Source organism: Pezoporus wallicus, unplaced genomic scaffold, assembly GCF_028554395.1.
Source record: "Pezoporus wallicus isolate ANWC-B61680 ecotype Strahan unplaced genomic scaffold, APGP_CSIRO_Pwel_v1 scaffold_7107, whole genome shotgun sequence".
In the NCBI taxonomy this organism is placed as follows: domain Eukaryota; kingdom Metazoa; phylum Chordata; class Aves; order Psittaciformes; family Psittacidae; genus Pezoporus; species Pezoporus wallicus.
In genome coordinates this window covers 7923418-8054491 of record NW_026642114.1, presented here as the reverse complement: position 1 = coordinate 8054491, position 131074 = coordinate 7923418, and the positions used below count along the sequence as shown (strand labels likewise).

The 131074-nt window shown below is 48.8% G+C and overlaps 8 protein-coding genes and 1 long non-coding RNA gene across 21 annotated transcripts in view; 5 read left to right on the top strand and 4 right to left on the bottom strand.

Moving 5' to 3' along the window:
- LOC130608893 (cytochrome P450 2J4-like) overlaps positions 1 to 14323 on the top strand; it is a 14997-nt gene extending 674 nt beyond the window's left edge. The window contains exons 2-9 of the mRNA XM_057427301.1: positions 860 to 1022; positions 2133 to 2282; positions 4850 to 5010; positions 7100 to 7276; positions 9971 to 10112; positions 12447 to 12634; positions 13322 to 13463; positions 14145 to 14323. Of these exons, the coding sequence (XP_057283284.1) occupies positions 860 to 1022; positions 2133 to 2282; positions 4850 to 5010; positions 7100 to 7276; positions 9971 to 10112; positions 12447 to 12634; positions 13322 to 13463; positions 14145 to 14323 (1302 nt within the window). The remainder of the gene's footprint in view (positions 1 to 859; positions 1023 to 2132; positions 2283 to 4849; positions 5011 to 7099; positions 7277 to 9970; positions 10113 to 12446; positions 12635 to 13321; positions 13464 to 14144) is intronic.
- A 17414-nt stretch (positions 14324 to 31737) lies between these two features.
- On the top strand, positions 31738 to 43807 carry LOC130608894 (cytochrome P450 2J6-like). 2 transcript variants are annotated; one of them, XM_057427303.1, is made up of 9 exons: positions 31738 to 32223; positions 33512 to 33674; positions 34798 to 34947; positions 36029 to 36189; positions 37757 to 37933; positions 39760 to 39901; positions 40539 to 40726; positions 41879 to 42020; positions 43137 to 43807. In XM_057427303.1, the coding sequence occupies exons 1-9, from the start codon at positions 32053 to 32055 to the stop codon at positions 43313 to 43315; spliced, it is 1473 nt and encodes a 490-aa protein (XP_057283286.1). In that variant the 5' UTR covers positions 31738 to 32052; the 3' UTR covers positions 43316 to 43807. The 2 variants fall into 2 exon arrangements, with proteins under 2 accessions (XP_057283286.1, XP_057283285.1); XM_057427302.1 differs by lacking the exon at positions 31738 to 32223 and adding an exon at positions 33254 to 33356.
- An 8262-nt stretch (positions 43808 to 52069) lies between these two features.
- On the bottom strand, positions 52070 to 63039 carry LOC130608918 (uncharacterized). Of its 2 annotated transcripts, none has more exons than XR_008974670.1 (4): positions 62686 to 63039; positions 60655 to 60747; positions 56326 to 56438; positions 52070 to 53259 (listed from the first exon to the last, which is right to left on the bottom strand). It is a non-coding gene; the product is annotated as an uncharacterized LOC130608918 (long non-coding RNA). The 2 variants fall into 2 exon arrangements; XR_008974669.1 differs by lacking the exon at positions 62686 to 63039 and adding an exon at positions 60913 to 61365.
- A 415-nt stretch (positions 63040 to 63454) lies between these two features.
- EIF4E2 (eukaryotic translation initiation factor 4E family member 2) lies at positions 63455 to 82763 on the top strand. Of its 4 annotated transcripts, none has more exons than XM_057427058.1 (8): positions 63469 to 63671; positions 64477 to 64591; positions 65886 to 66020; positions 67984 to 68088; positions 71012 to 71164; positions 71253 to 71389; positions 79546 to 79624; positions 82275 to 82763. In XM_057427058.1, exons 1-7 carry the CDS (start codon positions 63652 to 63654, stop codon positions 79589 to 79591), a joined length of 711 nt encoding a protein of 236 aa, XP_057283041.1. In that variant the 5' UTR covers positions 63469 to 63651; the 3' UTR covers positions 79592 to 79624; positions 82275 to 82763. The 4 variants fall into 4 exon arrangements, with proteins under 4 accessions (XP_057283044.1, XP_057283042.1, XP_057283041.1 ...); XM_057427060.1 differs by lacking the exon at positions 63469 to 63671 and adding an exon at positions 63903 to 64019; XM_057427061.1 differs by lacking the exon at positions 65886 to 66020 and having other exon boundaries at positions 63455 to 63671.
- Positions 82764 to 87046: 4283 nt separating this feature from the next.
- On the bottom strand, positions 87047 to 91777 carry CHRNG (cholinergic receptor nicotinic gamma subunit). Of its 4 annotated transcripts, XM_057427076.1 has the most exons (12): positions 91647 to 91777; positions 91137 to 91276; positions 90965 to 91009; positions 90646 to 90755; positions 90395 to 90550; positions 90016 to 90113; positions 89041 to 89244; positions 88637 to 88751; positions 88254 to 88368; positions 87700 to 87904; positions 87464 to 87597; positions 87047 to 87383 (listed from the first exon to the last, which is right to left on the bottom strand). In XM_057427076.1, the coding sequence occupies exons 1-12, from the start codon at positions 91687 to 91689 to the stop codon at positions 87216 to 87218; spliced, it is 1533 nt and encodes a 510-aa protein (XP_057283059.1). In that variant the 5' UTR covers positions 91690 to 91777; the 3' UTR covers positions 87047 to 87215. The 4 variants fall into 4 exon arrangements, with proteins under 4 accessions (XP_057283059.1, XP_057283061.1, XP_057283060.1 ...); XM_057427078.1 differs by lacking the exon at positions 90395 to 90550; XM_057427077.1 differs by lacking the exon at positions 90965 to 91009.
- A 920-nt stretch (positions 91778 to 92697) lies between these two features.
- CHRND (cholinergic receptor nicotinic delta subunit) lies at positions 92698 to 96790 on the bottom strand. Of its 2 annotated transcripts, XM_057427082.1 has the most exons (12): positions 96609 to 96790; positions 95802 to 95947; positions 95563 to 95607; positions 95351 to 95460; positions 95080 to 95235; positions 94732 to 94847; positions 94285 to 94485; positions 93858 to 93969; positions 93621 to 93735; positions 93211 to 93412; positions 93005 to 93123; positions 92698 to 92920 (listed from the first exon to the last, which is right to left on the bottom strand). In XM_057427082.1, the coding sequence occupies exons 1-12, from the start codon at positions 96658 to 96660 to the stop codon at positions 92738 to 92740; spliced, it is 1557 nt and encodes a 518-aa protein (XP_057283065.1). In that variant the 5' UTR covers positions 96661 to 96790; the 3' UTR covers positions 92698 to 92737. The 2 variants fall into 2 exon arrangements, with proteins under 2 accessions (XP_057283065.1, XP_057283066.1); XM_057427083.1 differs by lacking the exon at positions 96609 to 96790 and having other exon boundaries at positions 95549 to 95607; positions 95802 to 95859.
- Positions 96791 to 97273: 483 nt separating this feature from the next.
- PRSS56 (serine protease 56) lies at positions 97274 to 104665 on the bottom strand. Its single transcript, XM_057427121.1, has 17 exons — positions 104067 to 104665; positions 103291 to 103300; positions 102421 to 102635; positions 101864 to 101911; positions 101363 to 101552; positions 101151 to 101259; positions 100912 to 101071; positions 100613 to 100755; positions 100316 to 100475; positions 100020 to 100208; positions 99751 to 99912; positions 99540 to 99603; positions 99118 to 99280; positions 98599 to 98746; positions 98390 to 98476; positions 98025 to 98131; positions 97274 to 97900 (listed from the first exon to the last, which is right to left on the bottom strand). Exons 1-17 carry the CDS (start codon positions 104215 to 104217, stop codon positions 97727 to 97729), a joined length of 2280 nt encoding a protein of 759 aa, XP_057283104.1. The 5' UTR covers positions 104218 to 104665; the 3' UTR covers positions 97274 to 97726.
- A 1873-nt stretch (positions 104666 to 106538) lies between these two features.
- SLC12A9 (solute carrier family 12 member 9) lies at positions 106539 to 122982 on the top strand. 3 transcript variants are annotated; one of them, XM_057427125.1, is made up of 14 exons: positions 106539 to 106733; positions 108970 to 109104; positions 109277 to 109414; positions 109632 to 109931; positions 110155 to 110262; positions 110376 to 110487; positions 110580 to 110737; positions 111002 to 111084; positions 111223 to 111347; positions 112679 to 112871; positions 113062 to 113236; positions 114073 to 114219; positions 114661 to 115469; positions 122864 to 122982. In XM_057427125.1, the coding sequence occupies exons 1-14, from the start codon at positions 106550 to 106552 to the stop codon at positions 122963 to 122965; spliced, it is 2769 nt and encodes a 922-aa protein (XP_057283108.1). In that variant the 5' UTR covers positions 106539 to 106549; the 3' UTR covers positions 122966 to 122982. The 3 variants fall into 3 exon arrangements, with proteins under 3 accessions (XP_057283108.1, XP_057283106.1, XP_057283107.1); XM_057427123.1 differs by lacking the exon at positions 122864 to 122982 and having other exon boundaries at positions 114661 to 116882; XM_057427124.1 differs by lacking the exons at positions 109632 to 109931; positions 122864 to 122982 and having other exon boundaries at positions 114661 to 116882.
- ECEL1 (endothelin converting enzyme like 1) lies at positions 122982 to 130872 on the top strand. Of its 2 annotated transcripts, XM_057427126.1 has the most exons (17): positions 122982 to 123753; positions 125417 to 125485; positions 125644 to 125754; positions 126291 to 126383; positions 126598 to 126722; positions 127126 to 127348; positions 127485 to 127583; positions 127683 to 127757; positions 128215 to 128318; positions 128515 to 128573; positions 128739 to 128790; positions 128896 to 128963; positions 129057 to 129181; positions 129444 to 129509; positions 129699 to 129794; positions 130324 to 130400; positions 130649 to 130872. In XM_057427126.1, the coding sequence occupies exons 1-17, from the start codon at positions 123010 to 123012 to the stop codon at positions 130746 to 130748; spliced, it is 2286 nt and encodes a 761-aa protein (XP_057283109.1). In that variant the 5' UTR covers positions 122982 to 123009; the 3' UTR covers positions 130749 to 130872. The 2 variants fall into 2 exon arrangements, with proteins under 2 accessions (XP_057283109.1, XP_057283110.1); XM_057427127.1 differs by lacking the exon at positions 129444 to 129509.
- Positions 130873 to 131074: the final 202 nt, after the last annotated feature.

Here is a 131074-nt window from a genome sequence, read left to right as displayed (position 1 = left end):
TACTATGTCAGATTTGCAGTTGGGGAAGAGAAATACTAGTTAAAAAAAGTTACTTTTACAACGTGGATTTTTAGCTTTCCAAGCACTGGCACTCTCTAGCTTGAACAGTAAATAGATGATACTTAAGATGCACTACGTGTGTGCATGCTTGTTTCTATTAACAGGATCAAAAATAACCCCCATGAACCTTTTGTTAGTTGTTTTGTGAGGAGTACTATTGTGCACAAAGCCACCTCTATTTCATTCTATTGGTTCTAGCAGTGCTTTCAGGATTCTCAATAGACAACTCCAGTGGCTTCTGTCACTGCGATTTGGAAGGGGCACACCAGTTATCCTCACCAAATGGCAGGTTTAGATGGGAAGTAAAGGACACTGTCAGACAGAATAGTCTTACTCAAGTTCCAGCACCTAAATATGCAAATGGACAGGGGAGAAGAAGAAAGTAACTGGTCCAGTCTCCACAAGTGAGTTACTCCTCTGATGTTTCTGTATTCCCTTTGTGTCACTTTACCTGTACAAGAAACCCTCTTGAAATAAATTCTTGCATAGAAAATACCCTTTATCACATGAATCAGCGTGAACTGAGCCTTGGCTTACGTAGAGTAAGAGAAAGTACCTAATGTTTCTTGGCATAGCTCTGAAGCTCTAAAAAGATGGAATACTCATTTGTTTCCAACAGAAAATGCTGACGAGACATTCATGCTTTCTCACAGATAACTGTAATCTTGTGGGAAAGATGGAGAAAATCACTCCACCTTAGGGCTGGTCTTGTAATCACTGTTAAAACAGGTTCATCCTCTGTTTGCTAGCAATGTGTGGGATTTCGTCTGTGCTTTCCTGGCTTCTCTCCCATCTACAGCTGGCAAAAATTCATGGCAACATATTCACCTTATGGTTTGGATGGGCCCCAGTGATTGTATTGAACGGATTTCAAGCAGTTAAGGATGGTATGACCATGCACCCTGAAGATGTTTCTGGGAGGCTAGTGTCTCCTTTTTTCAGAGCTATGGCCAAAGGAAAAGGTGAGAACTTCTTGCTGTAGATATCGCACAGAAACCTCGTCTTGACAAATTGCAGCTCTTTTGTAGCTTGTAACCTCTTCCGGAAGTACCACAGTAGCAGGGTTTGTCTGTGAGGAATGACTGCCAGGTGAACTGCAAAGTAGAGACAGGTGACATAACCTTTGGGTAGTAGTAGGAGATGACCAGCAAACAAAAAGAGATTCATAATGCCTCGTGTGAAATATCCACTGGAACAGATTCAGAGGTGATGAGATAAGGTAGTGGTAGGTTATGCCACAGAGAAGTGGAAGAACAGGAAACGCCACACTTCCTGTCCTGGACTTGCTGCCTCCCACCATTATGTTTTCAACTGAAGAATAAGCTTGATCATGGGATCTTCTTCTCAATTCCTTCCTTTTGTGCATATTTTCTTACTCTTACATTTGCATCTAGAAGTTCAGTATATTTCCGTTTCAACCTTGCTGTAGGTTTCAAACTCCCCCATCATATTGGAAATTCCCAATCTCCTGATTTTCACGTTTCATGCATTATGAAACAACTTTTATTTTATTTGGGACCTCAACATTTTTTAAGGAAACCTAGTTTCTTAAATATTTGTAATTTGAAGTTGTTTCAGTCACTGGTGATTCTTATAATACATTAAAGATCCTGTTGTTAGTATATGATGTTTATTTCTCCTGACAATATTTGTCACAAAGCCTAAGTACTGAACTTTTATGCCCTGTGGACAGGAGTTTTTCACCCTGGCTGTGGGCAATCAGAACTCTTTTCCCCTCATGAGAATTATTACCCTTATCAGGTGTGCTCCAAGCATAGAAGAGAGTGGGAGGTAAGCACTTCAGAGAGCATCTAGAGAAGCAGGTGTCAAACTTTCCACAATAACTGTCTGTCTTGGATCAAGCTTAATCCTGCAAGTCATCTTATTACCCACTTGAGTTTGTCCATTTTAGCCCTGCCCACATGCTTACATGCCACAGCTGTTCCTTTCTGTGTTTGTGTTCATAGGCAATGTAATAGTTTAATTATATTCTGTGGCTTAATAAATCTTTTAATGTAGTCTTTGTCTATAGTAAATAGCATAATAAAGAGCTCTTCTTTGAATGGGTGCAGGGATTATGTTGGCAACTGGTCACACCTGGAAGCAGCAAAGAAGGTTTGCCCTGAGGACTTTACGTGACCTTGGTCTGGGGAAAAGAGGTCTGGAGCATCGAGTTCAAGAAGAGGCCCACTACCTTGTAGCCTTCTTTGCAAGCATGAAAGGTATCTCTGCAATAAATACTGATTAATTTTTGTCATTAGTCTGATGTTTTTAGTGTATGAACTTCTCTGTTCTGCTCTGAAATTAAGGGCAGCTTTTGTTCCAAGTTTTGTTCAACGTTATTTACAAAACTAAAATTGGGAGCAAAACTGGAGCTTATTTATTATTTATATCATAGAATGCTTAAAGTGGAAAGGTATATCTGAAGATGATTTAGTCTAACTTCTCACATCAGAGTAGGTTTCTTATGCCTGAGACCAGTTGGATTTTAAGTATCTGCAAGAATGGAGACTTCACCACCTCTCTGGGTAACCTGTCCCAGTGTTCAATCAGCCCTATAGTAATAAAATGTTTCTTACGTTTAGGCAGAATTGATGTATTTCAATTTTTGCCCATTGCCTCACTTTATAATACTGAGAAAAGTCTAGCTCCATATTCTTTATTTCTCTCCCCCAGGTATTTATACACACTTAAGATACTTCCCTGAGGCTTCTCCAGACTAAACAGTCTCTTACATCAGCTGCTCCAATCTCTTAGTTGTCCTTGTGGATCTTTACTCAACTTGTTCCAGCATGTTGATGTCTCTTTTGTACTGGGGAGCTCAGAAAAGGACCCAGTACTCCAGATGAGTCTCACCAGTGTTGATCAGAGGGGAAGGATCACCTCCCTTGACCTGCCAGCAATGACTTTCCTAGTGCAGCCCAGGATGATACTGGCCTTTGCCTGAAGGGCACATTGCTGGCTCATATATGGTGCTGGTGCACAAAGGTATGGACACATTCTCAATGCAGATGGATTAAGGCTTCTAACACCATTTGCATGTACTCTGTAAAGCAGTGATGAAAATCTTGTCTTCATTACAACATTTTACCCTGATCAGCCCAGCTAGGAGCATGTGAGCTGGATTTCTCAATACTCATCATTATGCAAAGGCACAGTAAATCAGAACATGCTGTGGCTAGCATTGTATCAATTAAAGTAATTAAATCCAGACAAATCTCGTGGTTTAAGATCTAAGAGAGTTTGAGATGTGTCCATGTGTGCAGGAAAACAGCTGTGTGTTTCGGTTGATACTCTGGAGGGAAGGAATGCCATCCAGAGGGACCTTGACATGCTTGTGGGGTAGGCTGATGCCAACTTCATGAAGTTTAATCATGACAAGTGCAAGGTCCTACACCTGGGTTGGAGCAATCCCAGGCACAGCTACAGGTTGGACAAAGAAGAGATTCAGAGCAGGCCTGAGGAGAAGGACTTGGGGGTACTGGTCAATGAGAAAGTGAACATGAGCCAGCAGTGTGCACTTGCAGCCCAGAAAGCCAATGTATCCTGGGCTGCATCAAAAGGAGCGTGACCAGCAGGTTGAAGGAGGTGATCCTGCCCCTCTACTCTGCTCTTGTGAGACCTCACCTGGAGTATTGTGTGCAGCTCAGGTGTCCTCAACATAAAAAGGACATGGAACTGTTGGAGCAAGTCCAGAGGAGGACCACGAGGATGATCAGGGGACTGGAGCACCTCCCGTATGAAGACAGGCAGAGAAAGTTGGGGCTGTTCAGCCTGGAGAAGAGAAGGCTGCATGGAGACCTCATAGCAGCCTTCCAGTATCTGAAGGGGGCCTATAGGGATGCTGGGGAGGGACTCTTCATTAGGGACTGTAGTGATAGGACAAGGGGTAACGGGTTAAAACGTAAACAGGGGAAGTTTAGACTGGATATAAGGAGGAAATTCTTTCCTGTTAGGGTGGTGAGGCAGTGGAATAGGTTGCCCAGGGAGGTTGTGAATGCTCCATCCCTGGCAGTGTTCAAGACCAGGTTGGACGAGGCCTTGGGTGATATGATTTAGCGTGAGGTGTCCCTGCCCGTGGCAGGGGGTTAGAACTTGATGATTTTAAGGTCCTTTCCAACCCTAACTATTCTATGATTCTATGAAAAAAAAAACCCAGACCAATAAGCTGGTGATCAGAATCATGCGGTGGGTGCTGGACATTGCATTAGTACATACATAGAGTTGTTTATAGTAGTTTATTCTGGACTGACAAAATAGTTTTATTGGGATTAAGTTTTCCAGGAATTACTTTAAAATCAGTTATGACAGAATATGGCAAAAGGATTTTATGACATTCTATCTTACAAGAGGTTGTACACCTCTAGCAAAGTCAGACAAAATATAGTAGCCTTACATGTATTTATGTCCTTGCTGAGTAAGGCTGCCCCTTTTCTTATGGTTCTCTCCTCAGATTCCCTTTGGCTACAGTGTTTTCAGACATTCCTATGCTTGAGACATTTTGAATTTGCCAGACAGCAAATTTGCATAGATCTTTTTTTTTTTTTTGCTTAACTCTATATGCGCTTTATCATATCACAAAGTATTTTACACATCTGATGTTACTTTAGGGTGCCACACATCCTGGGTTTATGAGGTTGAACCATAGTTCTGAAGATGTTTGATTTTGGAAGAAGATTGCTGCTTCTCTGTGAAATGTAATGCTATCTTTGGGTAACCTATAAGATATTCTTAATTCACTAAAGCAGACAAGAGGCACTAACAATGACATTTATTATTATGGTTACAGGGAAACCCATGGATCCTTCTTTCTCTCTTGTTCATTCTGTCTCAAATGTAATTTGTGCTGTTGTTTTTGGACATCGCTTCTCCAGAGAGGATGAAACCTTCCATGAACTGATTAGAGCCACAGAGCGTCTATTCAAATTTGGAGGCAGCTTTATTCATCATGTAAGTAAGCTGTTGTCTTTTTCTCAATAAGGCAGAAAGTGAGAAATGCAGGTTCAAGAGGCAGCTGCTAGGCAAAAGTTTTTGAACGGGTGAATGAAGAGAGTGAGAGAATAATCATTCAAATATGTAAGTGTTTTGCCATTTGCTACTTATCTCCATTTCCTCTATAAGAATTGGAGACTTGAAGACTTCCCAGAGAAACTCCATTTCCTCACCCTGAGTGCAGAGCAGGTCTACATGCAGGCAGCAGAATATAGTAAATGCTAAGCCAGCAAACACACCTGTAAGCTTGGCAATCAAAACAGTCAGTGCTCTTCTGAGAGTTGAGGTTTTAGCTGTCACTAGAAGAGACCTGCTTTGCACGGAAGTGTATTCAAAGTTACCCAGGAGTTCTGGTTCTGTTTCCACTTCTAAAGTTGTCCCATACATCTTGTACAGTAGCCTTGTAATGTAAAAAAAGGTAAGCAGTCCCTGTAACACAGAGATTTACTCCCACATTCCATGGAGCATTCTTCTCATTGAGTTATGACCAGCTTCCCTTTTGCTTAGCCTAGTTTAGTCCTATAAGTTGTGTGTAGTGGTGGCAGGCGAGACCGGCTTTTGGGATAGAGAGAAGAAAAGGAGGTATATTCTCTTTCCCAACCAAGCTTTGCTTTATTCTGATGATTTAGATACCGTTCTGGGAAATAAGAACAAGGGTTTAAACCATTCCAAAGGGAAGGCTGCAATCTTCCCACTTCCTAGATGCAAAGGGTACTCAGTATTACATAAAAAGTGGACATTGTTGCATCCACGCTACCAAACAGGAGAATGCTATGGGCTGGGCTCCTCTGGAAATGGAGGAGGAGTTTTGGCAAGACTGGTAGGGGGAAGGTGGATGGGCTCAGTTCTTATCTTGAACATTGAAAGCTAAATTCCACTTACAGTTAGGGTGCCATAGTAGCCAGAAAGTGCATGCATTTTGGAAGTAGGAAACTATGGGATCTGGGAAATCGTATATGATTAGTCAGACATAAGGCTTCTGAACAATACCAGAAGTGGAACTAAACAAAATGGATCTGAAGTTCTGTGTGAATCTCACATAGAACTGTAAGGCTGGACTACTATGTCTCTGTGATAAGGCAATGATTAATTGATAATTGTATGTGTGACAATAAGAACTGATCTTCCAAAAAAGCTGAAGTATTGTCTATCACAGCCAGCCAGCCTTCAGTGAACATCTACTAGAGTGCTTGGGTATAATTGTGAGAGTAGGAGAAGAGCTCAGCAAAATGAAGATTGAGAAAGGGTAGAACTTCTGCTGATAAATAAATTGTGGGATTATACTTCCAGCAGGAAAAGAACTCTTAAGAGAAAATACTTTGCAGTTACAAGGACGTTGCAAATTACCCAATCATAAATATATAAAGTGAAAATCAGAATGAACATTCTAGCTATTGGAATAGGTAGAAAGCAGCTATTCTTAGACCAAATTTTCCCAAAGTGCAAGAGAGGAAGGATAAAACTAATCAGGTTATGTCATCTAATCCTATCTTCTTTTCTAGAGAAGCACTCAGAATTGTCAGGTAGCTGTTTTAGCTTTTCCGGATTTCAGATGTTTCGTGTTTTATTGAGGACCCTTGAGAGTTCTCTGGGGGATTACCGCGTTCTTATACCAGCCGCTGCTAGCCCGCGCTTGCTCTGGGTTGTGTGAACTGCTTTTGCACAACCCGGCGGGGATAGTTTACAGCGACTTTGCTTCTGCCTTCCTGGTATTCTCCACTGGAGGGCAGAATCTTACCTTTAAACGTCTGAATGCAGTTCATTGTAATTGAATACATGAATTGAAAAAATGGATACAATTCATTCTAATTATAATTATTCTAATTTGGCTTGTAGTTGAGCTGAAAGCCAGTGGAACTCTGAATCTTACCATCAACACAGCCAGAAATTATATAATGCGCTGTTTCACAACTTCAAAACATAAGCATAATCTGAATGATTAGTAAAATCATTCCAAAACCACCTGCTAACATGAATATTACAATCTCTTTTTAGTAGGCTAAAATGCATTTTCTAGTGAGAGAGACTTTGTGTGTCACTTCCACAGCTGTATGAAATCTTCCCCTGGCTGATGTGCCACCTCCCTGGTCCTCATAAGAAGGCATTGTCTTGCTATGATGTCCTGAGCTCTTTTACAAGGAGAGAGATCAGAATGCACATGGAACGTGGGATGCCAGATGAACCACAAGATTTCATTGACTTTTACCTGGCTCACATTAAAAAAGTAAGTACTTAGAATCATAGAATAGTTAGGGTTGGAAAGGACCTTAAGATCATCTAGTTTCAAACCCCCTGCCATGGGACACCTCACACTAAGCCATGTCACCCAAGGCTCTGTCCAGCCTGACCTTGAACACTGCCAGGGATGGAGCATTCACAACTTCCTTGGGCAACCCATTCCAGTGCCTCACCACCCTCACAGTAAAGAACTTCTTCCTTATATCTAACCTAAACTTACCCTGTTTAAGTTTGAACCCATTACCCCTTGTCCTGTCACTACAGTCCCTAATGAATAGTCCCTCTCCAACATCTTTGTAGGCTCCCTTCTGATACTGGAATGCTGCTGTAATTCTTTCTGCTTAATCATTCATTCATAAGGAATAAGGAGAAATGGACCATTAAATTGTCCAGTCTCAGGCCTTCTATCACAATTTCTTATCTTTCATAGATGCTGTAATGTGAATCCAGTAATCAGGGACTTGTTGAATCCTTTCTAGTTATTAATGTGCAACAGCACCTTGCAATTCTATAAATGCAGGTTAACACACCAGATTTTTCTCATTGGCACAAGTTACAAAACAATTTAAGGCCTCCAGGAAAGAATACTTAATCTCTAAGTGGGCTACAAGAGAACTGGGAAGGTGCTGGGGAGGCAGTGGGATGTTCTGGTTAGGATATTTGGCTGATAAATGTTTGTCAAGAGAAGTTGCTGCAGGAAGACAGTTGAATAGGTTTTTGAGAGCATTTTGTGGGAAAATAATCTAGGAGTCAGTGGAGTTTCAGACAAGACTGGAGGAGACTTCCAGGGGCAGTAAACGAGTTGCAAGTAGACAAAGGGAACTGGGACAAATAAGAGCATTTTGGGCAGGCACAGTACCATCAGGTTTTGAAAGGCTGTAGGAGACTTGCAAAAGCTGTGAGTGGGAACACATAATCTCTTCCTTTTCTAGATCTTACTAGCATGTAAGGTCTGAATCTTGGGAACTGAATCCCCTCCCTTCCCTGTGACTCCTACTAACTTCACTTGATCACTCTTCCTTTCTCCTCTTCTCCACTGCATTAGGCAGTATTGCTCCTCCTGTTCTGCTTGGTGATAAAAAAAGGATAAAGGGGAGAAGTGACAAGATTAGAAGGGTACTATCAGAGGGTGACAAGGTAAGAATGGTTCAGAGAGCCAAACAAGATATTCCAGGTGGAGGATGTCTACTATTTCAGCCCTTGGAGAAGTGGGAAGTGACTGCTGCTTCTGGGAGGCTGGGCTCCCTGCAGTGACAGCCAGTGCCCCTTCACCCTGGGTATGTATTGGCTGCAGCAACTGATGGCACTGCAGCCTTGTCAGGCTGTAGCACCCATCCTCCACCTCATGACACAGCCCAAAGGAGTCTGCCATCCTGGACTGCTGCCTGTCTTCTGTACTCCCTGAGCTGGTTCTGCTGCTGTGCTCAGTCATGTTACAGAGATATGCATCTGGAGAAGAATGTCTATTAGCAATTTCTGTCAGCCAGTCTTCAGCATGTCTTCTGAATACTTCATAGTGCTTGACTCTTTTATTATGGTGGGAAACAAAAGCATCTGTCTTGTGGAACTCCAAGTATATCGCAACTGTGAAATTGTCATTATTGTCCACACTGGTAATTCTCCCAAAGAATCAAATCAGATCTCCTTGCCAAGATCAGTTTTCTATATCATAATAAATAGCATTAATTTCTATTTCTGTCTGGTAGTTCTTTATTAATCGATTCCCATACCAGCTGCTATATTTTTATGTCCAGGGTAGATGTCAGCCTAACTGGCTTCTGGTTCGTTGGATCCCTTTGGTTTAATTTTTTTGGTACCGGCATTATGTTAACTGATCTGCTCCTCCAAAGTGTTTAACTGCTTCTAAGATGTTTCACTGCTTTTCTAAGATCTATGAGACTTGAGTATCAGTGGACCAGATATTGTTTGAGCAAACTCTTCTGGAACTCTGCTGTGTGGAAATCATCCAAGTTCATTTCTTAAAAATATGTCTGTAATAGATACACAGGGACAATAGGTAAAGATCAGTTGATTTTACAACAGGGAAAAACATTCTTCCCACTTTTCCAGTAGCTCCACTGGCAAAAGAAAAGTCCAAGACCCCTGAGCATAGCCTAAATATAGACAATGAATTCCCCCAAATCATAATAGTATTCTTTTACAGTTTCAGAATATACATACATGTCCTCACAAGTCTAAGTGAAAACTGTAAAACTCCAGAGCAGCTGTACATATGTGTCATTGTGGCCTCTCAGTGCAGAAACAGTCTGAATACCACAGGTTAAGAACTTTTGACAACCCAATGCTCATTACCTGGTGACTGTATTGCTTGGTAGAAAAACTGATTGATGGAATATGACTTGAGGCATGAAGAATGACATGCTGGTAGACATGTTCAGAGCAACATCTCGTTTACCAGTATTTGCAAAATCAAGCCAAAAATCCATCTCTGTGGAGAACATGTGACTTTGAGAGAGGAGAAAACATGGCTTGTTTGTGAAATGTCAGCTTTTCATATCGATAATTGTCTCTGGTGTCTAATATTCTTTATTAGTCTTTCTGTATTGTACTATAGGCAGAGCACACTGCAGCTTGAAACCGGTGATAAAATCCCATCTAACCCTATTCTGGATTTTCTAACTTTCCTGTATAAAGCTCTACTTTTTCTTATCATTTGCAGACCAGAGATGAACCCAGGTCTACATACAATGAAGACAACATGGTTTGTTCTATAAATGACCTTTTCTTGGGTGGATCAGAGACAACAAGCACTACTTTGAACTGGGGTCTTCTCTATATGGTGGCAAATCCAGACATCCAAGGTGAGTAGCTAAGCACATCACAGATACCTCTGATGCAGCAGAACACCAAGTCATAACAATTTCATGGATCAGACAGTATTCCTAGATATTGCTATACAGCTGTGGCACATGGGCCTTTTTGTACTGACACATCTGCTTTGGGCAGCTTTGGTGGATCTGCAGTATCTGTGTACAAGTTCTTACAGAAGTCATGGGCTTAAGGAAGTTCCCAGAAAGAGTTAACGGTTGGGGAAGTGTGCATTTGTATAGGAGGGGGTGAGGTCTTTGGGGAAATTAAGATTGTGGTACGATGGTCAATGGACTAGGAGGACTGGAGCTGCTGTTTGGGAAGTCTGAGGGTTTGCACACATAATGCTTGAAAAACAGTGGCCCCTGCTGCAGCCATTGGTGAGGTGCTGGTGGTACCTCGAGAAACTGAATTGGGTTCTGTCTAAGACATAAACATGACTGAAGGCTGAAAAGAACCAGAAATTGATATGTGATAGTAGGGATGTCACTCTTTGGAATCTTCCCTCAATTCTGCTTTGTATCATCTGGGTAACAGTGATGGGTGCTGTGGTGAATCCTGCACTTCTTTGCGCTCTGTAGGTCACAGAAGTAGTAGAGAATCACCTAAAGGCCAGTTGGCAACTTTGACTTTACTTTTGCCCATCAGTCCATTTATGATCCCTAGGTATCACAGTATCTAACCTGTGATTAAATTAATTCTGTGATGTACTTGAATTGCAACAGAAATTATTCCAGTGAGAAGTGGAATTCAATGACTCATTTGTTATGTCTATGTATATTTAAGAAGTTTATTTTCAAGTCTAGCTTTTGAACAACCACCCATCACTTTCATAGAACACTGAGTGAAAAACAAAGAAAGAATGATCCCTTATGCTGGCTGAGAGAAATTTCATTGTTAGACAGCAGAATATGTGCAAATACCCAGAGGAGAAAAGGGTTTTGGATGGGGGAAAGAGATGAAGATAAGAAAAAATTGTTCAACTTGGAGCTGTCAGACAAGAAGGTCTACTTAAGCTTGTGTTATTGCATAATTATCACCTAATATGATTACGGTTATGAAAGTCCTGGCTCACCTAAATAATTTTATTTGTTTAAATATAATACCTTGCACATACTTGGGAAAGCAGGGTGTGTGCAGAATGAGCCTTCCTGGTTGTCTTGAGTCTTAAATTGCACTTAGACTCTCATAATGAACTGGCATCAGCGCATCTGTCCCTGTTTAATTGGTGGCTTCTTTTTGAACCTGTTCACACTTTTGCCTGTATTGACGCCCACTGACAATGTTATGCAGTTCCACCATGTACCGTATAGAAAAGTTTGTCCTTTTGCCTGATGAGTGAATCAGGCTCTTCTTGTTCTCTGAACTAGTGAAGCAGAGATGTGTATTTAGACTTACGCAGTGACCAGTCACTTGAAACTATGCTGGATCCTGAAGTAGTTGGGCTTGATTTTGCAAGCTAGTTCTTCATAGAAGGAAATTTACTTTAAAATCTTTCTGGATATACATTTGAAATTCTGTAAGATGCTTAAATGTCTGTTGTCAGGATCTATCTAACATAGTTTTGTGAAAGACTGCTGTCAGCCACCGAGCAGGCTTGATCTGAAGGTGCACAAACTGATCAATGCATAATGTGCTTCCCTGCCTCTTAGTGTTGCTTCATAAAGCCTGGAAAAAGACAAGATCCTTTGTCAAAAATCTAAGGCATTTTATTGTGTGTGTCCTGCCTGTCTTGAAGTTTACAAAACAATTTTTATACTTTTGTTAGTGCTCCCAACATTTCTGTACAATAAACAATTTAAATCATGCTATTCTTGATCAAAACACAGGCACCAAGAAGCATATCCAGGTTTGTTTGGGTTTTTTTTTTGTTTTGTTTTTCTTTAAAGGTATTTGGACATTGTTCTAGTTGGCATTACTTCACTTAACAGCTGTCCTGCATGAAAACCATTTCTTTTTAATCAGAATTAGGCTTTTAAGGCCCTGATTCATCCAACCTAAATTCCAAAGAGCTGTGAGCTTAGTGGTTCTAACTGGCTGTAGTGGTTCTGAGGCCCTAGCCAAAGGGAAACACAAAGATATATCACTTCTCTTGCATTTAAGTTTGAGTAGGGCAACTTTTAAAGAGTTTTTATTTTTTGGACAACAAATATCTTTTTCTTAAAAAAGATGTCTGTTACTTTTATTTTCTTTATAAAAGTTACTTACATTTTTACATTTGTTTTGTTGCTGTCCTTATAGTTCTAAATTGGAAATGTCTTTGAAAATGGAATTAGTGAAAATACTTGACATATTTTCCACCTGAAATGGTGTATATTTTTCTACAGAGAAAGTGCAGAAGGAGCTTGATGCCGTTCTGGGTCCTTCCCAGTTAATCTGTTATGAGGATCGGAGAGAACTGCCCTACACCAACGCTGTGGTTCATGAGGTTCAGCGCTTCAGCAACATTATCTCAGTTGGCATGCCTAGAGTGTGTGTGAGGAACACTACGCTGCTTGGCTTTGCCCTCAAAAAGGTACCGACACAATTTCTCAGTTGCTACAGACCTTTCCTGCATCAGTAGAAGAAGGTTCGATTAAAATCTATTTGTACCACCATCTTTTTTTCCACAGTGGTGGGGTTGGATACCTCTGGGTCACAGCCTGAATGGGAACTAGGGCAAGAAACCATCTGCCAGGCTGAGTTGAGTGACACAGCCCTTGCGAGAGGGTTATCAGTAGTGAAAGGTGTCCCTGGATGGAAGAGGAGATTTTAGCAAATGTTTTTACAAACCAATGAAGACAAAACCTTATAGATTGATACTGAAGGAAACTGTGACTAATTTGTGCTAATAAGGCATTGGAAAGATTTCTGACTATTTCCTTGCCTGGAGAAAACCTGTAAGTAGATCCAAGGGAAAAGCATGAGGGTCTGCAATTAGATTTCCTTAAAGAGACTAAATCACAGAGACTTCTAATGTTAGAAATGAAAATAGGTTTAGTAGGAGTAAAGTTGTTAGTTTGCATTGACATGGCCACTTCCACTGTCAGGCTTGGACTGACATCCTGAAACAGATAGACTTCACTGATCCTACTGGGGAAATGAACCTGCCAGCAGGCAGCACTGAACTCTGAAGGAAGCTACCATTGGTCTCACCTAGCCAGTTTCAACTGCAGGGGGAGGATTGACAGCCAGAACTAAGTTGCTGTTTTTCTCCTTTCAGGGCACCATAGTTTTTCCAAATATTGCTTCATCTTTGTATGACCCAGAGTACTGGGAAACACCTCGACAGTTCAACCCTGGTCACTTTCTGAATAAGGACGGAAACTTTGTGAGCCAAGAAGCCTTTTTACCATTTTCAATAGGTAAATGCACTAACAGCACAAACATTCATGGTTGGGATGACTGTAGAATTGGGACAGTAGAATTAAGATGTATGTTAAAAACCTATTGGTTTTTTATTTTAAAACTCTTTGTGGAAAACAATGATAAAACCAACATGATTATTTCCGGTAATGTTTCCCAGTCCAACTGTAAGCATTTGTTCTACTGAACAAATTAATGTGTGGAAAATCAGAGATGTCCTGACAAACTTGCCCTATTTTTGGAAGGAAATTCTCTGCTAATGATTATAGTTATTTATTTGGTGCATACATTTCAAAACCAGACATGCATTTGGAAAGTACTTGCAAGCAGCTGTGCTGATTTTTTATGCATACAAAATGGGAGCACGATATCTCCTAGGAAGAGCAAGTCCTTATTCTTCATTTACATGATTGAACAAATTCCTTTAAAGTTCTCAGTCAAATGAAGATGAGGTTTTAGAGGTAATTGAAGCAAAACTCAGAGCAGAAGGAGGGCACAGTTATCTGTTGCTGCAGACAGGATTCTTTAAAGGAAGAATTGCATCAAATTTTGTGTCATTGATTGCATCAAGTCGTAAAGAAATTCTGAACTCAGCAAATATACCTTTGTGTGAGGATAAATATGGTTGCTTTTGAGGTCAAGGTATTTTACTCTCTGTCCTTCCCACCTTCCTTCTGCAGGGCACCGTGTGTGTTTAGGAGAGCATCTGGCAAGAACTGAGCTTTTTATTTTCTTTGCCAACCTGCTGCGGGCATTCACCTTCCGGCTCCCTGAGGGGGTGACAAAGATCAGCACAGAGCCCATTCTGGGTGGTACGCTGCAGCCCCACCCCTACAGGATTTGTGCCATTCCACGCTAGGGCAGTGTGTCACACGCCATCTTGCTTACATGAATGTGTGTCTTGAATGTCCTTTTGTCTTGAATACAAATTTCTGCTCCAAAAGCCCCCTTTTGTCTAGAGAAGATGATTTTGTTCAGACCCTGTTCCCTGCTTTTGAAGGTGATTCTTTTTAATTATTGCTCTTTTGCTCTTGCACACACCATCACTCTCAGCCTTAAAAGCATCATGCAGTTGCTGTCTGGCCTGGCAGATTTGCTCACCCATATGCTGGTGAGCAAATGACAAAACTGACAGGCAGACTTCATCAGTTAATTCAATATCTCTGAGTTATCCTGTTTTCCAAAGCAACGGAGTTTGGAAGAACATACCTGGAAAATTTGGACTCTACATTATTGTTAACATTGGGTAACATTTCAGTCAACCTTTTGTTGATGGCCACTAATAAAGGATATCAAGAAAAAATTATCAACTGGTTTTATTTATGAATGACTTGCAGTTCACTGGGAATGTCTAGACTTGATGCAGCAGAGGTTAATTAGTTTGAGTCCAGCAGAGAAATGATGCAGGCTGAAATGCAGGGAAGAGTAAACATACAGAGAGAGGATTTCTTTTAGGGCAGATACTTTTAATATTTTCAGACTCTGCCAAGTTAATTTTTGGAAGCTCCTATGAGTTGACTCCTGACAGGACCAGCACTGGGTGGTTGCTACAGCAGGTGCAAGGAGCAGCTTCAAGGGGTAGTTTGGGTGAGGAGCCTGCTCTCATTAAAGCTGATGGTAAATTGAAAAACACACATGGAAAACACCAGTGATGCTGTTTAATCACCTCAGAAGTTCAGCAGTATACCTGAAGCTACAGACTTGACATATACACAAAATACCTGTCAGGTTCAATGAGAGTCTTTAATAGCAGAAAAGCAAAAAAGAAAAAAGTGGTGAATATAAATTTGTTTGTATTGTCTGGAAAAAACGTGTAAGGTTTAAGTTAACTTATCCTTCATTAATACTCCTATTTCTGTAAGAGACGGTAGGACAGCTAAACAGAAGATTGTTTGTTAAATCAGTTATCACTAGATGTCATCTGTTGTGTGATTGAGGTTAGTTTAGGCCGTTTATCATGAATCACAAATTTAGACCTGTCTCATTATTTCTAATTCAATAGCTGATGGAACAGAGCATCAAAATAGTAAGCACTTGATATTTAGCTGTTATTAAATTAAATGGCAGAATAGCACTAGTGAAATATGGAAGATCACATCCTGACATTTTATTTGACAGAAAACTGTTCCCTGTTAAAAACTGATGTCAAAGTCTCCATGGATTTGCGTGTGTGCACAGATAGATAAGGTAAAGCAGAAAACACTGCGATTTGGGGACGTTGGAGCTGTCTTTGCATCTTAAAAGTGAAGCTGAAGCCATCAGTAGCATTACAAGTTTTAATGTCGTTGATGCTGACATTCCTAATGGCCACATGCCTCCTCAGATATCTGTCCAAAAGGGAAACATGCAGGTGGGCCTGGGGTGGAAGCTTGCCCAGGAAGGCTCTGCAGCCAAAGCAGATTGAGTTGCCTGAACCCATGGGAATGGCACAACCCAAAATGAGGGCATAAATACTGCCTGAAATGCTCAAGAGGAGACGCACAGGTGCTGTACATCCTTCATTGGTAGCTTATTCATGTGTGGTTGTGCTAATGCCTGTCTGGGACAGGAACTGCTTGTTGGTGATTTTTAATCCACTGTGCACAGCCACTCAGGAAAGTAATGGTTCTCTTTTCTCAGGAAAGAACCCAACACACAATGTGTGGCAGAAGGACATCAGTGGAGGCTCACAGCAGGGAGATGGGAGAGGTATGCTTTCCAGAGCCTTTGCTCATCTGTTCTTGCCTGACCTGTTTTAAAAGTGATTCACTTTCATTCATGTTCTAATAACGTCTTTCTCAGCTTTTAAAAGCCTTTTAAAGCCTGTCTGTTTTTGCCACAGTAGACCAACAAAGCTGAAGGCAGCTTTGAGAGATCAGCTTCTACTCCCATGTTCTAAGGCTTTCTCAGCCTTGGCTGCGTTGTGCCTCCTTCATCAGGCTATGGAGCTGTGGCAGTCCAGGGCTGCTGGTCTGAAGGGGTGTTTTGGAGACCTCCACCATACCCTTCATTCTTTTCTCTTCTCATACTTATTGCTTCCCCATTATTTCTCATGGCTTGCTTGGGCTCCATTTTCAGAATAGACAATAGAGATTGACACCCTTTCTATTCTCTGTATCATGGATGCCCGCTGGTGTTAGCAACTGGCCAGTTTGTTGCCCCCACATCATCATCTTTCTCTGTGATGGCTGAGGCTGGTTGCTTCTAGACTGTAAAGCTAATTGTACTTTGGCGTATGGCCTCATTTAAAAGACTGCTGTTCCTGGATTATCACACCAGCGGGTAGGTCAGTCTCTGTCTTGCACCTTTTAGATCACACTTCAAAATTGCAATCCTTGTAGACAGAACACCGAAGAATAATCGGGAGCTAGCCTGGGTGGCCAGTAAAGGAGGACAGCCTTGCAGGGAGGGACACTCACTGACTTGGTTAGACCACACTGTATTTTCCAAGAAACGAACTGGAAGTTCAGTTTTGTTGGTCAGGCTTTAGCAGAGTTGTTTTGTAAGATATGGAACACTTTGCTTGTTGTTGAAGATTTTGGGTTCATGTAATTCTCAAGCCTTATGATACTATGATGCTCATCTGTCTTCCTTTCCACTGAATTCTGCAGGGACACTTGGAACCCAGAGGGGTAATCTAGTGAAGGTGGCTTCACAACTCTTTGTATCTGGAGTAGCTCATGTCAGCAGGTGTGACAGGTAATCTTCTCCTAAAAATGAGGCCAAAATCTAAAAGGAAAAGAGAAAAAAAAAACCCTTTTGCTTTAAAGTAATTTGGAGAGAGAAAGCTATTATATGTAACTATAAATGACAATTAAACCAACTCATTTTGTTGGAGTAAACCAAAATCAATTTGTTTTATTCCAAAATCAGGTGGAAATAAAAGGTTTTCTGTGAGAGTTTTAACTTTGTTAAAACCTGATTTTCCTGAAATTAGCATGCAAAATATTTTCATGCTCACAGATTTTTACTCAACAGCGGAGAAAATATTTTCTCAAAGGTAAGAGGTTAAGAGAAGTAGGTAATTGCCTAGTGCGGAGTTCTTTTAAAATATACCTTAGCCTAGCAGTCTTTTTTTTAACCTGGTGATAATAAGAAAGAAGAATCCAAAGCGAAGGAGAAAGGTAAGGAAAATAAAGCAGTTCCAGGAAGAAAGCCTTAAAGTTAGTGAGAATTTAAATTTTTCCAGTATCAGCTAGAAGACAGATAAAGCAGCAAGGAGATGTGAAGATTGAGCAATTCTTCAGTAGGTCAAATTATCTCTCTTCTAGCTGTTTGCTTTCTGAATTTACAAAGACTTCAAGCACTTGCATCAAATACCCTGTTGAGGAGAAGGCAGAGTCGTTCCGCAGCTGAGTATTCAGCACCAAGCCTTCTGAATTGGCTGTAATGACCCTGCACAGCCTGCAGGGAGCGTGCGCTGGTTTTCAGGGGAGCAGTTAGACCAGTCGGGATTTTATCTTTCTGCAGTGAGCTTCTTCCTGCCGAAGATGTTAACTCCTGCAAAGCCAGCGTAGATGTTTCTACTATGCACTGTGCTGTGTCTGCAGGAAAAACGTGGACCTTTCCCCACCTGTGAGAAGTATTCCCCTTTAACAAGGAGAGAAATGCAGCTGCTATGAAAGAGTAAGAGAAGGGCAAGGGCAAGAAATGGTCAGGTGGAAATATTGAATATGAATTCCCACATTAGCAAGGATGCAGTTCTTGCTTTTATTTCTTCAGCCTTAACAAACATATTCCAGTGTATGCACTGTGTCAGAACCACAGCCTAAATTGAATGCTTCTGTGCTCAGTCCTTGAAGAGTTTGCCAGTGACTGTTGAGATGAGATGAAAATTTCAGCATCTAGAACTTCTAGATTTGCTCCATGTATCCTTAAAGTTTATAGATAAAGCAAATATAAGTAATAAATAATAAAATTTCTGTATTTCAGTACTATAGTCAGGACCAAGGAAAGTGCTGGTTTCTTAAAACTGCAGCACATGAGGAAAGCTCTCTGACAGATGGACAACTTAATGCCTTTTTTGGCTTAAGAAAATGGCAATGGTCATCTAAAGGCCAATACTTTTAACACCACTGATGTTCATGGAAGATTTCTATCAAGGTTAGGAAGAAGAGGTTAGAAAATAAGCAGATAAACTTGATTTTTCATATTCATCAGCTGGGCTGATTCATCCCAGGGCACATAGGGAACAGTATCAACCTTAGAGCTATTAACGATTATGAGAATCTGTGGAGGATGGCAAAAGGTCAAACATTTGTTTGTCTTCAGAAGGTAAGAGAAGTTGCAGTGCTGTGAATCAGTCAGCCTGATTTCACTTCTCAGACTATCCTGAGAAGCTAATGAAATTGTAAGCACTGGGATGAAAACAGGAAGTATCAGTACACACCAAATAATGTCAAAGTTACTTACTTTGTTTGATGACATTGCCAGGGGTCTATTTTCAGGAGAGAAGCCATCAAGGTAATTTACTGCTCTTTAATGTGGCTTTGACACAATCTCAGAAACTCTAGGGAAACGTGGGGTATCTGAAGCTTTGTTAAAGATTTTTGAAAACTCAGAAAATATCTATGAATAGTACTGTGTCAAACTGAAAGATACACTGAATGGGATTCTGTCCCACATTTAGTACTATTCAGTATTTAAGCTGATTAATTAAGGACCTTGGTATTTAGCATAAGCATCAAACCTGGTAAGGTCTAGTTTCTTGAAGCTATCAGATCCCAAACTCATGCCTGCTGTAAGGGGAGAAACAGGTGTTGCCAAACCTGTTATGGGTCACAGAAACTTAAAGCTATTTTATTTCAATTTATTATCTTTGTGAAAGAATGAAGGCTGTCATGACATGGATTCTTCTCCTTATCACTTCTAGTGTCAGGTGGCTGGTGAGGTGAGGATAACCCTATTCCAACATCCCATCATGCTTCTCTTTCTTTCTTCCTGGAGTGACAGTTTTCTCTAGGGAATTTTTTCCGGAGTTTTTTTTTTTTCTTTATCATTGTGGTGCACTAAGTTGCAGCAGAAAAAAGCATTTTAGTTTTGCAGTGACTCAAAATGCCTCTAAAAGCCAACGTATTCAAACTCAAGTTTGATGTCCTGAGCTAAACCATTTTCCTTAGGTTTTCTTGAATAAAAGATTTAGTGGGAAATCCAGAAAGTTTTCATTAAGAAATTTCTGAAAGGGATTATTTAAAACTGTTTTTATCCACTGAACATTGGCCTAAAAAAAATCCCAATGAACTGGATTAATTTGAAATGATATCTCAGCTGAGTTTGGCATATCTTCTTTTCTGAGTGGAAAGCTTATGAACTTGTCCTAATATCTGTGTAGAAATCTCAGCCCATGGTATTTTTAGCCAATGCTCCATGAGTTAGTTATTTGCTGTCCTGCAGTGTGAGACTCTAATGCTAAAGGAATAACAATAATAAAATTGCAGCCCTTTCTTTGAATAGTTTATGAGATACAGCAGATGAGATGGGATGGGATGAGCTAATAATACCAGTATATTCTGGGGTCAGCTGGCAATATGATATTATTCTACAAAGAATGCATTTTAAGGAGCATTACAGAGAAAATGAAACACCTTCAGCTGTTTTGTATGATATTATTTTTGAAATAACCTTTTTGAATACTGTAAAAATATTTATTCCAATGATACAGTCACACAAGCATAGGCTCTTTCCTGTAAATTCATCTTGAGTTGACAGCTGCAAGGTATGGAGGAATCTAGTTTGGCATATAAGGCAGGCAGCTTGTGAGTAGTTTTATGCGGGGACAAGTATCATCTCCACCATCCTCCACTAATATTGAGGGTATTGGTAGCTCCAGCGCTCATGGACAGTAATCAACATCCTGGAGAACTGCAGCAGACCATTACTGCAGTTTTAAATAATACTACAAGTTTTTAGGCTCCTATTGAATTATGGGACCTTAAGGCAGGGAGATGCTGGGATTTCAGGTTTGCCACTCTCTGACACTGTTGGTGGTGTCCTGAGTGATGGCAGGAAACAATGCACCTTGGCAGGAGTTCACTATATAGGTATTGAGTCCTAATGTACGTATTTGGTCTGATGCTGTAGTTAAGGGAAAAGCAATCTCTGCACCTTCAACCTTAAGAACATCAGCAGCTGCTAGAAAGAAGGCTGGTTAATTCAGCACAGATCAGTGCAAAATTACCCGCTTTTAATGTTCCAGCAGTGCATTCTCTGGGGAACCAGGCAGAGGGCAGCAGAAGTCTCCTTAAAAGGGCTGTGCCTTTCTTGCCGTCACCGGCTTAGCAAAAGCTTACTTTAAACCAACCGGTTTCACCAGGGTGCACTGGTGGTCGTTACATGTTCGTTTTCCATCAGTATGAGACTAGTTGAGGATGAGATTCAAATGCTACAATACAATGTTCTTAACGGATTTCTCATACATTTTGGTAAAACACAGTGTCTGCAGGGTTTTTTGTTGACTAGGTACATGGACTTTATTCATTGTGTCCGTGCTCTTCTGCCCTCTGATCAAGATAAGAGGTTTGTCATTGTCTCTGTACTTATGGTCTGTCCCACATAAGGGGATGCAGTGTACTGGGGAAGCTCCCAAATAAATTACTGTGTGTCTCACATTAGCCCTCATTTTCTCTAGGCGAGATAGTGGTGACAGGCTAGACCCAGATGTTGGAAAAACAAAGTAATCATGTTTGAAATGTAGGAATCCCATCCATGGGGCTTAGAAGCAGAACATTCATTCCTTTTACCCTGCCTCTCTCCTTGCTGTTAAGTACTGCCAAGAGAAAACTTTGCTATAATTAGAAAACTAACACCAAACACCCAAAAGGCCCCAACCCCAAAAGAAACCAGAAAATATTGAATAGAATAATTCTGGCTGTTGTTCACCAATTTTAGCTTGGTTTTGGTATTTATTCAACTTTGCAGGTGAGCTTCTGCAGTAAAGGAGTCTGCTAGGACTGGAAATTATTTGCCTCTTGTCTTCATGAAGTGTTTGACAGGATGCTTAACACAGAACTGACCAGACTTATTGTCCTTGAGCAGCACACCATTTGATCAAATAAAGCCCTATATTCCATGAAGCTCAACAGTAGAAAATGTCTCAACAGATCAAGCCAAAGTGCATAATGAACAAAAAGAAAGGACTTATATTTTTATCCTTCCCTTTCTGAAAGCTGTGTTGAGCACCACAGACTTCTTCAATGGGTACCACTGTAAGTGCAGGTGTTAGAAAGATGATTTCCACATTAAGGACAGGTCAGAAGGAGTGTGATCTATTGTTATTGTTCAAAATTTTCTCATGTCTATCTATCTGTAGCGACCTGTGTTCCTCCCCATTGACACCTGTTTGGTTGCATGTCATGTTATGAATACTTGCTTTGTTATGTGCATGTAGTGGCATTTCCAGGGTTTAGGAAATTCTGTATTTAAGAATGCTCATGGTTTTAAGTTAATCACTTCATAGGCTTGCGTTATGACACATGATGAAACATTATTGCTCTTTGATCACACTCTTATTTACAGGACCCCCATTGGCAGGTTGCTAATGGCAAAGCCTCCCCTCCAGTTTGCTACACCTTATCACTCAGTGGGTATATTCAGACTTAGTGTGTCACAGAACCAACTACTGCACTACTAAAGTATCCGTAGCATTTCCTGTGGCATCCTTATTGTATTGTCTGAATGCTGTGTTAAAAGATAACAACTAAGTTTTCACAGCCCCAAGTACCATCACCCTGGTTTTGCTAATGGGGAAAGAGTCCTTATAGTTTCTATGCCAACACTGACAAACAGCCTTGTGTACTTTATTGGATAAGCTTAGGGCCTGAGGCTTTCATAGAATCATAGAACAGTTTGATCGGAAAGGACCTTAAAGGTCATTTAGTTCCAAACTCCTGCCCCAGGCAGGGACACCTTCCACTAGACCAGGTTGCTCGAAGCCCCGTCCAACCTGGCCTTAAACATTGCCAGGGATGTGTCTCATCACCCTCACAGTAAAGAATTTCTTCCCAATATCTAATTTACATCTTTTCTCTTTACGTTTAAAGCCAATTTTTTGCTTTGTCCTATCCCTCCCTGCACGCTCTTGTAAAAAGTTCATCTTCAGTCAGCCCCTTTAGGCACTGGAAGCTGCTCTAAGGTCTCCCTGGAGCCTTCTCTTATCCAGGCTGAACAACCCAACTCTCTCAGCCTGTCTCCACAGAAGAGATGCTCCAGCCCTCTCATCATCTCCATGGCCTCCCTGGGACTTGCTCTAACAGCTCCCCATCCTTCTTGTGTTGGGGGCTCCAGAACTGGACACAGTACTCCAGGTGGGGGCTCACAAGAGCAGAGTAGGGGGGTAGAATCACTTCCCTTTCAGCAGCTTTATCAGTTGTTCACATTTATGTATCAAAATAAGAGAAAAAATAAATATTTTTATGCAAAGCACAACTGCAGTGACTGCCAAGTTGTGAGTACATTATGTGTCTTCAGACCTGAGCTTTGCTGTCTCAAGATAGACATCCATTCGGTGAGTGCATAATTGGCAAATAGATACATCGGAAGGGTGGGGACTGTGTCTTGCGCAGCAGTACACAAGCATTCAGGGAGAGGAGCAAGCTCTCCAAAGCAGTTTTCTGTTGGCTTGGCTGGAAGATTTTGGCAGGGGGATTGGAACTAGATGATCTCTAAGGTCCCTTCCAACCAAAACCATTCTGTGGTTCTATGCTTTTCTTGCTATTCTCTGTCTTTTCATGACAGCATCAAAATTCAGCACCAGAGGGATGAAGCCTGAGACAACAGACAAAGCTTTCTACAACCTGAATTTGTTCTCACAGATCAGAGGCTTCCAGGCACAGTGCACATAATTAAAGCCTTTATGCACACTAAGGTCTGAATTGAGCTTTACCTTGGGAAAAACAATCATCGTTCTTGGATACTGTTGTCAACTTTCACTGAACTTGAAAAAGAAATTCTAACTGACATGTGGAATCATTCACTTAGCCTGAAATTAAAATGTGCTGGGATGCTACAGCTCTATCTGTACAACTAGTGCTGCTTGCTTTAATACCGTTACACTGGGATCTACAGAAGGGGAACATAAACCAGCTTACAGTGTTCAGTTGACATGTATTTATTTCTCACTATTTCAGCCTTGTAATCTGCCATTTCTATGCTCTTGTTCAGCTGCCACTTGAAGTACAGAGTTTTTGAAAACTTGAGTTAAAAAACAACCCCCTAAACCTGCTTTTGAAAGCAGGTTTAAAAGCTTTTAAGTTCTTTTAAAACTTCTCAGACCTTTGTGTGGAACAGTTAAAACTTCATACTATTTATAAAAGCAGTTTCATTTATTGTTTCCAATTGTAGATAAGATTTTCCTGAATATAAAAATCTCATCTACAAACTTGCCTAAATATGAGGTAAGTTTTTCAAAATCCAGTGTTTGCACTATCCATCTGTGATTCCAGCTCTCATTTGGTGATACGGTTCTCTTCTGCATCCATAAACTGAACACCACAAAGATCTCTGGGGATAAAACATAAATTCATTAAAAGCAGTTGCAAAAGTGATACACAATTGTGACCACACTTCTTAGAAGATTTTACCCTAAAATAGATCAGGCAGGACATATTCGAGGAGTAACGTCTGCTGTGCTGGAGAAGTTTGCTTCTGATAGAAATAATGACATTCTCTTCAGCCTGGAACATGTTATTAAAATGGGTGAGGCAAAGATAAGCTGTAAAAAAAGGGTATGTGTGGTGCATATATTTAACATGGTTGAATCTCTGTAGAAAGAATACCAGACAAGAAGTTTGGCCTTCACATTGTTGCAGGCATATTTTATTTTATTTTAATACAGATAAGTAGAGAAAACCACTTGTGAAATGTGGACAAACACCATTCTCTGGCCTTGCTTTGTGTCTGCTAGTTGTACACTGGAGTTACAATACGCAAATATGCAAATGCAAACCTCATGCTATTTTACCTCCTGGTTTCTGAAAGACCAAAGCAGTGTGATCTCGTGAAGGTGGGCAGGACATACCAAGTGCAACAGCATAAGAAATCATCCTACTTTTTTTATAAGTATTTAACAGGAAAGAGAAAGCTGTATTCCTTTGTAACAAAGCCTGTGAGGCTCATAGGTCAGTGAAGAGATATCATTTTTTCTAGTTATTCATGACTTTCTTTTCCAACCTGTGTTTTCTGGGTGCTGATCCAGATCAAACTGGTTGTAAATAAATCTGCAGGATATCTTCCCTTTGGAGAGGTCCAAGTGACTAAAATTTGAGCTGAGAGGAGACACCTGGTTACCCACCCAAAAAGGCTGCCACATGAGCTCTGCCTGTTTATGGATAGTCACAGCAAATAGAAAGGATGAAATCACTTTGATGCAGCAACTGTCCTTTCACATGCTTTGTCCTGTTTTTTCCACAATTGCTTTGTGAGTATCAACACTGTTTTAGAGCAGTGGAGAGCTATGTTCTGTGTGTGGCTCTTTGGGCAGGAAGGAGTGATGTAAAAAGCAAGAAAAAATGAAAATAAAGGCAAAGACATAAGGCAAAAGATCTAAAAAACACATCTGAAGGCTTCACAAGGGTTTTGAGGAGGGGTAGCTGGCCTTTCAAGTACATATCCTGAGGGTCTCTTCAAGCTGAATTTTACAGTTGGTGAAATGGTTTATATCAGAAGAAAAATCTTTCCTGAAGCAAATAAGCCCGGAAGAAGTTGCTTTTCCTGTTCCTTGCTTTTCTTCAATTATACCACAGTTCCTCAGCCTCTAAGGGCATTTCTTTTCTCCTCTGTCCCCAGGTCCACAACTGCAGCCTGGTGCTGTCGCGCATGTGTTCAACATCCCCACTTAAATTTTCACTCCAGCACAAAACCAAAGGCTGCAGAGGAGCTGACAGGGATGGGATGTAAAAGTAATGATACATATTGTTTCCTGTGGTAGAAGGTGGCTTTCCTGGTTTACATGAAAAACTCTGAGGACTTGCTCAGCAGTATTAGTGTAAGCAATATTTCTTGCAGCAAAATATCTGTAAGAGCAGCAACAGCGGTATTTAACAGCGGTATTTCTCAATCCCTTGTAACCTAACACACATTGAACATTTTTTTGGAAAAAGGACCTCTCTGGACATTGCTACTGTAATGCACCAGTGATAACATAATGACTGGAACAATCAATAAAAATTAGCTTTTGGTTGTTTGGTTTGGTTTGGTTTTTTTTGCTTAAGTTTGGGGATGCATCTATGTACTGCAGTTACTTGATGTACAATCGATTGAGAAACTTATGTCTAAAGGACTGCATTTTCTTTGCCAGCATCAACTACAAATCTCTTGCATATCAATTTGTTATGTTGTGTCAATGGCTGCCACCCAGCTTACTCTTTGATCCATAAATAATTGCCAAATGCTGAAAGCTGCTGAGTGTACTTGCCATCTTTCTTGAAAGTCATGCTAGCAGCGTTGCTGTAGGTGCTGGAAGTTATTTCCTGAAGGCAGGTGCATTGTCTGAGGGCTTTCTCCCACAGGAGACTTGGATAAATACGGAGTGGAATTGATAGCTGTGTCCCTGCCCCACTCAGGGAATTGGCAGAAAAGCAACAAAGAACCAGCCCAGAGGCAGATGCTGAGAGAGGGCGGATTAACAGGGATTGTTACAGCATAGCCCTAGCTGTAAAATCAGTTGTGAAGGGAATTTCTTGCCACACGCAACGTGTAACCCTTGCTTCCCTGTTCTCTTCATATTGGCACCTCACAATGCAAGTCCCCATCACTCAAGTCTCCGTGGAAGCAAGAAGAAAAAGCTCCCCTGAGCAGGGAAGAAAGGCATGAGTCAGACTTCTGGCCACCGCACTTTATACATGGCTAATTGTCACATTGCCACTTGAGCAAAACAGGTGTCCTCTGTTTAATGCAATTAGTGCAGTGCTTCAAAAGGTTGCTGTCCCTGCCGCGGTGTCAGAAATTCAGGATTGTGTGTGATGGAGGGTTATTAAGCTTCTGCGCTACTCCTTGATTGTTTTTATTCCCCTTAAGATATATAAAATCACATACAGAAATATCACCTTCATCTTCCTCCAAAGTATTTTTGTAGGCTTATTTAGATTACTAAGTCAACCTCTCAAACCTGAAATGTTATAGAAAATAGCCCTGCTTAAGAAATAGCCTCTAAGAAATGATGGTGTAATTGAAGAATCTGAACGTCTTCAGGTTTGGTGAGGGGATGTGTTATCTTCTTGTGGTTATGAGCCACCCTGACCCTCCGTATCACACAAGTGGCTGCTTCTATCTGCTACAGTCTTCCTGTGGTTTTTATCTGCTCTTGCTTGACTTCTGTTTGTCGCACACTAATTAAAGACTTTTCATGAAGTCTAAATAACTGACTGTGAAGGATTTATAATAGGAAGTATGAGGTGCAGATAGATAATGGGATTGGTACAGCTCCACTTATACTGATCTGGAAAAATGTACTGCTACAAGTTGAGTGTAGCAATTAGGATACATTACTGAATTATGCTGATTCTGCCTTTCATGTTTTGCATTTAAATTCCTACCATGTAAATGTAGGGGTATTAATACTTGCCTGATTTGCCAGTCTATTCCGTTACGCATTTTAAATCTACACAATCCTGTAACGTTGTGTGATTTTTTAGTCTCCATAGGTAGGAATGGATATCTTCGCCTTACAGAGATCTAAAATGTAACTAATAATGGTAAAGCACCCTGAGATACCTGACAGAGTGGGAACTAAAGAAGGGAAATAATTGCTTACTTTTAGTACTGTATAAAGTATTAGATCGCTTTCTTACATCTGTGAAATTTTAAGACTGTAGAATTAATACCTTTCGGTGTGCAATGCTTTCTTTAATTATTCTTAGGATACAAAACCTGGGCAGTCAGCTGCTGTTCATGCTTTAACTTTGCCTTATCCAGTTTCTTTATCCCATGTACAATGACACACGTTTTTAACTTGTGAGTTTTGCAAATTGTTGTGAATTCTTAAATATCTTCATTTTGGTATCTAACTATGACTTTTTCCTTGTCCTGTTGGCTTTTCCCCATTCCTACCACAATAAATACTGTTTATACTTGTGGTCAGTACAAGCTTTCAATGTTTTCCCAGCTGTTGATTTGTTAATTGCAACTCTCCTGGATTTTAAGTTTGGTGTATTTTTTGTGACAAGCTATTATGACACACACTTTTGGGTGCTTAATTTCTATCAGACCGTCAGGGAGTCTTTTGTGGAGCTCATTTGTTTAGCTTGGTTTATAAGCTAAACAAATTAGTCTCTTGTCATCTGCCATTAGTCTCTTGTCATCACGCTGCACCTTATACTTGGCAGCCAGTAGTACTGCTGTGAAGAAATCACTGGTAGAGGTTAAGACAATAAACTGCTTCAGCTGATAACATCTGCATCGCATTTTACAGTTTTTGCCATATTTTTTCCTGGTGCTTCTTTTAGACATTTCTGAAAATGGACTTTGAACTTCTATTTTTTCCCCACAGATCTCTACATCCTCAATCATTAAAAGCAATAGTACAGTACCTGCTGTCCTACAGAAAGGATCCTAATGTGAGAACGCTGATTTTAGCCTCTCTTGTAAAAACAGAAATATCTTTTTCTGTCAGGCTTTAGCATTTATCCTCTAACATTTTTTTTATTTGTTTTTTCCACTTGAGTTTCTTCAATCTTTGGGGGATTTTCTTTGCATCCTTAGGCTTGTTATGCAGGAATTATGGACATGATCTCCGGTACTTTGCATTTTCCTGCACCCTGAAAAATTTATCCATCACTCCTTACATAGATGAATCATCCAGTTCCCAGTACTTTTGCCCAGAGAATCACAGAATGGTTTGGGTTGGAAGGGACCTTAAAGATCCTCCAGTTCCAAACCCCTGCCATGGGCAGGAGCACCTTCCATTAGACCAGGTTGCTCCCAGTCCCATCCAGCCTGGCCCTGAGCACTGCCAGGGATGGGACAGCCACAGCTTCTCTGGGCAAGTGTCTTACCATCCTCACAGTGAAGAACTTCTTCCTAATATCTAATCTAAATCTACCTTCTAGTTTAAAGCCATTTCCCTTTGTCATATCCCTACATGCCCTTGTAAAACATCTCTCTCCAGATTCCATTTGTAAAGAATACGAGAATGATTCGTGTCAAGAACTTAGAAATCATTGTTACCAATGCACCTGTGAGCAGTGTACCATGTGTGGAATGTATAAAAACGACCTTGATTATAATAAATGTTGCTGTCTATGTAATGATGGGAAAGAAGAAGAAACAAGGGAATAAGCTAGTCCCCTCTTTAATCATTTACACTATTAAAACAATAAGGAACGCTTTTAGCTTTGTTTAACTGCTTGAATGCTTTAAGGGGGTTAGGTAACCAAGGAGACACATCCTGTTAAATATACGGGTCTAAGATTGTGATTAAGCTTGTGATAGACATCTTTCTGTTAATGTATTACCGAGAAGTTTCAGTATGTTTCTTTACCTGGAGAGAAGACCCCAGCAATGGGACAGAAACAAATGAAAAGGAGTCACATAGAGTTTCGGGCAAAGAAGACAACAGGATTGGCTGGAACTCAAAACCAGGAACTGAAACCCCGGACCGAGACGTATAAGAGACTGTACCCCAAAAACCGTGGTGTGCGTTGTTGGCGGAGCGGAGACTCCCCGCGCACCCAGCGCTGCTTGCTTATTGCCTCTTGATGTTAATCAATTATAATAAAATAATTAAATCAGATCATGCCCAAGACTAAATTTTTGTAACACATTCCAGAGAATGTCAAGTTACTCTTCATTGGCAAGCTCTCTGCAAGAAAAGTTCTTGCAGCGATTTGGATCAGGGATCCCATTTCTTTTGTCTCTCCCCATTCTTATTTCAGTTATTGAGGTCGCATACATTGTTTCCTTCTCAATCTTTGTGCCACCTCAAATCCAGCCTTAATGTTCCTACTTCCTAGGCACATTCCAACTTGTGCATTTTGCATGTTTCTGAAGGTGTATGTGGTTGAGGAAAAGAGCGCAGCAATGTGTTGTGCAGTTTCCACTTTCAAATATCATATATTTAAAGCCTCACTCAAAGCAATTGGCCGCTGCTTTGTTCCCAGTCTATGAAAGTTCTTGTGCTTTGGAGATCCTAGCTCCTGACATTCCCTCTTAACAAATGTGTTACATTTTATTCTCAGTATTTAAGTATCAACGTCCCAGAACTGAATGAAACATTTGCTTGCTCAATGGTATCAGGGCTATGCGTTTGACTGTCACATTACTTGCACAGCTTTTGCAAGCTTTATACTAATTTTTCAGAAACTTACTTTAAAGCATTCTTTTATGTTTGCTAAAAATCTTATTGGAACTTTGGCTTCCTGGCAGCTTTCATTAAAGCTTGCTCTTCTTGCCCTTGGAGTCTGCTTCTTTAAACTGCTCTTTACTTGGGTTACTATCTGTCAGGAAAGCTGAGTTTTCGGCTGAAAATATAAACCCAGCAGCTACTGCAGATTATGTGTCCAGAAGAGGAAGCATCAGACAGGAACAGATCCATGCCAGGAAGAAATTTATTACAACAAGGGTGGTAAAATACTGAAACAGGTTGCCCAAAGGATGGGTAGATGCACCATCCCTGGAGACATTCAAGACCAGGCTGAATGTGGTTCTGAACAACCTGATCCAGTTGAAGATGTCCCTGCTCATTGCAGGAAGGTTGGACGAGATAAGCTTTGAAGGTCCCTTCCAAGCCAAACCGTTGTATGATTTTATAACACAAATTCCCTCAGCCTGGTTTTGTTTCCAGTACAATTTATCCAGTGACTCCAGGCGCTGCTGTAACTAAGTGTTCAAGTATCAGACAGTTTTCAGACAGCTGGAAAATTCTGAAAACACCGGTAAAAGAAAGGTGATAGTAACATCTCTGGTGAGACAAACTGCTGGCTGGCTCTTTTAGCTTCATCCTGCATCTGACGATGGTGACTTGATTCCATTTATGTCTGACCCATGTTCTGTAAGAGGTGAGTTCATTTACTAATACCAAGATGCTATGTCAAGAATTAAGTATCTAAAGTCAAGCAATGCAATCTTGATTGAAGAGAGATGAATATTATTGTATCTAGTCTATTCATGAAATTCAGGTAATTCAGCATTTCTTCCGAGTTCAGCTGTCTGCACAAAACTGATTTTCTTCAATATTTTTCCAACTTTTTAACTTGATATTTTGGGTTGAAGAAACAAATTTTTCTGATTTTCTATTTTGCTGATTTCAGCCTCACAATGGGCAATTGTACCTGACTTGCACCGATTTAACAAAGCCATGGAGCGCACCTCAGCCCACTTGCCACACGTGCTGCCCATAATGTCCTGTTAGTTTTGCACAGATAAGCCCATAAACCCCTGCTTTTTCATGCTGCCTTCACTGTCTGACGCAGGCACATAGGTACCTACAATAGCTGCAAACTTTGACCAAATGAAGGGGATGGATTGATGTCACTGAGTCACATCACTTCCCTAATGTTGCCAGGTTTGCAAAATACCACATTTATGTATGCGTTGGAGGGCAGGGCAATCTCTTGTTCAGACTTGCACTTCACTTTTAGTGAAGACATTCTCTTTGCAATGTGAGATCGGATCCCCTGGTGATTGCCATGCAGCGCTTTCCCTGGCTCTCTTTCAAACTAAGTCCTGTAAACTTACTGAGAACTTGTAATAATAGCCAGGATTCTAAAACCGATCAAAAATGTAGAAAATAAAGCGAGGCACACAAAGCCTTTAATTAGGATACATGCTAACATAAAATACAATTGGAATTTTACATTTAATTAGTTTTTAAATATAACAGATTTTAATATTCTGAATTCTTTAGTATTCAATTGTAAGGTGAGTTTTTAAGCACTAACTCCATGTCATTAATCCTTACATGATGAAACTGTCATTTTTTCCATTTACCAGGGAAAAACGTTTGAACACTCAAGGCCAGTTTTTCAGAAATTGCATGTAGCAATTTTGTCTTCTGATTGCACACTTAGTCTGCAACTGCTGTTGGGTTTTGCCTGCATAAACTGAAGGGACTGGCAGCCAAAACTGAATTTACAACCACATTTAAGGATAAGCTAAATAGTGTTTGTGACTAAAGCACCTAGCAAATCTGTTGTAACTGACATGTAACACTCGTAATCTGAATTAAGCAATTCTGAAATGATCAACTATGGATGTTTTTAAAGTTCCCAAGGGAGATGAATCTGAGTTTCACTCATGTAATTTCCAGTGGTCACCAGCTCTTACCTGGTGTCATCCCAATCCAGGTGTCCCAATACACACCAGCAGTTCCCTGACTTAAACTTCAGGACAAATACCTCGATTACAAGCAGTTGCAAGTTTTCACACTGGGGCTTGCTGTAACCAGCTAGGTGTGCTTTTGGTCAGTGATCAGTGTAACATATCTCAGTATGGGAAATATAGGGGGTGCAGGAAAAGGGCAGGCGGTGATGAAGAGGGAGGGACAGAGGGAGGGAAAGGAACTGGGACTTAACAGAACTCAGTCTGCAGAGACAACTGGTGGAACAAGAAGGAAACCCAGCTTTTCCAAGCTCCAGTACCTTCTTTTTGATAAAGACAAGCTGATAAATCAGCTCTGAAATGCTGACAATAAGTCAAGCTTTTGTGGTCCTGATCATTTTTTTGTTAATTATTGAGTTTTTCAAACTGCGAAAGGCATGCAAGCGATTCCCTCCTGGACCAACTCCTCTCCCATTGCTGGGAAATTTGGTGCACCTGAACTTTCAGTTTCATCGGGATCTTCTGATGGAGGTACTTCTTTTAAGATGCTCTTAATCGGTTAATTTTAGTTAGAGCTTAAGCAAAACTGATATGCTAATAGCAAAGTGAAATTTTGAAGTCCTAGAAAGTTACAGATGAGGTATGGACACATAAAGATCAACTTGATTTTTACATTCAGGTCACCTTTTTATGTGGAATATGTCATCTTTACAAGAAATTTAACGTTCTTATGAATTAAATAAACGTTGGGGACAAGGTTTCTGACTTTAATAACAAGTCAGAGAATACCAGTTATTGAAAAGATGCTTCTCCACTGCTGCTAAGCCCATACATGTTATTTTTTAAAATTCTGACACATTGTCTACCTTAATGACAAATTGGGTAATGTGGTGCCTGTGCTTGTAACATGGAAATGGCACACATTCCCTGTCTTCCAACACCTCCTTTAAAACTATGGTTTTGCCACTTGGTTTTAGAAGCAGTTGCTCCTCCCTAGGCCATGTCAGTCCCTCCCTGTACTCTGCCAGTAAATCTTGTAATGGTTTGCAGATGACCTCTGATTCAGATATATGCTTGAGACAGAACGCATGGATCACTGAGTGCAGTGTAGACTCAGGCAGTGACGCTGTAAGAAGGAGAGGAAAGGCAGTACCTAAAGACTTATAAGGAGAAGCAAGGATCTATTGTGATCAATTCGATGTAATTCTGGTGGCACCTTAGACACTGTCTACCACCTCTTTTGTATCATCGTGTGTGTTGAAGCAGATGCTTGGGCAAAGCTTTTTCCACAGATTACTGAATTTCCTCTATCATACACTTGTCCCTGCTTGGACATCTCTCTGTCTCCAGTGATCATTGCTTTCCTGTGAGGAAAGCACGACTGGACAGAGCCTTGGCCGACATGGTCTGGGGTGAGGCATCCCTGCCCATGGCAGGGGGATTGGAACTAGATGATCTTAAGGTCCTTTCCAACCCGAACTATTCTATGACTCAGCTGCACCCCACTGGCACTTAATGGCTGTTGACTAGTTTCTGGCAGGGCCTCCTCTTCTGGAACACGCAAATGGAGCAGATTTAATCACTTCGTTTCCTTTGCAATGGAAGGGTTAGCTGAAGGCATAGAGTCCTAGAGAGACACAGAGCATGGCTGTTCCACTAATGAGGTACAAATATTGGATTAGATGTGATGCAAAGAAATGACAACTTTTTCTTTAGTTTGCTGCAGTGTTGCTGCAGCCTGTGCTTTCAAAAGAAATTAATTTTACCACTCCCATAAGCAGTTCATCTGTTCTTTTCTGACATCTTTTTCCACTTACAGCTGGCAAAAACTTACGGCAACATATATACTCTGTGGTTTGGGTGGACCCCAGTGATCATACTGAATGGGTATCAAGCAGTGAAGGATGGCATGACTACACACCCTGAGGATGTTGCTGGGCGGATGGTGTCACCTTTCTTCAGAGCAATGGCCAAAGGAAAAGGTGAGGTTTTTCTGCCATAAGTAATGCACAGGAATGATGACTTGGCAAACTATTCTGCCTTATTAAGTCTTCTACCCTCCCATTCCAAATGCTTTTCCATCAGATACATGTCCAAGTCCTCCACCAGCTCTTGAAAATAACTTACTATTTGCCATGACACCTTTTATACCCAGCTTTCCCAAGTCTGGGAAACACTCCAGATCAGGCTGTTTCTAGGTGACCTTTTCGATATGATCAACACGGATACTATCCTAGCTCAGAGCTTTGCAATCTTGCCCTCCTCATAGAACAATCCAATTTGCAGCACATGATTTTGCTGAATGTTCCATGCAAAGTTTGTTTATACATTTGCTTCCTGTATACATTATGGTTGCCAAACACCTACCATCATGAGCAAGAGACTTATAACACCATCCTTCAGAAGTCTCCTTTCTGTGTTTGCAGCCACTCTTAAGCATTTGTGAGAGTGCCTCCAGCACCTGAAAACCCACTTCTCCTCAGTGTATTTCAGCAGTTTGCAGCCTTTCCTTTTCCCTCCCCTGCTTCTCCTATACCAAAGCAAACACGCATTGTTTAAAGCTAAATCACAGCAGCAGTTCAGGGCTCTTCAGGTAACCACTAGTGCAATTTAACAGTCAGTGGAATGGTCTCCTTTCCAGAGGAGATTCAGGAACCAAATGTCACTTATCCTTTGAGTTCAACATCTCACCCTACAAGTATCACATTAATTGATCTACATCTCCATAAACATACCCTGGCCCTGTACACCACTCTGCACAAATTCATCCAGTTATTCCTGTCTTGAGCATGACTGTTTGAGTGTAGCTAAAGCAAATCTAAAAAGACAACTTAAGGTTGTTTTGGGTTTGTTTGGTTTTGGATTTTTTTTTTTTTTTAAGACATCAAGAAATGGGGCAATCAACCTTAAATTGCCCTTTTCAAAGCTTAACTGCAGACAATATTACCGTTTGGGTATGTTTGGCCATAATTTCTGGTTGCTGATAATTTCACCTAAAGACGCTTGTATAACAGTGTATTTCCTGGTTCTCTCCATATATTTAATGTTTTTAAATGAATTGTTCATGTCTATGGCAAATATTAATATGCCAGGAAATACCCTCAGGTATTATATTGGCAAGTGGTCGCTCCTGGAAGCAGCAGAGACGCTTTGGTATAATGACTCTACGCAATCTGGGAATGGGGAAAAAAGGCCTGGAATATCGAGTGCAAGAGGAGGCCTCTCACCTGGTGGAGTTTTTTGTGAACTTAAAAGGTATCTACCTGCTAAGATATGGATCCAGGACTAAAAAGTGTCTAATTTCTTCAATATGCAAATTTACCTCTGCCTTTCTAGGGTTGGGGTAGGTCTAGAGTGGGGCATCCAAAGCCCAAAGAGCTGACAGAATGTAGTGTCTCAAGTGTGATTTTTTTTCCTAAAAAGCTGTTCATAAACCCACTGAAGTTGGGAACTTCTGAAATTCCACCTTCATGGGCCTATCATTTCCTTTATGATATGATTGTACAATGATATGATGTCACTGAATGGCACAGTCAAGTCATTCTCAGACTGCCTACAATACATAACAAGAGTATTGCAGAGCTTAGCCATTCCTCTAAATTTCAGTAACATTAGATGCCATGAGGTAAACTGGATATTTTATTGTCTGTCTGGAAAAGTAGCTATCAGCAAGAAAATCAAAGAAAGTAGGAGGTGGAAGAGAGCTTCAGTAGATTATCGGGTTCATCCTAGAGTCCAATTTAAGATAATTGCTATCCAAATAATTTTTAATGGATGTCTGTCTCATAACTTTAAAAAAAACCCACCAGATAGAGATATGATGATTTACCAGCCATAGTTGAAACTGCAGTAGTTTTATTATGTACACTTTGCAGTTCCCACCCACCTATTCTGCTTCTTAAACCTTCCCAAGTTCCTTCAGTCTTTCCTCCTAAGTATTTTTTTTATGTTTTTGAACATGTCTGTCACTGCCTTCTCTTAGTTCATCTCCAGTGACATTTCTTCCTTCCCACATTCTGACTTGTCTTCTTCCACACAACTGAGGACAGCACATTTGATATTATATCCTCTAACAGCTCTTATCTGTACAGTGCTATTTCACAGGAAGGGTTATGATATTGTTTTAGAGCTATGAGGATACATTTAATCATGTCCTTTGCTCTAAGACTATGTTTTATTTTCAGGAATATATATTAATGCCACATCTCTATCCTCATTCATGCCTTAGCTGGGTAAAGAGAACATTTTTTGTAATCTCTAATAACATCTTCTCCTATCTGCATGAGGAACACCTGAAGAAAGCATTGAGAGTGAATACTCATTTCTGTGTTTGCAGGAAGACCTGTGGATCCTTCTTTCCCTCTTTTCCATTCTATTTCAAATGTAATTTGTGCTCTGGTTTTTGGATATCATTTCTCTGATGAGGATGAAACCTTCCATGAACTGATCAGAGTCACAGAGAATTTATTCAGATTTGGAGGCAGCTTTGTGCATCAGGTGAGTAATTAATATGCCTTCCCCCCCCCCCCCCCAAAAGGTAGAAAATGGAAGTGTGGATATAAAAATAGGACTTTTTGAAATACAGAGCAACTGGGAGCTAAGAGATGTTCTTGGGGCCCTTACTACTGTGTCCTGGGTTCAGCAGTAGCAGTCATATTTTCTCCTTCTTAGTAGCTGGTGCAGTGCTGTGGTTTTGACTTTCAGCCTGGGAACAGCGCTGATAACACCGATGTTTTTAGTTGTTGCTAAGTAATGTTTAGTCTGACCAAGGACTTTCTGAATCTCATGCTCTGCCAGGGAGGAGGGGAAGCCAGGAAGAAGCAGAGACAGGACACCTGACCCAAACTAGCCAAAGAGGTATTCCATAACACAGCACGTCATGCCCAGCATGTAGAACTGGGGGCAGTTACCCAGAAGGGTTAGATCACTGCTCCGCTGGGCTGGGTATTGGTTGGCGGGTGGTGAGAGGCTGCATTCTCTTCCCTTGTTATTTCCCTTATCATTATTATTATTGGTGATAGGCAGCAGTGGTTTGTGTTATACTTCAGTTACTGGACTGCTCTTATCTCAACCCATGGGAGTTACATTCTTTCGATTCTCCTCTCCATCCCTCTGGGAGCTGGGGAGGGGGAGATGAAGGGAAGGGAGTGAGAGAGAGACTGCGTGGCTGGACTTAAACCACGACATACTGCCTCCTTGGTTTTGAGGCCATTTTTAAGAACTCTCTTTGCAAGTTTAAAGGGACATGTCTGTGACTCCTGGCTTTTAAGTCTTTCAGCATTTCTGAGACTGTTAACAGAAACCTTAAAATTTCATTTGAGACTGGAGTTTGTAATAAATTTGATCTCTGTAATGCTGCTTCTCCCACCTCTATTTACTTCTCTTGTTAAGTCTGAAAGAACAAAGAGAGGAGATAAAAACGCCACTTGCTTGGCAGGGTGGAATGTCAGATGCTGCAAAGAGAGAACTGTCCAAGCTATAGGACAATTCTTTGAGTTGACAAATATGTGTATAAATACATAGAAAATAAATGTATGTGTATAAATACACATAGAAGGTACAATATTTCTACACACCAGAACAATTATTGGTCCTATAGTAGTCATGAAGACTCTGAGAGGGAAAATTAAATTAGCTCATAGAGTGATACCCAGCCTACGTTTTCTTTCTGTGAGCGTCACAATTTCCACTGATTACTTGGGGCTGCAGACTTGTTAATCCTAATAGCCACATGCTATCCAGAAAGGATGTCCTTACATTCTGAGTGTGTGGGATCTAGGGTCTCCAGCTGTGCAGGAGTAAGGTCTTCTACTGATCCACATTAGTCAAGTAAAGTTACTGGCATGAGCAGAGTGTGTTCAGTACTCCTTTGCCCCCCAAAAACATGTCAAAATTACTAGTAAGGTTTTCTCACATGACGGCAAAAATTTACTCAAAGCAATGTTAATTTGTTTACTCCATTATCAGTGTTGCCAGAAAGGACAATTCAACCTTTTGGTGCTTCTAAAAGCAGCTTTGTTAGTGACAGATAATTTACACTACCTCTTGTCTCTCACTCCCACAGCTGTATGAAATTGTCCCCTGGCTGATGTGCCGCCTCCCAGGTCCTCATAAGAAGGCGCTGTCTTGCTATGATGTCCTGAGTTCTTTTGCAAGGAAGGAGATCAGAAGACATGTGGAGAGAGGGATTCCGAACGAACCACAGGATTTCATTGACTTTTACCTGGCTGAGATGGAGAAAGTAAGCGTTCATTCTTCCTGATCACACATTTATGAAGTGTAAGGACAAATAAACCATTAAATACAGTCTGACCCTTTCTATCATAGTTTCTTACATTTCATAGGCTCTTTAATGTCAATACAGTAGCTTGGGACTTACCAACTCTGTTTCCCAGAAAGGCATCTTGTTTTATGTTTTAGTTATATGAACAAATTATCATAAAGTATTTTAGGGTGTGAACTCATGAGCTACCATGCGCTTTCCATAAATATCCATGTGATTACTTCAATCCTGTAATATGATTGGGATTTAATATGATAAATATGAGACAGTTTATATCTGTTGGTTACAGAACTTTTGTAGACAACCTCATCTTCTACAGCAGGGTACCTCATGTTTACAGTGGGATTAAATGTGCATGCATAGATAATTACTCTGAAATAGCTGATATGCTGCTTTGGGTTTCAGTGTGCATCTTAATACTGGCTGTCTTTGTGCCACACAACTATATGGTTCTTCCTCTGAGCAGAATCCATTTGTGGAGGATCTTCCCTTTACTGGAAACTCCCTTTAGGTCCTGATCTGAGGAGATTGTCCATTCCTTAAAGGATTTCCAAGCTGTCCTAAAATCCCTTGGTATCATTCAGTATGGCAGTACCAAAGAGAGAGAAGTCCTTCCACCTTCATCCTCATCCCTTTCAGCAGTTGCACGTCAAAAATGCTTGCTTCATTTGACCAACCTTGGAAGAGGTATTTTATGCATCACACCTGTCAGCTTTCTTGACAGATGGATGCTGTCATCAGCAGGTCCTAAATAGAATGAATTTGGGTGTCCCAAGCCTGTTCTCACTGTGTTACCTCTAATTTCCCCACAGTCTGGGGCATGATTGTCTTGGCATCTATATTCGAATTGGAGGGCCTAGGAAACAATTTCACATGCAATGCCATAATAAGCTGTTAATCTTCTTCTCTCACCAGACTATTATTTTCCATAGCAGGAAGTGACTCATGAGCCAGAGAGGCTCTGCTAAGAGCACCGGAGTTTCTGCTTCAAGCTCAGACATTTTTGGATACATTTGGGAGCTAAACAAAGCATCTTTTTCTTAGGGTAGATGAAGTTTATGTAGCTTCTACATCTGGCTTTCGTCTAGTCAGGTTGTTGTGTTCTGTGTTGGCTCATGGGCTCTGCAGGGAGCTGATATACCCTCTTGTACATTATGTCTGAGTGACTATGACAAGATTTACAAAAGTAAGCATTTTGGAGGCAAAGATGCAGTTTATTCTGGTATCAGGGGTGTAAGTCATGGCAATATGTTTATTTTAAAATGGTTTTGCCTAATGTGTTTCCTCTAATTGTTTTTATATTTTATGCCCTTACTATAAGAAGAAAATACTTGGGTACCTCTCTCCTATCAGTTCACATCTGTCCTGGAATGAGAGAAGAAATTGCTCTCAAGATGTTCAGTTGTGATCCTTTTATTCAGATAGGTTTCCTTGGTATTTGCTAGCACCATTTGACTGTTTTGGAAAGACCAAGGCCTGAGTGACACATTGTGGAGCACTTGTATAGAAGTATACTCTAGGCTAACTGCAAAACTTGTAGTGTGCTTTAAAGTTTTTGTGATTAAGTCAAGAGGTATAAAATTGCCTGGTTTTTAATGAAAGAATATTCCATGTCATGAAAATGAGCAATGCAGACTTACTGTGTCCATTTGGGAAACCATTAATTTCATCAAAACCTACAATTTTGAATATTCTTTATGCAAATGGAAATAAAAACTCCACACAGGAGGCATGCACGATGACCTTATTTTTATGCTTTAACTTCAACTTTTTATCATCTACAGTCTAAAGATGGGGTCAAGCCCAAGTATGATGAGGACAATTTGGTATATGTTATAAATGATCTTTTCCTCGGTGGATCGGAGACCTCAAGCACAACACTGTACTGGGGACTTCTCTATATGGTAGTGAATCCAGACATCCAAGGTGAGGATTCTTGCTGTGAAATGCTGTGGGTGCTCCAAATGCTAGTGATGGCTGAATATAATGAGTTGCAGGTGCAAAAGTCACTATTTGAGCCTGGCCTTCACTCTCTGTAAACACAAAGAATGGCAGCAGAGGGAAAAATCAGAGGCCATCCTATGTCCTGACCAAACCAGCTGGCTGAAGGCACTTGCCGTGAGACAAAAATTGGCCATACTTGGACCAACTCTGCTCAATTCATTCCTTGCACTGGCAGTTAATATCTGAGGCATTTATGTCAATTTTGCAAACAAGATTTAGATTTTTGAGATAAAGTGAACTAAACAATCTCTAAATACCTTCAAAACCTGGAGCTGATTGGCTTGCTCTACACCCATTGAGCATTCCGTAAGATAAATGTCAGAGCTGGTATAAGTACAGTGTAGTCATTGCTTATGATTCTGGACCACACTGTTATCCCCTCCCTTCTCCCCTACACCCGTTTTTATCTTCATATATGAAACTCAGGCATTAAATCACAAGTTATAGACTTCATGTGCTATGTTGAAATAATACATTTTAATGTTGCTCTGAGAAAAGACATATGCATAAAATATTTTATATATTTTTCCCATCTGAAATACTGTGTATTTTGTAACAGGGAAAGTGCAGAAGGAGATGGATACTGTTTTGGGTCCTTCACAATTAATTTGCTATGAGGATCGGAAAAACCTGCCTTATACAAATGCTGTGGTTCATGAGATACAACGCTTCAGCAACATTGTTTTTGTTGGCATGCCCAGAGTGTGTGTGAGGGACACAATTTTGCTAGGATTCCCTGTCAAAAAGGTACGGACACATTTCCAGCCTCTGCTCTTTCTTCAGCAGAGACATTTAGCTTTTATTTCAGTTTAGCAACCCATTTTCCATCTATAAACTATGCTTCATATAACCTAGAAATGTGGTGCCTGGGGAAGGCTTGCCATTTGTGGCTCTGGTAATAAGTCTCTCACTCATCATGTTGACACTCAAGACAGCTCATAAGGCCCCTGCCCCTACCACAGAAGCCTGAAGTTTCTGCCCAGCTGATGAAAGCACAACTTCAGAGACCAGTTCTGCTTGGCTGGGGATAGACTGAGAGGGGAAACTCGTTTGCCAAAGCACTGGTTAAGACACCTCTGCCCAGCTTGGCACTGCCAGCACTCCTGGAATGGAGGAAGACTTGTGAGAGTATGGCTCACAGCTCCACTGACTCCAAGAGCTAAGGGACCTACCTGAATCTGTAACAGCTGAGAGACTGACAGCTACAGCTGACAGTGAGGAAGTTGCTCCTAAATACTGCCTAAGACTGTTCAGAGCCAATAAAGCTGGGTGCCAGTTCTCAGCATAAAACACTATCAAGAAAGAGGAATTGGTTGCTTTTATTGCAAGAGAGATGGGAGAGGCCAGCACCATCACTGGCATGTAGGACTGGCCCCACGTAACTCATTTTGTGGTCAGGGTTTCACGCCTGTCTGCTTCTGACAGCCAGGTACCTAAGGCACACGAACTGGTCTGCTGGGAATAACCTGTAAGGAAAAAGCCTGGAGTACTACTGCTAAAAGGGCTCAGAGGTTGTTATCAATGAAGTACTGCAATTATCTCTGGATTTCTCTCTCTCTTAAGCATGACAGGAGGTTTCCAATGCTGGGACCTGAGTATCAACAAGAGAGTCCTGCTGGAAGTATTATGGAATAGTTGCAAAAGTGGTCATAACACAGTTGTACCAACATCACTAATGCTGTTAACACCCACTGACACAGCTGCAGGGTTGAGAAGATAATATTCAACTCAGAAAATGATCAAAAACTCCATATTTCTAGGAAAACAAATGGTCTTCTAACCAGATCATATCTGCTCATTACAAAGAAATGGTAACAAGCAGCAGTTTTATCTGCCAGGCAGAAACCAATGGGTGAAAATCTACAAGTTGGAGCTAAATCAACAGTTTCTTCCTTGCAGGGCACTATTGTTATGCCAAATATAGCATCTGCTCTGTATGACCCTGAGCAATGGGAGACACCTCGAGAGTTCAACCCTGGCCACTTTCTGGATAAAGAAGGAAACTTTATACCTCGAGAAGCCTTCTTACCATTTTCAGCAGGTAAATGCACCGCCAGTTTGAACTGACCCAACGAATTAGATGAAGAATACAGAAGTGTGAGACTATGGTATTTCTTCAGATAACATCCTCTCTCTCTGCTGTTTGCTGCTTTTAAAGAACAATACTGGGTTGTTTCTGCCAGGGGCGATGCTTCTATGCTATCAGACCCCAAACTGTTCTTAGGACTCTGTAGTGGGAATCCAGCTTAAACTCCTGGATTTCTCAGGCATATTTCATGCTGCAGTCATCCACAGATTTTTATGGTAGTATTCCTTATATGTACATTTTTTTCCTGAGAAGCAATGCATCCTGTGTGTCCTGTTACTTGTAACCCTTTTTAAACGAACAAGCTGAAAGAAAAGCAGAATGCATTCTGATAAACAAAGGATTAAGTTCTTGCTTACAGAACTGAAAATCCAGTTGCAAAGGAAGGAAATAAGGTAACAGTGCACAGTTAGCAACCACATTTAGCCTCCAAGTTCCTACTGTGTTGGTTTTGGTTTAGTTTTTCTGTTGATATAGCAGAGTAGTCACTTAGCTATCCACTCAGGAGTGATTGCTTGATGCAAATGGCTTTTTCTTTCCTTTCATTTGTCTGCTAATCTGGAAATATGAATATATTATTTACCTGTTCTGCTCATGCCATTGGTTCCAATGATGAATCCTTGGAAATTACATTGGTCTCTTGATTTTTGCCTGTAAAGTGGCCAACCCTTTGTTGAATTGCAAATGCAATTGCTAAGTAATTTTGATCCGCTGACGTTAGCTCACTAATAAAGCACACACAAACAGCTGGCAGATTCTTTGTGTATGACCCTGAAGCTCAACAGCGTAAGAGGAAAAGAATTTTCTGCCACACCAAGCAAGGTCAAGAAAGAAATGATGGTGGTACCTCAGGCACTTTCACCAAGATTTTTATTTGGCATTTCCTAACCTATGACATTGGATGAGATGTCTCTGAGAAAGAATTCAAAGTTTTGATTCTGTGGCTTTCATGATCCTGGCCCTGAACAAAAGAAAACACTCCGCTTATAACATGAATGAACAAAGTTATTATGAAACTGAAAAATTCCTCAATAATTCACTTTCCTCTCCCTCCCCACCTTCCTTCTGCAGGGCACCGTGTGTGTCTGGGGGAGCATCTGGCAAGAACTGAGCTCTTTATCTTCTTTGCCAACCTGCTGCGGGCATTCACCTTCCGGCTCCCTGAGGGGGTGACGAAGATCCGCACAGAGCCCATTCTGGGTGGTACGCTGCAGCCCCACCCCTACAGGATTTGTGCCATTCCACGCTAGGCTGCCACACACCACAGAGCGGCATGGGACATCCACCTTCATCTCAGTGCATTTCCTCTCAAATGTGTAAACCTCCTCCTTCTAGCCAGGATATTGGCATTAGTCTAGTCCAGGGCTATTTAGAAAGTGCATGCAAGCCACAATCCAGCCTATCAGTACTTTTGGTCCAGTCCTTGTGAAATCCTCAGATATTCTTGCAAGGATCCTAACCATTTGCTTGTCTTGGAGTGCACTTGAAGCAATATGCTATGGTTCCCACTCGATGCCTGCATGCTGTGTCCTAGCCAAGTAGAATCATTATAATGCTCACTCCCGAGCAAACCTCAGTAAAATTCAACAGAGGATCTCAACAAGAGCTGAGTAGGTGTCATTTCTGTGAGTAGTTTGATGACCTCAAGTAATTTGACTCTGAAAAACACACTTTTAAAGCCCTATTTTGATCTTAATGTCCTGAACTTTGCCACTTCAATTTGTTGACAGGTTGCAAATTACAACAACAACAACAAAAAAACAAACAAACAACAAAACCAAACCCAAACAAACAGAAAACAACATCCAAACCCAGGAAACACATTAGAATGTGGGTGTGTTAATGTCTTCATTTCATGTTATGTATCTCCCATAAGGAAGATAGAGGGTCAATCTGAAGTTGAAGAAAGAAACTGAATTTTGGGGTCTATTAGCAATGCAAATGTGTGACTTTGCAGCCTGATCATCATTATAATGTATTGCCAAGTGGTTGGTTTGTTAGAGTTGTTTTGGTTTTGGTTTGAGGGATTTATTTTTTTTTTTCCCCTAGCACACCCATTATTGCTCCTGCTTGGATGAAACATGGATGTGGGATGAGAGATTCACTTTGCCAGCAGGTTTCACTGCTCATTTCACATCAGAGGAATGTAGAGACTTGGGAAGTCAGCATCCAGGGCTATCTGAAAACTCAGCTGTCCCCCATTTTCTCTGGGTCCTTTTCTCCTTTCATTACAACCTGTACCATACTGCTTCTCTCCATTCAATCTCTTTCCAATCTCTTTCCAATCCTACTGCCCCAGTTCCAGTTCCTATCTTTATCCATAGAAACTCTATTTCAGGATTCACCTTCCCTTTTGGTTTCCCTCCTCCTGTCATCATACCAAGATTCTGTCTCCTGCACTTTTCTGCACAAGTGTTAGTAGAGGAATCAGTGCTGAGTTGAAAACAATGACCAGTGAGTTTTCAGAAGGGAGCTTGGACGTTCTGATTTATTTGTTCTTTGTGGCTCCAGACCATGAAAAGAAGAATGTTGTAACTATGAAGGGTGCACTGGAGGTAACTTAGCATAAGAAAAGACATAAATAACAACATGATGCAAGAATTTTAAAATATCTATTACTTAATGTAACTGTTCACTGGCCCTGATTGAGTGAGGTGGTTTAAGCATACAGCTGGAGGTGACAGTCAAGTTCAGCTGTAGCTTTGTTAAAGCAAAGTGCTGTAGTATTCTTGAATGCAAATCATGTTTGGAAAGGATTCAAATATTGGAATTGGGTAGAGATGTCTGTAAACACTGCTATAAACTCAGGTTGAATTCGTATGAGGAATTCGTATGAGTGCTTTTATGTTGGAATATAAACTCTTTGTAATTAAATAATTGTGGTACATCTGAATTTAATGGATTTTAAATGGAGCAGAATGTTATTAAAAAGAAGTGAGAACTACTGAAAGTCAGGCTGAGCTGGACCAGATCCTGGCATGCCTTGTAGCTCTGGCAGTAGTCTGCTCCAGCACAGCCCAGCATCTGTGGGCTTGCTGGGCTGGGAGGGAAACTGGGACAGCAAGGGGCTTCACAAAAGCAGTATCTGTCATAAATAATCCAGTCTCCTGCTCCACACAGCATACCAAGTCTGTTCTACTTCTGCTGAGCCTCTTTCAAGCTTTATCTGTGCTTATTCTTCACCCTGCCCTCCCTCCTACCTATTCCACTAATCCTTCTATAGTGTCTCTCATTGCCTTTGCCCACTCCTCTTGGCATCCTGCCACTCACTGAAGATGCTTCCTGATAAGATGCCTGTAAAGCTGATTGTGCTCAAGGGTTGGAACATTACATCCATTGAGACTGCAGCTGTACTCAATGCTGTTGATAGATAGCTTCCCTGTGACTGGGGAGAACTCAGAAATGGCACAAAGTGGAAAAACCTGGTAATTCACTGCCCATTTCAGCCATGCAGGGACCCTGCTCATCAGAACCCTACCAGGTACTACAAAAATGCACATTTGATTTTGAAAAGTCTACTAAAAGCTTGGCTGAAGGTCAGGAGCCTCACAGCTCTCCCTTCAGGAGAATGGGTTTCCAGACAGTCTCACACAGGAGTTTTGCTGTTCCTGAACAATGGAGCCAATGTGGTGTGTGTAGCCTCCTGTACGGATTAGTCCACATGGGTTAAGCAGGCAGATACTATTTTGGGCTGGTTTGGAAACCTACTGCACCAACTTACACCCATGTGTTCCCATAAGGATCTAAAGAAAGGTGATGGCAAACAGAAACTCAGGAAACCTGGTAAAATTAATTTTGTTCTTCCTCCACTCCCTTGGGAAGCTTGGGAGGGGTTCTGGGCTGGAGAACAACTGTTTCCCCTCTCAGAGATCATTCTTACAGTACTTGCCCAGGGTTACAGACCTCCAGCTCCTCGACTGGCTGACCTCTGGCAATGGAGAAATTTAAAGGTTATGTGGAAAGACCTGAAATGATCCGAGACCAGATGCTGATGAGGGGTGACAGCAGAGTCACCTCTGAGTGGCTCAAATGACTTTCCTTGTCTCCTGCCCACAGCCCTTCCCCTCCAAGTGCTGCTTTCTCTCCTGACCATCATCTTGTCATCACTTTGCCAACTGGTTGCAGCCCCTAGGAACAGGTCTGTGTTACGCCACCAAAGAACAGCCAAATTAAAAGGTGCACACCCTGGTGCTGATGACTGGAGTGAGGTAACAGTTCTTTCAAGTGGAGTGACTAACCCTTCACATCATCTTTTCTTTTCTATAGCCAATGTCAACCAAAGGCCTCTAAGTTGTGGTAGAACTGTCATCTTTAATATATGGTTTGGAAGGGTTTGGAACCAGGTTGCAGGTGTTTATTCCAGGGAAAGATGCATACAGCTGAGTGTATTGCTTTTTAAATCACGGTGATTCTTTTGGGGAAAAGTGAATTCACATCACAGCACTGCAGAGGTGGGTCTTTGTTTCATATTTGCAGCGTAGTGGGAGTGTGTGACTCCAGAAAGCTGAAAATATTTCACATTGATGGATATGATAGGAGAGAGCTGCCTAACCTTATATGGTGCTCAGCTCTGCTAAGGCTACAGTTGAAGGAAACGTTGCCAAGTTGTCTGACACTAGGATCCTCCAATTTTTTCTTGTGTTTTTCTTTCTGTTTCATGGCAGGGCTCTCCTGGGTAGCAGCATTAGTGTCACAAGCACATGGCAGGCTGTGTGCCACTCGAGGGAGACTTCATCGCAGCAAAAAGTAAAGACAAGGAGAGCCTTGTGAAAATGTTTGGTAGATTTTGCATCCATACAAAGACTAAAAAAAAGAAGTTAATATTTTTCCTCTGGTTCGTGTCAAAGGCTCGGGCTAAATTGTCCCTGTTGATGCCCCAGTGTATGAAACAGTGACTCAATGGTGTGTAGTGGGGGAACCTGACATTTGTGGGATTGAATTTTGAAAAAGATACCGTCCATTGCAACAGTGTAGCACATTTGGGGGAACTATTTCTCGACATTTGAGGAGGTCTAGAAAACCCTGAATGGACAGTAGGTGACAGAAAAGGAAATGTTCACTGTCTCCAACAGAAGGGCTGGCAGGTGCCAAATGCAACAAAAAAGGAGAATCGTTCAGAAGAACCCAAGGGGATTGCACTGCACGTGCTTGTTGGTAAGCTATGCCTCCTCACTGGACTTGTACTAAACAGTTATTTCTGCTCAAAAAGCAATTGGATAAATCTTCAGCAGGAAAAATACTTTGGGGTTGTTTTGTTCTAATACCAGTACAGTGTTTCTGGATTGTCCTGTTCTTAAAAACTTTCCTAAGGCATGTGCTGTCATGCGCTGTCAGAAATGGAACATGAGACCAGCTGCGCTTTCTTCTGGCACAATACATCTTGTGCTTAAGTTTTATGCCATTTATTCAGAATTAAAACAGTTCAGTATTTGTCTTCATTTTGGACATTTATTATCACAATCCTATATTTTCCATTTGAACAATTTTTTTCTAACTTTCAGACAGTGTCCTGACCAAATGCCTGCTGAGACATCACTTGGGAGACTAGAAAAAGATGCTCATCCAAGCAACTTGTAATCCTGGAATATGAGCCAAAATGCACTTAATGTTATTCATTTGCCTTTGACTAAAAGTCTTGCTGCTGGCTCTTTGAAGCTTTATTTATTCATTAGCCAGATGTCTTCAGGTGAGAAAAAAGCATTGGGAACAGTAAATCAAATTTTCTTCAGTGCTAGAGCAAAATTTCTGGTTAAAAAAAAAGAACCCAAAACTATAACATGCTAACTGATTAAGGGTTACACACACTTCCTTTATTGTGTTATAAAGGAACCATGTATCATCAGACCTGCATTCAAGTCTGCGCTGTCAGGGCAGCCTTGAACTGGGAATTGTGGGTAACTCAAGATGAGGAAATCCCTCCCTATAAAATCCTTATGCCGTAAATGTTATTATCTGCCCACTTTTTTTATCTTCAATATCTCCATTACATTTTCCATTGTGAAATGCTGCATTAATTATGTTTGCAGCTGAACTAAATTGAAAGAAACAGCAAACCTCAGTGGCATGAAAGAAAAGATTTATGGAGACTTGGAGACAGTTGAGTTTCAGGATATGAAAAATACAGTTATTGTATCCTCGAAAATCACCCTGAACTCAAATATTCAGTGCAAGAGAGACAGAAAGAGAGGTCTAGGGCTGTATAAGCAGAAACACTGCAGAATAAAACAAGTGAATCCTTTTGAGAGTAAAACTGTATAAGGTATATTGGATTTATGCTTGGTGTTTGTTACAGCTAACAATAAAAGTTAGACAGATCTGATGAGCCATACCACATAATGATTGCAGGACAAGAAATGGCAAACATGGGGTCTGAAGAACATTCATTGCCATTTCACTCAAAGCAATATGGCTAAGGCAGCTTCGTGTGTAAATCAAATGGTGGGAGATCTGGGTGCTATGATTTGAATTGGGATGTCATTTTGCTAGATGAGATTTGTAGATAAAAAATGTACCTAAGAAATGTCAGCTCTTCCAACACACACAGGTGAGTTTCATTTCATTTGTCCCCTAGATCTCTGAGATGTCTCTCTAGACTGAAAGGTTGGAAGCACACTGTTAGAAGTTGCTTTCATTTGTCGAGGTGAATTACACTCCAATGCCTTTTTGCCTTTTAACAGTCGTTCACAACAGGGTGTCTGGTCTAATCAGCTCTATCAAGAAGGTGCCTTCTCTGAGACCAAATCTTACAAAGGCAACAGGTTTTTCTTGCCTTTTTTCTTTATTTCTTCTACTTTTTTTTTTTTTTAATTTTAGCTCAAGTGAATTCAAACCAGTTCACATCATGATTTATAAAGGAATGACAAAGAATGAATTTATGATTCTGTAGGGGTTCAGAGGGTGTAGCACAGAGCAAACACACAGCAACTAGACAGCTGCAGGACAGAAGTCAGGATCGGCAGTGTAGCTTTATTTAGGGTGCCAGTACCCAAAAGCATCACTCACATTCTGGACTGCACAGTATACAGAGCTCCTGAGTGATTGTAGACTGATTACAAGACAGCATGCAGGATTCAGTTCTCTGCCCAGTGGAGGGAGATGAGTGAACTTTCTAAGAAGTAAGGTTCATGTCACTCGGGTATCAGTGTAATTCTTAACAAACCACCAATTTTTAATCTTCATTTATCCATTCCATAGGGGAGCCTTAACTTCCTGACCCATCTATTAGCCTACTTCTACTGCCAAACAGGAGGGTGTGACAGAGTTCAAGTGGCCAGTATTAATTTTGCTTTTTTGTATTTGACAGAGAAAGGCAATATGGGCAGCTGCTTCTCAAAGAGGTGTTTTATGACAACATGAGCAGGGTTTGTGCCACATAGCACTAATCAGTTTGAATATTTCTAGCCTTCTGTTAAGTCTGAAGTTACTTTAGGCTTGAGGCAGTTGGACATGGTGACTGCAGGTCTAGGGATTAAATTTGATTTTTATTTTTCATGAGTCTTTTACTTCCAGTCTCTGTTAAATTGACTTTGAACCTGCACTCCTGAGCACTGGTAATCTTGTCCATAATCTTTGTTATTTGTGTAATCTTTGGTAATCTTTGAATGCTCTTATGGTATCCTCCACTCAGCAGCCTCCATCCTGTGATTCTTTTGGAGCATACAGTGCCAGGGCTTCAAAGACATAAACCTGTGTTGGTGCTGGTACTCTGTGCAGCAGGTGTTTTCAGAGCACTGTCTCCTACAGATAATCCTTCTGGCAACTAAATATGCCTGCTTCACTGTGTTTAGTGCTATGGCTGGTTTTGCGTTGGCTATTTTGTAATGTTCTCTATGTGTATAAAAAGATAAAGTTCAATTAGTCACAGTAAAATCTCCCAGGCATGGATACTCACTGGACGAGGTAAGGTATATTTTCAAGGATGGTACATAGCAATCTGGCATTAGGTTTGACTTGATTTAATGTCCTCACTGATGATTTAGGATAGTTGGAGAGTAGAACAAGCTTTGCAGTGTGACATTTTTAAATGACTCTCTTTGAGGAACTCTTAGAGGGAAAAGGGGTTTATGGGTCTGGCTGAACATAAAAATGAAGACACAAGGTAGAAAATAATACATAGAATAAATACAGACAAATGTGGGTTCAATAAAGCACAGGAAAAATAGTCCTAAATTACCTGGGTCGTTTCTCCAGCATGCTCTGAGAAGCTGCTACAAATCTGTATGAATGATATGTTAATGGGGTTCCATACTGCTCTGCTGCTTGGAAGCAGCTCATATTATCTGGAGCAAATCAATGGCTTTATATGCACAGGTACATAGAAAGATATATTATAAAGATCAGTTTAAAACTGTGGGGTTTAACTATAGATTTCTTCTTGCTCCAGAGGCATTCATAGGAAATGAAGCAAGAAAATTTTAAAAACACAGCAGCTGTGAACCCTATTTTTTAGCCCAAATCAAGAGGGTTTCAATTTTTTTCTCCCTCCATGTACATGGAATGAAATTTTCCATTCAAAATAGTTTTCACAATTGCCCCTCTGAGGGAGAAGCAACTCTCAGTAGGAGCTGAGAGACTACAGCGCACTAGTTGAGAAATAGCTGGTGGAAAAGTGTCATATGCTAAACATACTTCACCCCAACCGCCCATGCTCTGCTGGAGGTTCCAGAAAAGAAAAATTACAAGTGTAGAGAAGTGGTGGGAAGAAGACAAGCCTCTCTCCTACTGTAGGAGTAAAAGAAGTTCAGCTCTCTTCTGGTCAGCATTGAGGACAAACGGGGAACAGCAAGGAGAGAAGGGAGTGATTAGCAGCTCCAGTTTTCTTTTCCTAGTCTAGCAGTGTCTGAGCTGTGATGAGTGAAGGACATCACCAGAGAAGGAGACCAGCCCGCTGGAAACAGGCTTCAGGCTGTGTTGGTTTCAGATAGGACCACAGTCACACAACATCTGAAGGAAGTTACACAACTTACATATTTAAAGTAGCAGGCAGATACATAATAAAATAATCCAAAGATGCTGTGTAAATAAATTGTGTTATATGTTGAATATCTGTAGCTTACTCTTGCAAAAATATACATCACTGCCAGAGTTCATGGAGAAAAAGGTGGATTTAGGGGAGCCTTCCGAGCCTAAGAGGGAATGAAAATGGAGTGTGTGTGACTCAGACAAAACTGAGTTAAGAAAGCAGTATTTTAACCCTCAGGGAATAGCTAAATCAATTTGAAAAACTTCAGTTTATTACTGCAGGCAGCCTAATGGAGAGGTTTCAGAGTTAAAATAAAGTTACAGAGGTAAAGTGGTAAGGTATTCAGCAGGACTGAACTTCCAGAAAAATCTGTGGCACTCTGCGCAGTAAATATGGTTTTATTTAAGCCTCTCTCCTTAAAAAAATACCAGCCTAAATGACACCAGCCTACCTATCTTCCTTTTGCCATATTTGGTGGTAATATATATAGTCACTAGTACATTTCAGTTAAGGACCCACTCTTCCCCAGCCCATTATTCTTTAAGGTCTATCGCTCTCCAGTGTGACCTCATGAATAAGAAATTCTCAGTAAAAAATTCTCTCCAGAATGCAGCAAAAGGAGAGACATGACTTAAGGATGTCATAGAGTGGCCTGGATTCTCAAGCTGCTAGAGGAGGGGAAAATGACTGGCAACTCTGGCATTCAAAGAGGTATGTGTTTTGCCTTCAAGGACACAACCCAGCACTTTGACTCAGAATGAATCAGAAGTGTTACACAGATCTGATTTCTAATTTTCTAAATTTTCTAATGCAAATGTTGCTTGTTTGCGAAGAGCCATGGAGACTGTTATGTGGAAAGCCATATCATCTAGGAGAGACAGTCCTACCATCCTGGGAAAAGAGAAACCAGGTAAAACCAGTATTGAATGATCTTCTGATTAGGAAGATGGTTCCCATGTAAGGAAATCAACATGCCACAGGCGATGTGTGTCCAAGAAATACACAAACTGAGAGGGTGAATTCTTTGTGCTGTTAACTGTGCCTGCCAGTTACCCAAGCTGCAACAAGGACAAATGCTCTTAAACATATGCAGAAGGAAGGAGAATGAAGACCCCACTGCCATAGTGAGGTCCAAACTGTTGGTAGGTATTGTTGTCAGAGCCATGGTGACTCAGAACTGGGTCTGGTCTAAGACAGGATCTGCCACTGCTGGCTTATAGTTAAGGCAGTGAATGGATGACCGAGAGGAGACCTGGTGTCTGCCTGCAGAAGGGATCTGTTTCACATGTATTTTCCTACTTCATTGTTTCTATACTTTCTAACATTGCAATTATCAGAATTTACCATTTCTCTTTTAATTCTGAGCTTCCTTGGCAACTGGTATGCTCTCAGATGACACAGGAGAGGTGCTCCTGAAGAGACAAATCCATACCAGGCGATGTTAAATATAAGCCCTGTGGGATGCCAGCAGACCAAGTGTGGAAGTCCCAGAGGCCCCACTAAATTTCAGCAAATTTTCAGAGGTTTTGTCAAGTGCCAGGTAAGACTTTAGAATTTTCCCCTGTTTCAGTGTTGTTCAGTGTCAACGCATCAGTGCTGGGAACCTGGGAACAACCTGTGCTATCATACATTAGCACTCGATATTCCTTCAAAGGGGTTTGTTATATGTAGCTTGTTAATGTGCAGCAGAGCATGCAGAGATGACCATATCACTATACAAGATATAAGAATTAGGGAATAAGCTTTCTTGAAATTATTGATTGCAGTAATAGTGCAAGGTTACAAAAAAGGCAGTTAAAAGGATGTAATCTCTTTTCTGCTGTAGAAAGCTTCACTTCTGTTTTCTTGTGATTAGAGTTGCAGAGAGGAAATGGTATTACCTATCTTACTACTAAAGCTGCCAGGATTACCACTTCCATTGTACACTTTCACTGGCTGTGGGCTGCTGCTTTCTGTTATCACCCTCAAAAGAGACATTGGTACAATCCAACAGAGTACAGACCAGAAAATATTGATTAGTGGTTTTGCTGCACTTACACCAATCATTTATCTATGAGGATCATGTAAAGAACATGATTCAGAGGAATTGTGAATGACATGCTTAATTTGGGTACCACCTCCCAACCTCCTGTAAGTGCCTTTGGTTCTATGTAGCTGTTTCCAAGAGAACCAGTTAAACAACTGCTTGAAGATCATATCCTACAGATGTAGAAAGGTTGAGACAGAGGAGTCCTACAAAAGAAAGAAAATAACAAATATAAATAGCACAAATTGAATAATGGTCAATACAAGTATAAAAAAAAAACCCCGAAGAATACAGATATGATCCACAGGACAAAGCGTGAAAGGCAGAATAAAAGGTAAAGTTGAACAGCAGATCTTACTGCTAACACTTATCTTGGATGCTTGAATATGTTGAGAGCGCTGTTAGGAATTTAAATAGAAAGTATAAAGGCAAGGCTGCTTGGTATTTTCCACTGGTTTTACGATATTTTGCCCTGGCTCCTCAACCATCTCACAGATCTTCACCAGGGGGCCCTGTCCCTGCAGGATGACACAGGAAGACAGTGGTGGAACAGTGGGACTCTATAAATTTGTTCTAAATCTTTCACTGAAATAAGAAAACCCCATGGGGTGTTCTGAATTCATGCCATTAAAAAACTTCCAGCTTGATCTTTTGCTATCGTTCAAAGCACTTCGTTCAAAGCACTGCCTACAAGACAGGATCCTTTGTTCAGACATGAAGAAACAGAGACTTATGACATATTATTACTATTTCCTACTACTCTCCACATTTATTTTCTTTGGAAAATCAGAGATTCTGCAAAACATTGTTTGCTGAAGTCATCTGGGGTCAATGACTGCACATGTTGTAATGTCTGCTGTACTCTAAACTCACCTCTCTCTCTTGCCTGAAAATTAAAGGCAATCCAAGCTCTGCAATTTGAAGACAACCTGGACTGGATTCTCTGTGACCTATTTTTGGCAGGAACAGAAACCAGAGCAACCACTTTGCACTGGGCACTGCTCCATATTTTGACTTATGCCAGAGAAGAGGGGAGACTAATGAGGTCACACGCAAAAACCGCTTGGACTGTGCTTTCTCAGAGAACACACCAAGGTCAGCACAGAGCGTAAAGGTAAAAACTTGAAAAACTACATCCAACTGGAAATTTGTACTCTCTGTGAACTGACAAACACATCTTTGACTCATTGAGAATCATGGACCCACCCAGGCCCATCAGCTTCATCTTGCTGCCCTGCATCTTGGCAAAATGTAGTTATTCTTTCTTCCTTTCCATGAGAGTCAGAATGAAAGCAGAGGGCACTGGGCATGTAACAAGCCTGTAAGATGACAGTAGAAGAGTGTAATGTCCCTGCAAGTACGCTGCTGAGCACAAGGAGTTTCCTAGGCCTCTCCCAGGGTGGTCCTGATGAGGCAGTAGTGCTCTCAGTTGCATGTTCAATGAGAGGAGGAACTCCCATTCATGACATCCAGCTGCAACACAGGATCAAAAACATTTTTCCTTAGAGGTCACCACTTTCATATCCCAGTACAGCCTCTTCTGAGCAGTGCCAGACAGTCCGGTGAAAGTCCTTGAAATTCTTGATACTGAGGATGGACAAAACTAAAAAAAAAAAAAAAAATCTCAGAGAAAGGTTTATTTGGGCAGAAAGCAGTGCTGGCAATTCTGGGGCTCTTTTGCACGGTCTTTTGAAGTATTTTGCAATGTTTTGCTGTCTTTCACAATGTTTCTGAAGAATATCAAATCTATTAGATTTGGTTTTAGTCTTCCATAAATTTTTCCCATTATTATGTCTCTCCATCCTGGAGCCATCCATACAGTTACTGCATATAAAATCTTATTAGGGCATTAGCTGAGAATGTTTTAGTGCATTAGAAGGAAACAATCACCAGAGAGTGTAATATAATTTCTGTACAGGGTAGTTCTCTGTCTATTGTCACTGGAGTAGTTAACTGGGAATGTATTTGTGACAGCAAGAGCCCTAGGAGCTCAAGCAGGAGGGACTCTGAAGTAGACAGGATACAGACAAAGATTTGCACTGCAGCTAAAATGATCAGTGAGTCTGCCAAAAGGGGTGGTCCTGCATCTTTTGTCCTTGGCCATGTTTTCACACTGCTTACTGAGACAGCAGCCAGCAGGTGAGTGTGATCAGACTGCTGAGCCAGCAGAAAACTGTTACTGCAGATAAAACCAAAAGGCTTTCCACCAGATCAGCCATATGAATCCAGTCACTTTATAGCTCTGTGGTTGCTAGATCCAGCCCCAGTGAAAGGGAAAATGAAGGGATGTGACTACTTGTTTTCAAGGTATCTTGTTTATACACAGATTACAGGCTGGCTATACTATGAAACCACATGAAGCAGCTTGCCCAGAATCACAGAGATCTGTAGCACAACAGGGAATTGAACCAGGTCTTTAAAGTCTAAGCTAATGTCCACAGCGGGGTACCATCCTTGTTCTCACTGTGATAGTCAAAAAGTGGCCCACCTCAGGTCACCTGACCTGTTCTTCCTGCTCACTCTGTGCACAGCTCAAGGGACACACTCCATTTGCATTCACCTGGGACTAGACATGTTAATTTGCCTGTGCTGTCCAAGTGCTCCAGCAGGACTAATGCCTGTGGGAGTGTGGATCTGGGGGCTCTGCAGCTAGCAGGTCACAGCTGAGTAAGAAGGGACATGAGGACACCCTGATACTTTTTATAGTTTTATGAGTATTTCAGGTGTAGACTCCTAACATAACCTTGGCTAGAATGCAAAAGCATCTTTCTGTTCCTTCCTGGGTTTAGTGTGAACTGTGAACTTTCTAAGCAGAACTTCAGGCCCTGTGATTCCCTGCTGGACTTTAGAGAGGTGTAGGGGTGAATGGAAAGGGCCTGTAGCAACAGCTGGAAGTGGTGCAAATCACTGAATGGTCCCCAGTCAAAAATAATGCCTAAGGAATTCTGTCACTACAGGACAAGTTTCAAGGAAGGAGGAAAGGAAACAGGAAGAATAAGCAAAACTCACCAATGAGAGGCAGATAGCAAAGCTTACTTGCTTGAATCCTGTACCCCTTATTTTGGCTGTTTGCCACTTATATGGCCACTGGCTGGTTATGTCTTGGCACAACAAGGCCCTGGAAGGCTTCCTGAGACAGAGGCCTGGCCTGGTCAGCGTAGGAGCAGAAACGCAGATGAGACTGCAGCATACTGGAGGTGTTACTGCTCCAGGTCAGTCCTTCCCACTGGGGATAGGCATGAAGGGGAAAGGACAAAGAAAAGCTTTGTTACCTGCGGTGTTACGATTTTGCAGGTTGCTCTAAGACAGAAGTTTCTCTTCCCCAGAGTTCTGCTTGTTTTGGGAAGGTGTTGCAAGTGTCAGTAATCATCAGAGTTGATGCGCACTGCAAAACAACCAGGTTGATAGAAAAACCTTAATCCTTTTGACTACATAAGTAAGCAGTGGCACAGAACTGCACCTAGGTGACACTGTATTTGGTATGGTAGAGTATCAACGCACTGGTTTTCTGGCTCTTTTATTTTTTTCCCTTGGAGAGTGTAGAGGCACAGAAAGATGTGTGAAGTTACTGACATTCCTTCAATGTGATCTACACACTGCATCTACCAAACAAGACCCACAGAATCCTTTTCTTTCTCCATGTGCTCCTGGAGGAAGGATTCATGCTCAGGATTCATGCTACGACCACATCTCTGGCTATTCTGAGAAATGCAGCAATACTGGTAAAAAGGAGTCTGTAAGCCTAGGAGGTATGAGACTAGAAGCAGCAACAAAGGTCCCTATTTTCCCAGGTAAAGGAGAAAAAACAAGCTCTGCAGTTCCTTTGGGTTCTAGATGGAATCCAACTCAGGGATTCAAGCACTTGTTTCTCTTTTCCTCTCCATCTTACTTGGGCTATTAAGGCAAAAGACTGGACTCCAACTGGTGTGAGAACAATTATTCAAATTACTCTCACTTACAGAAAACAGCCATTGCTCACAGCAATGGGCAGCAGTAGGTGCCTGATCATATTTGCATGCATTTTCAGCATGGTCAGCATATTTTAGAATTCCTAGCTACACCTTTGTTTCCAAAAATTGCAAAGGAGGAGCCTTTGCCTGCACCCGCCTCCAGAGAGATGCAAACCTGCTTATAGATGTTCCTGAACCACATATGTGAGTTCAGCAGTAGAACATTACCAGTGGATTCCAATGTGCAAACTGCAGAAGCAGGATACATGGAAACTCTCCTCAGCTTTATAAATGGTGTGTTTTTACCAGATCCCTCGAAATCCCTACAGCAGAGATATGCCTTTTCATCTTTCAAGTGTCCATCATATATTACCAGAGTGCTGCAATTTCTCAGAAAAACCTTTGGAGGTCATCTAGGACAACCTCCCTGCAATGAGCAGGGACTTCTTCAACTAGATCAGGTTGTTCAGACCACATCCAGCCTGGCCTTGAATGTCTCCAGGGATGGTGCATCTAGCACCTCATCCTTACCTCCTATCCCATACAGTCACAAGCTAGCTGATGTTCCTATCTGAAATCCTAAACCTTTGAGCAAGGTACCACTATCTTGTCTTCCCTTCCTCTGTGAAATTAGGTCTTTCTCAACCACTCAGGGTTGAAGAGTTTAAAACTGGTCTCTAGTTTACAGGTGCCAGAGACAGTTCTGATTTGCAGAACTACTGAGAACCTAAACTCTGGCAGCAATCAGTAGAATCTGTAGGAGCTAAGTCCTTCCCAAGCAGCTCATGATACTCAACACATCTCCGATAAGATACTCCAGATCAATGGCTGTTTGAAAAGTTTGGCTTAATTGCCTCACTGTGCCAGCCTTAGCAAGCACAATGCTCAGTCCAATGATGAGCAAACATTCCCATCTAATGGCTGCACATGTTAATTGCAACTATAATTTCTACTTTAACGATGAAGGCTGTTCCTTGTGTAAATACTGATACACCAAAGTAGCTGTACGATCAGAAAATAAATAAACATGGAAAGATAATAAAAGCAATATTTATGATTTTGCAGTATCCATCAATGACCTCTGGTGGGGCAATGTAGATGGAATAAATCCCATTCTGGGTAACATGACTGGTTGTTGCGATGATGGCTGTGTGTACTGCTGATATGTGAATAACAGCCATGAATAATAATGAAATACATTAATAACAGTGAAAGCCTTTTAAGATTTTAATAGTGAAACATGATTCCAACCTCTCATTTCCTGACAGCAAGATTAAATTTCTCCCACCCATTTCTTGGGCAATGCCAAAGGCTGTGAAACAGCCCTTAGGTAACAGAAATGGTCTTGGAGCTCTGGCATAAGAGTACCACTAAGATGTGGAAGGGACTTTCTGAAAATGCCTCATATCTTGATGTCATCATGTTTCTCTGGGTGGCCAGGATGTAGGGTAGTACATACACTGAGAGGAAAACACCACTGATGCAGCTGAACGTGTTTCAAGCAGTGAAGGATGCCCTGGGCATGCAGACATAGGTTCATTCTCCTTGTTGCCAACCCTGCTTTTTCTATTGGAAGTAGCAATTTCTGCAGTAGGTTTGATGGGAGGTTTACACAGCTGATGCTTTCACAACTCATTCTGCCCTTGACTGGAACATCACGCCTGACTCACTGCTTTCATGTCAATCCTTTATGGGAGAAAGTGATAGATGAGAGACTCCTAAATTGTGCTGATTATGCACTTTTCTATAGGATGGACTCTTTCCCTCACTCATTATAAAGATGCCTGCAGAACAGTCTCCTAGTTAGACTTCTGCATCTTGATTCTTGCAGGCTCAGCTATTTGTGTAATCCCATGCAAATCAAGAGCAGGCTGGATGGGAGTTCAGTGTAAACAAAACAGCCTATGAAAGAAGTTAACGATGCAGCTTTCCTGTTTGTCAGCATGGATCTCTCTGTCCCAATCCCCTCTTCCATCAACGACATGGTTGCTGATGTGCTTTTTGGACACAGTTTCTCTACAGAGACTGCCATGTGCCACAGGCTGCTCAGAGGCTTCCAGGCCATGTCAGAATTCCATGGCACCTCCTAGCTTTGGATAAGCAAGGACTGACCTGTTCCCTGTAACTGTTATCAAAGCTTGACAGCATTTCTCAGTGAGCTGTGGCATTAAACAGTTGTTTGTCAATGCACAGAGAGGAAGAAGAGTTCTTAACTTTGCTAAAACCAGCACTTACTTCTGATCCCCCCCCCCCAACTGTTCCTGGCTTGCTTTGTTTACAGGCCCATTCAATCTCTTGCAAGAGGTGCCTTCAGAGAGACTGATCTAATTTTATATTGACATTATTCAGTACCAAGTTTGCCCTGGAGCCAGAATCAGGTTTTCCTTCTTAGCCTGCGCCTTAAAGGGTTTTGTAATGGCCCTTATCTCCTGTGTTAAACTGGGCTGCAAGAACTATCCAGGAAAAAAACAAAACAAAAAAAAAAAAGACAAGCTAACATGGTTGTGGCTTTGAGAATTACAGCCAAGTGTTTATTTAAGATTTAGCAGGAAGCAGATGAATTTGGAAAGACTTCACATGGAAGAAAAACTGTACTCAAGGGCATTTAGATCACTCAAATCTGAAATTTGCTAGTGGAGAGCAGGCAATCTGGAAAGTTAACTGTATAGTTACGATCATCCTTCACACACTTCCCTTCAAGATCATTTTTTTAAAAATCAAGTAGTCATTTATTTCCTGTAGTCAGCTAAGTAAGACATCTGGGTCATAGCAATGGTTAGGCATGGTTCTGCTGTGAATATTGTAATGGGTTAAAACTTAAGCAGGGGAAGTTTAGATTGGATATAAGGAAGAAGTTCTTTACTGTAAAGGTGGTGAGGCACTGGAATGGGTTGCCCAAGGAAGCTGTGAATGCTCCATCCCTGGCGGTGCTCAAGGCCAGGTTGGACAGAGCCTTGGGTGCCATGGTTTAGTGTGAGGTGTCCCTGGCCATGGCAGGGGGGTTGGAACTGTATGATGTCATGGTGTTCCTTGTGGTTGTGTTTCTGGGCACAGTTCTACAACAATTTCCTCTCACTGTTGAGGCACTTAAGCACTATGTTAATGAGACTGCTGCGGGCACTAACACACTTGCAGGACCTATGAAAACGATGAGATCAGGAACCACCAGAGGAGCTGGCTGCCTGCAGAGCCACAGAACTTCATTGATGCATACTAAGCTCACGTTAAAGGCAACAAGTAGTTTTCTCTTGTGCAGCTGCAACATATTTAAAATGTTTTTAGCTAAGACATTTCCAGCTGCACTCCTACTTCCTTTTCCTCCTGAGATACTTTTCAGCTATTTCTTCATTTGAATTCAGCCTCTAAAGCAAAGTACTTTTTGAAGGTGCTGAGGTTGTGTTCTTTGGCAGCCAGCACAGACAGAGTAATGTTGTTCCATCCTAGACTGAAAGAAAACTTACTGTATGCTGTCTTTCTCAGTCAGCAAGATTATTTTTTAACAGAGCTACATGGCTGCTGTCTTACCAACTTCCTCAACTCAGTATGCACTCTGGGATGAAAAGAAGCTCTGTTGATTGAGATTTGCTATGCTATTAAAACAGCCTTAAATCTTCTTGTCTGTCTCATATCTATAGGCAAAAGATGACCCACCCTCTACATCACAGATCTCAGAGATCATGTATCTCTTCATAGTGGGCTCAGACACCACCATTACCTTATGCTGAGCTCTCCATGATGGTGCATCTGGAAGTACAAGGTGAGAAATGTGTGTACCCACACTTATACATGTCTCTGTCCTTGCTCACGGCAGGGTAATAGTCAAAATGCCTTTGAATCAGGTGCTTAAACCTGCAGCATAAGGTGTCTTGGGAATTTTGAATTTCTGCAGAGAGTCTACACATCAGATACCTTCTTAAATACTCATTATTAGCCCTTTTGTTCTGCAGAACAAGTCCAAGAAGAGTTGGATGCTGTCATTGGTCCATCCTGTGGAACTAAACATAAGAACCAAATGATCCTGCTATATGCAAATGCAGTTCTAAATGAGATCATGTGTTATAGCAGCACAAGGTTTATGAGTACCCAGGCTACCACACTGCAAGACTTCCCTATTACTAAGGAGATATTAATGCCACTAAGGTATATTAACACCACAAAGGTTTGGGGACAATCCTTAGACAGAGCAAAGCCAAGCAATAGATCTCTCTTACATTTTGTCTCTGGCTGCAAAACTATCCAAAGGTGAGTTTGAACAACTTTTGAGGAACTCTTCACTGTGAATAGGATGCTGGACATTACCTACATCCTACAATATGAATAAACCTGTACACCTCTCCTTTTGCACAGCTTTACCATTTTTCCATACAGTTTACAGTTTAATGTTATCATTTTAATATACAGTATTTCAAGCATTAGATCAGTATAAAGGTACCAGTATAATGACCCTAGGTTTCTTTTAAATGGTACAAGCTATATATAAACCCCCCCGAAATTCTAGAATAACAGTGTTTGTATACGCTTTTATTGTATCAGCAGAGTACTTTAAATCCATACCCAACCTCATGTAGGGTTGGCTTCCCAATGGATAATATCTATGTGGCTTTAGGGGAACATGTCTTTGAGAAAATCAAGATCAGAGTCAGGGGTCTTGATCAGTGTCCAGCCTGCAGTTCAGTGGTGTTTGGGTTTTTTCCCCAAAGTCTCTGATGACTGTAATTACTGCATTCTCTGGTGTTCTAAAATAACTCTTTAAGAGCATCTAATAATGTCAAAATAAGCCATTCTGTATGAGATAACACAGTACGACCCTATTTTTCACTCCAGAATAATTACTTGGCACTTGCATTGGGCAATTTCAAGTGAGCAATTGATATCTTTGCAGTCTAAGTCAAGCCATTAGTTTTTGGCTCTGTGAAGAAGATCCTTGTATGTTCATTTTCTCTTTCAGTGGGGCACCTTAATTTTCCCCAACGTATTTTCTGCCCTATATAATCAAGAGCAGTGGGAGAGCCCTTGACAGTTTAACCCTGGTCATTTCACAGACAAGATGGAAACTATGAACAGAGAAGCTTTTACACTGTTTTCTGCAGGTAAGAGCAATCCTCAATATTACCTACAGCTGTCCTACAGTCACTGTTTCACAGGCCAAGACTTTCTTAATATCTGATATCCTGCTACATTTATTTATCTTTATTTATCTCCATAAATATCTTTATTTATTTCCATAGTAAAGCCTAGGTAGCAAAAAAATGGAGGTGGTGATTTTGCAAATAATTTGCATAGCACATTTTTTTCTGAAATATTTTTGTAAACTGCTGGTCTTCAGAGCACAGAGATCCCATTTACGTGTAACTGCAACTAACCAGGAAATTCTTCATGAACCTTTAAACTATTTCTGCTAGTATTTATTTCTAAATTATTTTCTATGTCTTCTAAGATTATGAACACAGGTTTGAGCCCATAAAACAACAGGATGGTGTTCCAGTGGTAAAGATATTTGGCCTAAGACTTGGGTGACCCCTTTTTTCCCCATTCTGCCATACTGCTGTGATTCTGGGGAATGTTGCTGAGGCACCCATTGCCTTTGCTTCCAAAGAGTAAAACAGAAATATCAGCACCGTGTTTCTGTGCTTTGCAGGGAAAAATACAATCTGACGGTATAGTAACATGGGCATGTAGTACCTTAAATATGTTGAATACCCTTTTTTCATAGTCCTGAACTACAGGCTATGGATTTGCTCTCTCTCCATATCACAAATTGTTGGAGAAACAGAAACTACATCATTCAGAAATCCATTTAGTAAATCTGCCAGATAGCAGAAATTATTGGTGAGAGGTTTGCAAAAATAGTATGAGAAGATTCTGTACACAAAGGGTAGCTTTGGAGTGGATTCAGGAAGTATGAGGAAACGCTGGAGGAGGGACAGTCTCCCCTGCCCTCTATAAACTGTCCCTTATCATCTGCTGTTCCAGGTGTTGCAGGCTCTTCACTTACATGGTAGCTTCCTTTCCCTGAACTCTACCCATGTCTCATGCTAGAGAAATAGCATCAACAGCCATAGCAATGAGTCATTGATCTTGACAGATCCATTCACGGGATGGAGTGAAAGACGTTGATGACATCCCCCAACAGCACCTGTACAAGACTTCTGCTGTCCCTCACTATACACTGAAGAGAAAAGATAGGATGGTGCCGGGGCTAGGACTTGCTTGTCACCAGAGGAGAAAGGTAGGGCAGGCCCCTTAAAAAGTGACTGACTCTGTACCTACCAGAGACAAATGAACTCCGTGAATAAAATGGCACAGTGCGTGGACCCCCTGGCTGCTCCCATGCCGTGTGAGGCGGCCGCTCGACGCCGCACCTCGCCTCACCTCAAGCCGGTTTCCCGCTTCACGCCACACCCAACATGGTGGCTCTGTCCGCCCACCACACTCAAGATGGCGGCTTTCCCGCAGGGGGGATCCCGGCAGAGTCCGCACTCAAATGGCAACCGGGAGCGTTCTTGTTCCCCTTCCGTCGTCCGCCATACTTACGGCGCCGTGGGGAAGCGCGGGGCACAGCTGACGGAAGCGGCGGAAGGCTTTGGAGATTGGACTCGGCGGGGCGGAAGTCGCTGAGGTGGACGGAGGTGGCGGCAGCGAGCGACGATGAACAACAAGTTCGACGCGTGAGTTGGCGGTGTGGTGTGACCGTCCCCAGTACCCCCGTCACCGCTGCGGAGGGCGGCGAGGCCCAGCGTCCTACCGGCCGCTCCCCTCCCCTCCCCGCCGGCTCGGCGCGGGCTGAGCCGGATGCGATGAGTCACGGGGCCGCGCGCGCAGCTCCGTTCCTGCCCCCCGAGCCCGGCCAGGCCCTGCTCAGGAGGCGCTGCCTGGCTCCGAGGGGTGGGGGCAGGGGTCCGGCGGCGCCAGCCTCTGCTCGCGGCGGAGCGTCCCTCAGCGCGCACGGCCGTGCGGCGGGCCGCCTTTTGGCCCCGTTTTTCCCTCTTCTTTTCCGGCCCTTCGCAAGGAATGGGGTGGGCAGAGGGACCCGTAGGGTTCAGGTGTCTTGCTTGCTTGCTTGAGGGGCTGTCTCTGTGTGCTTAGAGGCGTGGGGAGGTGAGCAGGAGCGAGTCAGCAAAGTTACAGTGACGGGTCTTCCGTGCTTACTTCCTGAGTAGCTAGGGATCCAGACAGGTTGCTGGGGGTGTCTGCGGCGGATAAATGCCTAGTTCGGACTGCTCGAGTTTGTTCTGAAAAAGCATGTTGTTGCCTGCTTGTGCTTTAAAGTATGTGTCTGAGATGCCTGTGATGGACTCTGGGTATGCAAAGTAGTAGTAGATTTTACTGTGTGGGTTGTCAAATGTAGATTTCCAAACTCTGGTAGCCCTTATACTGCAGAGGAGCTAAGAAGCAGAGACTGCTGGGGCTTGGTCTAAACCTCCTCAGCTGTGCAACATAAGACCCACTCTCTTTGTTCTGTTTCTTTATCAGTTTGAAAGATGATGATAGTGGAGACCATGACCAGAATGAGGAGAACAACACACAGAAAGACAGTGAGAAGGAAAAGAACGACCGAGAGAAACCACAGAGTACCACCAAGAGGAAGGTACAGTGCTGGCATCTGCATTCCATTGCTAAGGCATGATGTTGGTGTGCTACAGAGTCAGTCCTCAGTCTAGGGATAAGGAAAATACGTCTTGGTGGGCTGTGGTAGCTTTATGCTCTGTTACTGTTATATGAAGACAGGGGCTACGTTAGCATTTGGATAATTTGCTGTAGGTTTTGGAGGTGGGTGAATGCTCCCTTCACAAACTCAGCTAGTACTCTGCCTGGCTTTTGAATAAAAATGAGAAATAAAGCTTTATTTAAAAAAGAAAATATTAATTTTTGGAAGAGGTTGTAGGGGAAGGGCTGGTTGACAGGGGAGTAGTGGCTTGCAGTTGTTTTACCAGGTTGTGTTTGTGCCACTGTTGTAATAACTCTTGGGGTGAGTCTCTGTATGTGCAGTGTAGCCTAGTTAAGCAGCATATATCCATCCTGTTTCATTTATTATTTTAATCTTGTTCTTAGGAAAACTATTCTGTCTGGAGTAATGCAGTCCTTACAAACTTTCCACAGACAAGAGGAGAGTAGAGACTAAAGCCCTAGTAACTCTTGATACAACATCAAGTGATAGAAGAAAAGGGCTTTTTGGTTCATTTTTATTTTAATGTCAGTTTTGACTCCTGGTCAGTGAGTTCCCATTAAAGTCTTTTGTGCTCATTGGGAGTGTTTTTAATCAGAAATGGGTGTTTTGGAAATTGAAAAATGATCACTACCCACTGTTGGTGATGGGTTCCGCCAAAGCTGACATAACGAGTTCTGAGACTGATCCTCCCAGAGTGTTAGGGTGTTGGTTGCTTGAGGGAGTTGGTGTCACCGAAGAGTTATAATTGCTTTTGAATCATGGTTTGGTATATATGGGTTCTGTTCCTCCCAGAGAAAGAGAGTGTTTGGGGATTTTATTTTTTGTTTTCTTAATTTGAAATAAAACTCTTGCATTGCCCTTTTAGTTTGTCTTTTTCCCTTTGAGACAGGCACAGTTAAGGACTAAAGGAAAATTTAGTAATACTGCCTCTAATAGTTATGGGAGTTGGTTTTTTTACGGCCTTTTTCTGTTATTATTTCCTTAGCCTTCTCTGTGCTGCAGATTTCTAATATTCTTTCGAATAGTCAGCTGCTGTTAGCCTAATCATCCATTTCAGACAATTATCAGAGATTCTGAAAAAAGGAGGGTTAGTTGCTTGTTTTATAGCCTGTGAAGGCAGGAACATGTGGGCTTCTGATGCTACAAATGTAATTTTTCCTATTCTGCTTTTAGAGTGGGTCATAAGGGTAAAGCAAGCTTTTGTGTTCTGCAGGCTGTTGTCCCAGGGCCAGCTGAGCACCCCTTGCAGTATAATTATACCTTCTGGTACTCCAGACGAACACCTGGGAGACCCACCAGCTCACAGAGTTATGAACAGAACATCAAACAGATTGGCACCTTTGCCTCCGTGAGTATATCCCTGTTGTCCCTGTGCACTTGGGCATGACGTGGTCATTGTGGCTGACTTGCTCCCTGTGTGCTAGGAGTACGTGCATGCAGGCTGTGTTCTCTGTTTTGTCAGGAGCAACAAGAGGAGAGTGAATGATATGCCATGACTTAGTATGAGGTCTTGAATTACATTCAGCAGATGACATGTCTTAAGCAGTTCTCCTCTGCCCTGTGCTAGCCATCTGTGCCTGCAGTATTGGTGGTAGCTGAAATAATAATAGAAAGTTAAAAGAACTCCCATGTAGTTTAAAACCACTGGCTGGAGCGGAACTTGACAGATAAGCAAGAGAAGGAAGGAACAGCTTTTCTGGATGCAGTATAGGTAGGAAGCAAAGACAGTACAGTTCCCCACACACACTTCTCCCCTGCCCATACTTCCACCAGTGTGTTTGGAAAAAGCATCTGGTGAAGTGTGTATACAGGCAGCTGGTGACCTGTTTTCTGTCTAGAAGTCATGACTGAGATGCAGTTTGGTGTTACCATGAAGTTTATTAAAAGGCAAGCAGCTTTCCTTTTCCCCTTTGATTCTTTGTCATTGTTTATTCCTGAAATAAACTGAGTGTAAATTTTCAGTCTGTTAAATCAGTGTAGACTTAACATTGATTTTTTTTTTTTTTTAGCTCCTCAGAGGAAGAAAATTAACGTTCTGTTGTCTGCGTCTTGCTGCAAAGAATTTGTGGGTGCTGTTGAAAGTTGGAACTGCTAGATTTCAGTTAGGATGGAGAGAGATTCAGATCTGATAATGTGTTTGGTTCCAAATTCTCTTTAAGGAAGAGGAAGAGCAAGCTTTTGAAATAATTGTCTGAGCCTAAATCTGAGTTCAGATTTATTCTTTACTTTTCAGTAGAAAGCTCTGAAAGATTTTAAGTGCTAACCACTAGAGGGCATATTCACTCGATGTAAGAAGATAATTTCTGTGGTGTGTTTGGATGTGCCTGACAAATGTTTCTGACCCCACCTCAGTCTTGGTTCATAATGTTATTGGTTACAAAAGCAAATTCCTGCCTGGGTGGCAGAGGTCAGAGACTGGAGCAGAATTCCACGTGCTGACCAGGTCATTAAGGTCTCTGATGAGGTACTTGGGATGGTGTCTGGCCCCTCCAGCTTCACCGCTGGTCTGCTTAATAGCTATTGACTTGCAGAGTGGAATCCTCTTAAAATACAGAAATTAGTATAATGTCTTCCAGTGCCGCCTTTTGTTTTAAAGATCCAGCCTCTCTAAAATCCTTTCTTATCCAGAGAATCTTAAAGGGTAAATATGTTATTTTTGAGAATTAGAAAGGTAATTCCCTTGCCTTCCAGCCAAATTGTAGTAGGCACAGGAGTGTCGGAATGGAAATGGGTTAAAGTGAAGTGATCCAACCATGGCAGATTGCAAAAGGAATGTTTCGACCAAAGTTCTAAATGGTTTCTTAAGATCTTAAACCAGCACCAGAATGTGTCTTTTGTCTTAAGACCTGGATAGAGTAAAATTAAATACAAAAAGTGTCTCATTTGAATGCTCCTGAAGTCTCCACAGTTGCAGAGAGCAGTGGTTAATGCAGGGCTAATGTGTGTAGTGTAGAAAGGTAGGTGATGTGCTTGGAAGTTTGAGCAGAAGGACTTATAAGATCTGTTTGCAACTGTTCTCCAGCGCAGCAGTTATCTTGGCACAGTTTTTTTCAAACAAACATCAAGTGACTTTGGAGACACATGTTGAATATTTCAAGTGGTCATCTGGTAGCAGAGCCAGTCAGAAACATGCACTCAACCTCTGATCCTACTACTGCTTTCTGGGTATCCCAATCAGCACCCTTGTGACAAGAAGGTAGAAAAGTGGAAGGTGGCTCTGGCCAGCTGGTGAAGAAATGGAATCCTGTTTCTGTAGGAATCTTGACTGTGAATAGTTTGAGCAGCCTCATGTATGGTTCATGTCATTGCAGGTGGAGCAGTTCTGGAGGTTTTACAGTCACATGGTACGTCCTGGGGACCTGACAGGCCATAGTGACTTCCATCTTTTCAAAGAAGGGATCAAACCTATGTGGGAGGTGAGTTGGAACTCTCATTTCTGCCTTGATATTTTCCCAGAGCATTCTGGAGGGAGTCTTCTATAGTGAAGGGACTCTTGTAATTAAGTGGCCCTCCAGGCTTCTCTTGAGTGCAGTCCTTTCTTCTGGGTTTCCTGTAAACTTGTCAACAGTACTCTCCCATGGAATTAGCAGTCCTGTGACTGCTCTGCTGGCAGAGGGGGAAGGTGCAGAGAGTTCCTAGCTGCACTCCCTCACAGATTGCAGAACTGCCTTTGCCTGTAGGTCCAGAGGCTGTCTGGGCCCTGTTACCTGGAGCCAAAAAAAGAGGGGACCCCAGCTAAGCTCTGTGCTTCCTGGCAGCCCTTTATTATACCTTTGACTGATGACAACAGTGTGGGGCTTTCCTCTAGAAGGGCTGGACCTCTGTAAGCAGAATTCAGCAAAGTTTATAAGAAACTGATTCTCCTTTTTTTCAGGCAAGGAAGGAAAAGGTAGATGTGGTTAAAAGCGTACATCTGTGCATAGAACTGCAGACAGAAAAATGATTTAGCCCTTAATTTGCCTTTTGTTTTTTTCCAGGGCACCTAGTTTGCTTCTGTTCATTCCTATCCAAACCTGTTTAAAAAAAAAAAAAAAAGAAAAAAAGAAAAAGTCTTTGCCAGACAAATCATTTTTCCAGCTCCTGGCTTGCTTCCAGCAATGACCAGTACCATCTACAATATGAGGATTTTATGTATTGCTCTGAAGTACCTAATTATGCTGCTTGGTCCTGAGAAATTTATATGTGACCCTAGTTGGCAGTTATTCTAAGCAAGGTGTTTTATAGCCAGTTACTGCAAATACAATTTATATAAAACGTTTAACCCTCTTTGGACTCCTCATGAGCTGCTCTGGTAGTGTGTCAGCCAGAGAGTCCACAAGTTAATGATTCCAGAATTTCTGTAAAGCATTTCTCTGTAGACATTTTAAGACGGAGGTGGAGAGATTCTTTGGTTTTGCTTCTGGCCCCACTCCCTTTTTGTATTTATAGAAAAGGCTCTGGGATCTTGCTGCTGGCCTTCTCTTTGCTGCTTGCTTCATAGGGCTTTGTTTATATTACTTTCTCTTCCAGACTAATCCTTACTTACTGTCATTCTTATAGGTATGTACATGCTTGTATGTAGCTCTGGTCTTTTTTCTGGATCCATCTGTGCTGTTTCTGGGTGAAGTCAGAAGCACTAGGCATAATGTTCCCCCGTGATTTACTGGGCTGCAGATTATTATTATTCTGGTAAAGGGAAATCAAATGCTTGACTGAACCAAAGCTTGTTTAACCTGAACGAAAACTAACAATAACCATAAAACACACCGTACAGCATCTGCCTCTGATCCCTGTTCTCTTTCTAGCCTTGAACCTGCTTAAACCACCTTTGAAACATTTTGAGCAATACCATTTCTATTCTGACTCCCCTTAGTCACTGTGGAAAGTTTGAGGAGTTAAACCCAACTCCCTGCTTAAAGGCTGTAGGCTAGACAGCTTAATTTTTGGAGTGTGATGTTCACAACTTGGAAAACAAGGGCACTGAGTCAGAAAATAGTTTGCATCTCATGGGAATATATCACATTCCTAGAACTTGTCTTGATTTGGATTTTTCACTATACATGTGGCTGCTGACATGCTTTGAGGCTTATCCCAAGCTGATGCCTTCCACTTTCAATACAGGCTTTAGCACATACCTGAAAAATAGGGGTCTGGTGAATGCTGCTGTTAGGCTGGCACTTCCGTGTTTGCCCAGGATTGCTTTGTTAGCACTTGCTGCCTCTGAGAGCACAGAAATGTTTAGTTTTATCTCAGCCCTAGAAAAGCTGTAAGGCTGAAGTAAAAGTTTGTTTCTTTAAGAATGGTTGAGCTGCCTTACCTAGCATCTTCAAGGTATGTCTCAGCTTGGCAGAGGGGCTGGCTGGTGATTTGACCAGAGATGTCCTGTGTTCTGCAGTCTCCAAGTTATCCTTTGTTCTTCTCTGTTTCTGTCCTAGACCTGTCTTCCCTTTCCCTTCCTAACTGCCACCTCTTTGACTTGTTTCTAGCTCTCTGTCTTTGGCTTTGGTTGGAATTTGATCCCCTCTTGCCTTGTAAGATTGTCCAGCTACAGTGTTGTACAAGAGAAAGTCACAGCATTCTGCACAGAGGAGGAGCTGCTGTTTGACATAGGTGTGCATTCTGTGAAGCAGGGGAGTCTGTAGCAGTTTTCAGCAATTTTTCAGGTGCAACATATGGAATCACAATATTGAGGCGATGGTCTGGATGCTTAGCATACTCTCCTCGTTGCGGTTATTTCCCTGGGTCACCACAGTCTGCAACAAACGTTCAGCTGTATGATGTGTTGATGTTATCAGTGATTCCTAGAGGGTGGCCTGGTCCTTTCTGGGTTAGTACAACTTACGAGCCTGCTCTGCAAATGTGGAGGGAGAGGGTTTATCAACTTTTTGCTTGCTTTTAACTATCACTTCACAAACTCCCTTTCTTCCATGCTCTGTGATGAGGGTTTTTTCCTTGTTTACAAGCAGAACTACATATACAGGGAACTTGTCAGTGGGAGAGTCAGTCTTGTATTTAGGAATAGTTTTAGGGTACTTGCCTCTGATTCTGTATGCAGATTGGTAGGCTGCTGTTAGTGTTTGCTAGTGGGATCAAAACACTAGAGCTCAGGTCTTCAGTGCATGGAGCTTCATCTGGAATGCAGAGTTATTGTTCCAAGTACTTCATATTCAAAGTAAATAGTATACCTCTGTCTTTGTTTTTATGGGGGAGAAGTGAAATGCTTTTGCTTGAAAATACCTCCACTCTGTCCCTTGCCCCACCCAATCAATATCTGCTCCTGTTTGTGGCTCTGCTGTCTTCTGGGAAGCAGAAAAATAGCTAGAAGAAAACAAATCAATTTTTTTTTGCCACTCTTCCTAGGATGATGCCAACAAAAATGGTGGTAAATGGATTATCCGCTTGCGAAAGGGCTTAGCATCACGATGCTGGGAGAATCTCATTCTGGCAATGCTGGGAGAACAGTTTATGGTGGGGGAAGAAATCTGTGGGGCAGTCGTCTCTGTCCGATTCCAGGTAAGCACTTCTGAGAAGTGGCATGTACTTCCATTTGGCAGGGCTACAAAAAATACCCTCTGCTTACCCCTCACATCCTATTCTGTAGGAGGATATTATCTCAATATGGAACAAGACAGCCAGCGACCAAGCCACGACAGCCCGGATACGCGACACGTTACGAAGAGTGCTCAACCTACCTCCCAACACCATCATGGAATATAAAACACACACCGATAGCATCAAGTACGTGTGGTGGTGGGGGGAGGGCCTGCCGCTGGTTGCATGCGTGCTTGAGCAATTTAATGCAGATCACAGGAATTGAAAGAAGTGCTCGTGTGCGTTAAGGCTGTTCACTGCGAACACTAATACGTACAGCAGCATTTATTGCTACTGCTCTCTAAAAGCCAAATATCTGTGTCACTATCGTGCTGCTGTTAGGGATGTTTGATTCTAACAGTAAAATGTTATTTTGAAGTATATAGTCCAGGGCACTTTTAGCAATCCACCCAGCCTGTCACTGGGAGATGGGCAGCCCAGTGTGGGACTGTGACTCAATGTATTCAGAGACAAGATTGCAGTGGGGGGGAACAAGATAATTTGAATAAATAGAGATTCTAGGGAATAAAGTGCGGAAGCTAACTGGGATTTATAGTACCATTAGACTTACAATAAATGGTCTTGGGAAAGTGCTATGTGAATTTACAGTGCTGTACAAATGATTTCTAATCATAATAAATGTCATATATTAAGTCTTCCAGGCCCTGGTGACAGAGGCTCTTTAACAAGACTAGAAGATCACGGTGCACAGAGAGGACAGCTGTATTTTTAAATAAACCTATTATAGCTTACCATACCAGGCCATTCAGGGTGACTTTTATATTCCACAGAGTGACAAAAGATCACTTATATAGGTATTAGTTAGAGGTGAATAATGTATTTTTTCCTTTTGTTTTTCTTAGATGTATTATAAACCAATACACTGATTAGTAAATTCGTATTAAAGTATATTGGGTTAAATTAACACTTGAAAAGGTGTACCTAGAAAAAGAGGTGAAAAAAATTTAAAAGACATTGATAGAGCAGTGAGCTTGCCAATCTAGCTCAATCACGGTGCAAGTACCTTTCATGACTTCCATTGTGCTAGTTTGTCCTCTCCACATAATGATTCTGTCATCAGTGTGCTGTCAAACAGTTTTGAGATCAGTCCTGATTTTAGCAGACAGCTAACTTCCAGTTGTAACCAGTTTTGAGTGTGGGTCACAAGGTGCAGAGGTCTTGTTTAACCGCCTGTAGGCAGCTAGTGTTTCATGTGGCCCTCCCTCCTTCCTGTGTGTGTGGAGAATGAGGTGATTCTTTTTACGATTTTTGCCGGTAACGTTTTTCGTGCGCTGTTTGCCAGGAGAGGGCACTATCGACTATCTGTCCGTGTTACGAGTTAGCAAAGTGCTCGTGTGGACACACAACAGGATATTTTACTCCTGTTCAGCAGTAGCTGACTACGGACTGTGGTGATGTGGCTTTGTGGTGGGAGGAGGGAGGTGTCTGACTTCTCTCAGTCTCTGTAGTAAAAGCTGTGCACTGAGCCAACTGCCCTAAGCTGTGGTGGTGGTTTGTATAACAAGTTTAGAGGGAAAATGATGTGCCCTTTCCCTTATAAGCTATAGCCACCAGCATCTCCTAGCACAGAGAATGCTATTACAGCGATGTTTGTAACTGTTCTTGCTCCGACAGCTGTCAGTCCTTGAGTGATGATGCATCCGATATCACGGTCAAAAGTTTCATTTTGTGCTGCTGAAGTATGGTGCAAAACGAGCTTGTCCAAGAATAACAGGTGTTTGAAGAATCAAGTTTAGTAGCTCAGACTACAGCTGGGAGCAATTCTTAAGTAGAGGCTGACTGACTTGTCTCCTGCTTATTTTCTGTGGGTAGGAGGCATAGTCAGAAGTTGCTTTGGTGGTGCCCAAATGAAGTAGATCTAAGCAATTAACCTTCTGCCATGTAAGGGATCACAAGAGTTGTTTTTTTTTTTTTTGTTTCCCATTGCCTTGCTTGAGCTGCAGCAGTCTGATTGCAGTGCAGTCCTCCATCTCTTTCTAATGGCACTGGTGTAAATTCAGACCAGAACTGCTTGTCAGTGGAGTTGCTGCTTGGACTGACTGCTTGTGCCTTTCTTGCGTTGTGCCAGCAGGCAGCAAGTGGCAGCAGCTGCAGAGAGGTGACAGTGCCTGCTTTGTTGACAGAGAAGAGCAGGACAGCCCCAGCTATCAGTCTAACTCTGCTTGGCTATGCTTCATATCGTTAAGGTTCTCTCGCTAATGAAGGATCTCTTGTGTAACTAGTTCTGTCTTCTGTAAAGTCTGGCTCCTTTTCCTCACCCATCTATCAAGCCCTGTTGAAATACTGTCCATCATGAATAAACTCCACTTATGCTGTGCATGTACCATGTGATTTATGACTTGGGAGGGCTTTCCAGCCAGCACTCCATGTTCACACTCTGACTGTGTTTTATGAAAGGCTCTAATGGAAGAGCTGGGCTGTAGGCTTTGTCAGAGCTGCCTTTCTAGGGGGGCTCATGGCATTTTTCATTTGTATGGGCTGCATCTCTCCACTAGAGCTCTGCTCATGTGCAGGGTTTGATTGGCATTGATTGTGCTTCAGGGAAGGGAGAATGCTTAGCAAGAAAAGAACAGGCGTTTCTCAAAACCTTGACTTCTAGGTAGTGAATTGACCTGGATTAGCTTTTGACACACTGTAAATGAACACTTCTGTTGAAATTGCTAGCATGCCCATCACTGTGGAACCTGAGCCCTGTGTTTCAGGTTTTATATATTCCTTTTGTGATGATGCATTTCATATTAAATCATTTTTAGACACCATTTTTCATGTGTTGCCAGTGAGGCTGCAGCCCCTTTGTTTCAGAAAGCGGTGGTGCTGCCAAGCTGCATTTGAAAAGTATCTGTTGCTTCACAGCTATTCCAGGGAGCTATTCTGCATTCTGTCCTTTCTGCTCTCAGTGGTGGGGCTTGTGCATTTAGCTAGATAAGCAGATCTTTCATTGCAATTTTCCAGTGTTTGTCCTTTTTCTTGCTTGTGATACCGACAAGCTGCTAAATCCCAGTGAGTGGAAGGGTCAGCCTAGTGTGTATTAATTTCCAATCTTGCTAGAAGAGCTAGAACAATCTCTTGGACTGTCTTTAGTTCCAGGGGATTTATAGTACTTTAGACTTCATGGCGCTGAGCACCTGAAAAGAACATATGTGACGTTTTGTGGGCTACCTTGTTTCAGTAGTTGGAGAGAAATTGCTTCTCTTTGTTCCCTTGGAGGCGAACTGAGAGAGGTGCACTTGGATGTGGTGGACCACTTAATAGGTTCTGTTTGTCAGCATTGTTAACCTTGGATGTGACGTGGTCCAGCAGTGACAGTAGGTTATGGCCAGTGGCACTCCCTGTGGTTTGGAAATAAGGAAAAAAACCCTCAAAACAAAAAGACTTCTTGCTTTTGCTGCCTTGGGAGGTGCACTGTGCTTTTAGCAGAATATTGGTAGTCACAGCCTGGTCATGTTTCAGTGAAGCGACTGAAAATATTCAGGTATCTTTAGCAAGTGAATGTGCAGTTAGGAGAGGGGTGGGGGGGAAGCGATCACTGTAAAGTTTGAATTTTTTTTTTTTTTTTGAGTGTTGCAGCATGAAGTACTTGCCTGTCTTGCATGCAATACACCTTTGCCCTGTGTTCAGAGCTCTCGCCTGCAGCACCATGCAGGAATCCCAGGCAAATTCAACATTGTTTCAGAAGCCAGGAGAGAGCAGACTTGTGGCCATACAGCAGGCTGCCACTGCGCGGGCTGGTCCGGAAATATTTTGGATGCTGTGTGGCTTAATGGATTGTCCTGTCAGCTCTAAAGCAAGGCTGGTTTTTCTGAAAACAAAGCTTCAGTTATTTGTAAGAGCTTGCTGCAGTGAGAGCTGAGCAGGGTATAAAACTATCCTTTCCTTTTAAAGTCACCACTGATAACTAATGGGAAGGCTCAAATAAATGGGAAGAGCAGTTGATCTTAATAGGGCTGGCACTGGGTTCATTTCACAGCAGACAGTTGGAGGAAATGGCCTCAGACTGTATTTTAGCTATGAAGCAAGCAGATATCCAATGGAGGGAATAAGGGCATATGCTATAAGAAGTCTGCGGGGCAAGGTTCTCACAACAAAAAAGTGAGAAATGTCAAAAAAGTGGGGACTGAGGAAGAGAAATCCCCATGGAAGTGATGGGTGGTGGGGAAGATTATAAGTATTTGTGAGACAGTGAGCTGGTGGTGGGGTGCTTGTGAGAAGTCTCTGTTCCTTTACATCAGAGTTCAGCTAATTCTGTAATTGTTCTGGTTTTATAGCCCTGCTTCCCATTTGCTTACTAATTTCCAAAACCTGAGGAGAACTAAGTGCTGCTGTCCTAGCTGTCATCTTTGGTTTTAACTGTATCTCAGATGGCATGGGCAGGGTTAACCTGATCCAAAATTAGGCAGTTTGGAAACAAGGCCCCTACACACTGATGCCTGTCAGTGGAAGGCAGATTGCCTTGGGTGCTGCCATCTTTAGAGAGCTGCATCGTTTCACCTTCAGTCTTCAAGTCTAAGAGCTAAAGAAGAGTGGTGAGGTTCCAGATCTGATAGCTGTCCTCCTCTCCCAAGTCTCTGCAACACTGGCTTAATTCATTTATCACTCCATTCTCCAGTTCCAGTAATATTGCCAGGTCCTGCAAGTCTAAGAGCACTTCCGTAGACCTGGGCTTTGAAATCATGGATTCATTGATTGTTTTCTGTCACCATAGATGTATGCTTTATTCAGAAGTGTCCATGACTTTGTAAAACATTTGCTTATCTTGGTAGCCCATCCCTTACCAAAGGAAATGACTGTAACGTATTTCTTTCATATTTCTTTTCAGTTCAGATGTGTTCATTTCAAAGTCATGATGGCTTCCTTATTTGTCTTTTCCCCAGATACTGCCAGATATGTGAAAGAATTATTTCAGGATAGAAGAATATCCTAGATTTTTTTCAAGCTATTAGTTTTCAGGCCTGTCACAAAGTGTCTCTGAATGAATCCCAAACACTCTGGTATAACATGAGGAGCACCCAGGAAGAGGCCGTGCTCCTCTGGACACCATACCTGCAAAGTGTAGTGAGTGTTCAGCATCCTGAGAAATGGCATGCAGGCAAGCAGAAGGGACAGACGTTGGTGACTGTTGTGAGGATAGCATGCACAGTGAGCTCTCTGTCTTCTTTTGTAGCTGGGTAAGGCAATAGTAAGGAGGCAGGACTGCACAGGGAAGCACTGAAGGGGAACTGCTAGGATTTAAAGATTGAGCGTGGTTGGAAAAAACAGCGAGTGCTGCTTGCACAATGATGATTTGGAAAGTCCCTTGAAGTGGATGTGGTTGCTCTTCCTCTTTTTGTGGGGGTCTCTGATACTGGCTCCTTTTTGCCTCTTTTTTTTAATCCCAGTTTACTTGATGGGATTAAAGGGAGCCCTGCCTGCATCCTGACCCTGGGCAAGGGTGGGTAAGGTGGGAAGTTTGAGCAGTTGTGGGGTAGGAGTGAGTGTGGAAGGACAGCTCTAACTAGCTTTATTTAGCCTACTAATGTTTCCATTTCCCATCTGTTATCTGGGAATAACCTAAGTGTTGGGGATCAATTCACTGACTATCTGATCTCTGCGCAGACAGTATAGCAATAAGGTACTAAAAATGTCTATACATAAAAATAACCTCTTAGACTGTCTGGCACCGTGCCTTTGGCACATCACAGGTCATAAAATTCTGCCAGACAAATTTAACTGGCAGCCTTGTTCGGTTCGAAATGGAGAGCAGTTTGCTCTGCTAGCATAGTTTAGGTACATTAGGGCAGGCACATCCTGGTGGATTTTTTCAGTCAAGTCAGCAGATAGTTGGAGTAATTAGGACTATAATATGTATGAGGGTCTTGGCTTAAAAATTCTTGGCTGGAAGAGCTTTTTCGCTGTCTGTGAGAAGGACTTGGCACCTGAAGGACTGTGTGCATGATGTTATTGGATGTTGGAACAGGGAACTCCTTGGTTTGAAAGGGGTAATAAATTATTGATTGCATTGACAAATAATCTGCCCTTGTGTCCTTTCTGCAGAGAACAGAAGTTACAAGTTTGGGGGGAACTGTTGGAGGGGAAAGAGAAAAGATGTGCTTATGGGTGATAGAAGTGTGGTAATATGGTGTGGGAGGTTGGAGGGGAGGCATGAAGGCAGAGCCTTTTTGACAAGGCTGGAGATTTGCATAGCTTTCCAAACTGTATCCAGCAGCTTAAGAGGGCTTCAGATCGAGAGCTTCTCTCTCCCCAACCTTCTTTTGGAGGGAGGCAGCTGTACCCACAGTGTCTGGTACCACGTGCTGACTGGGTGAAATGGGTAGTTTTCCTTTCTCTGGAAAATTTTGTGGCCCTGAAGGGTGCTGTGTTTGGGGAGACTTGCTGGGAAGAGTTCCCATGTAGGGCCTTCTGTGCTGTTGCCTTGCTTGTGGGGTTTCTGATCTCCAAGCAGCTAACTGCTGTACATCAAGCTGAGCTGCAGGTCTGTCCTGGTGTACTAATGCACCACAGCATTATGTCCTGTGTGCTTTGCTGTTGTATCTGCAGCACCCTTTGCTGTCTTTCTCCATCCTGTTCCCTTTGGTTTCAAGAGGTCATGACTGAGGATCAGCTAGAGATACCATGTAGCTTTGGGACTCCTGTGACTGTTCCTTGTCCGTCCTAGTCAAGATGAGGAGGATTTTAAGCTACCATGGATGGAGGGGGATTGAGGAGAAAACCTAGCTAGTTATAGCTAGGGTTTCTTTTAGACAAGCTGATCATCTTGGTAGTCCACAGGACCCTGTGCCTTGGGGGCTGTGGAGATTTAGTTGCTTCTTGGAAGTTTTGTCAAATCAGTTTTAAACTGGGAAGAAGAACTGGAGTGTTTTGCCCCTTACCAGGCTTGTACTGGTGATGCTGAAGTCAGTGATTTTAGGATTTCACCTTCAGTGCTTTTAAAAGAGGGATCTGCTGTCCTGTGGTCTGGGAAGGCAGCATCACAAATTCCAAGCTCTGTACCTGAGTGTCAAGCTTCTTGCTTGTGACCTCTTTGTTGGTTTCCCAAGAAGGCCGCCTGTACCTGGTGTACAGACTTCTGGAGTGCAGTGACAGGCACTCTGCCAGTATACTTTGTGTTTATTTGAGCTGTGACTCTGCTGGGAAAGAGCATATGACACGTGAGAGGTTTTTGCAAATGCTGATTGGGAGCTTGACTCTGAGGCTCAAGTGAGAGCCAGGCTGGAGATCTGGTTTTGGCACAGATGCCGAGTAATATAAGATTTCCATTTCTGGACTTTCCTGTTGTGTTGCAGTGGCCTGATGAGGCAGTGTAAGAACAAGATGTGAGGGAGCTGCTAGGTACCAGCACAAAATCTGCAGGGGTGATCTGGGTTTGACTGACCTAGGCTCCCTTTAAGGTCCCTCCAATTCCATGGGACTCTCTGGGTTCAGTAAATGGCTTGTGATGTGTTGTAGGCACCAGCACTCTTTTGCTGGGCATGGAGAACTATGAGGTTCTTTGATGTTTCTGATCCCAGAAGATAATAGTCACGCTCACATTAACCTTGGCATCTTTTCCCTGAGAGGGCTTTCAGTATGCTGCCTCTGTAAAACAGACAGCAATTTTTCAGTCTGCTAGCTTCACCCGTCACTAACATTCTCCACTGGGGAATGCAGTGTTAGGCCTGTCCCTCTAACTTATCTGAAAACATTTTCATTTCAAATAGCTGTAATGTTTTTACTGGGTCATCATTAACAGTGCAGGTTTACAATAGGAAATGAGACTCTGTAATGAGAATTGGATTCTGCTGCCTGATCGAAGAATTTTGTAATAACTAAGATGTGTGGCATTAGAAGAAACCCCTTTTGGGGGGATTACTGAATACGCAGGTATCTGGTGGAGCACAAGGCCAATAATTGGCTGAGTTTAACCAGCCAAGGAATGTGATAATCCTGCAGAAAGACGTAACATCAGCTATTTTATTAGCAATAGGAAATGGATATTCCATTTGTGACTGGGAAGGTCATACCTGTCTCTGGGTATTAATGTGGCTACATCACCAGCAGCCAGTGGGAACGCTTCATGTCTGTGCAGAACGTTAAAGCTGCCTTGCGCTGTCAGATGTTTGGCTGGGTTTTAAGGATGCTTCTATCCACCAGGGCTATCAGAGAATATTGCCTTGCTCTCTGAAGGCAAGTGCCTTTCAAACGCCATTGAATGTTTCTGCTCTTGTTAAAAATTAAGAAGCCTTTGATCTGAAGTGCTGGTTTTTTGTTTTTGTTTTGTTTTGTTTTTTTTCCCTCTGGCTTGCCAGGGCCTGGGAGGAGTTTCATGGCCTGGTGAACAGCAGTGGCCGCTGATCCAACGCTCCCCCTCCCTCTGTCACACCCAGGGTAGGGCCTCATCTTTCTTCCTATGTGACTTTGTGGCATACCTCTCAGCTTCCAACTCTCTACCCATGGGCTGGTATGTTCTCTTGCCTTTGGGCCTCGTGGTGGGCCCATTCTGATATTGGCTCTTTCTCAAAGGTAAAAATGATTTATTATTCTTTTATTTTATTTTTTTTGACCAAATACCAACATTCACTACGGTCTCCATTCATGCAGCATTTTCTGCTGTTTTGGTGCTGTGTGCTATTGTGCCAAAGTGCCCTTCCTCTGTGCAAAGCACCTGTATCCAGACCTGATCCCAGGAGGCTGAGAGGTATGTCTTCAGCTTGGGTCTATTGCCTAGGGTTAACTGTAAGCAGATATGGAGTGGTAAATGAATGCTAAGCACATCCATGTGATAGACACAGAGCGAGGTGCCTGGAGCTTGGTATACGTGCCTTTGCGCTTGACAGTGGGTCGGAGCAGAATAAATTAGTCTGTCAATAAAAGCTTGTTCAGGAAGGACACACAGTAGCTACTGTATTTAGAAGAAATAATGCTGTGGCTAATGAGATGAAACCACCCGCTACTTCTGGTAGCGACACCCAACCACGGGCAGAGAAAATAGCCAAGGTGAGCTCAGGGCTGTTGAGAGCCTCGCAGCTCACATTGGTTTTCCCCTCCAGTGCCCGCTTCCATGATTGCAGGCCCTCTCTTTAAAAATGGCTAGCAGGAGGCCTGGCAGTGCAAGTTGTGTTTGGTTGTAGCCAAATGGGATTGCTGCACTGCTGACTGCCAGAGCAGAAGAACCTGCTGGAAGGAAGCATTACATTGCCCAGTTCCCACCCCATGGTGGTAGGTAGCTGCTCCCAACATAGCTCAGCTCTGAGGGGCCACTGTGGATCCCAAAACTTCCTCCACAACTTTGGTCAAGCAATGTTATCATAGTTTGGAATTGTGTGAAAATAGTATCTGTCTTTCCTCACACATTTTTTGTGTGGATAAATGTTACAAAATGTTACGCAGGCATCTAGTAGTGGTGTTATTGTTAGATGACATTCAAGTGACCTTCCAGAAGAAGAAACCAGCTCACTTCATGAAATTCCAGTTTCAGAAGGCAGTAAATGTGCCAAGTGTATCAGAAAACAGTGAGAGAGTTGACTTAGCTGTCAACTGCATTGGGTTACCTGTGCTGAGCTGGGAGAGTAGAGATGAGCAGAGGGCCTGTGGCACCCCAATAAAGGCGAAAGAAGTATGGAAACCTGTCCAAGAAAGAGCTAACTGAGGTGTGCCATCCTCCCGAGATAGGTGGCATGAATGAAAGTACAGTAAGGTATAGAAAGCCAAACCATCGTTGCAAATTAACCAGAATCCAGTTAATGAATCCTGAATCATGTTCCCAAATGGCAGCACAGCCTATTTTGCTGGCAAGTGCAAAGGTAAACCCCAGTCTTATGCAGATGGCCTCCAGCATGGTTTTTGCTATCATTTCATAGCAGAGTAACTTGTTTAACTCTCTAAAGAGTGTTTTTTTTACTTCCTTCTGTTCCTCCAGCCTGCCTGCTGGAGGTGTTCCAGCATGCACTGTGCTGTGATGTTAAAGCTACTGTGCAGCTCTTAGCAGCACAGTAGCTTTAAGCTTGAGTTTAGTTTAAGCTTGAGTTAGCTTAAACCCATGCTAACTCAAAGGTTTAAGCAGGATTTTACAGTCCTGCAGAGCACCTCGCTCCTGAAACCACTCTCCTTACTCTTCAACACAGCTCTGCCAATTTGGTGTGGTATGTGCTGTGGTGTCCCTAGATATTTGGTTTGGGTAACTTATTGCCTGTCCCTGTTACAGGAACAATGCCAAACCTATCCTTGCAAAATAATTATCTCGTTTATTTCCATTTGAGTTTAAAACCCACATCACCTTTCCATTAATGTGTAAGTATGCTTTGCCTGTTGCTGCTGCTCAGACACTAGCAGTAAGCATTAACACAGGTTTCTGTAACCTGCCCCATCTTCAATTGCTGCCGTGTGCTGCAAGACTATACAAATGAAGGTTGTGGACTAGCAATCCGTTCTTTGTCAGTAGCCTTTGTGACTCACATGATTGTACTCACGCGAGTAAAAGCTGCTGAAGAAACTCTTCTATTTAAATATGAGGGAAATGTCCTTTTAAGATTAAATATTCTTATAAGGTAGAGACCAGAAAGCTAAACTTGTTGACAGCATAACAAAAGGAGCCTAAACATGAGGGACAGAGGCAGGAGGAAGTTGGACTGATGGCATATTTGTGCTTCAAGCAGAATCCCTGAGGATAAATGTTTGGGAAGCAAGAGATCTTGCTGTTTAAACACCAGAATCTGTCAGGGAGGTTTCCAGAGTCTGTCATCTGCTTTGGTCACAGGAGATGGCACCTTTTTTCGGTTTGTGGTTTGGTTTTTTTTCCTTCCCAATGAACAGGGATGTACCAGGATCTCCCTGTATTCTAAGTGTTCTGGAGCAGCAGGTTGATTTACGTGAAAAGTCTCTAGTTAGAAAGCAGATCTGCTTAGTAGGTTTAAAGTGCACTGATTCTGAGCCACATGCTGGGATGGCAACCTTGGTAGCCGTGGTGGGTGGAATGGGAGGGGTGCTGTGACCTGAAGGAATGCACACTTTTAACCTCTTTCTTCGCTCTGTTTTCCAGGGATAACTCCAGCTTTCGAAACACAAAAATCACATTGTGAGAACAAGAGTTGGCACTCAGCTCCTCTCTCCGTGTTGAAAGCACTGAGAGGTCTCCACCAGTGCCCTCCGACCTCTGAAGGGACTCATGGGCCACTCTCGCGCGCTCCTCCTTGGAGGAAGGATCCATCTGAAGCCCTCCAGCAGCGGTGACAATAGAGGCCGATTTTGTCATACACAAACTTTTTTTTTAGCAGTGGGGCGGGAGGCCAACCTTTCAATTAGCAGTGTGCCCTTGGGGCCGCATCTTGCAGCACTTTCCGCTCTTTCTCTACATGGCATGCAGGATCTCTGGGATTCTGCCACAACATCAGAGCCTTCTGCTAAGGGATACCAGTATTACAAATCTCTGCAGCTGGGAGGAGCTTCCCAGTTGAGAGTCAGCCCTGTGGTTTTCAAATGCCCCCTTTCTGCTCTGCCAATAAATTATTGGGTCTCTTTGTTTCTTTCAGTCTCTCTTTGTTTTTGGCTCTAAAAGTCAGTAGAATGGTATTTCTCTAGGCTGTGGGAAGGCACCAGGCCTGCTTCTGCCAGCTTCATATAGCATCTTCCCCCGAGCTGCCCCCCTACATGAAGCAGCAAAGCACCCCTTGTGCTGGTAGTCGCCAAACTTTGCTGTATTTGTGAAATTATATGGGCAGACAAGTTATAGATGTAATATCTTGCTTAAAAGATGAGATTCTTGCTTTGTGTTTGCCAGTTCTTCATATTCCCAGGTCACCAGTGACTTTCATGCAGCCCTATTTGTTGGGGAGAGGGGTACAAGCTTCTTTTAAACTAGGACAAGGAGCTGTTTGGTGTCACTTAGTTCCCTTGATTCTCACTGCCTTGGTGGAGAGTCGGCAATGCAGCCTTGTGCTGGATCCAAGGAAAAGCTGAATGCAGGGCCATATGTGCTTCTGGGGTGCACTGAGCTTTCCAAGTCTCTGGCCACCTTGGGAAACTGGAATACCAGTGGGTGTAGCAGAAGAGGGTGATGGCTCAGGCTGGCAGTTATAGCCCCATGAAGGCTGTGACCAGAAGAGGGCTTGCAAGTGCCCCTGTTTCCTGTGTTCTGGGGTGAGACTAGACTGGTGGGTTGTTGCTTAGAAAGCCAGCATGGGTGCGATTCGAATGCCACAGAAATAGGAGCTAATTATCCTCTGATTCTGCTTCACTACAATGCTAATTGTACTCATTAACAGCTCCAGTCTTTTCTGCTTTTCCTTGGGGAATTGCACAATTGCCTTTTATTTTTAATTGAGCCTTTGCACTGGGCCCAGGAGGAGAGGCTGTGGCAGGAGATGGAGCACATCTCCTGCCCTATGTGCTCTGTGCAGTCCCCCAGGAGAAGAGGCTGCTTGGGCCAATTTGGTTGTGACCGTCGAACTAGCGGCCCATGTCTGGTACAATTACCAGCCTTGGGGACCAGGAGACCTTCAGCCTCATGACTGCGATTGCAAATTCCTCATGTTACTGTTGAAGTCCAGACTGAAAGCAAACAGGGCTCACAGAGAAAAGTTTAGATCTTCAGTCTTCTGAAGCATTTGTTTTCTGCATTGCAGGTATCAGCCCTGGGCTGCCTCTAGGAACATTCAGAGCACTGATAGCAATGGCTGCTAACCCCACAGGCAGTTTGCACCTGCTGGCACCTGGCTAGGTAGGGGGCAGGGCAGTTCCCTGGACTGTGGTGGCATTTCTGTCTGTGTTTCTCAAGATCTCGCAGTCCTGTTCGTGCTCTTGCCACTTGCTTGTCACCAGCTCTCAACCAAATGCTCTTTTCCAGGCAGTTTGTTTTCCCTGCTACCGTCAGGTATTACTATGGCTGCTACTTGAGATTCCTTTTAAATACAACTCTCCCCTGCTGCTCTCCAGTATTTGTTAGGGGGGATTTAGCTGTAATTACATTTTGGCAATCTAAGCAAAAATAGCCTTGCAAGGCAAGCCTGGAATACTAGCTGCAGGCTCCTTTTATTCAAAGCGCATTTAGCTTCTTGCAGACAATATCACTTAGGGCTTCAGTCCTGTTGTTGTGCCCAGCTGTGCTTCACGTCCACCTCTGCTATTTCATGTACTCGCCTACTTCTTGCCTTTGATGCCCCGCGTCTAAGCTGGTGCTGATGTGTGCAGGCTTGCTATTAAATCTGAAAATGCTGCAGTCCTGCTGTGTTTGCCCTTAGATACGCTTTGCAAGTGAGCTGTGGAAGAGCCTTTCTCTGGGAGGCTATGCCTCTCCTCCTGCTGCCACTGTGCTTAGCGTTTGGAGGAACTCAGTACAGGTTCCTCTTCCTCAGCCTTGAATGGAGTGAGCTGAATGGGGATTGGAGTTTGTCATCTTTAAGGCTACAACTTACCCTGAGATCAGAAGAAAAGCGGTGTTTGGTGCCAAGCACCAGGCTTGCTGCCTCCTATGTCTTAGAGAGGGTTTAGAGCCAGACTGGTTTTTTGAGCAGGGTTTTTGGCTGTGGTCTACTCTGTCCTGCTAGTAAGAGCAGTGAGTAGAGAGCCATGGGGTTGTTTGGGAGGGGAAGGAGCCTCTGCCATGCTCTAGAAAAAGGTTTTAGATCCAGTTAATTCAGGAAGCAAGCCTGGAACTGTGGTAACCCCAAATCTGTTGCTAGTCGTAACCTGTTTTCCTCATCCCAAAGTCTTTGTCCCTTAAACTGCCTCAGATCCCTGCCATTGGGAAAGCCAGGAGGACTTTGAACACCTTTGAGTCTTGCCCAGGGTTCTTCTTTGCCCAGTGGATGCTGGGCTGTGCACTCCTGAGCCCTGGATGTCTTTGGCTACATCTGGTCAAGTGAGAGATGATGCCTTGGCTGAGGGGCTTTTTCCCTCTCACTGCACACCTCACATAGCACCCTGGTAGCTCTGGATAGGGTGACATGTAGGGTGCTCTCCTACCAGATCCTGCAAGACACATCTGCTGCCTGAGACCTGTGACGTCCCAGCTACTGCTTTTGGTTTTGTCCTTGTTTCTGGTGTGGTGATAAATGATGGGGACCTCTGGAGGGCAGGTTAAAATAACTGCTTGGGATGCTGGAGAATGTGGTCCTGGCTGCGTGCTCCTGGCAGGCTGGAAGAGCTTGTCCCTTTCCAGTTATGCTGTATGGCCATGCCAGGAACGGAGCTCACCTGGAAGAAGTAGCAGCTCTGGGGAGTGAGGAGAAGTGACAGTACTTGGCCCTGTTCAGACCTCACTTGCCCTGGAGATTGGCAGCAGGGAACCAGGAATCAATGGGAAGAGGCCAGGCAAAGACAGACCAGAGCTCATCAATTCTGTATCCTGGGGAGCGAGAACCAGAAGCCGGGGACATGCCTGGTGCTGCAGTTTGGGTGGCATATGGCTCCTGGCTCTCTCAGGGCTTGGGATGCTTGACCAGAGCATCCTGTTCCTTCAGCACCTGTGGTGCTGCAGAGGGGAAATCACCATGGGGGGGCTGTGTGGGGACCTGAGTGCTGTGCAGTACTGTCACTCACCAGCAAGAAGGTCCTGCTCACCTTGCACAGATCATGGCCACAGGGCTGCCCCCATGGGCAGTGATCCAGGCAGGGGAACAGGAGGCAGGATCAAACCAGGGTGCTGGGTGCTTGATGAGTTCCTCTGGGCACCTGTGCCTGTGCTGGTGGGCACCATCCCTGCCTGCTTCAAGGTGCCAGCATGGATCAATCTATCCACAGTGTCCAGGCATGGGGCAGGAAAAGCCACCTTACAGAGAGCATGAGTAGGCTGGCTCAGCTGGAGGGGGTCCAGGCTAGGCTGCAGGTGTCCAAGAGATGTGATGTCTCAGCTGCTGAGTGTTTGCCTCCCTCCTCCATCTGTGCCCACAGTGCCCTCACCTCTGGCAGGCAGCACCAGGAGCCAGTTCCAGGCAGTAACCAGTTGGTTTTCTTGCAGCAGCAGAGGCAGACAGTGCTGGCACAGTGAGGTTGATGGAGACCGAACGTCCTGGAGCCAGGCACAGATGCCATTAGCTGGACCACAGAGGAGCAGATGCTCCCTGCCGATATTCCCATGCTGACCTCCTGTATCTCACCCACCAGCAGAGACAAAGCCGCAGAGACAAATCCACAGAGCCTCCAGAGGTCAGTGAGGGGCATGCTGGGGGGGATGTGGCTTTGCTGGGATGGGGGGAAGGGGCTGTGCTTGACAGAGATGATCCCATGGCGGCAGGGGAGGGAGTCCTGTAATGATGCACACAGAGTAGGTTCTGATGGGCACCTGTCTGCGAAGGGGTTTGGGTGCCTGGTGACCCAAGGTCTTCCCATCCCAAGCTGCTTGCTAGGGAGCAGGGACAGCAATTCAGCTGCCACCAAGAGCAGTGGCTAGGGCATAAGTGGAGGAAGGAATCAGCTTCCCCAGGATGGGGTGCTGTATCCACAATTCCTGCCCCGTTGGCACCATCGGCATGGCAAGGGATGCCAGGGGCCCCATTTGCCATGGGCTTGAAGCTGTGAATTTGCAATGGGGTAATATGGCTTTTGGTGCCAGAGCTGGTACATATGCCATCAGATGCCTGACTCTGCTCCTGTTCCTTTGTCTTGTCTCTCAGCACACTTATGAAGTGCTGGGACTTGGACTGTGTGGCTTAGAGGTCTGTGGCCAGCTTGTACAGGTGGCATATCCAACCTATCCGAGAAGGGTAACCACATTGGTGGGCATGCAGCAATGATGCCACATAGGCTTGCAAGACTGCCACAGGCTTTACTTCCACTTGCAGCACAGCATAGCCACCCTGTGTTTCCCCTCTTCCCCATCACCACTATTGCTGTGGGTGGCAGAGCCCTGCCACCCCTAGTCCTTCTCCAGTGCTGTGCTTGGTAGCAGGAGCTTCTGTGCCCACAGGGATCTCAGTCAGGCAGGCTGGTTTGGGGATGGCCAGTCCCTGGCTCCAGCGGTGCCAGCAGCAGGAGGGCTGACATGTCACTGTGGCAGGTACTGCTTGGGGTCCCCAGGAAAGGGCAGGGCAGGCGCCTGGTTGAAGTGAGCCATAAGGAAGATACCGACAGTGCCGCACACGAAGAGGGAGGCCATGATGAAGAAGCAGACACGGTCAATCACGCGTCCCACCAGGATCCACTCTTCGCTCTCCTGCCGGTGACATGAGGAGGGGATGGGGGCTGCCCCTCTGCCCCCCATGCAGTTACCTCTCCTCACTGGCCCTGACTCACGCTATTGAAGTCGTTCTGCTCCCGTGTGGCATTGGCGATGTGGTTGCAGGCATCCACGCAGGCACGGATGTCAGGTCCTGCCTCCTCCAGGCTCTGGCTGAAGTCCTGGGCACTGCCACTCTCCAGGCCACGTTCTACAGGCAACAGAGCCAGCACAGCGGGCACCAGTGAGTGCCCAGCTGCCTGGCACATCACCCAGAATCATAAGGAGATGCCAGCTCCCCCAGGGCACTCACCAATCTTCTCCAGCACAGTTTTCATCAGCCCATCTCTCTCCTTCTGCTTCTCGAAAAGCAGCTCTGTCCGGGCTTTCCAGAGCATGTACTCATCAGCTTTCACAATGAGCCCCAGGGAACTGCGCCTCCGGGCAGCTCGCGGTGGTCCAGGTGTCTCCTCTGGCATGTGCATTCCCAGGTAGCGGGGCAGGAGGTGCAGGCACACCTGGAAACAGCATCACCCATGGGGACCTGACTCCCTCACACCACCCTGGGGCATGCAATGGGTGCAATCTGGTCCCCTTGCATCACCTGGAGCATCCCATCAGTACCCTTGTGCCAATAGGATGCTGGGTGCTTTGGCACCTGCTGCTCCGAGTGTTCAGAGTGGCTTGAAGGGGTTTGGTGGCACAGTGTGATCCCTTGGGGACATCTGTGGGGGTCCCTTTTTGTGCTAGGACTTGCACTTAGATGAAGACATGCCGGCCACCCTGTTCTGCGAGGGACGTGACCTCCGTGCCCAAATACCCACCCAGTTCCCCATGTGTAAGGGGTAGGGGAATGATGGCAGGTACCTGGCGCACTCTCTGGGACATGGAGTGAGTGTTGGGTGTTCTCAGTGAGATGTTGAGGACGATAACAGCATTCACCACAATCACCACCGTCACCACCATGAGGAAGGTCAGATACCTGGGGAGGAGGGACCAGGCCTTACGTAGTGCTGCTGGGTCACAAGCTTTGGGCATGTATGGTCCTTCTCAGTGCTCTCCTGGGCTGGAAACTGGGGTCCAGCAGTGGGACAAGGGCATGTGGTAGCCCTGTGCCAGCTTCACCCGGGCTAAGGTTATTTCTGTGCCAGGGTCCTGTCTGTGGGCACTGGCTGCTGCACAGCACTCAGGGAATCCACTGTCAGAGTGTGACAATAGAGCTGGCACCCCCATCCCTGTGCATCACTTACTTCCCAATGAGAGGCACAGCCTGGGAGGTCTCAGGCACCTTCTGGGCAATGAGGAAGAGGAAGACAGTCTGGGCCAGGAGGACGTTGATGGAGACAGTGCATTTCTGCCCACCCGCTGCCAAGGAGGAGGGAAGGCAGAGATTGGCATGAGGCAGTGTTGTGGGCATTGCCCCCCTTTGGCAAAAAGCCCTCACCCCAAAGTTGGACTGGCCAAGTCTTGCCATGAGGCTTTAACTGTGTGGTGTCTGGAAATACACTCTCCCCACCCCAAATATCACAGGAGTGGAGGGAAGATGGCAGTGATGGTCCCTTGGCACAGAGAGCTCAGTGAGCCCTTCCTTGCTTGTCACTGCTCCCCTTGCACATCCCTGTGCCCCTAGTGGTGGCATGGCATCAGTGCATACCTTTAGCTGGCAGGAAATAGACCAGCACAGCCATGGCGGAGATGAGGACGCAGGGTACAATGATGTTGATGATGTAGAAGAGCGGCTTGCGCTGGATGATGAGGTAGAAGATGACCTGCTGGTACTGGGTATCATCTGGGGTGAATTGCTCTGAATTGATGATCTTCCGAGCGGGGCGGTGCTTGATGGCCCATTCGCCATTCTCTGCCAGTGCCACATGAGTGCCATCACCCCACTGGGGGCACTGGGTCTGCCAGGCCCCCAGCGTGGGGAAGGGGAGGGTTGGTGATTAACATGGGCCCCAAAGGGCACCCAGGCTGGGCACAGGCAGGGAAAGGTGCTAGAATCACTGGGAAGGGAGATGAGACCCATGGAGTGTGCCAGGGCAGCTGGGCAAAATACCCCAAAAAGCTGTTGGAGGGGGGAGCCAGGCACATGTGGGGCATTTGAACACCCCAGGATGTTACATGTAGGGTGGTGGTCCCCCCATCTCCCTGCCCCCAGGGTGCCTCAGGGGGAAGCAGAGCGTGATGCTCGATGACGGTGTGCTGTTTTCCCCTGCTGTCTGCAGGAGTGATAGCATTTTTTCCCAGTCAAGACCGCAGCTCGGGCCGGTAATGAAAAAGTAAATCTCGCTGCCCAAAAAGCATTTTGTTCCTTCAATATGCAATTAGAATGTGATGGAAAACGTCATCGTTTGGCCGTGACAGCTACGTTCCCAGCATCAATCAAGCTCCCAGGAGCGGTGCTCTCCAGGAGCGGCTGCCAGGCGATGAGAACCCCGAGCGGGGGGGTTAGAAAAACAAATCTCTCCCACACTCCTGCTCCCACTAATAACTTAAGTGCCCATGTAATGGCAGGATCTGCTAATAGCCCCCACAGCCCTGCTTTTGGCAGCCACCGGCACAGCACCAAGCCTGTTGGTGCCCGCAATTGGAGGATCCTCTTGTGCCACAGGCGTGGCTGTGGTGTTACCTGTGAAAGCCTCGGGATCGATTGAGATCCACTCCACAGTCTGGCCTTCCTCTACTGTCAGCAGGAGGTTGATTTCGTTGGCACTGTACGTCTGGGACCTGGGAAGGGACAGGCACAGGCTGGCATGCAATGAGCTGGATGTGCAAGTAGCACCAGTGTGGCACTGGGTCATGCTGGCCACCTCCAGCTCTGCTTTGGGGTGCTGTGCTTGGCTTGGCCAAGGTGCCTCCTGCCACCAATGGGGTGCCAGGGGACGGGTAGGTGGCACTTGTCTGCTCAGGGGTGTGTTGCCTCAGGGCAAAGAAGGACATGCCATGCTAATCCGTTGTATCCCAGGAGGACCTGCCATGGTGCCCCCACATGCCCAGCCTGTGCTCACTGGAAGACCATGGTGCAGTTCTGCCAATCGAAGGGGAAATAGGTGACGTGGATGGAGCAGGAGCTGCGGTATATGGCGGGAGGCAACCAGTAGATGCTGCCATCAGGGGACACCAGCACGTTGGTGTAGAGGGTGATCTCAAACGTCCCGTCGATGCTGGTGGGAAAACGGTAGGCTCAGCCCCACACTGTGCCCAAGGAGCAGCTGCCACCGCCTGTGCTGGGATGTATCCCCATCGCCCCACCACCTACTTGTTCTCCAGGACAATGTCAGGCAGCCAGACCATGGTGGAGGGCACTCTCAGCAGCTGGATGTTGTCATATTCCTCAGGGTCCCACCGCAGGCGATAATCGGACCATTGCTGGGGAAAGGGGAGCAAAGAGGGAGGGGTCATGGTGATCCACCACGGGGCGGAGCTTGTGAGCTGCCTGTCTTACGCTGCCCAAAATGGGCTCAGTTGAGGCCACCCACAAAAGAGGGTACAGATTACAGCGGCAGCCCTCTGTGGGTTACCACCCTCAGAAGCAAATGTGGCCTCGGGGTGTCCCGCCTGGAGGCGAGGGGACTCACCATCTCGATCCAGACGTTAGTGGTGAGGGTCTCCTCCCGCTCATTCTGGCAGGGAAGGAAGAGGGGAGATGACTTTAGTGCCCTGCTCTGCCCACTGCCCCATGTTTGCAGTTGCTTTGCGGGGCAAATCCTGTCCCGTCCTGTCCGGGGACTGGGGAGGGGAGTTTCTCACCAGTGAGATGAGGTTGGTGAGGGTGAGCTTTAGGGTGACGTCAATGATCTGGTCCCCGTGCAGAGCCGGGCGTAGGTGCCGGTTGTAGTTGGTCATGAGGTCCTGGAGCAGCTTCTCCTCCTGGTTCCTGCAGCTCACACCTGGGGAGGGCACGTGCCATGGGGGCACCCTGGCAGGGCCACTCACCCCCCGGGATGTGCTGCGGGGGGGGGGGAGGTCGGGCAGGAGGGTGTGTGTGGGGAGGGAGCATTACTGTGGCTGTGCATGCCTGATGGTGTGTCAGTGTCCAGCGTGAAAGCGGAGGGCGTGCATCCCCCCTACGTCCCCCACCCTACTCACCCCAGGGACCCCTCCAGGGCAGGACATGGGAACAGTGAGCTGCCAGCATGGGAACAGCTTGGTGGGATGGTGCACGGTGCTGTACACCCATGGGTGACAACCCCCCAAGGACAAAGGTGGAGGGTGACCAGGGACCCCCCAGCATTCCCCCCATGGTTGGGAACCCCTTACCTGCCAGGGCACAGAGGGTGAGGAGGAGGCTGTGGCAGCGCATGGTGGTGCTGTGGGGTGCAGGGGCTGCGCTCGATGCCTACACAGCGGTGCTCTGGGCCTGGCGCCCAGTGGACAGGACAGCTGTCCCCTGCCACCGTCACCTGTTCCCAAGAGCCACCGGGGTGGGGAGGAACAAGGGAGCACCCAGCCCCCCCCCCCAGCAGGGTTGATGACAGTTAGCCGGGAAGCCTGAATCCAAGAGGGATTGGAATTGGGTCTGGGGACAAAATTATCTCCGTGCCTTAGTTTCCCCATGTCCTGCACAGAGGGATGCATCTCCCTGCACAGAAACCCAAGTGCCCATGGGTTATGGAAAAGGGATGTCCCCCTGCAAGCACCCCAAGAAGTGCCCTGTCCTCTCCCATGGTGGTGACTGCTCCTGGGGTGGAGAAGGAGCAGGCAAGTCCCACCATGTCAGCCTGGGGAGTGATCCAAGTCCAAATCCTGCCAGACCCTGTGTAGGGGTATTGGGAGTGGTGAAAGATTCCTGGCTGAGCAGAGAGGATGTGACAGCTGTCCCAAGCCACTGTCGGTATGGGGATGTCAGCTGTGTCCCCTGAAACTGGAGCTCTGGCATCCTGCTGCTGAGCTGGGGAAGGAGACACCCTCTTGGCCCCCAGCTGGGTGCTGCAGGAAGGGGTGTGCTGGGGGGGGAACGCTTTTGGGGCATCATGGGGACAGGGGGCAATGTGGGTATTGCTGGAATCTGTGCCCACTGCAGCGGATGGTGCAGTGCTGGGGGGGTCCATCTCCTTTACCAGCTCATCCTGTCCCAAGTGCCCAGCTCCACGGGGGTAGCAAGGCTTGCTACCGCCCCATCCCTCTGGGAAATGCCCCTTCCAGCCACAGCTGAGGACCACTGTACTCAGAACACCCAAAAGCACCCATTCCCTGGTTGGACATCATCTCCCTGACACGCACACAGTGCTCAGGTTGGGCACTGTGCCCGTGGGGAGTCACCAGCTCAGTGCTTGCAGTGAGAAATACCAACTTTATTTTCCTAAGCCAAGGCAGGTGATGGGAGGTTGGCACTTGGTACCCCCACTCCCCTAGATGAAGCGCTTGTTCTCCTCCTGGTAGTTATAGGGGTCTCCGGCAAAGGGCAGTGGCGGCGGGTGGTTGTAGATGCCCATGAGGAAGATCCAGAGCGTGCCCACCACTAGCATAGGGGTGATGAGGAAGAGGCAGAGGCGATCCAGGGTCCGGGCCACCTGGTTCCAGTTGTCCTTCTCCTGGGGAGGGAGCCAGGAGGTGAGCATTTGGGGCACATGGGCACAGGGAGCTCCCTCTGCCTCTCTCGTGCTCACGGTCCCGACCTCGTTGTAGCTGTTCTTCTCCCGCATGTGCTTGACAATGAAGTTGGCGTTATCAACAACAGGTTTTATGTGCTCATAGAGCTGCTCCTCGCCTGTGCCCATGCCCAGCGGTTGCAACCCTGGGGGCAAGAGGGGCAGTGAGATGGGGTCTGAAGGGAGGCCACCTCTGGAGATCCCCACTCTGCCACCCTTCCCCAGCAGCTCACGGGCAGGGGTGACGCGGCTGGCCAGCCCGTGCCGCTCTGACTGCTTCTCAAACATGAGCTCGCTGCGGGACTTAACACTGAAGTACTCCTCTGCCTTGGCGATGTAGCCGGCTGAGCTGAAGCGCCGGATGCATGGGGCGCCCGCTGGGCTCTCGGCCGGCTTTGACATGCCCAGCAGCCGGGGCAGGCTCTCCAGAAAAACCTGGGGGCACAGAAGGGGCTATCAAGACTCTTGGCCACCTCCCCAGTGCAACACCACCTTGTCCCCACCTTCTGCTCCCAACCTGGGTGTACAAGCCCTTGGAGTGGCACAGATGGGACACCCCGATGCTGTGCTGGGGCTGTCCTGTCCCATGTCCTCCACCCCTGTACCCACCAGTTTACTCACCCCAGCCCAGCACCACACTCACCTCTCTGACCCAGTTGGACATGATGTGGGTGCTGGGGGTGCGGAAATGGAAGTTGAGGACCACAACGCAGATCACCACCACAGCTGTCACCAGAAGCATGATAAAAAGCAGATACCTGTGTGGGACACAGACCTGGAGCTGGCATTGCAGCAGAGGCTGGGCACGGGCAGAGTTGCCCTCTGGCACTGTGGAGACCCCATGATGTCCCCGCTGCACCTAGAGGTGCCCAGGACTCACTTGCCGATGAGGGGGATAGCATGGGAGGTGGCAGGCAGGCGCTGGGAGATGAGCAGGAGGAAGACAGACTGGGCCAGGAGTACCGAGATCACCAGGGTCATCTTCTCACCACCTGGACAGCAGGTGAGTTAAGGGCAAACCTTGCCCAAGGTCCCTGTCCCAGCACTCCCACTGCAAGGATGGCCAACTGTCCCACCCTGCAGTGCCCCATAGAGTGATTTCTATTATGGGGGTACCCCAAATATGGGGTATCCTGTGCTCAAGTGTGCCCCTGCCAGGGTGCCTGACTGGGATGATGGTGTCCTACATAGGGGTGTTCCAGTAGCAGGATGTTCCCATTCTGAGCATTGGGGTGTCCATATGTCCCAGGACCTGATGCAAGTGAGGCACATTGAGGTGCACCATGGGTGCTGTGGGGCTCACTTACTGTCAGCGGGTAGGTAGAAGACAAGGATGGCCATAAAGGCAATGAGGATGCAGGGCGTGACGATGTTGATGATATAGAAGAGTGGCTTGCGCTTGATAATGAGGTAGAAGGTGATGTCCTGGTGCCCGCTGCTCTCAGGAGGGTTTTCGGGGTGGATGTTCTTGCGGGCTGGGCGGTGGATTATTTCCCATTCCCCATTCTCTGCCAGGACAGATAGGATGCACATGGCACGGGTAACCCCTGCTATGCCCATCCTCACCAGCCCCACCAGCACCAGTCTCCCCATCCTGGGTCTGGGTAGCTCCAAGCCTGGTGGATGGGTGCCAGGGTTCCAAAGCCTCAGGTAATCCAGTGTGTCCGTGGCAGGGTACCCCAAGCCAGGGTGCCCCTGAGCCCTGTAGAGGTTGTCCTGCTGCCACAGGACAGGTCAGAGAACACAAGCATTACCTGTGAAGCCTTCAGGGTCAATGATGATCCACTCCACTGGGTAATACTTGCCCGTCTCTGGGTCACTGTCCTCTTTCAAGTGCATGCTGATCTCCAGGGCACTGTATGCCAGCGAGCTGACCCATGGACAGGGAGGGGACAGGCAGTGAGGGGCTGCATCTGCTGCTTAGTACCCACCACTCACCCACCCTGATGTCCAACATGATGGATTTAGGCCGCTGAGTCATCTGCAAACCCCCACCTGGCTGCACCCCAACAGCAAGGGAAGGTGCTGGCAGCAGCAGGCACTGCAGAGAGCCATGGCGTCCACCCTGCTGCCTGCCCCTGTCCCAGCCAGCCCCCTGGCACCTGAATTTGAGGGTGCAGTTCTGCCAGTCGAAGGGGAAGAAGTCGACGTTGATGGGACAGGCACTGCGGAAGATGGCGGGCGGCAGCCAGTAAACATAGCCCGTGTTGTAGATGAGGACATTGCAGTAGTAAGCGACCTCAAAGAGCCCGTCATTGCTATGCCAGGAGAGAGATGAGGTGATAGCAGGGCCAGCAAGGGGCAGGGGGAGACCTGGACATGCACCAGGCACAGCTCGGAGGGGGTGAGAGGAGAAACTGAGGCACAGCTCACTTGTTCTCCAGGACTATCTCAGGCAGCCACAGCATGTCTGGTGGCAGGCGGAGCACCTCGATGTCCCCATACTCGGACTTGTTCCACTGCAGGCGGTAGTCAGTCCAGCCCTGGAGAGGAGGGATCCCCAGGTGACTGTGTTGCCACACTGGGCCACCCCATTGCTCATGCGTCAGGACGCAACTGGTGCCGTGATACCTGCCCCTACTCACGTGCTCTAGCCATACGTTGGTGGTGAGCGTCTCATCCACCTCTTTCTGCAATGACAGTGTGGGGCAGTGAGATGCCAGGGCCAAGCCCAGCAGCTGCAAACCCCCCCAGCCCAGGGTCCACCACCCCAACCAGCCAAGGTTTGGGGCAGCAGCCTCAGGGGTCCCTCAGCCCAGCCAGCCCTGCAGGTGAGGCATGGCTGGGGAACACTCCATGGTGGGTATTATCTGCTGGGACTCACCAGTGAGATGAGGTTGGAGAGGGTGAGAGCCAGGTAGACATCCACAACCTGGTCACTGGAGGTGACGGGGCGCATCTCCTTGTCATAGCCCTTCTCCTCAAAGAGGTGGTGGATGAGCCGCTCCTCCTCATTCACGCAGAGCCCACCTGGGGGTGTAGGGTCAGGCAAACTGGGGAGTCTGGGGGGTTACTGGGACAAATACCACCCTGCATGGATGCTCAGTAAGGGCAGGATGGATTAAGGATGGAGAGGACAGAAACAGGCCAGGATACTGCACGTTTATGCTGCACAGAGGCATGGATATGGGACATTCAGGCATGACAGGCATGTGGGGGCACATGGGCATGGAACAAGGATGTGAACATGGACACAAAGGGACACACAGGCATGAGATACTTGGGTACAGACACAGTGGCACTGTACACATAAGTGGATACACACACAGAGGCACATATGGACAGATGGACATGGATGCAGTCTAAGCACAGACGTGGTCATAGATGCGATTTCACTGTGCACACAGACAGGCACATACAGGGGCACACAGACACAGTGACACTGTACAGACACACACACATAGCCCAAGCGCAGCACAGGGACGCAGCTCCTGGTGGTCCAGCCAAGACAGAAGCACAGGGGATGCTCAGTGATGGGACTCTGCCAAGCAATACTCAAAGTGCAGCCCTGGGGACACTCTTGCCCCGATCCTGCCACCAACACCTCCCTGCCCTTACCCGACCCCATTGAGGGGGCCCAGAACCCCCTAAATATGGCAACCCCGTGTGAAAGACCCCAGGCCCTGCTCACCTGACAGCACCAGTGCCCCGAGCACAGCCAGCCAGCCCGGCAGGTCCCCCATGCCCACAGTGCCCTCGCTCTGTGCCAGGCCCTGGCCGCCTCCCTGCCTGGCCTGGCTGAGCGGATGTCCGGCTGCCGGATGGAGCGGGAGATGGATGGTGCCAGGTGCCGAGGGGGAAGGGTACCCGCACTGGATTCCTGCTCCCACCCCTCTCTTCCAGCCCCCCCTGCACCCGCAGAAGGGAAGATGGGCAGGCGCAGCTGGCCTCGTAGGCTCCGTGGGTCAGCCCATCACCCTGCGCCTGGGCATCCCAGTACAAGCATTGCGGGGTGTTGGGAGGAGCAGTCCCTTACCCCCTGCTCAGCAGCCCCATCAGTGCTGCTCGAGGGTGGTAACTCCTCACAAGCAGGAGGGGTTGGTACCCACGGATGCCCAAGCACAGGGGTGGCACCACCCCAGCACTTGTCACTGGCTTAGGCTAGTCTCAGCCCCTGTACCAGCAGGAGGATTCACGTGGGCCCCAATGGAGTAGCACCAGGGGTAGACACTAGTGCTATGCTATGGGTGCTGCAGTGGCCAGGAGGAGCATCCAATTCCCGGGCAGGGGGCTGGGGAGTCTGTGCCAGGTTGAGCAGGAACTGATGTTAGGGGCAGGAACCAAGGCTGGGGTCACCGCTTCAAAGTACAGGGGGGATAGGAAGGGGGATGTAATGGGAAGTTCCCCCACTGGCCCCCGCATCACTGGCACCCTGTGGCACAGCACTCACTTCACACTCACCAGCTACTGGAAAATAGAGCCCTTCTTTATTGAAAAATAAACCTTTCTCTGTACAAATAAATAACAGCTCAGGTGCCTATGGGGGGAAAATGGGGATGGGTTTTCCAAGATGAGGGTCCCAGGGGAGATGAGGGCCATGACCCCCAGCTGAGATGTTCCAGGTGCCCCTTGGTGCCCCATGGCCCTGGGTAGGTCTGGCAGTGCTGGTGGGAAGAGGGAAACTGAGGCACAATGTGGGAAAAAAGGGTGAAAGAGCCTGAGCTGGAGAGTGCGCTGTGTTTGAAGGACATTGGAGACCCCTGCCCCAGCACCCTGTCCCCACACTGGCACAGTGCACTAGGGGCACCATTAGGTTTTCAGCGCCTCAAGTGCCAGAGCAACGAGGCCAGGCATGCTGCGGGCTAGCGAGTCACTTTCCAGCCCCACAAGGCCAGTGAATGCTGTGGGGCGACCCCCCACTGTGGCCCGAACCTGTGCCCGGTACAGTCCCTTGGCATTCTTGGAGCCCAAGTCCACCAGGATCTGCGGGAAGACAACGTGGTGAGTCCCAGGGGAGCCAGGGGCACAGAGGGGCAGTGATGGACTGGGAGGTGGCACTGTCCGCCTGCCAGGGTCGGGGCTTGGAGTAGATGGACAGGGCACTCACCTCCTGGAAAGTCATGGCCAGGTCTGGCTCAGGCACCCGCAGCACCCAGGCGTACAGATCCCGCACAGCACTTACCCGCACTGCTGACTCATTGAGGCCGGGGCAGGCTGCAACACCCGGGGTGGGCAGGAGAGAGAGGGAGGGGGCACATGAAGATGAACCACAGGGGCACCACACACAGCACCCGCCCTGGGGAGGAGCACCCATGCTCTGGGAATGCGGGGAAAACAGGAGCAGAGGGTCCCTGTGGAGGGGGGTATGGGCAAGGGCTCTCCCACTGACATGGGACCAGAATGCAAAGCTGAGGTGGGCTTGTCACCGTCCCCACAGCATGGGGCATCCCTCAGCAGCCATGGGGCACCTACCTCTGCCCACACCTGCCGCATCCTCCTCCTCCACCACCCCTGGCAGCTCCAGGGGCACCAGCTCACGTTTCTCCCTCGGTGCAGACCCTGCCACCAAGAGAGGTATAAATCCCTCGGTGGGAAAGTGGTCGATGGCCTCTGCCCAGCCATGGAACTGGCTGGCAGATGGACACCCTGCTTCCCCATCAACCCCAGCTCCTGGGGCTCACAGCTTGGTGTGGAGGTCCCTGCCAGCTCTCCAGGTGCTTGCTGCAGCTCCATGGCTCCAAGGGAGGAGCCAAGGTCCAGTTCTGCCCGCAGCTGGGCAAGGAAGGCTCGTCCCTGTCCCACCAGCTCCTCCACCTCCTCCTTGCCTTGCTGAAGAGAAGTGGGGGACAGGATGGGTGCTGGGGTACCCACGGGCACCCATGGGCCAAGTGCGCAGTGGCAGAATGGAGGGCACAGATGGACTGGTGTCAGACAGGGCATCAGGGACACATGACTGGTTCATGGCTTTGTTGGGTCAGATCATAAGCTTCAAGGTCAGACCCATGGCTGGCTCTTTACTGGTTGACTGGGAGTACTGGTTTCATTTGGGGAGGGTGAAATGCCCCACCTGTGGTAGCAGAGTGGGAGATGCCACCTCTGTGGCTGCACAGGGGATGATGGATTCAGGGAATGTCAGGAGACACAGGGGAACTTTGGGCTTTGGGGCAGTGGCTTCCCCCAGCCCGTCCATCCCCACATACCTGCAGGAAGAGCCATGTCTCCCTGTGGAGCTGCCCTGCATCTGGGATGGGTGCCAGTGATCTTCCCCTCTCCATGGCCCTCAGCACCTCCACCCAGTCCTGCAGCCGGGGTCCCACAGCACCAAAGAGCCCTGCAAAGGGGGGCGGCAGCCCAGCTCCCTGTCTGCAAGCACAGTGGGGTGAGCTCTGGCAGGTGCCCAGTGGCACCCATCCCCTGGGCAGTGCCACCCTGCGTACCCCTGCAGGGTCTTGGTGGCATCCAGGGGACCATGCCCACCTCCCTGCAGATGCCCTGGCTGCAGGAAGAGCAGGACTCCAAAGCTTTCCACTGTCTCCAAAATGCTGTGCCAGCACCCCCAGGCATCTTGCCCACCTCCCCAAACCCTTCAGCCCCTCTTGTCCCATGGCCCACCATGCCTCACCTGGTGGGGTGTCTCCGGGGTCCCTCTGCCACGGGGCTTGGCTGGCCCTCTGCCACCACTGGGCCTGTGGAGGTAAAAAGGGAACAGAGGGGACAAGGGGTAGAGGATCCCCATAGGGGTGCCAGAGCAGGCTGATGGTGCCCTGGCCACCAGCACAGGGGAACTGATGGGATCCCAAGTGGGCATGGTGTGGGCCAGCCGAGGAGGATACCTGAGGCATCCCTGCGGCCACGGTGGGGGAAGAGATGCCCATAGATCTTGCCCAGGAGCTGTGGCAGAGCATGGGTGAGGAAGGAGAAATCCAGCTGGTTCCGGATGAAGTCCCCAGCCCTGCGCAGGAGATCCACCAAGGTCTGGGCATAGGAGTGCAGCTCTGTGGGTGCAGTGGGAAAGCCATGGCCCTGGCCCCATACCAGCCCCACGCTGCCCGAAACGAGGTCCCTCCCCACACCGTCTCCCCAGCACAATCCCCTGGCTCACCACATCGTCTGGTCCTGGCACGGCAGGTCTCCTCGGCCAGCCGGGCGCAGGCAGCGTGGCCTTGTGGGGCCCGGCAGGACCCGGTGTAGAAGGTGCAGAGGCGAGCCCGCTCAGGTGGCTGCTGCTCAGGGGGCAGCTGGGACACTGCCAGCAGGTCAAAGCAGCTCGGTTCCTGGCTGCCAGGTGCAGCTGTGAGAACACCAGTGCTGCCGTGAGGTGCTGAACACCACTGGGGTGATGTATCCCCACAGCACCCTGGGCATCTCCATCCCCCCAGTACAGCCAGCAGTACTCACGGTCCATCTGGAGTCTGAGCCAGTCTGTGAAGGCAGTGACGCGGGTGTAGACACCCGGTTTGCCCCGCTCACCGCAGCCGTCACCCCATGATGTGATACCATAGAGGACAAAGCGGTGCGAGGAGGGGTCCTGGCATGCCAGCGGGCCCCCTGAGTCACCCTGTGGTGGGGGGATGCCCATGCGTTGGTCTGGGATGGGACCCCAGGCTGTGCTGAGCTGTGGCACATGCCCAGTGCTGCATGCCATGAGGGGTTTTTGGGTTGGGGGGACAGCAGCCCCTCAGCTCTGGGCATTACCTGGCAGGTATCAATGCCCCCGGACAAGTACCCAGCACAGAACATGGTGTTGGTGATCAGGTCCTTTCCCAGAGCACTCCTGCACGTCTCCTGACTGAGCAGGGGCACCTGTGCCTCCATCACCACGTTGGCTGCTGGCCCCTCTGTTGGGCAAGGCACCCATTTTGGTGTCCTCCATGCCTGGACACCCCCATCTCTTTGCAGCCCCCTGCCCTGGATCAGTGCATTAGCACTGGGCACCAGAGAGGGCATCAAAGAGGACACCCCACAGACTCCATGGGTGTTGGGATGGCACCTACCTTCATAGAGGGAGCCCCAGCCCGCAATGTAGCAGGCAGTGCCAGGGCTGGGCTCTGCAGGGCTGCTGGGAAGGCACACGGGGCTGACAGTGGGCGATGGGGCCAGTGGCACAGCCAGCTCCAGCAGTGCCAGGTCCCCATGAAACGTCTTGGGGTTAAACTGGAAGGGGATGGGACTGTGTCAGTGGGGCTTATGGGGCATGCAAAGAGCGGTCATGGCAGTGCCCACTTCCACTGACCTTGGGGTGAGGCAGGATGCGCCGCACAGACACCACTTGCTCGCCTGTTCTGTGCTTGCCCAGCTCATGATCACCTACCACCACTGTCCATGCCAGCTCGTTCTGGTTCCTGATAGAGTAAGAGGCAGCTCTTTACAGGGGTGAAACATGTGCTATGATGTGCCCCCCTCTGGAGGGACATCACCCCTGCATTGTTGTATTCCCTGCCGTACCCAGCAAAGCAGTGGGCTGCAGTGAGGACCCAAGAGAGCCCCACAAGCACCCCTCCACACATCAGCTCCCCATGGAGCCGCACCGACACCAGCCAGGGCCAGGATCCCAGGAGGGCCACGCTGCCACCCATGATCCGTCCTCGGGGGGCCGTCATGTTGGCCTGGGGGACCCCACGGTGCCCGCAGCTCCCTGGAGGACAAAGCGGGGATGGGAAAGGGGATCCTGCAGCCCCACTGCCAGGACACCCCCCTCTCCCCAGTGGGCACAGGGTGGCTGGGACGGCTGTGGTGAGTGGGGGGAGTGGTGTGTGGCCCCGGGGGAGTCAGGCTGCGCCGGGCACGCTGTCAAGCCTCATTGTGCTCATGGAGGCGAGCGGGCGGTGGGCTGGGGGCACCCTGCGGCCCGGCAGCTGCCGACGCTAACCTCTGCCCCCCGGCCCAGCAGGCAGCCGTGGGGCCGGGGCGCCCGTCGGCATGGGGAGGGGGGTGGTGTGGGCTCACCTGGCATCGCCACCTCTTCTTGTGCGTCAGGGCCTGAGGCTGCCATCCCTGCAGTGACAAAGTTTCATGGCATGTGGGGACAACCCCCCAATGTCACCACCATGTTCCTGCTGTTCCCAATTCCTCCCAGTTCCTTTCAGTGCCCCCAAGGCCCCCATCATCCCAAACAAGCACCCCAGTACCACCTCAGGAATGCTTGTCCCCCCCGGTGACTGTGTCCCAAATTTTTCTGACACTGCCCCATGCCCCCTTCTCTCATACTCCCCTCTCCCACCCTACATTCTCCATCATCCTTCAACACCCCATTCCCCTAATCCTCTCATGGTTCGCAATGCCTCCATCCCCCAGATCTCCGCCTCTCACCCCAGATCCCCCCATCCCCCCAATTACCCTACCATACCCATCTCCCCAGTCTCCCCACCCCAGCACCCACTGTCACTCCCAGTGTCCCCATATCCCCTCCAGGCAACCCCAGGAACCCCTTGAGGATGCCCCCTTTGTTATTGTAGGGTTTCCCCTCTGTTGAAGGATCCGGGGTGATGCGGGTGCCCACTCACGGCACTCCTGGAGGCGGTAGTGGCAGAGACGGGTGCTGAGCTGGGCACAGGCATGTGGGGCCCGCTTGGGTGGGCACAGGCGCTGGTAGGGGGCACAGGCCTGGCTCAATGCCCAGTTGCGCTGGGGCAGCTCGGGGAGTGCCTGGGCATCCAGCAGGGCCTGGCAGCTGGGGGGCACGGTGGGGGGCACAGCTGGCACTGTAAGGACAGCAGGGCTGTAGACATCCCAATGTCCTCCCTGCCCACCTCTGCCCAGACAAACCTGGGCTCCACTTTGAGGCAGGTGGGAAGGGGGCATGGTGGGGCTGTGGTGTTGGCATGTTTTGTTAGGGTCTCCTGGGTGCTGGGATACATTTTTGGGGGCATCTCTAGGAAGGAGACAGGAAATCAGGCAATGTTTTGGGTAGGGCTCCAGGTAATGTTGGGTAGGATCTAGAGAAAATGAGTAAGTGCACTTAAGAGATACGCTCTGGGAGTCCGGCAGTGTTTTGGTAAAGCTGATAAGGTAAAGCCTACAGTGGAGGTGGTGGTGTTTGGGTAGGGTCTTGAGGTGTCATTTTGGCAGGGTTTCTAGGGGATATGGTGGTACTTTGGTAGGGACCCAAAGAAAGATTTGAGTAGGGTCTCCAGGCATGGGTCTGTGTTTGGGTAGGGTCTCCTAGAATGGGGCAGTGGGGACCACGGGGTTGTAACTCACGTGAACAGCGGCGGGTGAGGTTGGCACAGGGGGGGAAGAGGCAGGGGGGACAGAGCCCGCAGGCACCCCGCTGCTGCTGCTGCTCGGCCATCGCCTGTTCCAATGCCAGCAACGCACTCCTCAGAGCCGCTTCCAGCACCAGCGTCCCTCGGCTTGACAGGGCTGCCAGGAACACATAGGGTGCTCATACCCCTGGCACCCCCCCACTTCCTCCCACCACAGACATGGGGTGCCCTCAGCCCAACTGGCACCTGTTCCCTAGTATGTCCGTGATGGGTGTCAGGCTGGTATCATTGGTTGGCATTGCCTACGGTTACAGGCATGAGAGTCACCTCTCTGCTGTGGCTGAGATGGTGATAAAGATCTGTGAGTGCCCTTTGTAAGTGGAGACCTTGCGAGCATGTATGTGTGTAAGCATGGGCATGCTGCAGGGCTGAGCCCAAACAGGTATGTCCATGCGTGTTTATGTGCATGTACCCATGCACATATCTTTGTGTGCCAGGGTCTGTGTGCCCTTGTCTGCATGTCCCTGCATGTGCCTGTTTCTGTGCAGTCCTGTGCATGCCCTGTATGTGCATCCCCACATATGCTCATACCTATGCCCACCTGTACCCACCCACAGCTGCCCTTCTGCTGGCTGTGCCTGGCAGAGGGTCCCCTGGGGCTGGCACAGGTAGCCAGGCAGGAGGGAGAGCTGGCAGCCGTGGGGCACAAAACAGCTCCTTGCAACCCTTGTATCTCCTAGTGCCACAGAGAGCACTTGCCACTCTGACCAGGCGGCACAGCATGCTCCAGGACCTGGAGGCTTCGGCAGGGACCCAGGCATCCTACTTGCATGTTTCCCCATCCTCGTTCCAGAGAATGAACCCGGGAGTCCCGTCTCCTACAGCCGCCCTACACAGAGTCAAACCCTCCCGCAAAGATGCCCCCATCCCCATGCCCCACTGACCTTGCAGGACACCGGCTGGCATGGGGTACAGCCCCTGGGCCAGGGGGGCCCCCCCCACTAGCTGCAGCAGTGACAGCATCGGCAGCAGCACGGGGGGGACCAGGCGGACCCCGAGAATTGCACCCCGCATCCTCTTGCCTCCTTGCTCCATCCCCGTGCAGACAAAGGGGGGCAGAAGGGGGAGCCACCAAAATGCCCGAGGCGGGTGAGGAGGGATGGTTATATATGGTGCCCCCCGGGCGGTGGGAGGAGAGAGGGGCCGGGGGAGCACAAACAGGCGAGTTCATTAATGTCGCGCCAAGATGCCAGCTCGGGGCGGGGGGCGCGGGGGGGGCGCAGCCGGGGCCTCAATGCCGCCTTTGTTCGACGGGGCCTCCGGGCGGGCAGCATCAGACGGGCGCTGCGCTCCGGCGCTGCCCGAGGCCCTTGATCATTTTCACGCCAAGCCCCGGCCGCGCTACCGTCCCTCCTGCGGGCCTCGTGGGGGGGGCGGCAGCGGGCGAGTGGGAACGCACCGGCGGCTGCGGGCACGGGGGGCCGGGCTGGGCGTGGGAGACCCCGCGGGGGCTTCAAAAGCAGCAGCGGGCCGGGAGCGGCCTGGCGGACATTGGGGTGCGGGGGGAAGTCTGAGGCGGGGAATCTTGGGGCGGGGGTTCCGTCTGCGCCAGCCCGGCCCGGGCTGAACGGGCCGCTCTGTGCAGGGGCACTGCACCCCAGTGCTGAGCAGCGGCTGCCCCTGGGACCCCCAGCACCCACCCCGTGTTCACACTAAGGCCGTTTCTCGCCTGAGGTGCAAGAGGGGGGACGTGCCCCGGGGTGATGCCGGGCAGGTAGGACCGGGGCACCGGCAGCCTATCTGGCTTTTCAGCAGCGGCAGGCCCAGAGCAGGCAGTGTGCCAGGGCCTGAGGGGCAGCTCTGGCCCCTGGGATGCGGGGGGGGGGGGGGGAAACTACACTTGCCCGCCCAGCTGGAGAGTCCCACCCGTGCCTACAGCTCGGCTTGTGGTTGTCCCCAGATTTTTGGAATGCCCACGCCCACCCTCGCCACCCTCCTGTGCCCATGGGCATGGCATCACCTCTTTTGGTGGGGCAGGGTGCAACCGCATCCCCACCTCCTCTTCGGGGTGCTGGGTGTGCCCGTTCCCCCACCTCTGTCCCTGTTAGAGGCACGGGGTGCCCGTGTCCCCACAGCCACTGGGGGATAGGCGCCCTATAGCCCCGTCTCTCTCCTCCTTAGGAGTGTCCACTCCTCCCTCTCTGTCTCTACTAAGTGCATAAGGAGGTGCCGTGTCCCCATTCCCATTTCGGGACTGGGGTTGCCAGTGTCACCACCCGCGTGCCTATTAGGGGCAGGGGCGGCTTCGTGCCCGCAGCTCGGCCGTGCCGCGCTCCCGCTGGGCCCCCGGCCCCGGTGCCGCGCACAATGCCGCTTCAGTGGCACATCAAAGGCGCTGCGCTGCCCGCGGCTGGCACGGCGACAGGCTCGCCGCAGATGAAAGCTCCGGCCCCGCCGGGCTCCCACCTCGGCCGCGGGAGCACGCTGCGCTCCACAGGGCACGGCAGGGACGGGGACGGGGGACAGGGCGGTCGCTCCCCGGGAGCGGTTCCCGCACTCCGTCTCGGTGTGCCCCCCCCGATCCCACCACTCGTGACACGGACTAGGGCCGTGGAGGGCCAACCGCTCGGCTGACAGGAGCCGACACTCAACCGGGTACTCAAGGCAGGCGTGGGGTTCGCCCCTGGCCCCACCGTGCCCCCCCCCCCTCTTCCTCCCGGTCCCGGCGCCAACACCATTAACCTAATTGGTGTGGCGCTCGGCCGCCCCGGGCGGCGGAGGTAGTGGGACCCCGGATCCCGGGCAGATCCCAGCCCTGGCTGCGGGGAGGGAGGGACTGTGCTCCCGGGGGCCCCGCTTGTCCGGTAATTGGCGGGGGCAGCCGAGCCCGACCAGCACCGGTGGGAGACGCGGGGAAGGGGCACAGAGAGAGGGGTGCAGTACCGGCGTCCCTTGTGGTGACCGGGGGCAGCTTGGGGGTGCCGAGGTCGGTGCCGGGGTGCTGGTTGCTGGAGGGTCAGGGCAGGGGGCGTGTGACGATTCAGGGGAGCGGGGTCCGGTTTTGGGAGGGGTAGGGCGCGTCAATGCCGGTTACCGGGAGTGAGAAGACCACGGGAGGGCGGGGGGTTAGGGGGATTCGGGATGGAGGGTAGCGGTGGGGGTCACGAGGGGTGTTGGGGTGGGCCACCACTATGGGGGTACATCGAGGGCCAGGGGCCGTGATAGGGATGGGCGGCTGCCGGCGGGGCCAAAGAGGGGGCGGGGCCTAACCAACGGGGCGGGCCCGGAGGCGTTGCCTATTCCGGAGGCCACGGGCGTGGTCAGCTGAGAGGGGCGGGACACGGCGGGTCTGGCCCGGGTCGGCAGGCGGGGCTGGCGGGGCAGCGGCCGGCCCGGCATCGGGTGCGTTTCGAGGCCGTGCCAGGCCATGGCGAGCTCGGAGCGGAGCGCGCTGCTGACGTACCGCCTGTGCGGCGCCTCGGGCGAGGAGGAGCGGGGCCGGGAGCGTGGCCGGGCCGCCGCCCCCGCTCACCGCAAGCTGCCCACCTTCCTGGGCGTTGTGGTACCCACGCTCCTCTCCATGTTCAGCGTCGTCCTCTTCCTGCGCCTCGGTGAGTGCCGCCGCCCGCCGGACCCCTCCCGACCGCGGCCCGAGGTCCCCCGAGACTCACCAGCCCTGCCTGGTACCCCCAGGGGCCCCGTGTCCTCCCGGGCTCTCCTCTCCTTCCCACAGCCTCCCTGCTCATTACGAGCCCCACAGTCTGGAGTCCCAGTATCCTCTTTTTGCCCTCTCCGTTTGTCCCCAGACTCTCAATCTGACGTCCCAGTGTTCACTCCAGTGTCCTCCCAGTGCCTTCTCCTACTCCCACAGCCTGGAGCCCCAGTGCCCTCTCCTGCCCTCCAGTCTGGAGCCCCAGTGCCCTCTCCTGCCCCCCACTCTGGAGTCCAAGTGCTCTCTCAGTTCTCTCCCAGGCTGGGATCCTGATGCTGTGTGTCTCCTCCTGACCCCTCCAGTCTGGGGCCCCAGGGCTCATGCTGCACCTGCAGGATGGGAACCTAGTTAGGGACCTCAGTGCCCCCAGTAAGGGACCCTGGTCTGGAGCCCTAGTGTCTCTGGGGCAGGACTTCTGAGCCTTCCCAGTGCCTTCCCTAAACAAGATTCTGGTGCCCTTGTGTCCCCCCTTACCCAGTGCTGAGACCCCACTGCTCTCAAAGCATCAGCCAATGCCGAGCTACAGCACTCCAGTACAGCACCCCAGTTCTCTCCCACATCCTACATGGTGTCCCGAGGGCAGGACTTGACCCTAGTGTCTCCCATTGGGCACCCAGCTGCCCCCTCCTCTGTGCTGTTCAAAGGGCATGGATTTGATCTCAGTCTGCTCCCACTTTAGGTTGTGAGTCTGTTACTGGGCAATCTGGAAGAGCTAGGGGGTAGGGTGGGCATGAGCTCGAGGAGGTGGCAGACTTCTGGGGGGTCCTAGGAGGGGGGAGATGCCCCAGCCTGTTCTGGGGCAGAAAGAGGCCTAGGGCAGCCAGCATCTGGGAACAGGGAAGGCTTTTCCTCTTTCACTTTCTGCCCACAGAGAGCCCAAGGGTGGAAGGTGGCTGCATGCCTGGGGGGCCCTTGAGCCCCTTCCCCTGCCTGGGGGACCCACTTTGATGCGGGCTGTGAGCACAGCTCTCCCCTGCCATCACTCACCCCATTTCGGCTCCCCTGCTGGGGTCCTCGCACAGGCCCTGACCTCCCTGCCCTGCAGGGGGTGCCGGGACCCCCCTCCCTGGGGTGCATTATTCCGGGCGGCCGAGGAGCCGGAAGGGAAGTGTAGGGAGGAGGGGGAGGGGAGTTGCCAGGAAGAGGAACTGTCCCACCGTGGGGGGTCCGTGGTTCCCCCACAGCGTCTTGCTTCCCATGCCTCAGACATCCCCCGGATCTCCATGGCGAGCAGCTCCTCCTGCTTACCTCAGCACTGCTTTCTTTCGGGACACCCTTTTACTTCCTCCGCGCCCTCTCCCTCTCCTCCCCGTCTGCTGTCCCGCTTTTGGCGCTCGGGCACCCTCCAGCCCTCTGGGGGGTCACAGAGTGTGCCTCCAAACGCACCCTGTCTCCCTGAGGGCTCCTTGCAGTGCCCGTGCCGCGGCACCCCCCTCGCCTCCCTGCGGGCATGGCTGCGGCCTGGCTTGTGGCTGAGATAGGGCATCTCCCTGCAGCCGCGGGCCGCCTCTTCCTGCCCGCAGCGCCGCCGGCTGCGCTCGCCTCCCGTCACCCCGGCAGGGCCGCGGGGGCTCTGGGTGCCCCATCCCCGGGGGCACACACACCGCGGGGGGGGGGGGAGGAGTTGCACTGTATGACGGGGATGCCCCGAGGCTGTTCTGCTTCCTGCTTTGTAGCAGGCAGGCAGGACGGCAACACGAACCCGGTGGAGTGTCCATCAGCTCCTGGTGCCCGAGCTGGGATGTAAGGCACCTCCTACCCGCTGAGGGTGGCAGCAGGGCATGGGGGTCCCGGCACCCCCAGCAGTGCCCTGGGGCCAGGTGGACAGTAGACCTCCCCTGCCCTGTTTGCTTTTTGATTGTGCCCCTCTGAGCTGCCCACGCCCAGGGCACTCCTGGGCCTGATCCTGGCATGGGAGGAGGGTGGAGATGTCCTGAAGTGAGAGCACCAGCTGGGTGGAGATATACCCATCCTGGCAGGGAAGGAAGTGGCATGTCTGGGGGGAGTTGTGGGCACAAGGATGGGAGCAGCCTGTCTGCCTCAGTGGAGTGAGCTCTGGCTATCTGCAGGACCCTGTCCTAGCAGTGGTCCATACCCAGCTAAAGGGCTCATTTGCCTCTCCCTATCATTGGCAGGGTTCGTGGTGGGCCATGCTGGGTTATACCAAGCCCTGGCCATGTTCGCAGTGGCATACTTCATCATCGGTATGACAGTGCTGTCTGTGTGTGCCATTGCCACCAACGGGGCTCTGGATGCCGGAGGAGCCTACTGTATCCTTTGCTGCGGTTGCTGCTGGGGCAGAGAATGTGTGCCATAATTGTGTGACCACTCAGCGGCCTTGGGGTGCCACACTGGGGCTGGGACCTCCTTGTCCTGGGAGGGAGGAGTGGGAGCCCCCACTGGTGGTTTGGGCTGCTGACATCTTCCCTTGACTCAAGCAAGATATGATCAGCCGTGCCCTGGGCCCAGAGTTTGGGGGCAGCATCGGGATCATGTTTTTCCTGGCCAACGTGTGTGGCAGTGCCCTCTATGTGTTGGGGCTGGTGGAGGCACTGGTGGACAGCTTTGGAATCCCACTTGGTAAGTACCCTCATGTGTGGTGGCAGGGGACAGAGGGTGTCCCTTACCCAAGCAGCCCTAGTGCCCTGCCAGGCATGCCAAGCCCTATGACTGGTGTAGCCAGCACAGCTTACCCAGCCCTCTGGTTAGTGCCTGTCAAGCCTGGCACAGCAGTGATGCTATTTGCTCCAGTGATACCCCCTCCAAGCCTCACTGATCCTGGCTTGTCTCTCCCCAGGGCAAAAAGTAGGCACTGGCATCCATGTCCTGCCCCAGAGCTACTGGTATGAGCTGCTCTATGGTACCGTGCTGCTGGCCCTTTGCCTCCTTGTGTGTCTTGTGGGTGCCTCCATCTACGCCAAGGCCACCTTCCTCATCTTTCTCATTGTTGCGGGTGTCCTGGGCACCATCCTTGTCAGCTTCTTTGCAACGCGGCCTCTCGGAGTACCAATCCACCTGCCCTACCTCAACGGCTCTAAGACTGAGAACGGCAACTTCACTGGGTTCTCCCTTGCCACCCTGCAAGACAACCTGGGGGGTGAGGAGAGGCTCCCCCCCCTGCATGCTGGACCCACTATGACACTGGCGTCTTCACATCTGAAGGGGCTTGCTGGAGGGTGGGGGGAGCTTGTGGGCACAAAGTAGATGCCATAGGGTAGGTTTTCCTATGGTTTATGTATGGGGACATTGAGGAGAGGGTATATGGTAGGGCTGTGCTGTCCTGGACAGCCCATCACAGCTTGCATCCGTGTGTTCTGCAGGTGGGTACGAGGTAGACTACACCACCGGGCAGAGGATGAGCTTCAGCTCTGTCTTTGCGGTGATGTTCAATGGCTGCACTGGCATCATGGCAGGCTCCAACATGTCAGGTATGGGCAGGGGGTGCTGGGCTGGGTGGCGGTGGGAGCAGGAGCTGAGGGTGGAGGAGAGCAAGGCGGGTGCTGTGCTAGTGGGTACTAATACTGCTTGCTCCTGCCCACAGGGGACCTGAAGCGCCCAAGCTACTCCATCCCACGGGGCACTATTTCCGCTGTGCTTTTCACCTACCTCGTCTACAATCTGCTGGCTTTCCTCATGTGTGCCACCTGCAACAGGTATGGCCACCTGTCCCCTTGCCAGGGCCATTAGTGCCAGGCACGGTGGCCTGAGCCAAAGCACGTGCCAGTGTGTCCATGTCCCTCTCCAGGATCCTCCTGCAGAAAGACTATGGCTTCTTGCGTGACATCAGTATCTTCCCGCCCCTGGTAACCGTGGGTATCTACGCTGCCACCCTCTCTGCAGCCATGAGCAACCTCATCGGAGCATCCCGCATCCTCTATGCCCTGGCCCGAGATGATCTCTTTGGTGAGTGCCTGGAGTGTGTTGGCACCTGCCAGAGCGCACCAGGCAGATTGTCCCTGCTTGGGGCCAGCCCTGGCACCAGGGTATCCCCTTCCTGGTGTGGGGGTGATACTTTGGGAATTGGCATGTGACCAGCTGGGTCACCTGCGGGCCCTGGTGTTTGCCCCCTCCTCAGCACCCAGGGTGGGGACAGGACTCCTGGCTGGTGGCTGAGCCTGTTGGTGCCCACTGGTGTGCCCCAGCCCAACCTCCCTCCTCTGCCTGCAGGCCGGGCGCTAGTGCTGGCCAAGAAGACCTCTGCTAGTGGGAACCCAGTGATGGCCGTGATCCTCTCCTGGCTGGTGGTGCAGGTGAGTTTGCTAGCGATGCTCCTTTCCCAGCCTTGCTGGATGAAGGTGGTTTGGCACTTGGGCTGGGCATTGTGGAGCTTGGCACATGCCATCCTGGGGGATGCATTCACCCTGTGCCTCCTCCTGTGCTCTCTGCAGCTGGTGCTCTTCTCTGGGAAGCTCAACACTATCGCAGGGGTTGTAACCACCTTCTTCCTCCTGGTTTATGCCACCATCAACCTGGCCTGCCTGGCACTTGAGTGGGCATCGGCCCCCAACTTCAGGTACCCACTGGCACAAGGGAGGGAGGCTGTGCCAATATGCTGGATAGTCACCCATTCATCCATCCATCTGTGCTTCTGCTGTCCCTGTGCCTGCTGCCCCTCTGTCAGGAAAGATGCTGAGTACCCCTCTCTTGGGCATTCAAGGGGGCAGGAAGACCCCCATCCCTGGGGAGGAAGAAGGAGACAGGTCCCCTCATGGCACTGGCTTGGCATAGTCTCATGCACTGGCACTGCTTTGCTGAGTGGGTACAGATAAATCCAACTCCACTGGGTACCACCCGCCCCCTCCCCATAGGCTGTCTGAGGTAAGTTATAGCCTATGCCTGCCCGGCATCCCCTGGGCAGTTTGCCAAGTGGTGATGGAGCCCACTTTCCATTAGTGCTAATTAAACTAAGGGAGAAGGAGGGAGGAAGGAGGGGGATCCTGGGTGGGGGGAGGAGAAAATATCTTCCAGGAAGGAGAACTATGAAGGAGGATTGTGGGCAGCCCCAGCCTGGGGTGCAGAATGCTGGGTACTCTCGTGGAGGGCTGGCCTGGCAGGGCTGCCCAACTCTGGGAGTGGGGGGGGGGGGGGGTGTGGGGAGCCTCATCTCACTCCTGTGTGATGCCACTGCCCTCAGTGCAAGGTGTTGTGACTCCAAAGCAGGGGGAGTCCTGCAGGTGTTACAGAGGCAGTGCCCAAACATGGCTGGGTGGCACTGCCTGGGGTCCCCCAGAGTGCCCCCTTCCCAAGGGAGGGCTGGTATCTGTGCCACGCTGAGGGGCTGGGACTTGCCCCCCATAGCTGCTGGGCATGAATGGAGCAGGATTGGTGCCTGAAGGAAGGCTCGTGGGGTAGGTGGGAACAGTCCCATCACCCACCCAATGTGTGGTGCCCCCCCTGCCCCGAGGTCTCCATCAAGCGCAGCGGAAAAGGATTTTAATTAGCTTTCAGGGAAAACAACAATTAGAGAAAATAACAGCTTCTTGCTTCTTCACCTCCTCCTCATTGTGCCAGGCTGAGCAGACACCGCAACCACTGGCATTGCTGCACACTGCCCAACACTGGCTGGTCCCCTGGGTGTGCCAGGGCAGCACCAGCCCTCTAACCAGTGTTAGCCCTGTTTGCCATGGGCTAGCAGCAAGGGGCTGCCTAGTGCCCTAGGAGGTACTATTTCCTTCTGTGCCCTCTTGTGCAGGCATCTGGGATGCCTGACATGCACTGGGCTGGCACAGAGGGGTTCACTGGATTAGCTGGTGTGGCATCTTGGCATAGTCGCCCATGCTGTGCCTGCCCTGCAGGCAGCATGGGAACCATATGATAGCAGGTGTCCCCTTCTCCCTGCTCCAGGCCCACCTTCCGGTACTTCACCTGGCACACGTGCCTGCTGGGCATTGCGGGCTGCTGTGTCATGATGTTCATCATCAGCCCTGTGTCAGCCTCAGCAAGCCTGGGCTTTCTCCTCCTGCTTCTCCTTGCACTCCACTACCTCTCGCCCAGCAGCACATGGGGCTACATCAGCCAGGCCCTCATCTTCCACCAGGTGAGCTCTGTCCTCAACTCCAGCTCCTCCACACTGTGATCCTAATGGAGTGGAGAGCTGGTGACCACAAGCTGGTGTCACCGTGACAGCTCTGTCCTGGGCAGTGTGTTCTTGGGGCTGGCATTCCCATGGGGTGGTTCATTGAAAGAAGGAGGTTTCCTTACCTGCTGCCCTCCCTTCCTTTATCCAGGTGCGGAAGTACCTGCTGATGCTGGATGTGCGGAAGGACCACGTCAAGTTCTGGCGCCCACAGATGCTGCTGATGGTGCAGAACCCACGTGGCAGTGCCCGGCTCATTGACTTTGTTAATGACCTCAAGAAGAGTGGCCTTTATGTCCTGGGCCATGTCGAGCTGCAGGACTTGGGTGAGGGTTTTCACTGTCCCTAGCACTGGTGGCCTCTGTCCCTTGCTGTGGTGCCAGGGGGCTCTTGGAGTCCTTGGGATGACTGAGGGGGCAGGCTGGGCATAGCAAAGGGAATGTCTGCATTTTGGGCAAAGGTGTTGCACTTTGGGCTTGGCTTGGTGTGGGAGATGTAAGTAGATTGTGTCTGTCCCCTGGCTCCTGTGCACAGTGTGTGCTTGTAAATGCGTGCCACAAGCTTGTGCATGTTTGTGCTCAAGTATCCATCCCTACATGGGGCTCCTGCGTGCGTCAGTGCTGGTATGCACATGTGGCACATCCCACCCAGGCTCCTCTGGGCTCCTGTGCAGCATGGTCCTTTGACGCAGGTCAATGCCTGCATGCATGTGGGTACAGATGGCACAGCTTTATGCATGTATATGCCTGTGTCCATCCTCGCCTCATGCCCGCCACTGTGTGTCCACGTGTTTCAGGCATGTTTGCATCCTGGTGTGTGTTGTTTTGCACACATGTACTACCTGGCACACGCCATGGCTGTCCCCATCCTTGCCCCAGCTGATGCATGGGCTCTGCTCCCCTCCCTGCCGCTGTTGCCATGGTGATTAATGGCCTGAAATTGGGGAGGAGGGATGGGACTGCCTGGGTATTTTCTATATATTTACGTATAATTTCATCTCTCTGGCTGGAAGCACCTGCTTCCACCCTCCCCATCTTGTGCATGCTGGGATGGGCACAGAGGTTACCACTGGTTTTGCAGGGGGAGTGCTGCGGGGTGCCCGAGGGGTACCTGGCCCCAGAGGGGTACCCTACCCCTGATGCTGTTCTTGCTTCCCACCCAGACATGCTGCCTTCAGACCCACTGCAGCCCCAGCAGGACTCATGGCTGACCTTGGTGGACAAGCTGAATGTCAAGGCCTTTGTCAGCCTCACCCTTGCACCCTCGGTGCGGCACGGTGTCCGGCAGCTCCTCTTCACCTCTGGCCTTGGTGAGTGGCACCTGGGCTGGGTATGGGTGAGGGTCCACCTTGCTGCCCCTGCAGGGTGATGAATGCCAAGGGGTTTGGAGGCACTTGGACATGCAATGCCAAATCCAAGTTGGGTCTTGAAGGCATCAGAGGTGAGCAATGCTGAGGTGAAGTTGGGTATTGGAGACATCTGTGTTGGCAATGTTGAGAGGCTTGAAGACATGTGGATGGGCAATGGCAGGGGGGTTGGAAGCACCCATTGGGAGCAGTGCCAAAGCCAGGTTGGAGCTTGGAGAGGAGATATGTGGGTAACGCCAAAGCTAAGCTGGGGCTTGGAGGTATCTGTGCATGTGATCCTGAGGGGTCTGGAATCACCAGGGTGAGCAATGTCAAAGCCAAGCTGCAGCTCATGGGTACCCGCAATGCCTCTGCTCAGCCAGGACAATGTGGTCTTTCTGGTAGGTGGGATGCGCCCCAACACCTTGGTGCTGGGCTTCTATGATGATGCAGCACCGCAGGACGGTCTAACCCAGCACCCTGCCTTCACCAGCACCCGTGAGGAGATCCCCCTGGGCTTCCCCCCACTGCGGGCACCTGCTGCTCCCAAGCTGCTCTCAGCCCGGGAGTACGTGGGCATCGTGGCTGATGCCCTGAAGATGCTTCGCAATGTCCTGCTGGCCCGGCAGCTGGAGAGCCTGGACAAGGCCCAGGAGCTGCGCCGGGCTGCCAGTCCCTCACCTGCCATCCACGTGTGGCCCGTCAACCTGCTGCGGCCTGACAGTGCCCGCTATGCCGACACCTGCAGCCTGTTCCTGCTGCAGATGGCCTGCGTCCTCAACATGGCGCGGGCCTGGCGGCGCGCGCGCCTCCGCCTCTTCCTCTGTGTGGAGGCGGGTACCATGCCCCATGCCCAGGAGGAGAAGCTGCGCCAGCTCCTCAAGGACTTGCGCATCCAGGCCCAGATCCAGCTGGTGCCCTGGGATGCTGTCACCCGCCTGCACTGGCAAACCTGCCGGGGACCCCCGGGAGGGCCTGCCGGGGCGACAGAGGAGGAGAAGGAAGAGACCATGAACTTCCCAGCCAACACCACCCAAGTGTCAGATGAGTATGTGTGTGCTGCCAACAAACTCATCCTGGAGCAAAGCCCCGCGCCGGTCGTGCGCTTCCTCTACCTGCCACGGCCACCCGCCGACACCAGCCTCTACCCACTGTACCTGCACCAGCTGGAGCTGCTCACCCGTGGGCTGGGCCCCACAGTGCTGGTGCATGGGGTGAGTGCCGTCACCAGTACCCAGCTCTAGATCACCTCCCAGGTCCCCCCCCAGCTCTCTTCACCCTCCTTTGCCCAGTGCCTTTAGCAGCCTGAGCCCAGGGCTGTCCCCAGCCCCAGTACCCCCACCATGGTGGGCAGGGGGCTCTGTGCCTCATGCTGGGGGTGGGTTATTTTTTGGGGGTGTCTCCTGCAGAGGATGAAAGCTGCCCTGGCGGAATCCAGGCACAGCCCTGACGCAGGCCAGGCAGCGCGGTGCATTCACGGTGCCTTTTCTTTGGGGTGGTGGTGGGCGATAGTGGGGTCCCAGGGGGTGCCAAGCACTGGGTGCCCCAGTTTGCTGGGAGCTCCTTGCTCATATCATGTACCTCCTTCCCCATGCTTCCCCACTCCTGCAACCCCCAGCCTCTCCTCCGCCAGCTCCTCCAGGCACTCAGCCAGCAGTGGGGATTGATTAAAGGCAGCCTCGACCTTGGTGCCCCAGCTCCTCGCCATCCTCCCTGCCTTTCATTAGGAAAAATTAAATGGAAAGGGGTGGGGGAGGGGAGCCCGCATGCCTGGATTCCCTGTGTGCAGCTGGGAAGCGGGGGGAGCAGCTGGGTGCTGGCCCTAATGGCTATGAAGTATGGCACCCCATATCTTGCTCGGCATCCCCTGTGCTGCTGGGTGGGGGGGACCCAGGTGTTTCAATCTGTAGAGCCCCCCTCAAGGGGTCTGAACTCCTGGTCCTGGCAATGAGGGAGAAAAAGATTGTCCAGGAGGGAGCCTCATCTAAGCCCTGCATCCCCTAGCCTTGTTCTGTGACCTGTTTCATGGGGCATTGCCGTTTCCCCACACCCATCATGACCTGCACAGGGAAGCTGCCCTTTCTGCCTGCCCCCCCTCTTATTGATTAGAGGAGGACAGGAAATTGCCTGGGTACGGGACAATAAATCCATCGGGCGCTTGGCAGGCGGGCAGCGCGCCTGTGCACTGCCTGATGGATTGCTTCCTATTACCCCCCAGCACAGGGGGGGGTGCTCTTGGCCAGGCTGGCCTCCAGTGGTGGGGCTGCCTGTGCCAGCTCTCACCAAGCCTGGCGCTGCCACCTGGCAACTCTGCTCAGCTGGAGGGCTGGGAAAAATGCAGGTGGCTGGGTGCTGCTGGGTGGTGGTGGGAGGTTTGCTCTGCACGTTTTGCAGTGGGTTGTGCTCAGGTTTGTGCCCAAGTCCCCACCTCAGTGGGTGGCCAGGGGACTAGAGCTGGCTTTGCTCCCCCCAGCAGGAGGTGAGTGCCCCGGGTTGGGCACCACATAGCCTGCAGGGCTTATTTACAAGCAGGCGGGAGCTGGCACAGGGCAGCTGGGCACCAGCGGGACCCGACGGCCTATAATGTTAATTATCACCACGTAATTAAAAGCCCATAAAAAGCCTCACACTTCATTAAATTAAAGCTTCCCCACACTGTGCCGGCGGGCTCTAGCAGAGTTAACCTTGGCTGTGCCAGGCACCAGCTCCACCACAGCTGGCAACCTGCAGCTGGGGGTGTATGGGACCTGAGGCTGGGAGTATACAGCCCCCCAACAGTATTATAGTAGGGTGCAGCATTGCACGTGCATGGGCACCCCCCAACACCATTCATCACCCCTGAGCCTCCTGTGCCTGGGCATACATGGGGAGCACAGACAGCATGGCATGGACATACATGCGCATGCCACCCCTGCAGACACGCTGTCGCACACACTGGGGCTTGGGCAGGGTCTGACACAGGTGCATGCATACCCAGATGTGCCTGACCGGAAAAGGCAGCATCACACACCAGCACAACAGCTCTGGCACAGCAGCTCCAGCGCGGAACACCCACACAGCGCACACCTACGCAAACGACGTTTCTTCCTCCCGACAGACACGCAGGCAAACAGAGACACAAACCCTGCGGCTGCTCCAGGCTCCCACCCATTGCTGTGGGTGCTTGGGGAGGTGATGGGCTGCGGGGAGAACACCCATCTGTGCCTGCCTCCTTGTGCCTCAGTTTCCCCAAGGACTAGGCTGTACTGGGGATAAGAGGGAGCAGTGTGTGTGTGACCTCCAAAACCTCCTGGTACCTGGGTGCCGTGGCTCAGTGATGCTATGCTGAGGTCTGGAGGGTGTACAAAATGGGGGGTGGGCCCTGTCAGCACACAAGGAGGGGCATGTGTCTGTGGGGTGCATGTGTGTGTACCTGTTAAAGGAGCACGTGCCATGCTGAGGGCTATAGGCGTACAAAAGGGGGTGTGTGCATGGGCACAAGGGGTGGCTATACGTGCACATGCATTTGGGTGTGTATGTATCCACCCCTAGGCATGATGCTCTGATCCGCACACAGGCTGGAAGGTGAGGGGAGCCGGGGGAGAGCACACACCTGTGAGCACAGGCTATGCAAACTGGCACACGTGTGTGCCCAGCGCCCCAAGGCACTGCCACCGAGTGGGACTGTGGGGGGCAGGCTGGTGGGTGCCCGTGCCCCGGCCCCGTGGGGGTGGGCAGCCAGCAGGGCCTCGACTATTTCTTGGAAATTTCGCAGCATTCATTTCAGTGCAAATAAAAGCTGTCATTGCCGGAGAAATGATACTGATCGAGGTCTGAAAAGACAGCAAATTACCCGCCTGAAAATGCACCGCTGGAAAAAAATGCATATTAAACACACAAAAAGGCACTTTGCCATCAGCCGCGCTTCCCCCGCCGCTCCAGAATAACCACACTTTACATAATTCTCCCTCTCCACCTTCGAATTAATTTCGCAGACACAGGCAGAGGCAACCCTCTGACAATAGCAGAGGGGAGACGCAGCGGCGGCAGGGGGGAGCAGGGCTGGGGGCTGCTGGGGAGGGTCCTGGTTCTGAGCGGGGTGGGCAATGGGATGTCAGGGTTGGAGCTGAGGGGAGACTGAGGGGTTTGGGAGGGTTGGGTTGGTGGGTGAGGGTCGTGGTTTCTGGGTGGATTTGCCAAGCTGTGGGATGGAGTGCTCTCCTTCTTCACCCCCTGGGTGCTCAGGATGGGGGTCCTTTGGGGTGGGGTTTGCAGGGCAATGCTTGGGCTAAGTGTTTCCTACAAGGGACAGTCCCTCATCCCCTACCCCTGGGGTGAGCCTACCGTGTGCCCATCCCAGAACCTGGCATCCTTCCCGGAGGCAGGCAGGCCCTGGAGGCATGCATGCACCTAGCATGGCAGGGACCCCCATGTGCCCCTGTACCCCACTCTCCTACCCACACTGCAGAGCATGTGGGTGCACCCAAAGGACACTGCAAGGCCATGCTCTCTGCCCAGGTTGACACACCCAGACTAGCACCCGTCTATGAAACCTCCCAGGAACCTGATCCATGGGCATGAGGCCACTATGCCCAGCACCCAAGCACTCCCAAGGGGGAGCAGTGGGTGTAGTGGGGGGGTCAAGTGGAGGTGCTGGGGGATTCAGCTTTATGGGTGCTCAGCATCGAGGGGCTGGCAGAGGTGAAGGTGGGCGGCAGAGGTTCGCACCTCGCTGCTTTGCATTTTCAATGACAGACTCATGCCGGGTGCTCGGGAGAGTGGAAAAATCTTATTTGTCACCTGCTGGCGGTGCGCGGAGGCTCCCGCGCCGCGGCTAATCTCGGGGAAAATGAGGATGCTGGGGGGGGGTGGCCTGCGGGGCTGGCAGGGTTGAGTGGGGCTGGTGAGGTGGGTTCTACTCTGGGCCCTGCTCAGGGTTGGAGTCACGAGTAGCAGGGTGGGCAGGACCCCAGGGTTACACGAGTTCTGTGATCCCTGGGTGTATTGGCACTGTGGCACAGATCTTACCTGCTGGGGGTGCTGGGCAGTGCTTGTGGGCATGCGGAGCAAGTGCCCTATTCCCTCAGCCATGTCTGTAAAGGCACAACCTCGTCACCTTCCATCCTAGCTTCAGGAGCAGCTGCGTGATTCCCAGTGCCAGCTCCACAGGTTGGCACCTCTCACGCACCCTCTCAGGGTACTCAGTGGAGATTTTTGGGGGGAGCTGGCATCTGGAAACGGATGCTGTCATTGCCTGATGTCTACACATAAATGCCCATCCCACACCTGCCGTACCCTGGCTTGTTGAGATCCCAAATCCTGTGGGATGCTGCAGCACTCTGCGGCCAGCTCAGATTTATCCATTATTTTATATCCACACGCCTTTAATTTTTATAGCCCTGTTGGAGCAATACCAAGGGCTATTCATAATGCCAGCCCCTCCTCTCCTGTGTGCATCCATCATGCTCCCACCAAGATGCCAAGCAGTTCTTGGAGTTGTGTAAGCACAGGTGCAGGGTGGCCAGTGTGTGACACCCTCCAGCCAGCTCCCCAGTGAGCAGCAGTGTTGGGCAAGTCGTGCCCACCCGCCAATCAGCCTGGGTCCAGGTGTCCTTGCACCCCACTAGAGCTGGGCTGATTTGGGTGCCCAAGCTGGGAATGTCTGGTGCGATTCACAGAGCCCTTGTGCCCTGGTGTGCACCACAGGAAAACTTTGCTGCAACACCCAAGTATGTGTGTGTGAGCATGCATGGGTGTGCCAGAGTACATGTGCCTGTAATAGGAGCTGGATAGCAGTGCGTGTTTGAGCCTCTGTGTGTGAGGCACAACATGTGTGTCTGTACTGGTCATGTTGGTGTACATGTGGTCTACATGCGTGCCACTACCTGTGCATGTGATGTTGCCTGTCTCAATGCTGCTGTAGACAACTTGCCCAGGCTGTGTCCTGCACCCCAGCACAGAAGAGTGCAGCCTCAGTTGCCCAGGCAGTGAGGGTTGTGCTTGGGACCAGCCCAAGGGACAAGACAGTGGGTCCCACACCATTCAAGCCACCCATCCTGTGCCAAACAGGGCTCTTAACACCATGTGTAGCACAGCACCCAGTGTGTGCTGCCTGGGGCTCTCACTCCAGCACCCAGGACGTCCTAGGGCTGCCCCCCCAAGCTCCCAAAGCTGTGCAGGCATGAGGAGTGAGGGTGGCAGGGCACCCCAGAGTGTGGCAGGGCACCCCAGAGTCTGTCAGGCAGGATGGCTCTGTGGGGCTGGGGTATGTGGCCGCCGTGAGCAGTGGGAATTGCTGGGCTACAAATCTCCTTGCTGGGCCCCCCCGTGGCAGAGCAGCTCACGATATTTATGTTGGGGATTTATCTGCAATGCAGTTTAATATTCCCAGACCTTCTCGTGTGTGTGCGTATGTGTGTGTGAGTGCATGGCCCCCTCCCCATGCTACCTTGTGCCACCCCCATGCACACCTTCTCACCTGTGGACTCCCAGGTTTCATCTCCTACCCACCCACAGCCCTTTTCCCTTGCCTCCACCCTGGCAGGATGGGACTGCCCCCCCCCCAGGGTGCCCGGGCACGGTGGGGGCTGCTGAGCCGCCGGGATGCTCCTGGCACAGGCCACCGGCCGTGCCCACCCGAGCTCCCCCAGGGTGTCGGGCTGCCGGGTCGTTGCAGAGTGGTCCCCGGACAGGGTTGCCAGGTGGATTGGCACTGCCAGCCCTGTGCTAGCCCCCGCGGCGGGGGAGCCGGGGACCCCCCTGCCTTTCCTCCCCGCCGGCGGGGATGAGGTAAGGCTGGCGGGTGGCACAAGGCTGCTCTATTTGCATAATAATCTCGTTAATGGAGCCTGGCCTGCGGGAGAGCCGGGCTGGAGACACCACCCCCTCCCCGCCCCGCTGCCTCCCTCCGGCCCCGCCGCTCCGCCAGCAGCGGCGCGGGGCGCGGAGAGGAGCGGGGCTCGGAGCAGAGCGGAGCGCGGGGGAGTGCAGCCGGGCGGGCAACGCCGAGTCGCCCCGCCAGCAGCCCCGGCCAGCCTGCTGACATCCCCTGAACAAGCCGGTAAGCACCCCCCGAGCATCCCCCTAGCATCCCGGGCAGCGTCCCCGAGCATCCCGGGAGCATCCCCCAAGTGTCTCTGTGAGCAAGCGGTGAGCGACCCCCGAGCACCCGCGGACATCGCGGGCAGCATCCCGGGGAGCATCCCCTGGGCATCCCCCGAGCACCTCGGTGAGCACCTCTCGAGCAGCCCGGGGAGCACTCGCCGAGCCTGCCGGCGAGCACCACGAGAGCATCTCCCTAGCAAAACCTTGAGCATCCTCCCCGAGCACCACAGGCATCATCCCGGCGAGCACCTTCCGAGCATCCCCCAAGCACCCCGGCAGGCATCTCCCTAGCATCCCGGGTAGCATCCTCCAAGCATCCCGGACAGCATCCCCCGTGAATCCTGGGCAGCATTCGCTAGGCACCCCCGAGCATCCCACGAGCATACCTGGCGACATTCCGAGTAGCAACCCCCGAGCATCCCGGTCAGCCCCCGGTCCTCCCCGCCGTGCTGTGCTGCGCTGTGCCTGCTGCCGGCCCCTCAAACTTTCCGGAGGCAGCAGCTCCCCGGCGCCGGCACCATCGTGCTGTGGCGCCGGGGCACAACTTTGCCCGAGTTGCGGAGGCAGCAGGGGCTTCGGGGGCTGCCCGCGGGAAAACCGGCCACCTGCCGAGTGACAATTTTGTCCTCAGCCTGTTCTCTCCCACCTGCAAATCCAGATGCCATCCTGCACCGAGCAAGGCTTGGGGACTATATTTGAAGACCCCCCATAATCCATCTATGCCCCCACCCTCCTTTTCTATGGGCAAGCAGACAGACCCCTTTGTCCCCGACATGGCACCCCTGCCAGACACCCCTGCCCATTGGGCACCAACCAGCAGAAAGGGGTGGTGGTGGGGATGAAAATGCTGTGAGATGTCCATGGGGTCCAAGGCTCCCCCCAGAGTGGAATTAACTTTGCTCACACGTCATGCACCACACCACAATTTGACACAACGCAATGCAACACGGCACACCACGACCCAACCCAACACAATGCAACACTGTGCTCCATGGTGCAACTTGATGCAATCCAATGCAGGGCCACACAACCCGACCCAACCCACAGCACCCCAACCCAATGCCTTCCCCCCAGATTTTCCCAAAGCACCTCTTTCTAAGTTGCTCACCCCTCTCCTACCCCTCCCAGAGGGACTGGCAGACTTCATCTCCCCCCAGTGCCAGGAAGGGCTCTCATGGTGCAGTGTGAGGGTGGACTCACTGGATCACCCTGGGTATCCAACTGGTGTGGTGCTCTCCCTGGTGTCCTGAGTGGGTGTCGGGTGTATGGGATGGAGCTGTGCCAGGCGATGAAATCTACCTGGGATTGTGCAGACAGGACCCTGCCCTGTGACCAGAGGGTCTGGAAGAGAGGACAGCTATGGGGTAGAGCTGCCACCCAGCTCCTGGCACTGGAGCCAGCCCCAGTGCCACCAGCAGGGCACACAGGCAGGGATAGCAACACAGGCAGTGATGACGGCAAGAAGCAACCCCCCGGCTTTGCTCCTCCCAAACCCATCCTCAACCACCTCCTCTACCTTTTCCAGGAGCTTCCTGACTCACCCAGCCACCCTCCACCACCTCCCAATAGTGGGCATGGCTCCAGCATGAGCCGTGGGGTGCCTGAACCTGCCCACCTCCTGCCCTGAGACCCCTGCAGTCACGGTGCCTGAGGGAAGCTCCATCCCCAGCCATGGAGAAGACCTACTCGCTGACAGCCCACTATGATGAGTTTCAGGAGGTGAAGTATGTGAGCAAGTACCAGAGTGGCACCCTGCCTAATGGCTTCACCCTACAGCTGGGCACCGGGGCCAAGAAACGTCGTGGGGGGCTGCCGCGCTGGAGCCGCCGGGAGGTCTGCCTGCTCTCGGGGCTGGTGTTCGCCGCTGGGCTCTGTGTCATCTTGACGTGCATGTTAGTCCTCAAGTACCTGGCAGCTGAAGGGGACAGCTACTGCCTGGAGGGGTGTCAGGAGAAGAAGGCCTTCCTACGGGCATCCCGATTCCTCAGCGCCAACATGGATGCCACCATCGACCCCTGCCAGGACTTTTATTCCTTTGCCTGTGGTGGCTGGCTCCGGCGACACGGCATCCCGGAGGACAAGCTGGTGTACGGCACCATCGGGGCCATTGCAGAGCAGAACGAAGCCAAGCTGCAGGCGCTGCTGAGCCGCCCTGTGCGGCGCCGAGCCCCTGCCTCGGCCGAGAGGAAGGTCAAGGAGTTTTTCCGCTCATGCCTGGACCGAGCTGAGATTGACCGGCTGGGTCCGCGGCCCATGCTGGAGGTCATCGGGGAGTGTGGTGGCTGGGATGCCCCTCCGGGCCGTGGAGACATCAATGAGCTTCTCTACAAGACGCAGGGAGTCTACAGTGCTGCGGTGCTCTTCTCCCTTACTGTCAGCCTGGATGAGAGGAACACCTCCCGCTATGTCATCCGGGTGAGGGCACCCTGCCCCTCGGGCCGTCCCCGCCCCAGCCACCCCCCTGCTCCCATGACACCACTCTGGTGCCACTGTCCTTGTTGCAATGGCACTAGGCAGGTGCCCACTCTGTGGGCTTGCCCGCAGCAGATAGCCGGGCTGGTGACAGCCCCTGTCCCTGGAGACCCCCCCCCATCTCCCTACTGTGGAACCCCTGTGTCAGGCTGCCCCGGGGTGAGAGTGGCACCTCCAGGACCAGGGTTGAGGAAAAGGGCAGGGGGATGTACAGAGTGAGACAGTGTTGCCTGGTTGGGTGCTGGGAACAGCCCAGAGGGCACTATGGCTGGTAGCCAAGCCCCTCACCTTGGCGTTTTGGCTACCACCAACTGGTACTCAGGGGCCAAACCCTAAGCAACGATCGGATGCTTGCCAGCCCCACAGCACTGGAACAGGGTGCCAGCGCATTTTTTCATGTCTTTGTCAGCCTTCCCTGCTCCTGCCAGCCCCTGTCCCTCAACCTGCGGTGCGACCAGGGCTTTGTCTGGCTGGGCAAGCCACAAGCTGCTTTTGTGGGTGTGTGGTGGCGGGCATGGCGATGGGCATGGAGGACCATAGTGGGGGCACAGCAATGGCACAGTGGTGGGCATGGAGGGAATACGCGGGTGGGCACAGCAGGGACATGGTGGGAACATGGCGGAGGGCGGGCACGGTGGGGACGAGGTGCTTGGGATGGCAGGAGCAGCGGAGGGCTGCGGTCCCTGTGAGGCGGCGGGCTCCCTGCTCCCTGCAGGGCGGTGTGAGCAGGGCCGCGCTGCCGGGCCGCAGGTGTGTACACTAGGGGGAGCGAGTGTCCCAGAGAAAAGGTGCGGGTGTGCGCGGGGTGTGCCAGGGTGGGCCGGGGGAGGTGGGTGTGAGCCGGGGCAGGGGGTCGGGGCTTAGCTGGGGCGTTGTGTGAGGGCGTGATTGGGAGCGGATGTGCGATGGGATGTGTGAGGAGCCTGGAGAGGGTCTTTCATGTGTGCCGGAGGACTGTTTGTGCGGCAGTGCCTTTGTGAGAGGCCAAAGAGGGGAGGATTTGTGATGGGGAGGGGGAAAAGAAAGGGGAGAAAGGCTGGAGGTGTCTGTGAACGTGCAGAGCAGCGCTACAGCTGGTGGGATGGGACACAGGGGGTGAGCCAGAGAGAAAAGGGGAGGGTGCGTGTGTGTCTGTGTGTGTGTGCATTGGGTGGGGGGGTGCGTGTGTTAAACTAGATGATGCATGCGTAGCAGGGTGAGCATGCACAGGTGTCTGTTACGAGGGTGGAGTTACAGATACATGTGTGTGTACACATGTACGAGCATGTTCAGGTGTGTGTATGTGTTAAAGGCTGTGCCTGTGCCTGCAGGCCAGCAGCGTGTGTGAGTCTGGGTGTTGAAAGTGGGGGGGGGGGACACCCTGAAACAGGGCTCTGCCTTCTGCTCAGCACTCCCAGTCCATTTCATGCTGCCTGCTGCAGCTCCATCACCCTCTGGCAGGAGGGAAACTGGGGTACAGGACCTGTCCTTGCCCAAGGCTGACTCCTGGGCCACCAGGGGTCCTGGGGCACCAGGGGCACTCTGCAATATGGGGGAAGGTGAGGGGTGCCTTGATCAGCACAGCCCACCCCAGCTCACCCTCTGCCCCCCATCTCTCCCCTCCCAGATCGACCAGGATGGGCTAACTCTGCCTGAACGGACCCTCTATCTGGGGCAGGATGAGGAGAGTGAGAAGGTGAGGGTGCCATACCAATGCCCTAGGGACACCAGGAGAGGTACCAGCACCCAGCATTGGGTGGCAAACAAAGGGCACCCCACTGCCAGCAGTGCCAGGAGCTGGGGTGCCCTCAGGGCAGTGCAGGGTGGCACTCAGCATCCCTTCCCTCGGCACAGATCCTGGCTGCATACCGGGTGTTCATGGAGCGGTTGCTCACCCTCCTGGGGGCTGAGCACGTGGAGCAGAAGGCTCAGGAGATCCTGCAGCTGGAGCAGCACCTTGCCAATGTGAGGGGGGTGCCCATCCTGGGCTTTGGTGTGCCCCTGCCCAGACCTTGGGCACCCAGTCACAGATCATTGGGGATTTCCATACGTGGTCCTAAGGGACCCTATCCCAATCCCTTTGAAACCCTCATTTCCAGCCCTTGGGGACCTTCATGCCTGACCCTTGGGGATCGCATCCTCTTGAGGACCCTGTGACAGGGCCTCAGAGACCCCAGCCCCGACATCTTAAGAACCCCGAGTTCCAGCCCTTGGTGGTCCTCATGTCCAGTCCTTGTGAACCCACTCCAGGCCCTTGAGGCATCCATACCCAGCTCTTGGGACCCCAGTCTAGGTCCTGGGGGAGCCCTGTGCTCAGTCCTCAGGTACCCAAACTCCTTGGGGACCCTATGACCAGCCCCACTGTCAGCAGAAGGTTCCAAGGGCAAGGAGTCAGAAGGACTGTGGGTCAGTAGCCCTGCTAGTCCCAGAGCTGTGCCCCATCCCTGTGCCACTCACAAGGCAGGCAGTGGGATGGTGACAGCCATGTCCACCCCATGCAGATCACAGTGTCTGAGTATGACGATGTGAGGAGGGATGTCAGCAGCATGTACCACAAAGTGACCCTGGGTGAGCTGCAGCGTATCACCCCCACGGTGAGTACCTTTGGTGCCCAGCCTGCCACCCCATATCCCCATCTGTCCTGTGCCCCACAGATGCCCCCTGCTCCATGCCCTTGTTGCTTCCCCTGTCCAATAAATCCACTTGAGGATGATGAATCCACCCTGCACTTTTCTGGGTGGGAAGGGGAGGCTGGAAAACCTGGGGGTGGGGGTGTGTCCTTGTGCCTCCCTGACAGTGCCCTGGCAGCTCAAGTGGAAGCGCTTGCTGGACCGCATCTTCAATGACAACTTCTCAGAGGAGGAGGAGGTGGTGCTGCTGGCCACCGACTATATGCACAAGGTGTCTGACCTCATCCGCGTGACGCCCAGCAGGTGAGGGGGGCTGGCACCCCCTGTGCCCTGACACCTTCCCCATCCTGGCAGAGGGTTGGAAATTGAGGTGGGCACAGGGTAGCTGTGGCTGGTGCCATTGTCATCCCCCCCCCCCCCTTCTTGGGGAGGCCAGGCTTGGCAGTGGGGACCCTAGAAAGCTCCTGGGCAGAGTCACTGTCTTGAGTACTCTGGTCATGCCCAGCCACCCGCTGAGCCCTGCCATGCTAGAGGTCACCAGACCCATCACACAGCAGGGAGGGACATGGTGCCAGCCTGTTCCTGTTGCCCCCAGAGGCCATGGCCGCCTCCATGGCCTGCCTGGACCCTGGTGCATGCTCCCCACCCTCTCTGTGTGCCTGTGTGTGACTGGTGTGAGGGTCCTGATCTTGCCCCCCATCACCAGGATTCTTCACAACTACATGCTGTGGCGCATCGTGGTGGTGCTGAGTGAGCACCTCTCCACCCCCTTCCGCGATGCCATCCATGAGCTCTCCAAGGAGATGGAGGGCAACGAGAAGCAGCTTGAACCAGGCAAGGTCTGCCTGAGCCAGGCTAACAAGCACTTCGGCATGGCCCTGGGCGCCCTTTTCGTCGAGGAGCACTTCTCCTCCGCCAGCAAAGCCAAGGTAGGAGATACTGCCTCTGGATACAAAGCCACCACATCCCTCCTGTCACCTTGCCAAGCCCTACCTACTGAGGGCTGTCTGGTGGGGTGATGGGTAGTGAGGACAATGTGCCAGTGCCTGTGGTGACCCGCTGTAGGTACAGCAGCTGGTGGAGGACATTAAATACATCCTGGATCAGCGCATGGATGAGCTGGACTGGATGGATGAGGAAACACGGCGAGCAGCCAGAGCCAAGGTAGCAGCCCCCAGCATGGCCCTGTGCCTTTGCCCCCACCATGGCCCAGGGGCACATGGCATGGGGGCCTTTACTACCCCTCACTCACTTTGCCCACAGCTCCGGTACATGATGGTGATGATTGGGTACCCCGATTTCCTACTGAAACCAGAGGCCATCGACAAGGAGTATGAGGCAAGGGGTGGACTAGGGCGATGAGGGGTCATGGGCATGTGGAGCGGGGAGATTTTCTCCACATCTGCCTCAGAGTCTGTAGAGACCCCAAACAAGCCATCTCCTGGTAGCTGATTTTGCCCACCACTTGCATGGCCACAGGCACTTGGGCAGTGCCATACTGTCCCTGGGGTCTGGGATGATGTCTCCTTCTCCACGCCACACTCCCCAGAGCTCAGCTCTGTCCTCAGCAAGGGACACCAGCATGGTCCAGGAGCCCCATGGAGTTGACGGATATGCAGCTGACCATGGGGGCACAGAGCATGGGACATGAGGACATACTCACGCAGCCACATCCAACTCACGGCCACAACCCTACATCCTCTGTCCCCAAAGCTCATGGGAGTGGAAGGATACCCCAGCCCTGCTCCCATACCCTTGGGGTTGGCATTCTTCCTGACATGGCTGTGTCCCCCAGTTTGACGTGGATGAGAAGACCTACTTCAAGAACATCCTCAACAGCATTGCCTTCGGCATCAGGCTCTCGGTGAAGAAGATCCGGCAGGAGGTGGACAAGTCCGCGTGAGTATTCCCTTGCCCTGGAAAGCATGAGGGCACAGCATGGCTGGTCCCTATGCCCAGTTGTACCCCACAGGGTATAGGCAGGAGGGCACATGGCAAGCCAGGAATACCCCCCATGTCTGAGCTGCTCAAGGGGGTGGCATTTCCATGCCCAGCCGGGGCCCCTGCAGCCTGGCATCACTCTCTCTCCTTGCAGGTGGCTGCTGCCTCCCCAGGCGCTGAACGCGTATTACCTGCCCAACAAGAACCAGATGGGTGAGACATTGCCCAGCCCCTTGGGGTTCAGCTCCCCAGGCTGCTGAATTTGGGGAGGGCCTGGGGTGGTGGTGGCTATGGTGCAGGAGCCCCTGGCGCTGGGTGATGCTGTGGGTGGGTACAGGGCAAGGTACCCGTAACTGCAATGCTCTCCTGTGTCCCCAGTGTTCCCTGCTGGCATCCTGCAGCCCACCCTCTACGACCCTGAGTTCCCGCAGTGAGTATGGGGCTGGAGCATGGCTGGGGGTGCCAGGGCAGGGGATGGGGTCACTGCCATCCCTGCCAGCACTTCACCCTCTCACCTCTGCTCCCTGCCTGATAGGTCCCTGAACTATGGTGGGATCGGCACCATCATTGGGCACGAGCTGACCCATGGCTACGATGACTGGGGTGAGCACCCCCGCACTTCATGCCATGCGGGGCGTGGGCAGGCAGGACACCCGGGTCCCTTGCGGTTACCAGTAGTGGTGGTTGCCTCGGCAGGGGGACAGTATGACCGGCACGGGAACCTGGTGCACTGGTGGACAGAGCAGTCGTACAGCAAGTTCCTGAAGAAGGCACAGTGCATCGTAAACCTCTACGACAACTTCACTGTCTACAATCAGAGGGTGAGACCTCCCTTGCCCACCGGGCAATGCCCTGGCACACCCTGCCCCATGGCGGGCCCCTGCTGCTCCATCGCTGGGGCTGGGTGCCTGCAAGAGAGCAAGGCTCTGCCCTGAGACCCAGCAACTCATCACAAGTCAGCTGGGAAATTCCTCTGGACACCGGGTGGGAGCAACTGAGGCACAGTCTCGGTCTCAGGGTGGGGATGGGGGGGAAGCCTGGAGAGGGGGGTACCTCTGCTTACCCCATCGTCTCTCTTGGCAGGTGAATGGCAAACACACACTGGGGGAGAACATTGCTGACATGGGGGGGCTCAAACTCGCCTACTACGTAAGTGTCCCCCTCGAGGGGTGTCATGGCCCCGGCAGGGCCGTGGGGTGGCTGCTGATGGCATCACCCCTGCAGCAGGGAGTGGGCAAGATCTGGCTTGCTGATTGCTGGGAGGTTTGCATAGAGGCGATTCAGGGCAGGCCTGGGGGGATGCCCAGGCAGTGTTGAGGGCCACCCTCTGTTCTCCAGGCCTACCAGAAGTGGGTGCGGGAGCACGGCCCAGAGCACCCCCTGCACCACCTGAAATACACACACGACCAGCTCTTCTTCATTGCCTTTGCCCAGGTGAGCCCCTGCCCTTCCCACATGTGGCATGTACCGGTGGAACTGAGGGTGTCACCCTGTGTATGGCCAGTGGCCCAAAGGGACAGGGCGAGAGCCCTGAGGGGCCTGGTGCCCATGGTCAGGAGTTGGGCTCAGCTCCACCAGCAGGTCCTGGGCTCAGGGTATAAAGCTCAGCCCTGCAAGGATCACCCTGCATTGCCCCATTGTTCCTGCAGACCCTACATAATGAATACATGGCCTACTCATCACCTCCAGAGACCCCACAGTAACAAATGCATATGACTCCAAGCTTCTAGGAGACCCTACAGCCAGGCAGCTCACAATCCCAGGAGGCCCTACAGTAACAATCATGCCTCCATGCTCTTGCAACGCATCTATACCACACACACAGGCTCCCAGGAGACCCTACATTAACAGCTACAACCAGGGCATTGCTGCTCTAATACCCCAGCAGCATCTATTCCCTGGTGGGTGACGGAACCCAGGATGCCCCATCTGGCTCACCAGTGGGAACCTTTCTCCCCTGCAGAACTGGTGCATCAAGCGGCGATCCCAGTCCATCTACCTGCAGGTGCTGACAGACAAACATGCCCCAGAGCATTACAGGTACTGGTTGGCCCCAGAATGGAGGGGGGATAATGGTGGATGCCAACCTTCCCCATAGCTGGTGGTGCCAAGCAAAGTAGAGTGGGCACCCCTTGGAGTGCTGGCACCAGCAGGCTTTGGGTGGGCATACCTGGGCAAGGGGATGGGTGCTGCTGGGCTGAGCAGGTGCCCAACTGGGGCCCATGGCAGTGTGAGATGGGGGGGGGGGCATGGTGTGCCCAGCTTTGTGTTGCCTCCTCTCCTGGCAGGGTCCTGGGCAGTGTCTCTCAGTTTGAGGAGTTTGGACGTGTTTTCCACTGCCCCAAAAACTCACCCATGAACCCGGCGCACAAGTGCTCAGTGTGGTGAGGCCAATCCCCCCTCGAAGGCTGGCATCCCCCATCCCCATCCCTGCTGCAGTGCCACACTGTGCCTGCTCCACACCTCTGCACACCTCCTCCTCCTACTCTCCAGGCAAAGAGGGCACCCCTGGGTGACATGGAGGGTCATCCTCTGCCCCCAAAGATAGGCACCTGCCAGAGGGGTGGGGGCAGCATGGAGACATTTGGGGTGAGCATGAGCTCTTGTGTGGATGCAGCTGCCCCCTGCCCATCCCCTTCCTACCCCTGTGCCCTGCATACTATGGGGGTCCTGAGTCCTCACGGAGGAAGGAGGGAATGCCCAGACTCCTGTGT

Coding starts and splice junctions, on each gene's coding strand:
- PRSS56 (XM_057427121.1), bottom strand. CDS start 104,217: ATGGAGCAAGGAGGCAAGAGGATGCGGGGTGCAATTCTCGGGGTCCGC. Junction 101,912..102,420: donor CTACCGCCTCCAGGAGTGCC/GTGAGTGGGCAC, acceptor TTGTCACTGCAG/GGATGGCAGCCTCAGGCCCT. Junction 99,913..100,019: donor TGCCAGGACCAGACGATGTG/GTGAGCCAGGGG, acceptor CTGCACCCACAG/AGCTGCACTCCTATGCCCAG.
- LOC130608894 (XM_057427303.1), top strand. CDS start 32,053: ATGCTGACAATAAGTCAAGCTTTTGTGGTCCTGATCATTTTTTTGTTA. Junction 33,675..34,797: donor AGCAATGGCCAAAGGAAAAG/GTGAGGTTTTTC, acceptor AAATACCCTCAG/GTATTATATTGGCAAGTGGT. Junction 39,902..40,538: donor AGTGAATCCAGACATCCAAG/GTGAGGATTCTT, acceptor ATTTTGTAACAG/GGAAAGTGCAGAAGGAGATG.
- CHRNG (XM_057427076.1), bottom strand. CDS start 91,689: ATGCGCTGCCACAGCCTCCTCCTCACCCTCTGTGCCCTGGCAG. Junction 90,114..90,394: donor AACTGCACCATGGTCTTCCA/GTGAGCACAGGC, acceptor GTCCCTTCCCAG/GTCCCAGACGTACAGTGCCA. Junction 89,245..90,015: donor CGATCCCGAGGCTTTCACAG/GTAACACCACAG, acceptor TGGCACTGGCAG/AGAATGGCGAATGGGCCATC.
- EIF4E2 (XM_057427058.1), top strand. CDS start 63,652: ATGAACAACAAGTTCGACGC. Junction 68,089..71,011: donor GGATCAAACCTATGTGGGAG/GTGAGTTGGAAC, acceptor CACTCTTCCTAG/GATGATGCCAACAAAAATGG. Junction 71,390..79,545: donor ACACACACCGATAGCATCAA/GTACGTGTGGTG, acceptor CTGGCTTGCCAG/GGCCTGGGAGGAGTTTCATG.
- ECEL1 (XM_057427126.1), top strand. CDS start 123,010: ATGGAGAAGACCTACTCGCTGACAGCCCACTATGATGAGTTTCAGGAG. Junction 127,349..127,484: donor CCTCCGCCAGCAAAGCCAAG/GTAGGAGATACT, acceptor GACCCGCTGTAG/GTACAGCAGCTGGTGGAGGA. Junction 129,182..129,443: donor TCACTGTCTACAATCAGAGG/GTGAGACCTCCC, acceptor CTCTCTTGGCAG/GTGAATGGCAAACACACACT.
- CHRND (XM_057427082.1), bottom strand. CDS start 96,660: ATGGGGGACCTGCCGGGCTGGCTGGCTGTGCTCGGGGCACTGGTGCTG. Junction 93,124..93,210: donor CAGCCGCGTCACCCCTGCCC/GTGAGCTGCTGG, acceptor TCTTGCCCCCAG/GGTTGCAACCGCTGGGCATG. Junction 92,921..93,004: donor AGAAGAACAGCTACAACGAG/GTCGGGACCGTG, acceptor CTCCCTCCCCAG/GAGAAGGACAACTGGAACCA.
- SLC12A9 (XM_057427125.1), top strand. CDS start 106,550: ATGGCGAGCTCGGAGCGGAGCGCGCTGCTGACGTACCGCCTGTGCGGC. Junction 109,932..110,154: donor CCTGCAAGACAACCTGGGGG/GTGAGGAGAGGC, acceptor TGTGTTCTGCAG/GTGGGTACGAGGTAGACTAC. Junction 114,220..114,660: donor CCTCTTCACCTCTGGCCTTG/GTGAGTGGCACC, acceptor TCTTTCTGGTAG/GTGGGATGCGCCCCAACACC.